This window comes from Ranitomeya variabilis, chromosome 2, assembly GCF_051348905.1.
Source record: "Ranitomeya variabilis isolate aRanVar5 chromosome 2, aRanVar5.hap1, whole genome shotgun sequence".
Lineage (NCBI taxonomy): Eukaryota > Metazoa > Chordata > Amphibia > Anura > Dendrobatidae > Ranitomeya > Ranitomeya variabilis.
The window spans coordinates 338,902,913-339,047,091 of record NC_135233.1 but is presented as its reverse complement, the minus strand read 5'-3'; the positions used below and the strand labels follow the sequence as shown (position 1 = coordinate 339,047,091).

Below are 144,179 nucleotides of genomic sequence, written 5' to 3'. Positions count from 1 at the left end.
GGTAATGCAGCCTCACGCTGGATCGGGTCGTCCCCATGCGGTGCTTTCGACGTCGCCATCTTTGCCTCCTCCGTGATGTCCTCTTGCCGCGCTCTCTTTCGTGGGCGGCCCCGTCTCCATGGTCTCCACCCTCCAAAGAGGATGAGAAGGCGGACCTCAGCCGCTGACGGACACGTCCTCAGGATACAGAAGTATTTAGATTGGGCGGCCATCATCTTTTGCGCCCTTCAGCTTGTCTACGCCCACTTCCACTCCCTTCTTCTTCTCCTGCGATCTCCCTAGCGCTGTAATGGCGGCGGTTTTGGCGACAACTTTTGGCGACAAGTGGCAATACACAGTCTTTGCAATAAGGCACAGTTCAAGCACAGTAAATCACAGTTCCAAGGCACACATGACCTGAATCTTCAGGCTTAAGTAGATCCTATTCGTGATGCCAAGTTTGGAGCACCCCCAGATGCAGGGCCACGGGGCACTCGGTACCGGGCCTCTCGGTCTCAGTTCTGGGGTTGTCACGGTGGCTAGACCCGGTCCGTGACCCTGCTAAGGGGCGTCCAATGAAAGTTGTAAGTGGTGGTGCGTGGTGCAAGTCGCGATGAATAACGAGGACACAGGGTTGCAGTCTCTTTACCTCTTTACTGAAGGCTTCAAGGTCCTCAATCCAGAGTACGGTTAACAGGGCTGCAAGAGACCGGCCGGTCCGATGGCACCTCCAGAGTTCCCTTTGCAGGTGGAAATCTGTGCCTACCTTCTAGCGCCTGTGTGTTGTAGTACTTCCCTGCTGAGCACCACGGGATAGTCCTCACAACTGTTGTGTCTATTTCTGATGTTATTTCCCACAACTTATGTCTGTTCTGATGTTCTTCTCTGTCCCCCAGATGATATGGATAGGACGCACCCGTATGACGGGAATGCCTGGAGTTCTTCCGGGACCCTAGTGACGCCCCTCTCCCACAGTTGCCCCCTATGTCTTCTTAGGTGATTTTGGTGAGACAGCCAACCTAAAATCAACTGTCCTGCCTCTGTTTGAAGTATTGCTTGGAGTCTAATACTTCCTCAGCGTTCTGGCCACCGGCTACGCGCCTCAATAGGATGTTGCCTCGATCTTACAGCACGACTCCTACTGGTGTTATCTCCTTTTTGCTTTGATCTCGTTTCTCACTCTCCACAATAAACCTCGCTTCTTGTCCTTTCTTGAGATACCGCCGCGATGTAGTGCAGGTGCGGTTCCTTAACGTTCTTTCCTGTTCGCTAGGCCTCTGTCAGGATCCCACCCCTGACAGGGACCCCCTGAATCTTTCCCTGCAACACCCTCTGCCACAGAATGTTGCTTGGTTCCAACCCAGTCAGCTTTCTGTCTAACTTTCTGTCTAACCCCCAGTTTTACCAGATTGTGAGGAGTGGCCTAATACATAGCGCCCTTAGCTCCCCCTGGAGGCCTGACTATGAAGTGTATTGGTGTCTGTGATACCTGGTCAGGTGAACTCCTTCAGTGCCATCAGACGTACCATCACTCCCCTTAGCGGCGGAGCATCAGTACTGCAACGACCAGGACTCTGGGGCGCTGCAGGAGGCAGAGTCTATACTCTACCAGAGTGTAATCGAGCATGTGGCCCAGATGCAAGTGAGGATTGCCAAGGTGATGCCCATAGTGAGATAACACCTCCTCAAGCACAAGAGGCATAGTCGAGTATGTACAATAGGTCAGCGAGAGTGAGACACTTTAACTCTGGGGATCGAGTACTGGTGCTGGTACCTACAGTGGAAAGCGAATTCCTGGCCAAGTGGCAGGGCCCCTACAAAATAGTTGAAAAGGCTGGGGATGTCAACTATAAAGTCCACCAACCAGGGAGGAGGAAACCCTACCAAGTATACCACGTCAACCTGATTAAGCCATAGCGAATAGGGAGCCAGTGGAAGCTCCGTATTTGGTGGCCAAGCTTGAAGCTGATATGGAAGAGGTTAAAGTGGCAGACACGCTGTCACATGCCCAAAAGCAACTGTGCTGAGAGTTGCTACAGCAGAACAGAGCCCTGTTCTCAGAGCTGCCAGGTTGTACAAAGGTCATAGAGCATGAGGTTCTGACAGAGCGTCATGTTTGGGTCAACTTAAAGCCATATTGGATTCCCGAAATCCGCCGAGAGGTGATCTTGAAAGAGGCAAAACAGATGCTGAACCTGGGAATCATTGATAAGTCCAAAAGTGGCTGATCCATTCCAATAGTTTTAGTACCGATACCAGATGGAGACTGCTGATTTACTAATGAGTATAGGAAGCTGAATGAGGTCTCTAAGTTCAATACATACCCAATTCCCCTTGTCGATGAATTAACTGAGAGGCTTCAGTTGGCTTGGTACATTACTATCCTTGAATGCACAAAAGGGTATTGGCAAATTCCCATGTCTCAAGACGCCAAGGAGAACACTGCCTTTTCAACTCCAGATGGATGCTTTCAGTACACTAGGATGCAGTTTGGATTACAAGGTGCTCCAGCCACATTACAGAGAGCCATGGACCGCATCCTAGCTCCCCACAAGAGGTACGCAGCTGCCTACCTGAACGACATTGTGATCTTCAGCCAGGACTGGGGAAGCCATCTGAGCAAGGTCCAGGTGGTAATTGATGCTCTACGGAAGGTGGGGTTTTCCATAAACCCGAAGAAATGTGCCTTGGGAATGGAGGAGGCTAAATACTTGAGCTATGTTGTAGGCAGGGGCAAAATAAATTAACTTGAGGTGATCCAGAGTTGGCCACAACTCTCAAAGAAGCAGAGTTGGCCACCCTCTCGAAGAAGCAGGTCAGAGCGTTCCAGAGCATTGTGGGATATTACCACTGGTTTATCCCAAAGTTCGCCATGATAGTCGCCTCCCTGACAGACCTCCTTAAAGGGACAAAGTTGGTTATGGCTAAGTGGTCTCCAGAAGCGGAGATGGCCTTCCAGGAACTGAAGCTAACACTGTGTAAACAACCTGTGCTGTGGCACTGGATTTCTCCAAGGAGTTCATGGTCCAAAAAGATGCTTTAGATGTTGGGCTGGGAGCTGTCTTATCACAAGAGGTTAATGGGGAAGAGCACCCCATAATGTATCTGGGTCGGAAGTTGTCATCCTGCGAGAAGAATTACTCCATAGTGGAGAAGGAATATTTGGCCATCAAGTGGGCATTGGACACTCTAAAGTACTACCTCTTAGGCAGAAAGTTCAGATTAGTGTCAGACCATGCCCCCACTGAAGTGGACGAGGGAGAAGAAGGGAAACAATGTCTGAGTGACCAGGTGGTTCCTAGCACTTCAGGATTTTAACTTCCATGTGGAGCATAGGCCAGGGAAACTGCATGGCAATGCTGGTGCTCTTGCAGTGCCCCAGAGTCCTGGTTGTTGCAGTAACGTCGCTCTGCCGCTAAGGGGAGTGATGGTACATCTGATTGCACTAAAAGAGTTCATCTGACCAGGTATCACAGTCACACATTACACTTCACACTCTGGCCACCAGGGGGAGCAAGGTTCTATGTATTAGGCCACTCCTCACACTCTGGTAAAACTGGGGGTTGGATAGGAAGTTAGAGAGAAGCTGACTGGGTTTTGCCAAGGTAACATCTAGTGAGAGGAGAGCATTACTTGGGAAGACTCAGGGGGGTCCCTGTCAGGGGTGGGATCCTGGCAGAGGCCTAGCAAAGGACAGATCATTACGGAGCCGTGCCTGCACCTCATTGCGGCGGCATCTTAAGAAAGGACACGAAGCGAAGTATATTGTGGAGAAGTGAGAAACGAGATTACAGCACAAAGGCAATAGTACCAGAAGGAGTCGTGCCCCGAGATCGGCAACATCCTTCTGAGGCACGTAGCCGGCAGCCGGAACGCCGAGGAAGTAATAGACTCTACTCATTACTTTGAACTACGGCAGGGCAGTTAACTTTAGGTTGGCTGTCTCACCTTTTACACCTAATGAAGACAACGGAGGCAATTGTGGGAGAGGGGCGTCTCTAGGGTCCCTATAAAATAACTCCAGGCCTACCCCGTCATACAGGTACGTCCTATCCATATCATCTGGGGGACGGAGAGAAAGAACAGAAACATACATGACAGTTGTGAGGACTATCCCGTGGTGCTCAGCAGGGAAGTACTACAACACCCAGGCGCTAGTAGGTAGGCTACTGATTTCCACCTGCAAAGGGTACTCTGGATGTGCCTTCGGACCGGCCGGTCTCAGCCAGCCCTGTTAACAGTGCTCTGGATTGCGGATGCCGAAGCCTTCAGTAAAGACTAAAGAGGTAAAGAGACTGCAACCCTGTGTCCTCGTTATTTACTGCGACCTACACCGTCACCTACACCTTTAATTGGACGCCCCTTAGCAGGGCCACGGATTGGGTCAGGCCACCGTGACATCTCCAGAACCGAGAGAGACCCGGTACCGAGTACCCCGCTGCCCTGCATCTGGGGGCCGCTCCACTCTGTCAAGAGTCTACTGTTTGACCGAAGGTGCCAAGCCCCCTGGCTTTGTGCAGAGGGGGAAATGTAAGATGACCAACAGATGGGTCCTTGAGGGGAAATATATGTTATCATGGTCATTAGCTGCGGTGATGTGAGCCGGGTTTTACAAGCAGTCATAAGAGATGGGTGGGAATGACTGCTCTCATATCCCTAGCCCAGAGACATGGTTTGACAGATAAAATGGAGACCGAGTGTCTCATTCAGTGTCTGGATCTGGAGATGTGGGGATCTCCTGTGTGTTGGTCAGTGCTAAGACCTAAAGAAGCGGACACTATCCTGAGCAGGCGGAGCTGCTATATGGTTTATTCAGTTTTTATTTACTTTGCGATTTCACTTTGTGCCAGAAAAGGCTGTTCTTTTGTTTGCTATCCTGAGCGGTATATGAGGTTTAAGTAAACCTGCCTGACATTTCAGCAACACTGCTTCCTGTGCCTACCTCAACTGAGTGAGTACAAAACCCTCCACTATCTATTGTAGAAAATGTGATAGCTGACAAGAAAATACACATTTGTTATAAAATTTTCTTTCATGTATCAGTTTCACCTTTGGGGCATGAGCATCTCAAAGTCTTACAAGATAATTATTTATCTGTTATCTATCAATCCATCTATCATCTATTTAGAAATAAAAAAACAACACCTTTCCATTGAAAGATGGCTGCAAAGCCCCCAATGTTGTCACCAAAAACCTCTTTTTTCACAAAAAATGGGGCCAACACTTAACTGATTTTAATCGGCCCATGCTATCTTGTTGAAAAAATGGCCAAAAATCAAGGCACAAAAAGTGACGATGCCTTTATAAAGAACATAGATTGCTCTCTAGATATTTATTGACTTTATATTATAAAGCAGAATTGCCAGATAACTAGTTGGTATTGACCTTCTTTATTCATCAGGTTCTTCCCAAGAACCTGTGATTTTGTAATATATCGGTGAGCACATACAAACAGAGCTGATTTCGGCAGTTGACTGGTGATTTTGTCAACATTGAGTTGTTGTGTTTCTTGAGGATTTGTGAACAGCACCCAATGTGCCAATGGCCACTGGTACTACAACTGTTTATTTTTGTCATAGTCTTTTTCAATGATGGTTAAGTCTGGTTTGTTGTTGGCCAGTACTTTGTCTCTTTGTATGTGAAAGTCCCACAATATTTTCACATGTTCAATGTAGACCGCTTTTTTCTCTGTGTGCCCCTACCAGTTCTTCTTAGTGGGCAGCTGGTAAATTTCACAAATGTTTCAATGAAATTTTTCTTGCCACAGTGTTAAGTAGCTGTAATCAGTCTGTGCGATTTTTTTTATTATTATTATATTAGCCCTTTGGTTTGTTTCTTCAAAGTTACATTTGTAAACATAGCCTCTTTTTCCTGACCAATATTTCCCCCTGATCTTGTCCAAAAATTACCTATACGCTTTTTTTTCCCAGTTGTCCATCCATCTTTTGATTATATGCTTCAGATGCTCCTGCTTTGTCTGTTGCATCATTAAGTCTTAGTTTTTCTCTTCAATCAGTGCATTTTCTTGGCTGTGCTTGATATTGTCCAGTAGGGCATGCTTTTTTTCATTGACTGACTTCTAGTAGTCCTCTGCCACCAGATTTTGTGGGCATGTACAATCTATCTATTCATGAATAGTCATCATCAATTCTCTTGTTTCACGATCGAGATTGTCTAACTCATCTTAAGTTCAGTTGGGTATCCCAACATGTATCTTATGACTGGTAATTGCCAGGGGTTTAAAGTTTTGATGGTTTTGCCACTTAGATGAGCATCTTTAGAATTTTTCACATTCTTTGAATGTTCTCTTCACTGATTATATATTTTACTTACACATGCTTAATGTTATCTAGATGCAGACTTCCAAGAAATGTATTTGCTTCACTTTTATTTGTGCAGTTAAGATTTCAATGCCTTTGATCTCCATTTGTGTTCCCTTTTTAGTAACCACAAGTGCACATTTTTCAAGGCTAAATTCCATTGAAATGTCTGTACTACATATTCTCACAGTGTTGGTCAACGATTGAATTTCACTGTCAGTTTTTCCTTCACATCATCTTCTTCGAGTTCTTGCTGGTGTTGTAACGCAGATTCATTTTTTTTTTCAGAATTACTAATAGTGAAATTATGGAAATTATGAAAAACAGGGGTAACTATGAGTGTTAGGGCTGGCGGAATGCACCGAGTAAATAAGGAGATAGTATAGGTGTGTTCGCAGCCCGGTGTCCACCGTGCAGGAGTGGAACCTGCTGCTAGTAGATGGCTGCACTATATGGTGGTACTTCGCCTTAATAGACACGGGTTCAGTCACCCGGTCTGTAAAGGAGCACAGACCACAAGGTAGCTAAGCTCATAAACATAAGTTGATACTAGTGTATGGCCGTGAGGCCATGCAAACCTTTTATAGAGAAAGCTCTCCAGGACCTTCCTAGTGGACCAATAGGAACTGCTTCAGGACCTGAGCATGTGACCCCCGACCTCCAATGAGAGGTCGACCCTTGGGCATGCTCAGTAGCGGAAAAGCAGGACTTAGTCCCAGGAGCGTCTGCTCGCCGCTTAACAGTGCTGGTTACAATGGCTGATCCTGGAAGATCAGCAGTAACCAAGTGCACAGTATCTGACTGAGCCAGACGCTGGGACCGACGTCTCCACTGCGGCTGGAGAAGAATGGGAGACCACAGCAGAGGTGGCTCGAGATTCCCCCTGTGCAGCGGCGGGAACTCGACACCTAACAATGAGTCGCCCGGGAAGATACCCCTGTGGATGTTATCCAGTCCGTAGTGTTCATTTTTTATCATCACTTATGTCTTTCAGTGCTTATGGCCTATTCTTCTAATGTTTTAATGTTTTTTCCTGACAGCTGTTGGTTCTAAACATTTGACGATCCATCTGGGAGTCAGTGAATCAAATGCCTTTCTGTAATCAATCCAGACCAAGTGGAGATTTGTTTTTCTACTTTTTGCATTCTCCAGCATTATGTTATCAATTAGGTGCTGATCTTTGGTGCTTCTGCTCCTCTTTTTTCCCTTCTGTCCCACTGGTAAAATGTTATTTACTTCGTAGTAGTCTTGAATATTTTCAGCCACTATATCATTGAGAAGTTTGAACATTGTTGTCAGACATGTTTTTGGTTCATAAATATTATTGTTTTTATTAATAACATTTTTTAAAACTGTGGGGTTTAAATCTGAGCCCTTCAAGAGAAACAGCGTGATAACAATTTCCCATAGGGTGACCGAGTGAGGGAGTGTGAAAACATCACAAACTGTATATATCATTAAATAAAGCTCTTAGACCTGATGATGCTGGTGTACTTATTTTGTAAATCCTTAACAGAATGCCTATATAATTCTAATATTAAGATGATCATTTAATGTGTCCACCTTAAGAGTGAGAGAACTCATGAGTCCAAGTGTTTTCAGTCTCTATCCACACAGCCCGACTGACAGCTGCAGCTTGTACTGAGCAGTGTAAGACATCAGAAGCAGCAAGGAGGAGGGACACTGAGGAGCTGTCAATCAGATTAGGATGTCGGAGATTGAGTTAAGCTTTAATTAAGGAAAATGCAGCCATTCTGATATGGATTTAAATACAATACAGCCTCCATGTAAGGTTGAATCTATTTAATAATGTATGCAGTTTGTATTGTGAAATAAGCTGATATATCCCAATTGAAGGGTTAATTCCCTTTTTTTCACATCTATGCCATTTTACATAAAATACATATGGGTCCTACCCCTTAGACCCTCATATATCTTGAAAATGGGATTCAGTTACATGCCACAATTAGTAGAGAGGTGGCTGCGCATTTTTGCTTCTCTCTTTGTTCAATGTTCAGAGCTATTATAGATATAGAGAGAGCCATGCATGCGGCCAACATCTCCCCATTCCAGACAGTGGTGGGGCTTCAATCTCATGGTAGATCTGGGTTCTAGTGGTCTCATCTTGTTGATATACCATAAATGTCACGGTTGGGAAAGGGAGCTAGTTTTTAGAGAAACATAAAATTCTGTGATTGTGAGTAAAAAGCTTGAATTGTTCTCCAAATTTGCCAACAATCTGGCTAAAGCTCAAACTTATACCTGTTGTTTTCCAACCTTTGAAAAAAATATATATTTTTTTTTTTTCTTAATTAACAAGTGACATAAGGCTGAACTGACATTAACATGTTAATAAATCTTCTGTACCCCATACATCTCTCTATACACAATACACTATTTATCTGCACAATGAGCTGCGATACAAAGCACATCCACCAACCAAAAAACAAAGCTACGTCTGGCAATCAAATGTTGGTTTGTCGATCATCACAGCTCTCTGACGCTTTGATTTTGTATACCCGGATATAGACTTTAATTTTTTTAAGAGAGTATAAAAAATGACATGTTAATTTAGAGAAAAAAGATTAATTTGTTTGATTCAATGTAATTTGTTTATTCTTTTTACTTATGTATATAAAAAAGTACTAAATACTACCCATTTATAGTTTTTTATCCCTGTGTTGGTTTGATTTTTGGGGGTCAAATAGGTACGTACTGATGGGAGTCTTGATTTCCCCAGGTTGGATAAAAAAATGAAGTACCTGCTGTTGATGGCATCGATTGAGGCAGGTACATTCGGTGCAAAGAGTGTTCTAATTAATGTTTTAGTTCCTACGTCTGTAGATGATAAATAATGGAGTGCATAACCCAACTTAATTTCCTCCCTTTTTATTACCGGTAAATACAGCTCGTCATTCATGGCACGGGTTTACACACCGCAACTCTAAGATTTGTCTTTAACAGATTAAGTGGAAACTTCTCCCAAGTTAGCCTCCAAAGAGTAGAGCCAGGTTTCTTAGAAAAAACAGATGGTTCCTTCAGGATCATTACTCCAAAGATTATTCTATTGTTTCTGCAAACATGTATCCAATTAAAACTTACCTTAATGTTTTATTCTGTTTTTCAGTAAACAAGATCGGAACATTCCTTTTCTGTGATACAATCCTTCAAAATTTCCATGGTTGTAATAAAAATGCTTAGAAAACCGTGAACCATTTTGCCATTTCTAGCAGCATCCGGAGTAGAAGTTGTGATGTAAAGATATAATTTATATAGTTAGACAAGTGTGTGTTCTTAATAGTCTCTGTCATGATTCTCAATGGCGAGAGAACATAGCCCAGCATATATGAGAACTAGCTCTTGGAAGATGGAAACTATACTGACCATGAACTAAACCTGCCGCACAACTAGAAGTGGCCGGGTAGCATGCCTACGTTTTTTATCCCTAGATGCCCAGCGCCAGCCGGAGAACTACCTAATCCTAGCAGAGGAAAAGACAGTCCTGGCTCACCTCTAGAGAAATTTTCCCAAAAGGCAGACAGAGGCCCCCACATATATTGGCGGTGATTTTAGATGAAATGACAAACGTAGTATGAAAATAGGTTTAGCAAAATCGAGGTCCGCTTACTAGATAGCATGAAGACAGAAAGGGCACTTTCATGGTCAGCAGAAAACCCTATCAAAACACCATCCAGAAATTACTTTAAGACTCTAGCATTAACTCATAACACCAGAGTGGCAATTTCCGCTCACAAGAGCTTTCCAGACACAGTAACGAAACAGCAGCTGTGAACAGGAACAAAATGCAAAAACACACAAGGACAAAAGTCCAACTTAGCTGGGAGTTGTCTAGTAGCAGGAACATGCACAGAAAGGCTACTGATTACATTGTTGACCGGCATGAAACTGACAGAGGAGCAAGGTTATATAGCGACTCCCACATCCTGATAGGAGCAGGTGAACAGAGGGGATGATGCACACAAGTTAAATTCCACAAGTGGCCACCGGGGGAGCCCAGAATCCAATTTCACAACAGTACCCCCCCCTCAAGGAGGGGGCACCGAACCCTCACCAGAACCACCAGGGCGATCAGGATGAGCCCTATGAAAGGCACGGACAAGATCGGAGGCATGAACATCAGAGGCAGTGACCCAAGAATTATCCTCCTGACCGTATCCCTTCCATTTGACCAGATACTGGAGTTTCCGTCTGGAAACACGAGAGTCCAAGATCTTTTCCACAACGTACTCCAACTCACCCTCAACCAACACCGGAGCAGGAGGCTCAACGGAAGGCACAGCTGGTACCTCATACCTGCGCAACAATGACCGATGAAAAACATTATGAATCGAAAAGGATGCAGGGAGGTCCAAACGGAAGGACACAGGGTTAAGAATCTCCAATATCTTGTACGGGCCGATGAACCGAGGCTTAAACTTAGGAGAAGAAACCCTCATAGGGACAAAACGAGAAGACAACCACACCAAGTCCCCAACACAAAGCCGAGGACCAACACGACGACGGCGGTTGGCAAAAAGCTGAGTCTTCTCCTGGGACAACTTCAAATTGTCCACCACCTGCCCCCAAATCTGATGCAACCTCTCCACCACAGCATCCACTCCAGGACAATCCGAAGATTCCACTTGACCGGAGGAAAATCGAGGATGAAACCCCGAATTACAGAAAAACGGGGACACCAAGGTGGCAGAGCTGGCCCGATTATTGAGGGCGAACTCCGCCAAAGGCAAAAAAGCAACCCAATCATCCTGATCCGCAGACACAAAACACCTCAAATATGTCTCCAAGGTCTGATTAGTCCGCTCGGTCTGGCCATTAGTCTGAGGATGGAAAGCAGACGAAAAAGACAAATCTATGCCCATCCTAGCACAGAATGCCCGCCAAAATCTAGACACGAATTGGGTCCCTCTGTCAGAAACGATATTCTCCGGAATACCATGCAAACGAACAACATTTTGAAAAAACAGAGGAACCAACTCGGAAGAAGAAGGCAACTTAGGCAAGGGAACCAAATGGACCATCTTAGAGAAACGGTCACACACCACCCAGATGACAGACATCTTCTGAGAAACAGGCAGATCCGAAATAAAATCCATCGAGATGTGCGTCCAAGGCCTCTTCGAGATAGGCAAGGGTAACAACAATCCACTAGCCCGAGAACAACAAGGCTTGGCCCGAGCACAAACGTCACAAGACTGCACAAAGCCTCGCACATCTCGTGACAGGGAAGGCCACCAGAAGGACCTTGCCACCAAATCCCTGGTACCAAAGATTCCAGGATGACCTGCCAACGCAGAAGAATGAACCTCAGAGATGACTCTACTGGTCCAATCATCAGGAACAAACAGTCTACCAGGTGGGCAACGATCAGGTCTATCCGCCTGAAACTCCTGCAAGGCCCGCCGCAGGTCTGGAGAAACGGCAGACAATATCACTCCATCTTTAAGGATACCTGTGGGCTCAGAATTACCAGGGGAGTCAGGCTCAAAACTCCTAGAAAGGGCATCCGCCTTAACATTCTTAGAACCCGGTAGGTAAGACACCACAAAATTAAACCGAGAGAAAAACAACGACCAGCGCGCTTGTCTAGGATTCAGGCGCCTGGCAGACTCAAGGTAAATTAAATTTTTGTGGTCAGTCAATACCACCACCTGATGTCTGGCCCCCTCAAGCCAGTGACGCCACTCCTCAAAAGCCCACTTCATGGCCAAAAGCTCCCGATTCCCAATATCATAATTCCGCTCGGCGGGCGAAAATTTACGGGAAAAAAAAGCACAAGGTCTCATCACGGAGCAGTCGGAACTTCTCTGCGACAACACCGCCCCAGCTCCGATTTCAGAAGCGTCGACCTCAACCTGAAAAGGAAGAGCAACATCAGGCTGACGCAACACTGGGGCGGAAGAAAAGCGGCGCTTGAGCTCCCGAAAGGCCTCCACAGCATCAGGGGACCAATCAGCAACATCAGCACCCTTCTTAGTCAAATCAGTCAATGGTTTTACAACATCAGAAAAACCAGCAATAAATCGGCGATAAAAGTTAGCAAAGCCCAAAAATTTCTGAAGACTCTTAAGAGAAGAGGGTTGCGTCCAATCACCAATAGCCTGAACCTTGACAGGATCCATCTCGATGGAAGAGGGGGAAAAAATGTATCCCAAGAAGGAAATCTTCTGAACCCCAAAAACACACTTAGAACCCTTCACACACAAGGAATTAGACCGCAAAACCTGAAAAACCCTCCTGACCTGCTGGACATGAGAGTCCCAGTCATCCGAAAAAATCAGAATATCATCCAGATACACAATCATAAATTTATCCAAATAATCGCGGAAAATGTCATGCATAAAGGACTGGAAGACTGAAGGGGCATTTGAAAGACCAAAAGGCATCACCAAATACTCAAAATGGCCCTCGGGCGTATTAAATGCGGTTTTCCACTCATCCCCCTGCTTGATTCGCACCAAATTATACGCCCCACGGAGATCAATCTTAGAGAACCACTTGGCCCCCTTTATACGAGCAAACAAATCAGTAAGCAGTGGTAACGGATATTGATATTTAACCGTGATTTTATTCAAAAGTCGATAATCAATACACGGCCTCAAAGAGCCGTCTTTCTTAGACACAAAGAAAAAACCGGCTCCTAAGGGAGATGACGAAGGACGAATATGTCCCTTTTCCAAGGACTCCTTTATATATTCTCGCATAGCAGCGTGTTCAGGCACAGACAGATTAAATAAACGACCCTTAGGGTATTTACTACCCGGGATCAAGTCTATGGCACAATCGCACTCCCGGTGCGGAGGTAGTGAACCAACCTTGGGTTCTTCAAAAACGTCACGAAAGTCAGACAAGAATTCAGGAATCTCAGAGGGAATAGATGATGAAATGGAAACCAAAGGTACGTCCCCATGAGTTCCTTTACATCCCCAGCTTAACACAGACATAGCTCTCCAGTCGAGGACTGGGTTATGAGATTGCAGCCATGGCAATCCCAGCACCAAAACATCATGTAGATTATACAGCACCAGAAAGCGAATAACCTCCTGGTGATCCGGATTAACACGCATAGTCACTTGTGTCCAGTATTGTGGTTTATTACTAGCCAATGGGGTGGAGTCAATCCCTTTCAGAGGTATCGGAGCCTCCAATGGCTCCAAATCATACCCACAGCGTTTGGCAAAGGACCAATCCATAAGACTCAAAGCAGCGCCAGAGTCGACATAGGCGTCCGCGGTAATAGATGACAAAGAACAAATCAGGGTCACAGATAGAATAAACTTAGACTGTAAAGTGCTAATTGAAACAGACTTGTCAGGCTTCTTAGTACGCTTAAAGCATGCTGATATAACATGAGTTGAATCACCACAATAGAAGCACAACCCATTTTTTCGTCTAAAATTCTGCCGCTCGCTTCTGGACAGAATTCTATCACATTGCATATTTTCTGGCGTTTTCTCAGTAGACACCGCCAAATGGTGCACAGGTTTGCGCTCCCGCAGACGCCTATCGATCTGAATAGCCATCGTCATGGACTCATTCAGACTCGCAGGCACAGGGAACCCCACCATAACATCCTTAATGGCATCAGAGAGACCTTCTCTGAAAATCGCCGCCAGGGCGCACTCATTCCACTGAGTAAGCACAGACCATTTGCGGAATTTTTGGCAGTATATTTCAGCTTCATCTTGCCCCTGAGACAAGGACATCAAGGCCTTTTCCGCCTGAAGCTCTAAATGAGGTTCCTCATAAAGCAACCCCAAGGCCAGAAAAAACGCATCCACATTGAGCAACGCAGGATCCCCTGGTGCCAATGCAAAAGCCCAGTCCTGAGGGTCGCCCCGGAGCAAGGAAATCACAATCCTGACCTGCTGTGCAGGGTCTCCGGCAGAGCGAGACTTCAGGGACAAAAACAATTTGCAATTATTTTTAAAATTTTGAAAGTGAGATCTATTCCCCGAGAAGAATTCAGGCAAAGGAATTCTAGGCTCAGACATAGGTGCATGAACAACAAAATCTTGCAAATTTTGTACCTTTGTGGCGAGATTATTCAAACCTGTAGCTACACTCTGAAGATCCATTTGAAACAGGTGAACACAGAGCCATTCAAGGATTAGAAGGAGAGGAAGAGAGGAAGGCTGCAGTATAGGCAGACTAGCAAGTGATTCAATTAAGAGCACACTCAGAACTAGAGGGAGAAAAAAAAAAAAATTGTAGCAGACTTCTTTTTTCTCTCCTTTCTCAGCCAGTAATTTAACCCTTTTTTGGGCCGGTCAAACTGTCATGATTCTCAATGGCGAGAGAACATAGCCCAGCATATATGAGAACTAGCTCTTGGAAGATGGAAACTATACTGACCATGAACTAAACCTGCCGCACAACTAGAAGTGGCCGGGTAGCATGCCTACGTTTTTTATCCCTAGATGCCCAGCGCCAGCCGGAGAACTACCTAATCCTAGCAGAGGAAAAGACAGTCCTGGCTCACCTCTAGAGAAATTTTCCCAAAAGGCAGACAGAGGCCCCCACATATATTGGCGGTGATTTTAGATGAAATGACAAACGTAGTATGAAAATAGGTTTAGCAAAATCGAGGTCCGCTTACTAGATAGCATGAAGACAGAAAGGGCACTTTCATGGTCAGCAGAAAACCCTATCAAAACACCATCCAGAAATTACTTTAAGACTCTAGCATTAACTCATAACACCAGAGTGGCAATTTCCGCTCACAAGAGCTTTCCAGACACAGTAACGAAACAGCAGCTGTGAACAGGAACAAAATGCAAAAACACACAAGGACAAAAGTCCAACTTAGCTGGGAGTTGTCTAGTAGCAGGAACATGCACAGAAAGGCTACTGATTACATTGTTGACCGGCATGAAACTGACAGAGGAGCAAGGTTATATAGCGACTCCCACATCCTGATAGGAGCAGGTGAACAGAGGGGATGATGCACACAAGTTAAATTCCACAAGTGGCCACCGGGGGAGCCCAGAATCCAATTTCACAACAAGTCTCCAAATCAGTATTTTAGGCTAATATTTTAGTGTAACAGTTTTTAATCTACAGTTTTGGTGGCTATCTGCCCGCAGATCTGTGTGTATTATAGTGCAGGGAGAATAAGAATTGGATTAATCTCTGGACAAATTCTCAAAATCTTTCCAAGTCTAAGAAAGAATTTATTATGATTTTTGCAGTTGGCTTTGAGTGTGGCTGCGTTGCCGTTATTTGTTCCAAATTTATTAAAGTGTTTCAGGATGTTTGAAAAAATTGGCACGTAATTAAATATAACACTTCTGCTTCTCCAATTTTAACACCACCTGTCTTGCTTAATAGAGCCTGAATTTTGACATTTTTGCAATACACAAATCTGGGGTAAAATGTTTCTTCTAGGTAAAAACATCCAGTTTTTTTTAAGAGTTGCCAAATCAGCATAAAATTGCAAAAGTCACTTTTTATGTGTGCAAAAGCAACATGTAACAAAATATGCTTTTCTATGTTAAAAACAGGAGCAAAAGCCTGCATTAGTATAACATTGTGCTCTTGCTAACGAAATTATTGACCACATTTGGTGAAGTGTATGCCCAACTGTAGTCTTTACTTACTCCATTAGATTCCCCTATTTAACACCCGGACAAGAATCACACAAGGATTCAAAAATAAGACCTGAACCTTGCCCTAAATATTGCAGGTACCAGTCATTTTCTTACAGCCGAGACAAATAAATAACAATTCAAATGCAAGAATCATGTTTCATTATGGTTTTAATAATTAAACAACCAATGCAAAATAAGTGCAAAAAAATGTACATTTAAGAAACCTTCTATCTATCTATCTATCTATCATTTTAGAGTATATTTAACTTCTTGATCTCATTTTATTTTATCTTTGATGGGTGTACAGATAACCCAAAAATTTGAGCCATGGCTTTATTATTTATTTATTTTATAAAATAAAATATAATGCAAAATAAATAATGTTATATTTTTAAGGCTAGTTCTTTAACAGATGCAGCGATACAAAATTTGCCTTTTTTATTTTTTGGCTTTTTTAATTTTGATTTAGACAATGGATAAGAGAGTAATATAATAAACTGTTATATACCGTATTTATTTGGACACTTTTTTGTGCCTATGCTTCAATAGAGCCTTTATCTCCTCCCTGATCTCTGCAGCTGCTATATAAAGATAGAGCAGAGATGAGTTATATATCATTACAAATACTTCCAAATCTTATCTTTTGGCAGTCAGTGTGGGGAGAGGTAAGAGCTGACAGCATTGTTTGATGAGATCAGGAACTGTTTGTAATGATACATATCTCAGCTTAGTATCTCTACACAGTAGCTGCAGAGTTATGTACTATATAATGACCGTAAAACCTCCTAATGTACAGTTTTAATTTTGTAGACTACAATATACAATTCTATAGGGTCCAGTGAAAAAAAGTATTCAGAATGTTTACTGTATATATTTAAAAAAATAGAAATAACAACGGGAGCCAATTGGATACTGATGCCACTTTATGGCATCAATCACAGGCATCTGATATATTTCTTAATAAGATCATGATATCATATGTGTTAAAAGTTTGAACCATTTGACTTCTACAAACTCTATATATTTTTTAACATGTCTACGGTACATGGAAAATCTCTCAGTAATCTGACGGCAACATTTGCAACCCTTAGCTAACCTTTCCAGAACTATTTTCTAACCAGATATATCAAATTGAAGTAGTATAAAAATTTTGATATAACCCTGTTACAAAAAATACTTTTCAGCCAAAACTGTGACATTTAAGTTACCAGACTGCCCGGATAGGTTTCCATATCCTTATTCATCAACCAAAGGCACAATATAAAATATATAACTTTTATTCAGTAAAGGTAAAATGACCCATATGTTAGGATCAAAGAGATTAAACAACACAGTCTTATACTAAATAGAAAAGATAAATTAGGGGGGGTTAGGTGAACTCTCCCTTCCTTACCCTACCTTACCACGGAGGTGGGCACTCTAAGTTCGATATGGCGCCTGTTGTGAATTCTGTTCTTGGGCTCCCTCCGGTGGTTATAAGTGGTAGCGTTGCTGTCTGTCCTTCACAGCAGTTATCAGGTGTGTCCACTCTGGACTGGGCTATTTAGTCTGGCCTCACCCTTTAGTCAGTGCCAGTTGTCCATTGTATTCTGGAGGATTCACATCCCTTCATGGTTTCTCCTGCTTCCTGGTCTTTTCACCAAGATAAGTTCTGCTTGTTTTGCAGCCCACATGTTGTGGGCCTCATTGTTCAGTGCATTTCATGTTTTTTCTTGTCCAGCCTAATCTGTGTAAGGATTTATGCAGTCAAGCTGGAATCTCTGGAGAGGCAGATATACCCTCCATATCTTTAGTTAGATGTGGAGTTTTTTGTATTTTCTGTGGTGGATATTTCCTAGTATTTTAATACTGACCGCATAGTTCTCTGTCCTATCTTTCCTATTTAGCTAGACTGGCCTCCTTTGCTAAATCCTGTTTTCAGCCTGTGTATGTTTTTCCCTCTCCTCTCACAGTCAATATTTGTGGGGGGCTGCCTATCCTTTGGGAATTTTCTCTGAGGCGAGATAGTTTTCCCTTTTCTATCTATAGGGTTAATTAGTCCTCCGGCTGTGTCGAGGTGTCTAGGATCAGTAGGTACATCCCACGGCTACTTCTAGTTGCGGTGTTAAGTTCAGGGTCCGCGGTCAGTATAGATACCACCTTCTCCAGAGTACGTCCAATGCTACTCCTGGGCCACCAGATCATAACAGTACAACTGGCCTACAATGAATTAACCGCATCTCAGAAGAAGGGAAAGAAAGTGCTGAGCCATTTTTTTTTCTGTACTCTGTTGTGTTTTTTTTTCCCTCTTTACCTCTGGGTGGTTCAGGAGTTTAGCGCTGACATGGATGTTCAGGGATTTGCTTCTCATGTGGATCAACTTGCTGCTAGAGTACAGGGTATTTCTGATTATATCATTCAGACTCCAGCTTTGGAGCCTAGAATTCCAACTCCTGATCTGTTTTTTGGGGACAGGTCTAAATTTCTGAGCTTTAAAAATAACTGTAAACTGTTTTTTGCTCTGAAGCCCCGTTCCTCTGGTGATCCTATCCAGCAGGTTAAAATTGTCATATCTCTGTTGCATGGCGACCCCCAGGATTGGGCATTTGCCCTGGAACCTGGGAATCCGGCGTTGCTTAACGTAGGCACCTTTTTTCAGGCGCTTGGGTTATTGTATGATGAACCTAACTCTGTAGAGCATGCTGAGAAAACCTTGTTGGCCCTGTGTCAGGGTCAAGAAACGGCAGAATCATATTGCCAGAAATTTAGAAAATGGTCTGTGTTGACTAAATGGAATGAGGATGCTTTGGCGGCAATTTTCAGAAAGGGTCTTTCTGAATCCGTTAAAGATGTTATGGTGGGGTTCCCCACGCCTGCTGGTTTGAGTGACTCTTTGTCTCTGGCTATTCAAATTGATCGGCGCTTGCGTGAGCGCAGAGTTGTGCACGCTATGGCGTTGTCTTCCGAGCGGAGTCCTGAGCCTATGCAATGTGATAGGATTGTGTCTAGAGCTGAACGACAAGGATTCAGACGTCAGAATGGGTTGTGTTTTTACTGCGGCGATTCTGCTCATGTTATTTCTGATTGCCCTAAGCGTGTCAATAGAATCGCTAGTTCTGTTACCATCAGTACTGTACAGCCTAAATTTCTGTTATCTGTGACCCTGATCTGCTCATTATCGTCATTTTCTGTCATGGCATTTGTGGATTCAGGCGCCGCTTTAAATTTAATGGACTTAGAATTTGCCAGATGTTGTGGGTTTCCCTTACAGCCTTTGCAGAGTCCTATCCCTTTGAGGGGTATTGATGCTACACCATTGGCTAAAAATAAACCTCAGTTTTGGACACAGTTAACCATGTGCATGGCGCCAGCCCATCAGGAAGATTGTCGTTTTCTGGTGTTGCATAATCTGCATGATGTTATTGTGCTGGGTTTCCCATGGTTACAGGTGCATAATCCGGTGTTGGATTGGAAATCTATGTCTGTGACTAGTTGGGGTTGTCAGGGGGTTCATGGTGACGTTCCTTTGATGTCAATTACCTCCTCCCCCTCTTCTGAAATTCCTGAGTTTTTGTCAGATTTCCAGGATGTATTCAATGAGCCCAAGTCCAGTTCCCTTCCACCGCACAGGGACTGTGATTGTGCTATTATTTAGAAAATGGGGTGCTCACTATTTAATATGGTGCTCAGGAGAAAAAATAGAACATCAAAAAGCAAACTCCAGCACACAAAAATGATGAAAAATGATTAAGTCATGAATTTATTAGGAATTCCAAATAACATTCCAATGACGGATTTCCGTCTGTAGGCACCGCATACGTAAAAGAAAAAATTACAGCATTCTTGCAATAATATTCATCACTTCACAGGCAATTATTTCAACGTTTCGGCTAATTAGCCTTTTTCAAGTAAACCTGTATATGTATCTGTAATGATATTTAGAATGAGAAACATCAAATATCAAAATCAATGAGATGTGGAGACATAGTAGGAATAATGCTGAACAAAATACATTAATGTCATCATAATGATACTCCCTTTAAAATATGTAAGCCCACATGCCGTATATTGAAATGTACCACAAAATGGCGACGAGACCAGAGGAGAACACTGAAACCATCAGTCAAAGTAGAAGACATTCATAAAGAAAAAAAGAAGGAAGAAAGAAAGGAGAACAAAAGGAAGGAAAACTCACAAAGAAGATATGGAGTATCCGATTCTGGTAGGCGGCCAGAAAAATGCATATATTATACAAGGTGCAGACATAGGTGAACCTGTGAGGATACAATGCTAAAAGGTAATAGCCAACCTGTTTCTAATGGAAGCAGGATAAAGTGAAATAAAGAATAGTGACCTAAGCGGGAGAAAGAAAAACTCCCTATTTTATTCTTTAATTTTAGGTTCCTTATTTCTAACATTTTTTTCTTCTTTTTGCAGGCCGGCTCCGATTTGCGCTGACTGCGCATGCGCGAAGTACGCACATTACTGGGTTCTATTTGGCCCTATGCGGCGCTTTTACTTTTCCGGCGCCTGCGCACTGTGGACCTCGACCTCCCTGGCACCCGGAAGTTCTTTTCCCTTCCTCATTCACTGCGGCGGTCTGACACATATAAGCGCGTCTTTGCGCTCCTCTCTTCACCGCATCACGGACCCATGCAACTGAACCCCCGTCACTGGTAACTATTCCTCTACATTCACATGGTCCTTTATTTCTATATCCTGTTCCAGTTTTTCTTTCTCCCGCTTAGGTCACTATTCTTTATTTCACTTTATCCTGCTTCCATTAGAAACAGGTTGGCTATTACCTTTTAGCATTGTATCCTCACAGGTTCACCTATGTCTGCACCTTGTATAATATATGCATTTTTCTGGCCGCCTACCATAATCGGATACTCCATATCTTCTTTGTGAGTTTTCCTTCCTTTTGTTCTCCTTTCTTTCTTCCTTCTTTTTTTCTTTATGAATGTCTTCTACTTTGACTGATGGTTTCAGTGTTCTCCTCTGGTCTCGTCGCCATTTTGTGGTACATTTCAATATACGGCATGTGGGCTTACATATTTTAAAGGGAGTATCATTATGATGACATTAATGTATTTTGTTCAGCATTATTCCTACTATGTCTCCACATCTCATTGATTTTGATATTTGATGTTTCTCATTCTAAATATCATTACAGATACATATACAGGTTTACTTGAAAAAGGCTAATTAGCCGAAACGTTGAAATAATTGCCTGTGAAGTGATGAATATTATTGCAAGAATGCTGTAATTTTTTCTTTTACGTATGCGGTGCCTACAGACGGAAATCCGTCATTGGAATGTTATTTGGAATTCCTAATAAATTCATGACTTAATCATTTTTCATCATTTTTGTGTGCTGGAGTTTGCTTTTTGATGTTCTATTTTTTCTCCTGAGCACCATATTAAATAGTGAGCACCCCATTTTCTAAATAATTACTCATTTTTTCTGGGTTGTTGCTCCTATACATCCCCTTTTTTCAAATGTCTTTTTTGACTCTATCCTACAATGCAGACGAGACTACAAGTATTATTTCTCAAGTCACGACCCCAGGTACCTTTCTTCATACACCATCGGAACAGCTTCGAACAAGAGACTTCGAGAGAGACCTACGTCGATTGATGGCCTTGGACCTACATGCGATAACTTTGGCTGAGTACCATAAAGTTCAGCGTATTCCGAGAGGGCTCCGTGTTTCACTCAGGCCTACACTTTTTCAAGAGAACACTGACTATTGTGTCAAATTCGAATCCATTCTAAACAAATGTTCTATGGACCTTATAGTTCTCACGATTGATTTTTTACAGACTTGAAGGCTAAGATTTCCATTGCTGAACAACAGTTGACTGACACCATTAAGCCAGAGGACTTCAGGACTCTTAAGACTAAACTGGACGACACTATTTCTGAATTTCGCAACAGCCTTCAGGAGAAGAAAAGGACCAAGTTCCTACGTGACACTGATGACTATAAATACAATTCTGTTTACAGATGGCGTTCTACCGGATTTTACAGAGGACAAAGATCATACCGAAGGAACAACAATTCTTTCTCTACCAGTTCCGACAGCGATTTCGGACCCTCCAGGATGCCTTTTTTAGAGTCACGCCGTGTCCGATCCCAAAGAGGAAGACGCGGAGGGGAAGGAGGAAATGCAGATCGACAAAGGATGACTACGAGATCCCAGGTAGGAAAATTACTGCACCCAACAACATCGTTTATAACATCTCGTCACAGATCCTCTCCCCAGCCGACATGACACTTCTGCAGAAGGGCCTCACATTCTGCCCAGTCCCCCGGTTTGACTCCTTTGTAGTTGATCAAGAATTACACCGTTTTTTCAGGACCTTAAGACTGAAAGCCCATTTTGCTGCTCGTCCTTATGACCAAATAGTCGAATCCACAGTTATACCAACCAGTTTTTCTCTCAAGTCCCTGGGTCTTAGAATTGGCAGCACTTTTCAACCACCACGTTCATATCATCCTGTTGAGACATTTATCTCAATAGTACAAAGAGATGTTACATCAATCTTGGACTCTATCGATAAGGGACATATGAAGGTCAGAAATAATTTAACTCAGGAAGAATACAGGTCTCTTTCTGAGATCAGGAACAACAAAAGTCTGGTTATCAAGCCTGCTGATAAAGGGGGAGCAATAGTGGTGCTAGATAAGACTTATTACATTGAAGAGATACGTTCACAGCTAAATGATACTACAACCTATATTCCAGTACCATGTAATCCCACCTTTGAGATAGCGAAAGAGATCAAACAAGTTGTTACTCGTTATCAAGGGTCGGGGACTATTGACTCTAAGTTGGGCGACTTTTTGATTAACATGCATCCGGTCACGCCGGTTTTTTATACGCTCCCGAAAGTGCACAAAAATTTATGGAGACCTCCGGGTAGACCCATAGTCGCGTCCACCAATTCTCTGCTGTCCCCTTTAGCCATCACATTGGACAAAATTCTATCACCTCTGGTGCCCAACATGAAGTCCTTTTTAAAGGATACTACACATTTCCTTAGACTATTAAGGGACTTGGGCCCTCTGCCCCCAATTCACTCCTAGTCACAATGGATGTGACAAGCCTATATACTAGTATTGGACATCAACAAGGCATTGAGGCTGTCATGAGGTATTTACAAATACATACGACCTTCACAACAAATCAATTATCCTTTTGTCAAGATTTACTTGAATTGGTTCTTACTAAGAACTTTTTTCTGTTTGAGGACCAGTACTATATGCAACAGAGGGGTACTGCGATGGGATCCAACGTTGCGCCACCTTATGCCAACATATTTATGGATTTCTTTGAGAATACGTTCGTCTACTGTCATTCTATGTTTATGTCTCATGTGCTTTTTTGGCAACGATATATAGACGATGTGTTCATGGTCTGGACAGGCGACGTAGATGCATTACTTAGTTTCCATGGTGACTTAAACACCTGTACACCAGACATTTCATTCTCTATTCAACATGATTGTAACTCCATCAATTTTTTAGATACATTGGTATTGATAAAGGCAGACGGTACTGTTGAGACTGACCTATATATAAAGCCGACTGACAAAAACAGCCTACTTCTTTACACCAGCAGCCATCCTCAACATGTGAAGACGGCTTTACCCAAGTCACAACATGAGAGGATCAGGAGGATAGTATCAGATCCATTAGTGCGTTCCCGTAGACATCTTGAGATGGACTTGAAATTTCGGGACAGGGGTTACCCTTCAACTATTTCCAGAGTAAGAAATAGCACCGACACAGTGATATCTGATAGAAATAAGAGCCCAAGGTTGGCTTTTGTTAATATGTTTCACCCCTTTAAACCAGAGGTCCCCAACCGCCGGTCCGCGGACCAGGACCGGGCCGTTGGGGTTTTTCAGCCGGTCCGCGGCGCCCCTGTTCAGCGGTCACGTGGGACCGCTCATTAGAGAAATTAATAGGCTGCTCCACCTCCCATAGGGGCGGAGCCGCATAATTCATTTCTCTAATCAGCGGTGCCGGTGACCGCTGATAGAGGAAGAGGCTGCGGCACCGAAGACCAGCTGTCCGGGGGAAGGAGCGGGACGCCGGGAGCAGGTAAGTATTACATATTCACCTATCCTCGTTCCACACGCCGGGCGCTGTCTCCATCTTCCCGGCGTCTCTCCGCACTGACTGCAGGCAGAGGGCGCGATGACGCATATAGTGTGCGCGCCGCCCTCTGCCTGATCAGTCAGTGCGGAGAGACGCCGGGAAGATGGCGCCGAGGAGCTGCAAGCAAGACAGGTGAGTATGTGTTTTATTATTTTTATTGCAGCAGCAGCAGCACAGCTATGGGGCAATAATGGACGGTGCAGAGCACTATATGGCAGAGCTATGGGGCAACGGTGCAGAGCACTATATGGCACAGCTATGGGGCAATAATGGACGGTGCAGAGCACTATATGGCACAGCTATGGGGCAATAATGAACGGTGCAGAGCACTGTATAGCACAGCTATGGGGCAATAATGGTGCAGAGCACTGTATGGCACAGCTATGGGGCAATAATAAACAGTGCAGAGCACTGTATGGCACAGCTATGGGGCAATAATAAACGGTGCAGAGCACTGTATGGCACAGCTATGGGGCAATAATGGTGCAGAGCACTATATGGCACAGCTATGGGGCAATAATGGTGCAGAGCACCAGGGAAACAAGCATGGTGCTCCCACTCATTCTGAACCTATGGTAAGTTGAATCACATTCTCATTATAAATGTCATAATTATATGATAAGTATGCACTAAGCTCCATCCCTCCATAACCCCACCCCCATATGACCAAAGCCCCGCCCCTGCCCCACCCCCACCGGGCCATGGAAAACTGGTCTTGCTTCAAGCCGGTCCCTGGTGCAAAAAAGGTTGGGGACCTCTGCTTTAAACGACCAATACATCAGAGTATATTCAGACACTGGAACATCTTACAGACTGCTTACCCCGATATCCCAGAATTTAAATCATTGCCATTGATCTGCAATAAGAGATCTGACAATCTCAGGAACCATCTGGTCAGAGCAGACGTCGGCTCAGCAATTATTACACCGCGACAACGCACTCTGAGCACTCCACGAAAAGGGACATTCCCTTGTTTAGGTTGCCAACAATGTTCCAATGTCATCAAGGGAGATTTTTTCTCCCATCCACGTACCGGCCAAAGATTTCAGATTCAGGGTCACTTTACATGTGACTCCACATACGTGGTGTATCTCGTTAAATGTCCATGCGGTCTCGGATATGTTGGCGAGACTACCCAACATATCCGGGACCGCATTTCTAAACATAAGTCCACCATTAGGTGCTCACGTGGTTTACTTCCTATTCCTGCTCATTTCCTAGAATATAGACATTCTATTGCACAATTACGTTTTCAGGTAATTGACTATGTTCCCCCGCTCAGAAGAGGCGGAGTTAGGATTAAAAAGCTCAAGGCCCGTGAATCATATTGGATTCACAAACTGCAGACCCTCTCTCCCCTTGGACTCAACAGAGATTACGATATTATTTATTAATAATTGGCAGAGGCCTGTCCTGTTAATTTTGATTGAGTCTACCATTGATGTTTTTGTCTGTTATCTTCATTTATTGTTATCCTTATTTATTTATTATTATGTGTATTTGTACTTGCAAGGTTTTACCCAGTCTTTTCCTTTTTTTCTTCTTTTTTCCTTTTTTCCCCCCCTTTTTTATCCTTTTTTGTGTCCTAGGTTTTAGCACTGGCTGTTAGCATCTTTAGTCTCCCTATTTTATTCTTTAATTTTAGGTTCCTTATTTCTAACATTTTTTTCTTCTTTTTGCAGGCCGGCTCCGATTTGCGCTGACTGCGCATGCGCGAAGTACGCACATTACTGGGTTCTATTTGGCCCTATGCGGCGCTTTTACTTTTCCGGCGCCTGCGCACTGTGGACCTCGACCTCCCTGGCACCCGGAAGTTCTTTTCCCTTCCTCATTCACTGCAGCGGTCTGACACATATAAGCGCGTCTTTGCGCTCCTCTCTTCACCGCATCACGGACCCGTGCAACTGAACCCCCGTCACTGGTAACTATTCCTCTACATTCACATGGTACTTTATTTCTATATCCTGTTCCAGTTTTTCTTTCTCCCGCTTAGGTCACTATTCTTTATTTCACTTTATCCTGCTTCCATTAGAAACAGGTTGGCTATTACCTTTTAGCATTGTATCCTCACAGGTTCACCTATGTCTGCACCTTGTATAATATATGCATTTTTCTGGCCGCCTACCAGAATCGGATACTCCATATCTTCTTTGTGAGTTTTCCTTCCTTTTGTTCTCCTTTCTTTCTTCCTTCTTTTTTTCTTTATGAATGTCTTCTACTTTGACTGATGGTTTCAGTGTTCTCCTCTGGTCTCGTCGCCATTTTGTGGTACATTTCAATATACGGCATGTGGGCTTACATATTTTAAAGGGAGTATCATTATGATGACATTAATGTATTTTGTTCAGCATTATTCCTACTATGTCTCCACATCTCATTGATTTTGATATTTGATGTTTCTCATTCTAAATATCATTACAGATACATATACAGGTTTACTTGAAAAAGGCTAATTAGCCGAAACGTTGAAATAATTGCCTGTGAAGTGATGAATATTATTGCAAGAATGCTGTAATTTTTTCTTTTACGTATGCGGTGCCTACAGACAGAAATCCGTCATTGGAATGTTATTTGGAATTCCTAATAAATTCATGACTTAATCATTTTTCATCATTTTTGTGTGCTGGAGTTTGCTTTTTGATGTGATTGTGCTATTGACTGTATTCCAGGCTGTAAGTTCCCTAAGGGCCGACTTTTCAACCTGTCTGTGACAGAACATGCCGCCATGCGGAGTTATGTTAAGGAGTCTTTGGAGAAGGGGCATATTCGGCCATCTTCTTCTCCATTGGGAGCAGGTTTCTTTTTTGTTGCCAAGAAGGATGGCTCCTTGAGACCCTGTATTGATTATCGCCTCTTGAATAAGATCACGGTCAAATTCCAATACCCTTTGCTCTCTGATTTGTTTGCCAGGATTAAGGGTGCTAGTTGGTTTACTAAGATTGACCTTCGAGGGGCATATAATCTGGTTCGTATTAAGCAGGGCGACGAATGGAAAACTGCGTTCAATACGCCCGAAGGCCATTTTGAATACCTTGTGATGCCATTCGGACTCTCTAATGCTCCATCTGTGTTTCAGTCCTTCATGCATGATATATTTCGGAATTATCTTGATAAATTCATGATTGTATATTTGAATGATATTTTGATTTTTTCGGATGATTGGGAGTCTCATGTGAAACAAGTCAGAATGGTATTTCAGATCCTTCATGATAATGCCTTGTTTGTGAAGGGGTCTAAGTGCCTCTTTGGAGTACAGAAGATTTCTCTTTTGGGCTTCATTTTTTCTCCCTCATCTATAGAAATGGATCCGGTTAAGGTTCAGGCCATTCATGATTGGATCCAGCCCACATCCGTGAAGAGCCTTCAGAAATTTTTGGGCTTTGCTAATTTTTATCGCCGTTTCATTGCCAACTTCTCCAGTGTGGTTAAACCCCTGACCAATTTGACGAAGAAAGGCGCTGATGTGACGAATTGGTCCTCTGCGGCCGTTTCTGCCTTTCAGGAGCTTAAACGCCGATTTACTTCTGCCCCTGTGTTGCATCAGCCAGATGTTTCTCTTCCTTTTCAGGTTGAGGTTGACTCTTCTGAGATTGGGGCAGGGGCCGTTTTGTCTCAGAGGAATTCTGATGGTTCCTTGATGAAACCGTGTGCCTTCTTCTCTCGAAAATTTTCGCCTGCGGAGCGCAATTATGATGTCGGTAATCGTGAGTTGTTGGCTATGAAGTGGGCATTTGAGGAGTGGCTACATTGGCTTGAGGGGGCTAAACATCGTATTGTGGTCTTGACCAATCATAAGAATCTGATTTACCTCGAGTCTGCCAAACGGCTGAATCCTAGACAGGCCCGATGGTCCCTGTTTTTCTCCCGTTTTGATTTTGTTGTCTCGTATCTTCCGGGTTCTAAGAATGTTAAGGCTGATGCCCTCTCTAGGAGTTTGTTGCCTGATTTCCCTGGGGTCCTTGAGCCGGTCGGCATTCTGAAGGAGGGGGTGATTCTTTCTGCCATCTCCCCTGATTTACGACAGGTTCTTCAGGAATTTCAAGCTGATAAACCTGACCGCTGTCCAGTGGGGAAACTGTTTGTTCCTGATAGATGGACTAGCAAAGTGATTTCTGAGGTTCACTGTTCTGTGTTGGCTGGCCATCCTGGGATTTTTGGTACCAGAGATTTGGTTAGTAGGTCATTTTGGTGGCCTTCTTTGTCATGGGATGTGCTCTCCTTTGTGCAGTCCTGTGGGACTTGTGCGCGGGCCAAACCTTGCTGCTCACGCGCCAGTGGGTTGCTTTTGCCTTTGCCGGTCCCTGAGAGGCCTTGGACGCATATTTCTATGGATTTTATTTCAGATCTTCTGGTTTCCCAGAGGATGTCGGTTATCTGGGTGGTTTGTGACCGGTTTTCTAAGATGGTTCATTTGGTACCTTTGCCTAAATTACCTTCCTCTTCTGAGTTGGTTCCGTTGTTTTTTCAGCATGTGGTTCGTTTGCATGGCATTCCAGAGAATATTGTGTCCGATAGAGGTTCCCAGTTTGTTTCCAGGTTTTGGCGGGCCTTTTGTGCTAGGCTGGGCACTGATTTGTCTTTTTCTTCCGCATTTCATCCTCAGACAAATGGCCAAACCGAGCAAACTAACCAGACTTTGGAAACTTATTTGAGATGCTTTGTGTCTGCCGATCAGGATGATTGGGTGGCTTTCTTGCCATTGGCCGAGTTTGCCCTTAATAATCGGGCTAGTTCTGCTACCTTGGTTTCACCTTTTTTTTGTAATTCTGGGTTTCATCCACGTTTTTCTTCGTTTTTTCGGGGCAGGTTGAGCCTTCTGATTGTCCTGGGGTGGACTCTGTGGTTGACAGGTTGCAGCAAATTTGGGCTCATGTTGTGGACAATTTGGTTTTGTCTCAGGAGGAGGCTCAGCGTTTTGCTAACCGTCGGCGGCGTGTGGGTTCCCGGCTTCAGGTTGGGGATTTGGTCTGGTTGTCTTCCCTTCATGTTCCTATGAAGGTTTCTTCCCCTAAGTTCAAGCCTCGGTTTATTGGTCCTTATAGGATTTCTGAAATTATCAATCCAGTGTCTTTTCGTTTGGCCCTTCCAGCCTCTTTTTCCATCCACAATGTTTTTCATAGATCTTTGTTGCGGAAATATGTGGTACCCGTCGTTCCCTCTGTTGATCCTCCTGCCCCGGTGTTGATTGATGGGGAGTTGGAGTATGTTGTTGAGAAGATCTTGGATTCTCATTTTTCAAGGCGGAGGCTTCAGTATCTTGTCAAGTGGAAGGGTTATGGCCAGGAGGATAATTCTTGGGTTGTTGCCTCTGATGTTCATGCTGACGATTTGGTTCGTGCCTTCCATTTGGCTCGTCCTGATCGGCCTGGGGGCTCTGGTGAGGGTTCGGTGACCCCTCCTCAAGGGGGGGTACTGTTGTGAATTCTGTTCTTTGGCTCCCTCCGGTGGTTATAAGTGGTAGCGCTGCTGTCTGTCCTTCACAGCAGTTATCAGGTGTGTCCACTCTGGACTGGGCTATTTAGTCTGGCCTCACCCTTTAGTCAGTGCCAGTTGTCCATTGTATTCTGGAGGATTCACATCCCTTCATGGTTTCTCCTGCTTCCTGGTCTTTTCACCAAGATAAGTTCTGCTTGTTTTGCAGCCCACATGTTGTGGGCCTCATTGTTCAGTGCATTTCATGTTTTTTCTTGTCCAGCCTAATCTGTGTAAGGATTTATGCAGTCAAGCTGGAATCTCTGGAGAGGCAGATATACCCTCCATATCTTTAGTTAGATGTGGAGTTTTTTGTATTTTCTGTGGTGGATATTTCCTAGTATTTTAATACTGACCGCATAGTTCTCTTTCCTATCTTTCCTATTTAGCTAGATTGGCCTCCTTTGCTAAATCCTGTTTTCAGCCTGTGTATGTTTTTCCCTCTCATCTCACAGTCAATATTTGTGGGGGGCTGCCTATCCTTTGGGAATTTTCTCTGAGGCAAGATAGTTTTCCCTTTTCTATCTATAGGGTTAATTAGTCCTCCGGCTGTGTCGAGGTGTCTAGGATCAGTAGGTACATCCCACGGCTACTTCTAGTTGCGGTGTTAAGTTCAGGGTCCGCGGTCAGTATAGATACCACCTTCTCCAGAGTACGTCCAAGGCTACTCCTGGGCCACCAGATCATAACAGGCACCCTCACTCAACGTTGGTTCTCCCTTGTGATCCTAAAGGGAGGAACTCACAGAATAACCATCACCAACACTAATAATAATAATAATAATAATAATAATAATAAAGTGCAATAAAGTGCAATACATTAGTCTATATCAGTATCAGTAATTTGTATCTTTTCATTGAGACTCTAACAATGACTCTCAAAATGAATACTTTCTGCGCCAGCAGTCAAACAAAATGAATCAATTTAGTATTCTATATGCAGACAGTATCCTATAAAGGCACATTGGTGACTTAGGTAAGTAATGTCATTAACAGACCAAAGTTAGATAACAAATCCCTATATTTTCAGATTCGCCATTTACCAGTAATGGGTTTCTTGTAAAAACGTAGATCAAGATAAACCCACTAAAACATGTATAATACCTGATACAGATAATAGTAATATTTAGCCCATAGATTTCATAGCAGTGGTCTAAAGTAGACAATAATAGATAATGTATTCATACGAACAGGTAGTGCAGGCTCATCCATTGGTTTAATCATATCCTTATTCAAAAAAATGTTTGAAAAATTTATGCCAAAGTTTTCCAGGCATGAGTTTTGAAAACATGAAAATAAAGACATAAAATTAGAAAAAAAAGGTTTGGTGACTTTGAAAATGGATTGGGTTGTGGACTTATTCGAAATAGAAAAAAACAAGATCCTTGAACAAATCAAGTTAGATGTCACTTGAAGTACACCAAACGGTTCTGAGATTGTTAAAAAGGGTCTGATTTTTTACCCAAAGCAGTGTCTCTCGTCCATGGGTTATGTCTGATGTAGTGCCCCCACTGCCGCAGGGCCGAGGGGTACCCGGTACCGGGCCTCTGAGTCTCTGCTCTGGGGTTGTCACGGTGGCTAGGCCCGGTCCGTGACCCTGCTGTGGGGTTACAGTAAATAATAGATGTAGATGGTGGTAGTGGTGTGGTGTAGTGCCGGTCGCAGTAAATAACGAGGACACCAGGTTGTAGTCTCTTTACCTCTTTACTGAAGGTCTCTGGGTCCTCAGTCCGGAATAAGGTTTACCAGGCTGCGCAAGTCCGGCCGGTCCAATGGCACCTCCAGAGTTCTCTTTGCAGGTGGAAATCTGTGCCTTCCTGCTAGCGCTATGTGTTGTGGTCCTCCCCTGCTGTGCTTACGGGATAGTCCCCACAACTGTTGTGTCTGTTTCTCGTGTTCCCTCACAACTCGTTCGGATGATGTTCTTCTCCTCCGTCCCTCCCGGTGTTATGTTAGGGACGGCACCCGTATGACGAGTAGGCTCGGAGCTCTTCCGGGACTCTAGAGTCGCCCCTCTCCTAGTGTGCCCCCCATGTCTTCATAGGTGATATATGTGAGACAGCCCGCCTATGACTGACTGTCCTGCCGTTGGTTTGAAGTATTGCCTGAAGCTGAATATAGTAATACTTCCTCGGCGTTCCGGCCGCCGGTTGTGCGCCTCAGTAGGATGTTGCCTCGGTCTTACAGCACGACTCCTACTGGTATTCTCCTTCTTGCTTTGATCTCGTTTCTCACTCAGCACAATATATCTCGCTTCTGTTCCTTTCTTATGGCACCGCCGCTATGCTGAGCAGGCACGGTCCCGTGACGTTCTTCCTTGTTGCCAGGCCTCTGTCAGGGTCCCAAACCTGACAGGGACCCTACCGAATCTTCCCCCACAACACCCCCTGCCACAAGGTGTTGCCTGGTTCCAACCCAGTCAGCTTTCTTTCTGATCTAACTTCCTGCCGGCCCCCAGTTTACCCACAGTGGTGAGGAGTGGCCTAATAAATAGCACCCTTAGCTCCCCCTGGAGGCCCGACTGTGAAATGTATTGGTGTATGTGATACCTGGTCAGATGAACTCCTTCAGTGCCATCGGACATACCATAGCCCCCCTTAGCGGCGGAGCCACAGTACTGCAACGACCAGAACTGTGGGGCGCTGCACTCCCCCCCGGTTAAATCCAGTACTCCGGGACTGGGAAGAAAACAACAATACAGGTTAGCAAAAGACATACAATTTTTGTGAGTGCAATAACAATAAGCATATTTGAACAGAGCTTCCCTTTATGGGAGGTGAGGACACTTGAACATTACAAACATGGTTAAATACCTTTTCTACAAATAACTCTCTTTACCCAACCAGGTATTCTACTAAGTGCAAAATTTTAAACATTAATTCAACATTGCCTTTAAGGATGTACACTCTAAATCCACTAAAGACCTTCTTATAACACATTATAAGGCTTGAGCAACTGTGCTACATTCTCCTACTTTATGTCTGCAGGACCGCCTGTCCTAAACGCTCCAGACCTACTGCCTCTCCTTTCTGTTACAGGACCGCCCCATTCTGCCCGGGCCTACTGTCCTTCCACTACTATACACAGTATAGAACATGTTTTTCTTTCAGTTTGAGATCACTGAGCCATCTCTATATGGCTCCTAGGAGGACTCACTACTAACCCCTACGGGTTCACTTCCTGTCCTCATTCTTCCATTAACATTATTGAACATTTCTTACAATTAACTCGTTGGTTACATATAACTTCTTCACATTAGCATCATTACTTTCTCTTTTAAGACATTATCACCATCTAACTGTCTTAAGGCAATACTTTTCTTAATTGCAACATATGAACATCCCCTTTAAGAGGGGACCAAGTATCTATGAGGTAGTGCAACTTCTCAAGCTGCAAGTCCGTTCGCTGTAAGGACTCCAATGCTGTTTCCAGGAACAGTTTCTTCGCAAAGAGTCCGTCTTTTATGTAAAACCATTAGGGAGCACCTTTAAGAAGGTGCAAACTATATACAAGAAGTTTGTATCATGCATTGTTCATGATTCAGCAGTTCTTGATAACTTGTGCAAAACGTAGAAAACAAACAAAAAGGAATACGGATCCCGGGTCAACAAAGGGATCCCTTTAAGAATAACCCTAGACGGGTTTTAAGCAGCAAAGGAGACAAACAGTTAACTATTTACATTCTTCGGTTCTCCGAGGTTTAGTTGGACGGCTTCCAGGGCTGCACCTGCCACTTAACCCCTCTTGGTCTGGGAAAAGTGAGGTCCAGGGTTACACCCAGTGCTGGACAAACGCCGTTAATCCGTCTTGCATGTACGGTTAAATCATGCACAGCGATGGAGGTCTGCGCAACTTGAGTATGGGCACTTGCTGCAGCAGAGGTAGCGGCTGCTGCAAGATCAGTCACTGGAACGGAGTCAGCAGCTGTGGCACTAGCAGTCACTGGAGTGGTGTCGGTCGTCAGGGCAGGGTCGTCCTTCATACCTGCTTCAGATGCGGTCCCTCCGGTGCCGGTCTGCTCCGTCTCCACTGGGGTCTGGAACGCTGGCTGCGGAGCCTTGTGCTGCGACGTTGTCATCTCTGTTTGCAGCACCTCGCTTTCCGGCAGGGCCTTGCTTTCTGGCTTCGGAGCGCTGGAACTTCTTTCTTGCTCCGGACCAGATGGGGTTGCCGACAGACTTCTGGCGAGGCTCCCGATGATGGTCTTCTTCCACCCGGCCTCAGTGCTCAGCTGCGTCCGCCGGGGTTGGTGGATCAGCTCGTCCGCTACGGTCTGCAGGAGGTCAGCGTCAACTGTGGAGGTCTGGCTGCGGTGCCTCTCCGGGTAGCTGGGGGAGTCCTCGGCTCCGACCCCACGCTCCGGCTCCGGGAGGCTCGCCATGGCGTCCTCCATGTGGCTCGCTTCTTCTTCCTGGTCCTTTTCCCGCTCTCTCCTTCGTGGGCGGTTTCATTTTCTCTGTCTCCACCCTCCATTGAGGATTAGGAGGCGGATTTCTGCTGCTGACGGACACGTCCTCACGGTGCAGAAATATTTAGACTGGGCAGCCATTGTCGTTCGCGCTCTCCAGCTTGTCTACGCCCACTCCACGCCCCTCTTCTTGTCCTGCGCTCTTCTTAGCGCTGTAATGGCGGTGGTTTTGGCGGGAACTTCTGGCGGCAAGTGGCAACACACAGTCTTTGTAATAAAGCACAGTCCAAGCATGATAACTCACAGTTCCAAGGCACACATGACCCGATTCTTCAGGCTTAAGTAGATCCCGTTCGTGACGCCAAGTTGTAGCGCCCCCACTGCCGCAGGGCCGAGGGGTACCCGGTACCGGGCCTCTGAGTCTCTGCTCTGGGGTTGTCACGGTGGCTAGGCCCGGTCCGTGACCCTGCTGTGGGGCGTACAGTAAATAATAGATGTAGATGGTGGTAGTGGTGCGGTGTAGTGCCGGTCGCAGTAAATAACGAGGACACCAGGTTGTAGTCTCTTTACCTCTTTACTGAAGGTCTCTGGGTCCTCAGTCCGGAATAAGGTTTACCAGGCTGCGCAAGTCCGGCCGGTCCAATGGCACCCCCAGAGTTCTCTTTGCAGGTGGAAATCTGTGCCTTCCTGCTAGCGCTATGTGTTGTGGTCCTCACCTGCTGTGCTTACGGGATAGTCCCCACAACTGTTGTGTCTGTTTCTCGTGTTCCCTCACAACTCGTTCGGATGATGTTCTTCTCCTCCGTCCCTCCCGGTGTTATGGTTGGGATGGCACCCGTATGACGAGTAGGCTCGGAGCTCTTCCGGGACTCTAGAGTCGCCCCTCTCCTAGTGTGCCCCCCATGTCTTCATAGGTGATATATGTGAGACAGCCCGCCTATGACTGACTGTCCTGCCGTTGGTTTGAAGTATTGCCTGAAGCTGAATATAGTAATACTTCCTCGGCGTTCCGGCTGCCGGTTGTGCGCCTCAGTAGGATGTTGCCTCGGTCTTACAGCACGACTCCTACTGGTATTCTCCTTCTTGCTTTGATCTCGTTTCTCACTCAGCACAATATATCTCGCTTCTGTTCCTTTCTTAGGGCACCGCCGCTATGCTGAGCAGGCACGGTCCCGTGACATTCTTCCTTGTTGCCAGGCCTCTGTCAGGGTCCCAAACCTGACAGGGACCCTACCGAATCTTCCCCCACAACACCCCCTGCCACAAGGTGTTGCCTGGTTCCAACCCAGTCAGCTTTCTTTCTGATCTAACTTCCTGCCTGACCCCCAGTTTACCCACAGTGGTGAGGAGTGGCCTAATAAATAGCACCCTTAGCTCCCCCTGGAGGCCCGACTGTGAAATGTATTGGTGTATGTGATACCTGGTCAGATGAACTCCTTCAGTGCCATCGGACGTACCATAGCCCCCCTTAGCGGCGGAGCCACAGTACTACAACGACCAGAACTCTGGGGCGCTGCACTCCCCCCCAGTTAAATCCAGTACTCCGGGACTGGGAAGAAAACAACAATACAGGTTAGCAAAAGACATACAATTTTTGTGAGTGCAATAACAATAAGCATATTTGAACAGAGCTTCCCTTTATGGGAGGTGAGGACACTTGAACGTTACAAACATGGTTAAATACCTTTTCTATAAATAACTCTCTTTACCCAACCGGGTATTCTACTAAGTGCAAAATTTTAAACATTAATTCAACATTGCCTTTAAGGATGTACACTCTAAATCCACTAAAGACCTTCTTATAACACATTATAACGCTTGAGCAACTGTGCTACATTCTCCTACTTTATGTCTGCAGGACCGCCTGTCCTAAACGCTCCAGACCTACTGCCTCTCCTTTCTGTTACAGGACCGCCCCATTCTGCCCGGGCCTACTGTCCTTCCACTACTATACACAGTATAGAACATGTTTTTCTTTCAGTTTGAGATCACTGAGCCATCTCTATATGGCTCCTAGGAGGACTCACTACTAACCCCTACGGGTTCACTTCCTGTCCTCATTCTTCTATTAACATTATTGAACATTTCTTACAATTAACTCGTTGGTTACATATAACTTCTTCACATTAGCATCATTACTTTTTCTTTTAAGACATTATCACCATCTAACTGTCTTAAGGCAATACTTTTCTTAATTGCAACATATGAACATCCCCTTTAAGAGGGGACCAAGTATCTATGAGGTAGTGCAACTTCTCAAGCTGCAAGTCCGTTCGCTGTAAGGACTCCAATGCTGTTTCCAGGAACAGTTTCTTCGCAAAGAGTCCGTCTTTTATGTAAAACCATTAGGGAGCACCTTTAAGAAGGTGCAAACTATATACAAGAAGTTTGTATCATGCATTGTTCATGATTCAGCAGTTCTTGATAACTTGTGCAAAACGTAGAAAACAAACAAAAAGGAATACGGATCCCGGGTCAACAAAGGGATCCCTTTAAGAATAACCATAGACGGGTTTTAAGCAGCAAAGGAGACAAACAGTTAACTATTTACATTCTTCGGTTCTCCGAGGTTTAGTTGGACGGCTTCCAGGGCTGCACCTGCCACTTAACCCCTCTTGGTCTGGGAAAAGTGAGGTCCAGGGTTACACCCAGTGCTGGACAAACGCCGTTAATCCATCTTGCATGTACGGTTAAATCATGCACAGCGATGGAGGTCTGCGCAACTTGAGTATGGGCACTTGCTGCAGCAGAGGTAGCGGCTGCTGCAAGATCAGTCACTGGAACGGAGTCAGCAGCTGTGGCACTAGCAGTCACTGGAGTGGTGTCGGTCGTCAGGGCAGGGTCGTCCTTCATACCTGCTTCAGATGCGGTCCCTCCGGTGCCGGTCTGCTCCGTCTCCACTGGGGTCTGGAACGCTGGCTGCGGAGCCTTGTGCTGCGACGTTGTCATCTCTGTTTGCAGCACCTCGCTTTCCGGCAGGGCCTTGCTTTCTGGCTTCGGAGCGCTGGAACTTCTTTCTTGCTCCGGACCAGATGGGGTTGCCGACAGACTTCTGGCGAGGCTCCCGATGATGGTCTTCTTCCACCCGGCCTCAGTGCTCAGCTGCGTCCGCCGGGGTTGGTGGATCAGCTCGTCCGCTACGGTCTGCAGGAGGTCAGCGTCAACTGTGGAGGTCTGGCTGCGGTGCCTCTCCGGGTAGCTGGGGGAGTCCTCGGCTCCGACCCCACGCTCCGGCTCCGGGAGGCTCGCCATGGCGTCCTCCATGTGGCTCGCTTCTTCTTCCTGGTCCTTTTCCCGCTCTCTCCTTCGTGGGCGGTTTCGTTTTCTCTGTCTCCGCCCTCCATTGAGGATTAGGAGGCGGATTTCTGCTGCTGACGGACACGGTGCAGAAATATTTAGACTGGGCGACCATTGTCGTTCGCGCTCTCCAGCTTGTCTACGCCCACTCCACGCCCCTCTTCTTGTCCTGCGCTCTTCTTAGCGCTGTAATGGCGGCGGTTTTGGCGGGAACTTCTGGCGGAAAGTGGCAACACACAGTCTTTGTAATAAAGCACAGTCCAAGCACGATAACTCACAGTTCCAAGGCACACATGACCCGATTCTTCAGGCTTAAGTAGATCCCGTTCGTGACGCCAAGTTGTAGCGCCCCCACTGCCGCAGGGCCGAGGGGTACCCGGTACCGGGCCTCTGAGTCTCTGCTCTGGGGTTGTCACGGTGGCTAGGCCCGGTCCGTGACCCTGCTGTGGGGCGTACAGTAAATAATAGATGTAGATGGTGGTAGTGGTGCGGTGTAGTGCCGGTCGCAGTAAATAACGAGGACACCAGGTTGTAGTCTCTTTACCTCTTTACTGAAGGTCTCTGGGTCCTTAGTCCAGAATAAGGTTTACCAGGCTGCGCAAGTCCGGCCGGTCCAATGGCACCTCCAGAGTTCTCTTTGCAGGTGGAAATCTGTGCCTTCCTGCTAGCGCTATGTGTTGTGGTCCTCACCTGCTGTGCTTATGGGATAGTCCCCACAACTGTTGTGTCTGTTTCTCGTGTTCCCTCACAACTCGTTCGGATGATGTTCTTCTCCTCCGTCCCTCCCGGTGTTATGGTTGGGATGGCACCCGTATGACGAGTAGGCTCGGAGCTCTTCCGGGACTCTAGAGTCGCCCCTCTCCTAGTGTGCCCCCCATGTCTTCATAGGTGATATATGTGAGACAGCCCGCCTATGACTGACTGTCCTGCCGTTGGTTTGAAGTATTGCCTGAAGCTGAATATAGTAATACTTCCTCGGCGTTCCGGCCGCCGGTTGTGCGCCTCAGTAGGATGTTGCCTCGGTCTTACAGCACGACTCCTACTGGTATTCTCCTTCTTGCTTTGATCTCGTTTCTCACTCAGCACAATATATCTCGCTTCTGTTCCTTTCTTAGGGCACCGCCGCTATGCTGAGCAGGCACGGTCCCGTGACGTTCTTCCTTTTTGCCAGGCCTCTGTCAGGGTCCCAAACCTGACAGGGACCCTACCGAATCTTCCCCCACAACACCCCCTGCCACAAGGTGTTGCCTGGTTCCAACCCAGTCAGCTTTCTTTCTGATCTAACTTCCTGCCTGACCCCCAGTTTACCCACAGTGGTGAGGAGTGGCCTAATAAATAGCACCCTTAGCTCCCCCTGGAGGCCCGACTGTGAAATGTATTGGTGTATGTGATACCTGGTCAGATGAACTCCTTCAGTGCCATCGGACGTACCATAGCCCCCCTTAGCGGCGGAGCCACAGTACTGCAACGACCAGAACTCTGGGGCGCTGCATCTGATACTTCATCGAAACGAGAATGAGTTGATTTACAAGTCCAAAGACAAAGAGTTGCATTGTAGACTCTGCTCACTAGAAAACCTGTTTTAAATATCATTTTGGACAAGAAAAGATCACATTTTGATGATTTGAATGAAAAAAATTGTCAGAAGCAATTAAGGATAAAAAAAAGAAAACCAAAGAATAACCAAAAAAGACAAAAAAGATGGATGCAATTAAAACAAATTGCTGTATCTCAAGTAAGTCCACACATAGGCTTTGTTCACATAGTCGCTGGAATGTTCCTCAAACACTTCAAGAACATATTTCTTATGAAACAAACAAACAAATACATTTTTTTCATCGTCTTTACAGATATTTAACAGATGATAAGAAACAGTATGATACTTTAGGATGAATCAAGAAAACAAACAGTTTTAAATATTTGTTATGATAGTCAAATGCTGAATTAGCAAAGGATTCTCGGAGTATTCGAAAGACAATATGTAATATGTAACACAAATTACTTAAATTCAATCTCCCTCAATAAAAAATAGGCAAGAATTAAAGTAAAAATGAAATAAACCATAAAAAAGAGTAAACAACTCATACAGTTACAGTATGAAGATAGGAAAATAAAGTTATTGGGAAAAGGGGAAGGAAAAACAAAAGTGAACAGACAGGAACATATCCTGATCAATATCAGGATTTTGAAACAGACAAGTAAGAAAATACAACAAAACTTTTTGGAGACCACCACCAGCACTGTATTGGAAACTAGTCATCAGAATACAGGCATCTTCTTCATCATATCAGTATTCTGGAATGGCATTTGAAGAAAGGATTACTCTAATGTTAAGCTGTTATTGACCACGTTACTCATACTAATAAAGAGACTTATAATGGTAATAGGAAAGTAGAAAATAGCAGCACAAAGTTGTTCTAGCTGTTTTGTTCTGGCCCAAAGTTAGATTACAGAATCACTAGTGAGGCCAAATCGTGGGAATTGGCCTAGTCACAAGTGCTTGGAAAAGAGCACAAGCACAAGTTTATTGCCCTTTGAGCAGTTTCCTTATACCATTTACAGACAAAGTAATACTACAGACGCCCTTTTCTCAGAAATATGTTATGGTAACTTTTTGCTATCATTCCTTTCCCAGTATACTGCCCATAGCACACAGTTTCTCAGAACATCACATATGAGATAAGAAAATATTAGACTAAATATTAAACCTTGGAAAATTGTAAACAAAACATGAGCCTGGTTAATATTAAACAAAATATAAAGCAGAGAAAAATATTGACCCTTGTGCATCAAAGTCAAGAAGATTCATCCAGTTTGTACTTTTTTGCGTTTGTTGTTACATTTTCTATTATATATATATATATATATATATATATATATATATATATATACACATATATTTTCTCTATTCACTACTCTAATTTTGCTAAATCTCACATATAAAACCTCCTAAGGTAGATGAACACCAGTCTGTTATCTGTCTCATTTTCACTGAAGCGGTCTTCCTCCTTTATATTGAGCCAACTAACATGTACTCACCAACTTCTTATTATTACATCGCATTGCTTTATAGCAGGGGTGGGGAACGTCTGGCCCTCGGGCTGTATACGGCCCGCAATATCATCTGGTGAAGCCCGCAGCCACTTTGCCCTTTAATTCTAATAGTGGCACTGCACGTGGCCGCTATGTATCCTGATGCTGCCCCCATCGCTCGTTCAACTTATCAGCATCAGGGACACTGATACAGTTGAAAGCAGTGATGGAGAAGACAGCACCAGATGCTCCCTCTCCCATCACTCTGCCTCTGCTTGTGACTCAGCAAGCGCAAGATGATGTCATTGCATCATGCGCCACATTGTACCAGCAGTGGAGCAGATGAGACAGTAGCAGAGCCTGGAGCAGCGTGGGAAATGAGGAGGAAAGGTGAGTATTGTGCGAGTGTGTGTGTATGCATTATTGTGTGTGTGTATGAGTGCAGGGGCTGCACTATACTATGTGTGTGTGTATGTCTGCACTATACTTTGTGTTGGGGAGCTGAACGATACTGTGTATTGGGGGTGCTGCACCTGCACTATACTGTGTGTTGGGGAGCTGCACAGTACTGTGTGTTGGGGGAGCCTCACTGTACTGTGTGTTAGGGGAGCTGCACTGTACTGTGTGTTGGGGAGCTGCACTATACTGTGTACTGGGGGAGCTGTGCCTGCACTATACTGTGTGTTGAGGGAGCTGCAATGTACTGTGTTTTGGGGAGAGCTGCACTATACTGTTTGTTAGGGGAGCTGCACTTTACTGTGTGTTGGGGGAGCTGGACTATACTGTGTACTGGGGAGCTGCGCCTGCACTATACTGTTTGTTGGGGAGCTGCATTGCACTGTGTGTTGGCAGGAGCTGCCCTATAATGTGTGTTGGGGGTTGTGTCTGCACTGTACTGTGTGTCGGGGGAGCTGCACTATACTGTTTGTTGGGGAAGCTGCACCTGCACTATACTGTGTGTTGGGTGTTAGGTGTCGAGTTCCCGCTGCTGCACAGGGGGAATTTCGAGCCACCTCCGCTGCGGTCTCCCATTCTTTTTTAGCCGCAGTGGAGCCTGCTCAACGGAGACGTCGGTCCCAGCATCTGGCAGATACTGTGTGCTTGGTTACTGCTGATCTTCCAGGCTCAGCCATTGTAACCAGCACTGTTTTGCGGCAAGCAGATGCTCCTGGGACTAAGTCCTGCTTTTCCGCTACTGAGCATGCCCAAGGGACGACCTCTCATTGGAGGTCAGGGGTCACATGCTCAGGTCCTGAAGCAGTTCTTATTGGACCACTAGGATGGTCCTGGAGAGCTTTATCTATAAAAGGTTTGCATTGCCGCATGGCCATGCACTAGTATCAACTTATGTTTATGAACTTAGCTACCTTGTGGTCTGTCTGCATGTGCTCAGGGTCAGCTGTATAGCCACTAGAATTCTGGCACCTCCGGAAAGGAGTTTGTGTGTGTGAATTTAGGGCTGGCGTATAGCCACTAGAATTCCGGCACCTCCGGAGAGGAGTTGTTTGTGTGCTGATTCTGACTGTATGACCACTGTATGCTACCTTCTCTGTTAGTTAGCTGTGACCCTCTGTGAGGTTAACAGGGCACAGCGTTATCCTAATCCCGGCGACTCTGTGAAGCAACAGAGTTCGCTCCTATACAGACCGGGTGACGGAGCCCATGTCTATTCAGGCGTTGTACCGCCATATAGTGCCACTTTATACTAGCAGCAGGTTCCACTCCTGGACCCCGGGCTGCGAACGCACCTATATTATCTCAATATTTACTCGGTGTGTTCCGCCAGCCCTAACATTGGGGGAGCTGCACTATACTGTGTGTTGGTGGGGAGCTGTACTGTACTGTGTGTTGGGGGGAGCTGCACTATACTGTGTTTTGGAGGAGATGCACTATACTGTGTGTGTGGGAGCTTTATTTAAATGTTTGAATCAATATAGTTGGCTAATGCTTAAGATAATAATGTTATATCGCCCCCGAACGCTTTTAAAAAATTCCAAATGGCCACTGGCAGAAAAAAGGTTCCCCACCTCTGCTTTATTGGCAATATCCAGGGGTGGCCTTTCCAGCATCCTGTGTTACGGCACTTCCTCAATATGGAACAATGCCAGTGATTACTGGCGTTGCTGCGACAATGGTAAAATGTGGCACGTCATTACCCTGCACTTTTCGGCGGCAATTTTTTCTTGACCTGGAACTCATTACAAGATCATATTACCGGAAGTAATAATATATTGTGCCAGCATTGGCGTGGTTGCAATTAGAATTCTTAGGCAAACATGGAGCTCCTTAATGTTCATTGGCTACCTGTAACTTAAATAATCCATCTGGCCAGCACCCAACCACCCCTGGATGAAGCATTTCATTGTGAATTCATAACCCTAATCAAAACCCTAACCCCAAAACACCCCTAACCCTAATCCCAACCCTAACATAACCCTAATCACAACCCTAATGCCAAAATACCCCTAACCCTAATCCCAACCCTAACCCTAATCAAAACCCTAAGCCCAACACACCCCTAATCATAATCTCAACCCTAACCTCAAACCTAAGCCTAACCCCAACCCTAACCTTAACCCTAATCCCAAGCCTAATCCTAATCCCAAACGTAACCCTAATGCCAACCTTATCTCTAAAACCAACCCTAACCATAATCCAAACCCTAATCCCAACCCTAACTCTAATCCCAACTCTAACCCTAACTTTAGCCCCAACCCTAACTCTAACTTTAGCCCCAACCCTAACCCTAACTTTAGCCCCAACCCTAACCCTAGCCCTAACCCTAACTTTAGCCCCAACCCTAACCCTAATTTTAGCACCCACCCTAGCTCTAACCCTAACTTTAGCCCCAACCCTAACTTTAGCCCCAGCCCTAACCCTAGCCCTAACCCTAACCCTAGCCCTAACCCTAGCCATAATTGGAAAATAGAAATGCATACTTTTTTTATTTTATCATTTTTTCCTAACTAAGGGGGTGATAAAGGGGGGTCATTTACTTTTTTTTTATTTTGTTCATTGTGATAGGATCTCACAGTGACCAAAATAAAACAAGAGGAAGAATCTTCCTCTGCTGGCTGGCACATCACGGCGGGCGCACTGCACATGCGCCTGCCATTTTCTTCCCGGAGGAAGAAGCCGGCAGCCAGGAGGGGACGCAGGAGGACCCAGGGACACCGATAAGTATGATAAGGTCCCCAAATCCCCCTATTTCTCTGTTCTCTGATGTGCGATCACATCAGAGGACAGAGAATGACACGCCCCCCTTTTTTTTCTTTTTGCGTAAACCGTTAATTACCGGCGGATGCAAAACAGGGGTCGGTAAAAACCGACCCCGATCATGTTCTTTGGGGTCTCGGCTACCCCTGGCAGCCGAGACCCCAAAGATCTGCCGGGTGCCAGCCCGCGGGCGCACTGCGCATGCGCCCGCCATTTTTTTTCCTGAAAAAAGAAGGGCGGCGCCCATCGGGAGCCATGAGGAGCATCAGGGGAGATGGGTGAGTATCGGGGGCTATCGGGGACCCCATTTCTCTGTCCTCTGATGTGCGATCACATCGGAGGACAGAGAAATTAAATGGGAAATCGCGGTTTTGTTTTTTTTTGCGGCCGCTGGTAAACGGTTATTTACCGGCGATTGCAACCCAGAGGTCGGTAAAAAAAACCCGACTCATGTTCTCTGGGGTCTCGGCTACCCTTGGCAACCGAGAGCCCAGAGAAAATCCAACTTTGGGGGGCGCTATACACTTTTTCCACTTTTTCCTGTGGTTTAAGTACCCTTAACTGCCGCCGATAAAAGGCATATCGGCGGTCATTAAGGGGTTAAGATTATTGTACTTGTTTTTATTATGTATACCCCTCCTCACATGTAAAGCGCCATGGAATAAATGGCGCTATAATAATAATAATAATATTGCAAAGATTATTATATTTATTACCTTTGTTCTCTTCCTATAATGCATGCCCTAGGGTCCATGTGAATACAGTATACTACTAAAAAATCTTTTGACTACTTGTTTACATTTATTTATATATTACCTGGGTGTTCCCACCTCTTTCGGTGCTCTTCTTTCATACACTGTTTTTAATATATTCAATAAACTTTATATATTTTAATCATTTATACTCTGGCCTGTTGTAAAGTTTTTGTCTATTGGTGTTCTTACATTTTCTATGCATCAAGATTCACAATTGACCAGATCAGGATTTGCATCTACTTTAGCCTAAAGTTATAGTAATGTATGTGTTCAAAATGGTTTCCAGCTGAAACAGACATGCAAGAATAACTAAGTGACTGATTGTTAACTTGGCATGAGAACATTATTTACGAAATATGAGTGATTGACATTCAGTGCCATGGTCACATGTCCATCATGACTGGGGGGGGATGTGACCACTGAGAAAATGTAAGCACCAAGACTTCCAGAGCATTAAAGTAAAGAGCAGCAGCAAGGTGTTAATTGGTTTGATATGATTTTTATTATTATTATTATTATTATTATTATTATTTTTAAAGAATGCTGCATGGGTGGTTTGTTTGTTTGTTTTTAAATTCAGCCATGCACAACCTCTTTTAACTCCTTAAGGACACTGCATAGGTTAGTATCGTAATGACATGGCAATTTTTTATTTTTTTATATCTCCATTTTAAAATCCATAATAATTTTTTTCTGTCTACATAGTGTGCCAGAGGGTAATCTTCTCAAAGAAGATAACTTCTATGAATAATATATGACAATACTGAAAATTTGTAATGAGAAATTTGGTCTAGAAAACGGGGCAGTCTTTTCTAAGAAGTGGTATTCTAAGTGGTTGATTGTGGAAGCAAACAAAAATGTTACCACTTAGCATTTACAAATGCTAGAACTCTTGATATGATGTAATGCAGGAAATTGTAGGGATAATATGCTGGATCATAATATAAGAAGAAAATGGTGAGTCAGATAAATTCTTTTGAAATGTCTAATTACCAGTTAAAAATAAAGAACTATTCTCATCTCTTACCTTACTTGTATATCTGCAGGATATATCATAATTGTAAAATAGATGTGGATGCCACCAATATTCTGAATTTATCTTGGGAATTGGGCTGTGTTGTGTGCCACTGTCAGTGAAGATGGGGTCGGAATCCGCTTTCAGTTGAATGAGAATTTGTATAGGAATAGCAACCACCTCTCCACTGACGGCAGCGCACAGGAGAGCCTCATTCTTGACATAGACATACGACCCATTGGTGGAACCCATTTCTGCAATACAAATTGCATAACTTGTTTATTAAAATATCTATTAAAAAAAATTCTGTTTAAAGTCTACTTCACTACGTGGTCTCGGCCTAAACCATACTGCAGGAGTTCAGGCAGCCCTTTTGCACTAACACTATTTGGGACTGTAGTGCAACATAGCGCACCCTCCTTTGTCTCCTTAGTAAAATTAAGGCCAATTTCGCATGTCAGTATATGTCCCATCTTTAAAAGACAAGAAGCAGGGACACAACATGTGGTAAAGGGAAGATTCAACTCTATTGGTAATTGCATTGCCCCATAAATGAATGTCAAGAAAATGAATGTCAGCAGGCAGATCACTAGCAGTGTAAATTACTTTCATTTGACTATCTATATAATCATCTAAGGGGCACTTCCATCTGTCTGTCTGTCATGGAAATCCCGCGTCCCAGCGACGGGCACAGTTTGGACGTGAATTCGCCCCTTCCTACTCTGTCAGTGCCCCCTCCAGTTGTCGCTCACACAGGGTTAATGGCTGTGCTACGTTATGCCGCAGTGTAACGCAGTCCGTTAGCGCTGCTATTAACCCTGTGTGACCAACTTTTTACTATTGATGCTGCCTATGCAGGATCAATAGTAAAAAGATCTAATGTTGAAAATGATAAAAAAAAATAAAAAATCATTATATTCTCACCTTCCGTCGCCTTTCCCGCTGCTCTTCGCGATGCTCAGGTCCATGCATTGCGGTCTCGTGAGATAATGACGTAGCGAGACCGCTATGTCATCATCTCGCGAGACCGCAATGCATTCTTGGGACCGGTGCGTCACCAGGAGCATCGGTAAATGCCTGGGCTGGATCCGGGGGCCAACTGAAGGTGAGTATATAGCTACTTCTTATTTAAATTCTTTTTTTTAACAGGGATATGGTGCCCACATTGCTATATACCACGTGGGCTGTGTTAGATACTGCATGGGCTGTGTTATATACTACGTCTCTGTGCTATATACTACGTGGCTGTGGTATATATTACATGGCTGGGCAATATACTACATCGCTGTGCTCTATACTACGTGGCTGTGCTATATACTGCATGGGCTGTGTTATATACTACGTGGCTGTGCTATATACTACGTGGCTGTGCAATATATTATGTGGCTGTGAAATATATTATGTGGCTGGGCAATATACTATGTGGGCTGTGTTATACTCGTATACTGCGTGGGCTGTGTTATATACTGCGTGGGCTGTGTTATATACTGCGTGGGCTGTGTTATATACTACGTGGGCAGTGTTATATACTATGTGGGCAGTGTTATATACTACGTGGGCTATGTTATATACTATGCGGGCTGTGTTATATACTGCATGGGCTGTGTTATATACTACGTCTCTGTGCTATATACTACGTGGCTGTGCTATATACTACATGGCTGTGCAATATATTACGTGGCTGTGCAATATATTACGTGGCTGGACAATATACTACGTGCCTGTGCAATATATTACGTGGCTGGACAATATACTACGTGCCTGTGCTATATACTACGGGGGCTGTGCTATATACTACGTGGCTGGGCAATATACTACGTGGGCTGTGCTATATACTACGTGGACTGTGTTATACACTGCGTGGGCTGTGCTATATACTACGGGGGCTGTGCTATATACTATGTGGCTGGGCAATATACCACATGGGCTGTGCTATATACTACGTGGGCTGTGTTATATACTACGTGGGCTGTGTTATATACTACGTGGGCTGTATGCTACTTGGCTGTGCTATATTTCTCTGCTGTATCTGTGCATCATGAATCGTGGTATGTGAGAGACTTTTGCCCAGGGCCCTCAAAAACCTGGAGCAGGCCCTGGCTTCACTGATTGTTCGCGGCCGGGTGTGACCAATCAGCAACAGGCACAATCCGGCCGCGAAGTGGCGCGGAATTTGAACCAAGCTTCGCGAATTGGTCGCGCCCGGCCGGCCAAATCCTGTGTATAAATTGCATTATTCTGAAAACTTCATAAATAAACTACATAAATATTCTAGAATACCCGATGCGTTAGAATCGGGCCACCACCTAGTAGATAAGATAAGAAAGCAAGATATGTGGACATGTTCCCCTGCCATACCATGAGCAGGTCGTCCACATACCTACCATACCAAACTATGGACATACGGAAAGGGTTGTTGCCAGAAAAAATAAAAAAATCCTCCCACCAGGATACAAACAAAATAGCTAGTGAAGGGGAAAATTTAGAGCCAATCGGGACAGCGAGGATCTGGAGAAAAAAACATGAATGGAACATAAAAAAAATATGTTTTAACAGGTATTCCAGGGATAGCAAAATGAATTAACATAGTAACGTAGTTAGCAAGGCTGAAAAAAGACATTTGTCCATCCAGTTCAGCCTATATTCTGTCAGAATAAACCCCCAGATCTACATCCTTCTAAAGAACCTAATAACTGTAAGATACAATATTGTTACGCTCCAGGAAGACATCCAGGCCTCTCTTGAACCCCTCAACTGAGTTGTTTTAACTGTGGTGAATATGTACTATATTTGTCAAAATGGTATTTAATCGCCACCAGTGCTTGATAATGGGGAATCGAGGAACATAAACTTACAACGTCACAAGTTGCAAATTTGAAGGTTGGCTTCCATGCAAACTTATCAAAAATCCAAAAAACCACAGATGTGTCCCTGAGAAAACCTGGGGTCTTGGTCATAAGAGACTGGAGGTGTCCATCCAGCCACTTAGTACGGTTTTCATTAAGTGATCCTATGCCTGCAATGATAGGACAAAGAGGAGGTGGAAATATTCCCTCATGCAATTTGGGTAACCCATGGAAAATAATAATAGGAAAATCTGGCAACCGACACCTGTGAATTTTGTTGGTAATGATGATGCCCATTCTTAAGCCTTAGGGTACCGTCTCACAGTGGCACTTTGGTCGCTACAACGGCATGATCCGTGATGCTCCAGCGTCGCTCCATTATCGCTCCAGCGTCGTAGACTGCGGTCACACTTCGCAATGCACAGCGCTGGAGCGATAATTTCATGACGTATTTGCGATGTAGAAGCCGTTGGTTTCTGTGCGCACATCGTATACAATATCGTGCACAACTTTGTTACACGATGCGATCATGCCGCCACAGCGGGACACTTGACGACGAAAGAAAGTTTCAAACGATCTGCTACGACGTACGATTCTCAGCGGGGTCCCTGATCGCAGTAGCGTGTCAGACACAGCGAGATCGTAAGTATATCGCTGGAACATCACGGATCGTGCCGTCGTAGCGACCAAAGTGCCACTGTGAGACGGTACCTTTAGTCTATACAACATTGTAAGAATTTTTATATATACCCTTAGTATCAGAATGCAATTTTAAAAAAAATCACGTTCAACCAAGGACTGAAAAAGATCTAGACAAGGAGCTCTTAATTGATGGGGATAGTACAACGGTTGGAACGAATAATACTGTCTTGTATTTTGCAATCCTCAGATCAGTTTCACCCTCCCTACCCAACAACAGTGCATTTTGACCAGGTTTTTGCTTCAATTTTTTTTCTATTTTCCTCCTCTAAAACCTAGGTGCATCTTAAGGTCCATTGCATCTTATAGTCCGAAAAATACTATATCTGCTTTTGTAAATGAACTCTTAATTGCAATGTACAAAAAAAACTTTGATTTCTGCAGTTGTTTTCTTTAGAGCTGTAACATAAAAATATTGCAACTCTACAATGGAGAATCAAGGCTCACAAGTCTCACTCTCCACACTAAAATTACTAGGAAATACAAGGACACAGCCCCTGAAACATATAAGTCAGGAGCTCTAATTGGTGCCTCTGTGTCAATATATCTGTGTTTATTCAGAAATATGCCTGCATCATATTATTAAAAAAAAATTAAAATAGCAAAAAAAGGGTTTTTTTTTCTAAATGAAACGTATTTTATTTATTAAAATACATAATATAATTTCTTTGGCATTTCCATGTGGGAAACAACTTTTACTTTAATTATATACACCTGAGTTAAGTCAGTGGGGAACAGGTTACAGAAGAAAAACATATGAGACTTGTGGATTTAGTTTGCCAGAGTTAAATAAAGTCGATTAAACGCCAACGTTTTCATGATAAAAGTAGAAAATTAATCATGTCCAGGAAAAGCCAAGGTCTCATTCAGTCATACAACTTGTCAGGTCTTTAAGACATAAAATTTCCTGGCCTATAAATAGTTATAAGGAATTTGTGCTAAAAATGTAAACTAAGTACTAAAGGTTTCCAGACTTTATTCGACAAGGGCACTCAGCCAAATATTTCCTTATTCCAGGAATACAAACAATGTTTAATTCTTTTCAGGAAGGCAATGTGTAAAGTGATTAAGAAATTCCCATGCCTCCATCATAGTCGTTTCTGCGAATTTGTAAATTATAGGGAAAAAAGTAAGAAAAATAAAAATTACTCTGAAGCTGCTGACATGAGGATTAGCAGGTGCTCATTGTTCTTACTTTGGGGCCATACTGTTTCTGTACACCTGTTTCACTACAACATACTGCAAATATGAGTTAAAAACAGAATGGAGCCATAGATGCTGGTCATTTTTGCTGGGGAGGAAATAGCAAGTGCACGCACTGGCCCTTTAAGAGGGTGGGAATGCTAGCGTGTCCTAAGGACATGGCTGGAGGCCCGGCTGGAAGCATGCAGAGCATGGGGAAGGGAAGAACTGACCGCAGCACGGGTGAGTGAAGTGACACGCTGGAGAGCATGGATCCGGAGTGGTGCTAACAATAGTATTGTGAATGCATTATTCATGTGATTTACTAGCATAATAATCTTTCTTGTATTAACCCTGTTAAATAAATATAGTAGCAGTAGACTGTTGTTCCCTGCCTGGTGTATCCGCTGTTGCATTCTGACCACCTGCTTGCGCATCTTCGGGTGCTAAACGAGTGTCTTCGGCATGCTCGAATAATATGTTAAACAGCTGCAGCACATGCAGGGACTGCTTAACAAACAGGCAATCCATGCATGTGTTGCGGCTGTCGAACAGCAGTGAGACATGCAGGCATAGGCAATTGAATATATTATTTGAGCACGCTGAAGACACCGGTTTTGACCACGACTGCTACTGGCGTTCCTGGAACGATACCTGCATTCGAAACACCTCTTGTAGTAGTTCACTCACATGGCGGCACAGAGAGGTAGGTAAAATGGGAACACCGCCTCTTTAAATCCTTGTTAGTTTATTGTCAGGCAGCATAAACCAACTAATGGGGAAACAAAACTCAGCGTCGAGCACAGACTGGACCTGTACTGCTCCAGAGCGGGGTGCCGCCCGCAACATACAGACTGTGTTGCAGCATGTTGTTTTCCTTTTGTTGTTTTGCTCCTGTTTTAGTCAGAAACGCTAAAACCGCATGTCCTGGGTAAAGGAGGCCACAAGCCAGCGGACTGCATCAGGCAAAATGGAGTACCTCCTCAAGCATCTGGTGAGCAGCAGCAGCAGATCGAGTTGCTTGCCGAGTCAGTTCGGGGAAGACCGGAAGCCCAGCCCACAAGTCATTGTGACGACATGCACGTCCGGAAGGCAGTAAGACGAGCAATGCAGAAAATGACCCCGGGTGATGATGTAGAGGCATTTCTGACTGTTTTTGAGTGGTTGGCAGAGTGAGAGAGACTAACACCAGACCAGTGGGCAGAGGTGCTGGCCCCCTATCTAACCAGCGAGCCCCAGAAGACTTATTCCAGTCAGCGACAGAGGGATCGATGCGCTAAAGGCCAGTGACTGCATTGTGGGGACATGGGTCACTCCATTCGAGCCTGTCCGGTGACGCCAGAGAAACTCCAGCAACTAGGGTCGGTAGGAGAGGCCTCCCTAGATGGTAAAGGCATCTCTTTACCCCTGACTCTTACTGTAGCCGTGACAACCAGCGAATCCCAGTTTTTTGAGTCAGCATATTTGGATTCTACAGGCTGCGGTGGATCGGTTCCAATTCCCAGTTCATCTGCTCCAAAACCCTCTGGCAATAACATCAGTCGATGGGAGAACTCTTTGGGAGATGGTTTATCTGGCTACTGAACCCCTTGAGGTCCATATTGGGATGCTTCATATTGAAAAGATAGTCTTCTATGTTCTTTCCCAAATGTCTCCCGCCTTTCTCTTGGGCCTACCATGGCTATGACAGCACAAACCTGTGTTGGACTGGAGAACAGGAGAGGAGCTCCGCTGGGGAAATTCCTGTCATGGGAAGTGTCTGGCTCCAGTACGTCTGACTAAGGCTCCGTCTTCACCAGCATTGCTGCCTGGTTTGCCATCTGCTTATTGGTCCTTTGTTGATGTATTTGACAAAAAGGAAGAAGAGACTTTGCACAGGCCGTATGAATGCCCTATCGACTTGATTCCTGGATCTACACCCTCTAGAGGCCGAATTTACCTGCTGTCCCCAGTTGAGACTCAAGCTATGTTGGACTACATTCAGGAGAATTTGGCCAGGGGGTTCATTCAGAAGTCTTCCTCTCCTGCTGGTGCCGGGTTTTCTTCATGAAAAAGAGAGATGGATCACTCCAACCCTGTGTAGACTAACGGGGTCTCAACCAGATCAGGGTGAAAAATAAATTCCCTATCCCACTGATCCCTGAGTTGTTTGATCGATTAAAAGGTACCAGGACCTTCACCAAATTAGATTTAGGAGGCACCTACAATCTAATCCGCATTCGCCAGGAAGATAAATGGCAGAGCTGATGCCCTCTCTCGCTCATTTCTGTCTGGGGACCAAGAGGAGGACCCTCAATTTATCAATGAACCATGAAAGATGTTTTCTGTCACTCCAGTCAGCCTGTTGCGAATTCCCCAAGGAAAAACCCTTGTGGCTGAATCCGAGAAGGAGTGAGTTTTGTCATGGGACCACTCGTCCAAGGTAGCTGGTCACGCGGGACAAAGGAAGACACTACAATTGATTTCTCGCTACTACTGGTTCACATCCATGAGGAGGGAGATCTATGCATACGTGGCTGCCTGTCTGATTTGTGCCCGCAATAAAGTCCCCAGACGACTTCCTACTGGTTCTCTCCTGCCGTTACCCATACCATCTGCTCCACAGTAGTGGCAGCACATAGCAATGGACTTAATTATGGATTTGCCAGTAGTTCCCCTCACGGTGACAGTTCCTTCTGATGTCCCTGCATCAGATGTCCTCTCCAAGGATTTTGTAAAGTTGTGGGAGGACACCAAAGTCACTTTAGAAGCATCCTTTCCCCGTATGAAGAGACATGCAGACAAAAGGATCCTTAGTGCCCGGGTGACAAGGTATGGCTCTCGTCCAAGTATGTCCAACTGAAGGTTCCCTCTTACAAGTTGGGTCCTCGTTTTATTGGGTCTTTCAAGTTGCTGAAGCGGATCAACGAGGTTTCCTATAAACTGAAGTTGAATCTTTCATTACGAATTCCGAATTCTTTTCACATGTCTCTGCTGAAGCCGGCCATCCTGAGCCCCTTCTTCGAGGATCCTATTACCACGCCCGTGCCAACTGCCTCAGATGATGTTTTTGAAGTGGAGAACATCTTGGCCATGAAGAGGGTGAGAGGCAAGACATTCTTCCTGGTTGACTGGAAGGGATTTGGTCCCAAAGAGAGATCCTGGGAGCCTAAGGAGAATATTCATACTCCGATTCTCCTCCGGAACTTCCTCGATGGCCTGAAGAGATCAGGGCATAAATGCTCTCACAGGCAGGGTGTAATAATTATAGGGGATAACTCAGGAGACTCTTTGCATGGAACAAGACAACTACAAGACACAGTTTTATAAGTGGTAAAGTCTATATTATCACACGGTGATTCAAACAGGTGCAGAGAGAGGCATTGATGTTTTCCACAGGTTCCCAAGAGTCTTCCTCAGGGGGATATCCCTGCCATCTTATCAGATATTGGAGCCGATTCCTGTGAATTCTGGAATCAACAATTTCCTCCACCACAAATTGTTCTTGCCCATCAATAAGCACAGGCTGCAGAGGTGGCACAACACGTCCCTGGAAGGTATTAGGAGATACAGGCTTTAGTAAAGATACATGAAAAACTGGGTGTACCTTCATAGTCCTAGGCAGCTTCAGCCGGCAGGCCACAGAGCTCACAATACCGTTGATCTTAAAAGGGCCAATGAATTTCTGTCCAAGTTTTTGTGAAGGAACATTTAACTTCAGATTCTTAGTTGCTAACCACACGGAATCTCCTACCTTGAACATGGGTACAGGTTTACAAACTCTATCAGCTGATCTCTTATAACGTTCTTGAGCTGTGGTCAGGGATTCCTTCAGAACCTACAGATTTTGCTTCATCACAGTCAGCCTTTCCTCCACTGCCGGAACTGGAGAATTAATTCGAGACCTAGGTAAGATACACGGATGATAACCCAGATTGGCAAAGAAAGGTGTAAATTTAGTGGAGGTGCTCTGAGAATTGTTATATGAAAATTCGGCTAACGGCAGCAACTCCAACCAATCATCCTGGAGATGGCTGACATAGCATCTTAGATATTGTTCCAGCGTCTGGTTGGTACGCTCAGTCTGACCATTTATCTGGGGATGGTAAGCGGAAGAGAGACAGACATTAATATTGAGTGCAGAGCAAAACCCCTTCCAGAATCTTGAAGTGAACTGCACTCCACGGTCAGAGATGATCTCATCCGGAACCCCATGCAACCGAAAGACAGTCTGTATATCCAAGTTCACTGTATCTTTAGCTGAGAGGAGGCCGGTGCACAGAACAAAATAAGCAGCTTTAGGCAGGCGATCAACTACCACCATGATTGTATTCATGCCCCCCGATGTAGGCAGCTCCACAATGAAGTCCATTGATATAGACCCCCAAGGGCGGAACGGAACAGGTAATGGTTGTAGAAGACCCATAGGTGCCACATGAGGAGTCTTGTAATGAGCACATACCTCGCAAGAGAGAACATAGTCCTTGGTATCCTTCAGGCAAGTTGGCCACCAGAAGAATTGGCTCAGGAACTCTTGTGTCTTCTGTACCCCCCTGTGACCAGCCAACTTGGAGTCATGTACCAACTTGAGGATCTGGAGACGGACGACCTCTGGGATGTAGATACGTCGATCTCTGAAACACATGCCACCCTTAAAGACAAGATTTATATCCACACGTGGGTTGGCCAGAAATACATCACGATCATAGGCCTCCCTGCATTCCTTCCACAAGTCCTGATCGTGGATAACTCTGATGAAATTGGCATCAGATAGAATGGTCTTGGATGGGGCTTCAGGTATGGAATCCGCAGCATGGATTCGGGATACAGCATCAGTCTTCCCATTACGAGAACCTGGACGGTACGAGATAACAAAGTTAAATTGATTTAAAAATAAGTTCCAACGAGCCTGATGAGGAGAAAGACATCTAGCGGATCTAAGGAACTCTAAATTGCGATGGTCAGTTAGCACTATGATCTGTTGTGCAGCTCCTTGCAGATGATGCCTCCATTCTTTGAAAGCCGCAATAATAGCCAAAAATTCCTTGTCTCCCACATCGTAATTCTTCTCTGCTGAGGTTAGTCTACGGGAAAAGAAAGCACAAGGATGTAGCAGACCCTTCTCTCCAGTTCTTTGGGAGAGAATAGCCCCCAAAGCATTATCAGAAGCGTCCACCTCCACAATGAAAGAAAGTGATGGATCTGGGTGTATCAACAGTGGTGCTGATGTGAAACAGATCTTAAGCCGATCTAAAGCTTCTTGAGCCTTTGAAGACCACTTAAAGGGCTTTTCCTTCTTTGTCAAGGAAGTAATGGGATGGACAATATCAGAAAAATTTTGAATGAAGTGTCTGTAGAAATTTGCAAAACCAATAAAACGTTGGACCTCCTTAACGTTCTTGGGTACCAGCCAGTCAAGGATAGCCTGAATCTTACCAGATTCCATGTTCAGCCCCTGAAGAGAGATGATAAAACCTAAGAACTGTATCTCAGAACGATGGAACTCGCATTTCTCCAGCTTAATATACAGATGGTTCTCTTTCAGACATCTTAAAACAGTTTTGACATGTTCTTCATGTTCCTGTAGAGAGTCAGAAAAGATTAGTATATCATCCAAATAGATCACTACAAACTGGTCCAACAAATATCTGAAAATGTCATTAGCAAGGTGTTGAAACGTTGCAGGGGCGTTACAAAGCCCGAAGGGCATCACAAGAGATTCAAAGTGTCCATACCGGCATCTGAATGCTGTCTTCCACATATCCCCTGGACTGATACGCACCAAATTATAAGCCCCACGAAGATCCAGTTTAAAGAACACCTTAGCATGGCAGACTCCTTCCAGTAATTCGGGAATCAGAGGCAAAGGGTAACGGTTTCGTACGGTTACCTTTTTGAGTTCCCGATAGTCAACACAGGGTCTCAGGGTCCCATCCTTCTTCTTTACAAAAAAGATAGGTGCCCCTGCTGGTGAGGAAGAAGGACGTATGAAGCCTTTGGCCAGATTTTCATCAATATACTCCTTTTAAGGCTTGAAGCTCAGGTGCCGCCAAAGGGTATACGTTACCAAAAGGAATAGCTGCCCCAGGAAGCAACTCAATGGGACAGTCATAATGCCTGTGTGGAGGAAGCTGATCTGCATTCTTCTTGTCACAGGTGTCAGAGAACTCTTTATATGCTGGAGGTAAAGAAAATACCTGTACATGTGATTCCGTAGCCGTGGAATCAGGGACAGCTTCTGTTAACGCTGAGTTGCTCCTTGTTGGAAAGATAATCTCCTTGTTCTCCCAGTTGATAATTGGGTTCTGAGAACATAACCAAGGAATGCCTAAAATCACAGGAAAATGAGGAGAAGAAATTAGCAAGAAAGAAAGTTGCTCCTGATGATTAGGCTCCAACAAAATTTCAAGGGGTACGGCTCTTTGCTGAATTTCAATACCATGTTCTTTGGCAAATGCAATATCCATGAAATTGCCACCTGCACCAGAGCCAATCTTAGCTGCACTGGAAATCCACTGTCCTGAACACAGGATCTTAATAGGGAGAGAACAGTGAGAGTTCTTTTCCTTAAGCTCCTTGGGGGGTGAAGTCATAGAAAGTGAATGGAATACAGCGTTTAAAGGCAGGCTACATTCAGAGATGTCAGATTCATCATCACAGTTGTCATACTCTCCTACTGCTGCTAGCACCTTGTTAGGCAGTCTAGGACACTTAGGACAATTGATCAAGAAGTGGTCAGACTGGCTGCAGTAGAAACATAGACTTTCACGAAGGCGATGCTCCCAGTGCTCATTGATCTCGCGCCTCTGAACGGAATCAATTTGCATGGGCACCTCCTCCACCTCCTGAGATGTTTTACCTGCAGGCTCTTTGGAAGGAAGGGAAAAGTTAGAAATACGATTATATGCAGCAAACTTCTCCTGCCTACGCTAAGTAAGGCGAATGTCAATGCGCACACAATGCTATCTAAATGTCTCTAGCTCTTGTGGTGACTCAAGAGCGAGCTAGTTCATCTTTTACAATACTAGACAGACCCCTTTTAAAAATATAGTAAATATAGAAAAACTGACTGAACAGCCATCTAGTCTGAACTGGTGCATAACCAAAAAGTCTTACATAGCAAATAGATAATGGCTGCACTCAAGTTTATTGCGCTAAAGCAAGGAAATGTGCAATATATGAAATGTGAACAGCATAATGGCTTGTGAAATTTATGAAAAAACACATGAGATTTTTAGCACAAGATTTGGCCAAAAGTTGTGAGCCCATTCACCAAACGTCAAGGTAATATCAGATCGAATGGGTAACTAACCTGTCTGCCTAGTGTGAACACTTACCTATGGCTAATAATATGGTAAAGCCTGCATTTATAGAGGAGGTTAGAACCAACTGTGTTTGGATGTAATTAAAATCACAGCATGGTGAAGGGCGGGGCGTTCAAGTCAGAAAAAGCAATACATAGTAAATATAGAAAAACTGACTGAACAGCCATCTAGTCTGAACTGGTGCATAACCAAAAAGTCTTACATAGCAAATAGATAATGGCTGCACTCAAGTTTATTGTGCTAAAGCAAGGAAATGTGCAATATATGAAATATGAACAGCATAATGGCTTGTGAAATTTATGAAAAAACACATGAGATTTTTAGCACAAGATTTGGCCAAAAGTTGTGAGCCCATTCACCAAACGTCAAGGTAATCTCAGATCGAATGGGTAACTAACCTGTCTGCCTAGTGTGAACACTTACCTATGGCTAATAAGATGGTAAAGCCTGCATTTATAGAGGAGGTTAGAACCAACTGTGTTTGGATGTAATTAAAATCACAGCATGGTGAAGGGCAGGGCGTTCAAGTCAGAAAAAGCAATACATAGTAAATATAGAAAAACTGACTGAACAGCCATCTAGTCTGAACTGGTGCATAACCAAAAAGTCTTACATAGCAATTAGATAATGGCTGCACTCAAGTTTATTGTGCTAAAGCAAGGAAATGTGCAATATATGAAATGTGAACAGCATAATGGCTTGTGAAATTTATGAAAAAACACATGAGATTTTTAGCACAAGATTTGGCCAAAAGTTGTGAGCCCATTCACCAAACGTCAAGGTAATCTCAGATCGAATGAGGTTAGAACCAACTGTGTTTGGATGTAATTAAAATCATAATGGCTTGTGAAATTTATGAAAAAACACATGAGATTTTTTCATAAATTTCACAAGCCATTATGCTGTTCACATTTCATATATTGCACATTTCCTTGCTTTAGCACAATAAACTTGAGTGCAGCCATTATCTATTTCCCTTTTAAAAATAGGCAATTGTGCATAACTGTCCCAATTGGTATCTACCGCTAATCTCCTGAATTCAGTAGCATACTCAATAACAGAATGTTTTGCCTGGCGTAAAGACAATAAAGCAGATTCAGCGGTTGCACGGCGATTAGGATCATCAAACATTAATGCCATAGCGGCCAAGAAATCATCCAAGTTATTTAACCGTGGGTCATGAGACTCAATCATCGGATTCGCCCAGGCGAGCACTCGTGCGGTCAGCAGCATTATTACACACAATACTTTGGATCTATCATTAGGAAAACGGTCAGCATGCACATCAAAATATAGCATACATTGTTTCACAAAGCCACAAAATTTGTCGCGATCACCATTAAATCTGAATGGGGGCAACTTAGGTGGGCTAGCTGGTGGCGGTTGCCCAGAGGGAAAAGTCGCTTGTGCAGCTATTTGCGTGCTTATGTCCTGAAAAGCCCATCCATACTGGGACTCTATGCCAGCAAGTTTGTTTTCCAGGGCTGCCTTGCGGGTGCTTAAGTCCTGCAAAGTCTATCCAAACACTTGTTGATTGTGTTCAAAGCTTCCAAACTTCTTCTGCAGACCTTCCACATCTTTCTGCAGTGATCTAATTATGGAAAACACCTGCTCTAGTCTGCTTTCTGCAGTCATTGTTTCAGCAGTCTCCTTTTTTTTAGGCTAGAGTATCCTGTAATAATTATAGGGGATAACTCAGGAGACTCTTTGCGTGGAACAAGACAACTACAGGGCACAGTTATATAAGTGGTAAAGTCTATATTATCACACAGTGATTCAAACAGGTGCAGAGAGAAACTCACGTCCACAACACTTGGTGCAAATATCAAATGCAGCTCAGCAGTCTATAGGAAACTTCAGAGGAAAATGCAATCACGCAGAAAGTCTATGAAGCACAATTATTCTTGAGAATACTTGACATAAATAAGTCCTTGCTTAGTCCAAAACACAGATAGATATGCTATAAGGCAGTTCAAATAATATCTTAGCTCAACCAGGGATGTCTGGGTAATAGTCTCAGGTTCTTGCAGAGCAGCAACAGCTTACAGGTCCAGCAAATGCAGATGGAAGTAAACACGAGCAGCAGATGAAGGAGGATTACTGGAACTGGTGTATGCAGCAGGAACTCAGAGCAGAGTAGCAGGATAACCCCACAGGTTCACAGGAGCAGGTATATAGCCAGGGAGTCACCAGAGGTCAGGAGCTGGATGCAAGGCAGAATACTCTAGCACAGACTGAAGGATGGGGTGGAGTTTTATAGCAGGAAGACACAGTGCACATGAGACCAAAGACGCCATCTTGGAAAAGGGCAGTAATGCACAAAAACGTAATAAAAAATGTTCAGAGTCCTGACACAGGGTCTCTGGCGTGTCACTTCACTCACCCGTGCTGCGGTCAGTTCTTCCCTTCCCCATGCTCTGCATGCTTCCAGCCGGGCCTCCAGCCATATCCTTAGGACACGCACATGTGCTCCCGCCCTCTTAAAGGGCTAGCGCATGCACTTGCTATTTCCTCCCCAGCCAATGGCTGTGGGACATTATGTATATTTTGCTTCCTCCCCACTGGGGAGGTGCCTGAGCGACCTTCCTGTTCCACAGTGTAAGTTGAGTAAAGTTGTGTACCAGTCCCTGCTGTACTCTGGTGCAGATGCTGCCTGCTGCACTCTGGTACAGATCCTGCCTGCTGCACTCTGGTGCAGGTCCTGCCTGATGCACTCTGCTGCAGATCCTGCTTGCTGCACTCTGATACAAACTCTGCCTGCTGCACCATCCAATAAAATAGGAGATTTGTAGATTTAATGCACGCAGCCAAATAAAGTGTGAAACTAGAAGTATCCAAAATGAAGGATAGTGGTTTTATTCAAAGCTTTTCGATGTTCAGATGACTTCTTCCTCAGGACATAACCACATGTATACCATGTCATCTGAATGTCGAAACGCATTGAATAAAACCACTATCTTTCTTTTTGGATACTTCTGGTTCCACACTTTATTAGGCAGCACGGATTACATCCACAAATCTCCTATTTTATTGCATCTGTTACGGTCAATTGTTGACCTGTGGATCTGCTGCAGCAGATATCTCCAATACGATCTATACGCCATGCTATTAGATCTATCAGGTTAGTATTATCTGAATTTAAAAAATTTTTATCCATCGGATAAGATCCTATGTTTGCTGATCTCTCCTACAGTTTCTTCTTTTGCTGCACCATCCAGTCTGCCCTACTGGGTCCAGTTGCTGTGCGTCCATTGGTCTGTCCTGGAGTGGCACCTGGAATTCATCAGTAGCCAAGTCTAAGGCTACGTTCACATTTGCGGTGTGCGCCGCAGCGTCGTCGCCGCAAGAAAACGCATGCGTCATGCGGCCCTATCTTTAACATTGGCGCCGCATGAGGCCGCATGTACATGCGTTGTCATGCGTTGTGGTGCGTTGTATGCCACATGCGGCGTTAGGGCGCACCTGTCAGGGCGCGGCAAACGCAACATGTTGCATTTTTCGGGCGGCGCCGACCTTTTAAAAAACGCATGCGTCGTATTTGCGTCGTGTTTGCGTCGTCGATGCGCCTTATTCCCCATTGACTTGTATTGACAACGCAGAGTACTTGCGTCGTGGTGCGTTGTACGACGCATGCGTTGTCAAATAAAAGATGCAAAACATTGTCTAGACTTTGTCTGGACACTAAAAAAACACTATATATATATATATAAAAAAAAAGGGGGGTTGCCATTGTCTTTCACAAGGCTATCACACAAGACAGAGAGAGGAGCAATCTGCTTTCAGAAACTGTACGTATATATTTTTCTTTGCATTTTTATTCTGTGTTTCTTGATTTTGATTTAATTTGTGCAATGTTTGGTCTGTGCTTTTGTACGGTTATGGCACTGTGGGTTGTTTTTGGAAATATTGTTTTTTTTAATCTGGTTCTGATGTACTTCTGGCGTTATATGATGGCGTTTATTGTCTTCGGCCTTGCTTGGTTTTGGATTGGTTTTGAATTTTTTTGGGTTGTTCTGGTGTCATGCGGTTGTTCAATGTCTTTTTTTTTTGGATGATTTTTTCTTCTTAAATTTCTGGTGCATGTCTTTTTCTGGTTTCTATTGTTGGGGGTAACCGTATGGCGTTTTCTTGGCTCATGTCTTGCTGTGTTTTATTATGCTGTTGGCATTTTTTTTTCTTTCCTTGAGTGTCTTTTCTTGCTGGTGGGGGGGCTACATTTATGATGTTTCATTTGTATTGTATTGTTCCGTGCGGCTATATGCCATTCTATTTTCAATTGTATTTTTCCTTTTTTTTTTATCTCTGATGGTTTAACGTCATTTTCCGTATGGCATATATCTCCTTTCTTGAATGTTTGTATTGCCAAGTGTGTAGTATAATGGATGTTTTTGTTTTTTTTGGGGTGGGGCCCTTTTTTTTTAGTTTCATGTGTTTTTTTTTTCTATTTGACTATGGTTTATCTTTGGGTTGCTGTATATTGTAACAGCGGTTGTCCCGTATGTTTATTGCTTATTATCTAGAATGGTATTTATCGACTTTTTCTGATGTATTTCTGTGGTTAGATGTCACCAGATGGTGTTGTTTTGGATCATGTCTTGTTGTAATTGTAAAGTATGGCGTTCATTAGTTTGCTATTTCATTGTGCCTTTTTTTTTCCTGTATAAATAAAGGGGTTTTTTTTGTAAGTTTTTATTTTTAAAAATTTGGACATAGGTGTCTATTTTTGCTTAATTTTGTTTGGGTCTATTCTTGTGTTGTATCTTCTATTGTATTCTCTTGCAATGTATGGCGTTGTGGTGTCGCTTGTTGATTTTGCATTGTCCTATCAGTCAACAGTCAATTTTGTTTTTGTTTTTTTTTTGCCTATTTTATTGTATGTGGCATTGTTACTTGGATGTGATTTTTTGCTCATTTTTTCATTGCAGAACAAACTTACAAGAATGCCAAGTTCTTCAGCATCTGGCCAATCGGCGCGGGGGAGTGCGGTGAGTAATTATGTCCAGTTGCTTACTATTCGCTGCCATTTGTAGCATTGACAATAATTTTTGTATACAATTTTTACAGGCTTCTTCAAGTGAGGGGAAGGCAGTCAGCGGGAGCAGAGAGCTCGGGGGCCAAGGTGTGGCGTCAGGACGGCGAGTGAGTATTATTTTTTTTTTTTTTTCTTGACTAGCATCCTGCTGTGAGGAACATTACATTTGAGTAGCATCCTGCTTTCACTAGGGATGTTTACTAAGCTTAATTACATTATAGCTTTTAAGGGCAGCAAGTATTGGGGGAAGGTAACATATAGTTGAACTCCCTGCACAAAAACATTCCTAAATACAGGTGTAGAAACCAGAAATATACATACAGACAGGATAGGGCAAAGGTACATATCATGACAGGTGCTGGTGGTTGTAAATATTTGCATATTTGTAACCTTAATGTTTTCTAATTTTTCTAGGTTTCACAACGGGACCAAGGAGATCGTGGGATAGATGTGGACCTCCTGATCTCCAGCATCCAGGAGCGTGGCCCGTTGTGGGACAGCCGTGACCCCCGGCACATGGACCAGGTGGTGTTGAGGCATTTGTGGGTTGAGGTGGCAAAGTCGCTGTGGGATGGCTTTGAAAGCGCTTCAAGCAGTGAGAAAAGCAACTTTGGTGAGTATTGCTGATACGCCCTGCTGATACGCTGCTATGACCCATCTTGCCAGGATAAACACAACCGTGTGTGATGCGATCAACGCCTAAACTTTGCATCGCACACGGTTGTTTTATCCTTTTAAAATGCTAAATATGTAACCTTTTTTTTTCTTTGCATTCACAGTTAAAAAGTTGAGGACCAGATGGCGATCCATGAAGGACCGTTTCAATAAGGGGATCCGTGCTGAGGAGGAGCAATCTCGGAGTGGTGCTGCTGCGGCCAAGTCTGTGCCCTATAAGTACAACAGGGCATTACAGTTCCTAAGACCGATCCTTGGCCGCCGACAGTAAGTATTTTGTCCACATACCATATTGCACAGCCACATTGTACATTGCCCAGCCACATAGCATATTGCACAGCCACGTACATTGTGCATCCACATAGTATATTGCCAGGCCACTATATCGCAGCCACATAGTACACGTTCTAGCCACATATCCACATAGTATATTTCCCATGCACATAGTGTATTGGCCATCCATGTAGTCAGCATAGCATATTGGCCATCCACATAACTTTTTCCCTAGTGGAATGGTATATAGCCCATTAGTAATTTTTTTGGTTAAGCGTGAGTCCTTGTAGTCCATGACAGGTTACGTTCTGAGTCAGGGTAGTTCTGATTGCAGGAATAATGATGACATCTCGATCACATGATCCTAACGTCATGGCCGTTCCTGCGATCAGATCAGCAAAGTCACTGTGTATTTTTTTTTTTTTTTTTTTTTTTTTATCTTGACTTTAAATTTTATACTATTTTTGCGGCATAGGCAGCGTCAAGAAAGAGTTTTAGACAAAAAATTTTTTTACCAATGACAGTGGTATGCGGTCAAAATGAACAGTCATTTTCTGCCATTGGTATGTCCATGATTGTTATCGTCAGCCATAACGGTCAGCTGGCGATAACAATCAGCAATTTATTATAGGCCACACAGACTGAGAGACAGAGGATTTGTATTGTTGTGTAATGTAATGTTAATTTTATTACAGGAGTTGGCGTATGTGATAGGTTATTAATTGAAGACTAATTTTTCCCTTATCTTTTCACAGGACACACAGCAGCACCCTCGAGCGAGCTCGCCCCGCAGGAGCGGACCTTCATGAATCGCCATCTGACCCGTCACAGCCCTCCCACAGCGACAGCAGGCTTGCACCACCATCTGGAGAACCGGCAGCCGGTCCATCAGGTGTTCCCCTGCCCGATGCCTCTGGCGCTCCTTCGTTCGGGAATTCCCGACAGCGCCAGCGGGCCTCGGACAGGCCAGCCATGCCCGAATTTTTGCATTTGAGCACGGTTTTCCAGAACGGTTTCAAGGCGTTGGGCGATAAAATGGACACTCGTCTGTCCAATATCGACCAGCGCCTTGAAAATATGGAATCCGAGCTCTCGAGGCCGGCCAAACATTTTTTTAGTACCATTGCTAAGGGCATGGTGGAACACCTTACGCCGGAACTCCAGATTTCGGTGATGCAGGCCTGCAACACTGCCTACGTGAGGGCTCCGCAGCAGGCTCGGGTCATGCAGTCAGCGACAATGCCCGTAGTGCCGTCTCTGGCTAGCATGACTCCGACTCCTGCTGCAGAGCCACTCCAGCCACCCCACCGAGGACCACGTGCGGAGCGACGCCACCACAGGCACCATAGCATTGTGCCGCCGACTCCTGCTCCTGCCAGGCCCTCATCCCCCCGTAGCCGACATGATGTGGGAGCTGCCGCGGGAGAGAAAAAAAGAAAAAGAAGGAAGAGGACACACACTGAGGCTCTGGCTGCTCCAATACAGACACCTAGTTCGCGTCGGGGCTCTAGCCGCAGCAGGAGCAGCCAGGGCCCTTCAAGAACCAGGCCAAGGCTAGTGTTGCCTCCTCCCTCCCCTACAGAGTTGGCGGTTTCTTCCCCAGTCTACCCAGCCTCCTGGACTCTGACTCATCATCCTCCTCTTCCTCTCCCCATTCCCAACCAGACACATACCATTCCCCCATGGTGGCAGAGGTTGATACCCCCTAAGTTTATTTCCCCTTTTTTTTTCTGTTTCCCCCCAATAAAAATTGTTCATTTTAAATCAACAATATTTGTTCTTATTTTCCAGTATACTTCTCGGCAATTCACGCCGTGCGCCGTCTACACATATTTTGTGCATCAAACACCTCATATATGCAATGTCAGACAGTATTTTTACAATTTTTATTTTGCCTTTTTTTGGGTGTCTCTCATTGCTGTATGAGGTGTTTACAAACACTAGGGTATGTGTCCACATTCAGGATTGCATCAGGATTTGGTCAGGATTTTACATCAGTATTTGTAACCCAAAACCAGGAGTGGGTGATAAATACAGAAGTGGAGCATATGTTTCTATTCTACTTTTCCTCTAATTGTTCCACTCCTGGTTTTGGCTTACAAATACTGATGAAAAATCCTGACAAAATCCTGATGCAATCCTGAACGTGGACACATACTGTAAAGGTACCTTCACACTTAACAATGCTGCAGCGAAACAGACAATGATGCAGATCACTGCAGCATCGCTATTTGGTCGCTGGAGAGCTGTCTGTGTGACAGCTCTCCAGCGACCAACGATGCCGAGGTCCCCGGGTAACCAGGGTAAACATCGGGTTGCTAAGCACAGGGCCGCCCTTCCGATGTTTACCCTGGTTACCAGTGTTAAATGTAAAAAAAACAACAGTACATATACTCACAATCGCGTCCCCCGGCGTCCGCTTCCCTGCACTGACTGAGTGACGGCCCTACCAGCAGAGCGGTCACATCACCGCTGTGCTGTGCATTCACTTTACGGCCGGCGCTCAGTCAGTGCAGGAAGCGGACGCCGGGGGACGCGAAGATGAGTATATGTACTGGATTTTTTTTTTACATTTAACACTGGTAACCAGGGTAAATATCAGGTTACTAAGCGCCGCCCTACGCTTAGTAACCCGATATTTACCCTGGTTACCATTGTAAAACATCGCTGGTATCGTTGCTTTTGCTGTCAAACACAACGATACACGGCGATCTGACAACCAAATAAATATGATATGGTATGGTATAAATTTGTTCTTTGAAGCAGGGTAGAAAACTTAGAAAAAATTTTTATTAAACAACAACATTTTAAAAACAAAGGGTTCCAATTTTTTAGATAAGGCACATTACATTTGTGAAGTATAGGTAGATGCCAAATTTGACATAACCAAACCAACCTAAACGGATTACATTTATTGCACATAATACTGGAGAATTAGTTTATTATTATATTATATTTATAGCACAGTCACAGTAGAGGTATTTATTGGTGTAGTTAAAACCAGAATACAGTCCAACAGTAACATACCACTACACCATTTGATCTTGCCATGACACACGGCCAACATCTGACACAAAATAGGCCGCAAAACGATCCCTCATCTGCGCAATTTCCACACTTGTCCTCAGAGGATGATCATGGTAATCGGGCAATGGGTTGGCTATGGGTTCATCGAGTTCCACATTCAGTCTCTCTTTGGCCATAATGTAATTGTGGAGAACCACACAAGCCTTCACCACCTCATCCACTGTTTCAATTTTAAGATTAATGGCGGATCCTAATATACGCCATTTGGAGACAAGGATGCCAAAGGCGCACTCCACAGTCCTTCTGGCCCTGGACAGTCTGTAATTGAAAACCCTTTTTGTATGGTCCAAGCCCCGACTGGAGTAGGGTTTCAATAGGTTGGCAGACATTTGGAATGCCTCATCCCCAACCACAACAAATGGCATCGCAGGGCCTTCGGTGTGGGGAAGAGGTCGTGGCTGGGGGAAATTAAAATTGTTGCCATATAATTTTTGGCCCATATCCGACTCTTTAAATGTGCGTGAGTCATTTGCACGGCCAAACGCACCAATGTCCACTGCGAGAAAACGGCAGTCCGCACCGGCAATTGCCATGAGCACAGTTGAAAAGTATTTTTTATAATTGTAGAAAAGGGATCCACTTTTCGCAGGCTTGGTAATCCGAATGTGCTTTCCATCCACTGCGCCAATACAGTTTGGAAAATAACACACTTGCTCAAATTTCTGTGCGTTGGCCTCCCAGATTTCACTAGTAGGGACGGGTAAAAATTCCTCCCAGAGATTATCCCACAAAGCGCGGCATGTCTTAGCAATAATTCCGGAAAGAGTGGAGACTCCAATCCGGAATTGAAAATGAAGTGATCTCAAGGTCTCTCCGGTAGCCAGGAAACTGCCAAGAAGATAAAGAAATTACATTAAAGTACATTGCAATTTATAAAAGTACATTGACAATACCAAACCCAAAAAAAATTTAAAAAAAAAAAAAAAAAGGGAAGAACATATCACAGTCATTCAAAAAGCTACGTACCGTAGAGTCACCAGCAGTCGTTCCTCTGCGGAAATAGCTCTCCGGAGCTGCGTGTCCTGCCTGCTAATGGATCCTTCCACCCGACGCAGAAGATAGCGGAAGCTGTCCTGAGACATCCTGGTATATTCAAAATATTTCTCCAGGTTGTCATTCAGTTCGCCAAACAAGCAATGGTATGCTCCACGGCTCTCCCGGACTTCCACGATAGGGTGTATCCAAAAGCGGCGACGACTCCATCTCTGTTTTTCCCTTTCCCTTTGATGAAAACAGGTGACAGCATAGGCATTAGCCAAGGCAAATTCCATCTCCATATCCATGTAGATACTGTCCATGGGACGCTCCATCATGAATACCAGCAAAATGGGAGGAATTCATCTCTGCCAGGGTATATATACACAATTACATTACACCAACCCTCTTCTAGCCATTGGTGGTCCTTATCTAGTGTGTAGACACTTTTTTTTTTTTTTGGGTGATGAAGAATGACTCACTGTAGGAAAACGCATGCGTCGAAAAAAAGCAGCGTTTTTTGGTCAAAACGCAACTGCGTTTCCAAAAAACGCTGCGTTTTTCGCCGCATGCGTTCAATGCATGCGTCGAAAAACCATGCGTTTCTATTGCGTTTCTGTTGCGTTGTGCGTTGCGGTGATGACGCTGCGGCACACACCGCAAATGTGAACGTAGACTAACCTCACCATCAGAGGCTCTAGTGAACAGTTCGGTGTTCGCTTAGTCACGCTCCTCCAGGCTCTCTGCAGTCCGTGGCACAGAGGTTCCACAAACCACGTCCGTGACAGATATTCACAGGTAATTATATATACACAGACACATTGGTTATTGAACAGCATGAAATATGACTTTAAGGGCAAGATTTATGAGTAGTGTTGAGCATTCCGATACTGCAAGTATCGGGTATCGGCCGATACTTGCTGTATCGGAATTTCCGATACCGAGATCCGATACTTTTGTGGTATCGGGTATCGGGTATCGCAACAACATTAATGTAATAATGTGTAAAAAAGAGAATTAAAATAAAAAATATCGCTATACTCACCTGTCCGACGCAGCCGGGACCTCAGCGAGGGAACCGGCAGCGTTGTTTGTTTAAATTTCGCGCTTTTACTTGGTTACGTGAAGTCCCGGCTTGTGATTGGTCAGGGCGGCCATGTTGCCGGGACGCGGACCAATCACAGCAAGCCGTGACGAAATTACGTCACGGCTTGCTGTGATTGGTCCGCGTCCCGGCAACATGGCCGCCATTAACCAATCACAAGCCGTGACGTCACGGGAGGCTGGACATGCGCGTATTTTGAAAAGCGCGCGTGTCCAGCCTCCAGTGACGTCCCGGCAACATGGCCGCCATTAACCAATCACAAGCCGGGACGTCACGGGAGGCTGGACATGCGCGTATTTTGAAAAGCGCGCGTGTCCAGCCTCCAGTGACGTCCCGGCAACATGGCCGCCATTAACCAATCACAAGCCGGGACGTCACTGGAGGCTGGACACGCGCGCTTTTCAAAATACGCGCATGTCCAGCCTCCCGTGACGTCCTGGCTTGTGATTGGTTAATGGCGGCCATGTTGCCGGGACGTCACTGGAGGCTGGACACGCGCGCTTTTCAAAATACGCGCATGTCCAGCCTCCCGTGACGTCACGGCTTGTGATTGGTTAATGGCGGCCATGTTGCCGGGACGCGGACCAATCACAGCAAGCCGTGACGTAATTTCGTCACGGCTTGCTGTGATTGGTCCGCGTCCCGGCAACATGGCCGCCCTGACCAATCACAAGCCGGGACTTCACGTAACCAAGTAAAAGCGCGAATTTTAAACAAACAACGCTGCCGGTTCCCTCGCTGAGGTCCCGGCTGCGTCGAACAGGTGAGTATAGCGATATTTTTTATTTTAATTCTTTATTTTACACATTAATATGGTTCCCAGGGCCTGAAGGAGAGTTTCCTCTCCTTCAGACCCTGGGAACCATCAGGAATACCGTCCGATACTTGAGTCCCATTGACTTGTATTGGTATCGGGTATCGGTATCGGATTGGATCCGATACTTTGCCGGTATCGGCCGATACTTTCCGATACCGATACTTTCAAGTATCGGACGGTATCGCTCAACACTATTTATGAGTCAAATTCTATCTGGCAGGGAGGTGGCAAGCGCCGTATTGGCGGGAACAGTCACTAAGGCACCTCTGCAACTATCTGGCCCCTGAGAACAGCAGCTGCTCTGTCTCACTAGCCGCACATTTTCCTGAAAAATCTGTGAGCTCTTTCTGCTTTAGCATCAGCCTGACTGAGTCTGGCTCGCAGCCCTCCCTCTGTCCATGCCCAGTACCATAAGTCTCTACTGAAAGTGACTGCTGCTCGCACATGTAACCTCCAATCACCAGCCCAGGCTCGGGTCTCTGGCTGAATGACTTCAAGGCCTCTTCGGTACTTGACCACCGAAGAATGTCTCCTTGATCCGTATCGATGGGGGCTGGTCCTCGGCTGTTGACCCACATCATCTAGATTAGGAACCTTGAATGGCTTCATTCAGGTCTTTGATGCTTGACCATCAATGGGTGAAGTCAGGACCTTGACTGGCATAGCTCTTCTCTCCGGTGCTTGACCATCATCGCCTGAGTCTGGGCCTTGCAGTTGCTGGTGCACACGGCTGCAGCCAACTATCTCGGCTGATGGAGCTGCAGCAAGAGAAACTGTCACTTCCCTTGGCGCCAAATCTACTCCCGTTTTGGTAAGCTGGCCTTTTGTATGCAAGGCTGGCTTCATCACGTCACCTGACTTGGAGCACTGGCAAATTCCGTCCCTCCTGTACCTTCTCTCCTTCAGATCAGTTCCACAGGACTTTGTTCAGGCATGGAAGCCACACAGCATTGCTGCATTTTATCCCTGTGCTCTGTTCTCCTACATATGCTTGGAGAAAACCTTATCCGAGCACGTTCGCTCTTCACGAATAAGAATCTATCAGGAATAAACCCACCAGGAATTTAAAAAAAATGCAATATCTGGCAAGGGCAGAATGATTCTCTAAGATTTAAAAGGATTTTCCACTCCAATGCAAACTGCACAGCTTAATAAACAATAGTAATTTCTAATATATACAGTTTAGGTTTCTCTGCTAGCAAATTCAAGTGGTCACCACATGACAGCAAAAATATGCAAACGGCATTTTTTGTGGTCACATGCAAACCTGTTTTGCATTCATTTCTCTCAATAGAAAACTACTTTGGGTATAAACCTATGCGTCTCATTGGTCTCCACAAAGCTATGACTATGCAGGAGATTTCCTGCAAAGGAAATCCAGGGAAATGGCACTTCCACCACAGAGAGTAAATAAATGAAAGTAACAGAGTCATGTGTTCCAATAGCAGATATTTTAATACAAATAATGACAAAAAAGTATTAAAAACACAATGTGTTTCGACTATGAACAGCCTTCATCAGGTACTTCAAACAAAATGTGAAATGCAACCATCTTATACTCTTCGCAGTGGAAAAGGGTGAAGTTGATGACTAGTGGAGTAGAAACTGTTTTTTTATATAGTTCTTTTAAAAAAAAAATAATTGTTATTGATGGCTGGCTACCCTCCCTAAACATATGAATACATCATATATCCAAAAATGAAAAATATGAAATGTTATGGTGCAAAATTCAAAATAAATACAGAATACAATTCATGGTAAATCAATATAATGCTCACTGGTTTCTCTTTAAAGTAATATGAGAAAGATGAAGCACTAGTACCGACGTATTAATAAATGAGCTATGGATGCCCGGACCGCTCTAAAAGATGAGGAAAGCGTTGCTTATTTAAACACCTCCACACAGAGGGATTTGTAAGTATGCAGCTACACTGAACTGACTGAAATAACAATGCACATGCGTGTGTATATATATATATATATATATATATATATATATATATATATATATATATATATATATATATATATATATATATATATATATATATATATAGCTCTGGTAAAAAAATAAAGAGACCATTGCAAAATTTTCAGTTTGTCTGATTTTTCTCTTTATAGGTATATTTTTGAGTAAAATGTAAATTGTTCTTTTATTCTATAAACTACTGACAACATGTCTCCAAAGTTCCAAGCAATATATTTTGTACCGTATATACTCGAGTATAAGCCGACCCGAGTATAAGCCGACCCCCCTAATTTTGGCACAAAAAACTGGGAAAACTTAATGACTCGAGTATAAGCCTAGGGTGGAAAATGCAGAAGCTACCGGTAAATTTCAAGAGTAAAAATAGGTACCAATAAAAGTAAAATTAATTGAGACATCGGTAGGTTAAGTGTTTTTGAATATCCATATTGAATCAGGAGACCCATATAATGCTCCATAAAGTTTGATGGGCCCCATTAGATGCTCCATATTAAAATATGCCCCATATAATCCTGCATAAAGGTTAATTATGGCCCCATAGATGCTCCATACAGACACTTGCCCCTTATAGTGCTGCACAAACGTTATGGCCCCATAGATGCTCCATGCAGACACTTGCCCCTTATAGTGCTGCACAAACGTTATGGCCCCATAAGATGCTCCATACAGGCACTTGCCGCTTATAGTGCTGCACAAACATTATGGCCCCATAAGATGCTCCATACAGGCACTTGCCCCTTATAGTGCTGCACAAACATTATGGCCCCATAAGATGCTCCATACAGGCACTTGCGCCTTATAGTGCTGCACAAACGTTATGGCCCCATAGATGCTCCATACAGGCACTTGCCCCTTATAGTGCTGTACAAACATTATGGCCCCATAAGATGCTCCATACAGGCACTTGCCCCTTATAGTGCTGCACAAACATTATGGCCCCATAGATGCTCCATACAGGCACTTGCCCCTTATAGTGCTGCACAAACATTATGGCCCCATAGATGCTCCATACAGGCACTTGCCCCTTATAGTGCTGCACAAACATTATGGCCCCATAGATGATCCATACAGGCACTTGCCCCATATGCTGTGGCTGCGATGAAAAAAAAAAATCAAATACTCACCTCTCCGTCGCTCAGGCCCCCGGCACTTTTAATATTTACCTGCTCCTCTTTCCTGTGTGGCTCCGTCTTCAGGGTTCTCCGCACTGACGTTCAGGCAGACGGCGCGCACTGACCACGTCATCGTGCCCTCTGACCGGAGCATCACAGCCAGAGGACGCCGAAGACGGAGCCACACCGGAACGGTGAGAGGTGACTATCACGCAGCGCTCCCCCTCCCCATATACTTACCTGCTCCCGGCGCGGTCCCTGCACATCCCTGCTTCCAGCGCTGCATCTTCTTCCTGTACTGAGCAGTCACATGGTACCGCACATTACGGTAATGAATATGCGGCTCCACCTCCCATAGGGGTGGAGCCGCATATTCATTACTGTAATGTGCGGTACCATGTGACCACTTAGTACAGGAAGAAGATGCAGCGCTGGAAGCAGGGATGTGCAGGGACTGCGCCGGGAGCAGGTAAGTATAATTACACAGCCCCCGCTCCCCCTCCCCTGCCGACCCCTGGTTATGACTCGAGTATAAGCCGAGAGGGGGACTTTCAGCCCCAAAAAATGGGCTGAAAATCTCGGCTTGTACTCGAGTATATACGGTATTTATTTTCTGAAAATGAGAAATAGTCAAAATAACAAAAAAATGCATTGCTTGCAGACCTCAAATAATGCAAAAAAAAAAAAACAAGTTCATAATCATTTATAAACAACAATACTAATGTTATAACTCAGGAAGAGTTCAGAAGTCAATATTTTGTGGAATAACCATGATATTTAATCACAGCTTTCATGCGTCTTGGCATGCTTTCCACCAGTCTTTCACACCGCTTTTGGGTGACCTTATGCCACTCCTGGTACAAAAATGTAAGCGGTTCTTCTTTGTTTGATGGCTTGTGACTATCCATCGTCCTCTTTATTACATTCCAGAGGTTTTCAATGGGGCTCAAGTCTGGAGATAGGGCTGGCCATGACAGGGATTTGATGTGGTGGTCCTTCATCCACACTTTGATTGACCTAGCTGTGTGGCATGGCGCATTGTCCTGCTGGAAAAAACAGTCCTCAGAGTTGGGGAACATTGCCTGAGCAGAAGGAATCAACTGTTTTTCTAGGATAACCTTGCATGCGGCTTGATTCATACGTCCTTGGCAAAGAACAACCTGCCCAATTCCAGCCTTGCTGAAGCATCCGCAGATCATCACCGATCCTCCACCAAATTTCACAGTGGGTGCAAGACACTGTGGCTTGTATGCTTCTCCAGGTCTCCGTCTAACCATTAGATGACAAGGTGTAGATCTGGGGATGCTTCAGCAAGGCTGGAATTGAGCAGGTTAATCTTTGTGAAGGACGTATGAATCAAGCCGCATACAAGGTTATCCAGGAAAAACAGTTGATTTCTTCTGCTCAGGCAATGTTCCCCAACTCTGAGGACTGTTTTTTCCAACAACACAATGCGCTATACCACACAGGTAGGTCAATCAAGGTGTGGCTGAAGGACCACCACATCAAATCCCTGTCATGGCCAGCCCAATCTCCAGACCTGAACCCCATTGAAAACCTCTGGAATGTAATCAGGAGGAAGATGGATAGTCACAAGCCATCAAACAAAGAAGAACCGCTTACATTTTTGTACCAGGAGTGGCATAAGGTCACCCAAAAGCAGTGTGAAAAAACTGGTGGAAAGCATGCCTAGACGCATGAAAGCTGTGATTAAAAATCATGGCTATTCCACAAAATATTGATTTCTGAACTCTTCCTGAGTTAAAACATTAGTATTGTTGTTTCTAAATTATTATGAACTTTTTATTTGCATTATTTGAGGTCTGCAAGCAATGACATTTTTGTTATTTTGACCATTTCTCATTTTCAGAAAATAAATACAAAATGTATTGCTTGGACCTTCAGAAACATGTTGTCAGTAAAGAGAAAAATCAGACAAACTGAAAATTTTGCAGTGGTCTCTTAGTTTTTTCCAGAGCTGTATATATACAGTATATATACAGTTAAAACTAGAAGTTTACATACACTATATAAAAAGACGCATATGCATGTTTATCTCAATATCTGACATGAAATCAGAATAAACCTTTCCCGTTTTAGGTCAATTAGGATTATCATAATTATTAATATTTGACAAATGCCAGAATAATGAGAGAGAATGTTTTAAGGCTTTTTGATTACCGGTACTTACTGCAAAGTCAAAATTTTACTTACACTAAGATTACTATGCCTTCTAGGATCATTGCCTAGACTATCTGTAGGAGAATTGAAACTCAAAATCTATTTGTTAAAAAAATGTAATTATATAGTAATTAATGGGTTATTTCCCTCTCAGCCATTCATGGCTGAGACAGGAATGTCTATCACTCTGTGACAACCACAGAATGGAGGGGCTCTATGATGTTGTTTCTGTATCTCCTATTCACTTCTATATGAGTTACAGAAACATGGGTAGCACAACCTCCGCTGCAGACCGATAGCCCTCTGAAGGCCTGTGCATAAAGGTGGATGAGATGGGTATGACCCTTTGAAGAGGTATTCTGGCTCAGCTCACTTACATATCAGGAAGTGGGCAAGATCAGTGACATTATGTCATCGGCCCCACTTTCAGATGTAGAATTCAGCGAAGCCGGAATACCCCTTTAAACTCCATTTTTCTTTTTATTGCATGAAATCTGCCTTTGTTGCTTTATGCCATTTTCAGAGACATGCACAGAATAACTTTACATAAAGTCTTCATAGATCTGATGCCAAGGAAATAATAACTGTGTGAGGATGTTGTAATTCCTATTCATATCTGGATGTTGATAACACATTATATACCATGACAGATATTCTATACACTCAAAGATTATGACTTTCACATCATACATTTGGATTCCCCACATTGCTTACTTTTTTTAGTCGTATTGATGATTAGTGAAGCCTGACAAGAGCAATGTGCATTAAACTACTTTGAAGAGGACTTGTCTCTTTCCTGACATGCCTGTTTTAGTAATAACTCGTATTTGTCACAAAATAATACTTCTGGAGCATCTTTTATTAGATCTCTGCATAGCACCATTCCTATATTATTCTTCCTGAAAATTTGAATAAATTGTCAACTGGGTGTTTCCATAACTCTTGTGTAAGAGGTGTGTCCATACAAAGACTGATAGTAGCCGCAGTGTTTGGACAGTGTCAAATTACATAGAGACACGCCCTCAATTGGTAACACCTAGTTGTCAGTTTATTCATAAATTTGTAATGTGAGTAACAGAGGAACAGCACAATCCAGAGTTATAAGGAAAGGCCATTTAGAATTGCCTGGAATGCTGACAGAGCGTCCTGAAGAACAAACTATTTTTGCAATGTCTGCCTGAAGCTACAGGCTCAAAGGGCTGCCTCGACAGACTCTGGCAGACTCCAGAAAAATCCCAATACCTTTTAACCCCTGTACAGGGATCTGGTTTTACAATAGGACCCAGTGGAATTCTACCATGGATGGTCTGCCGTCCAGAGGTAGTAATATTTGCCAAGCAGGGTTAGAGCCAAGAGGTCACATTAAGAACAAAATCAGGATCCTTCAGAATAGTAGAAACAAGCCAGGGTCAAAACACGAATAAACTAAACAAACCAGGAGGAGAAGACGAACACCTATCCAGGGAAACACTAGCTATATCTGGCAACTTTCAGCAGCAAGCAGGAAGCTTTAGTAAGATGTGGTGCTCTCCAATTGGCAGAAGCAGGAAGATAACTTCAGCTGGAAGCAAACACATCCATACTGCTAGACTGTATAGCACTACAGGTTCCAGCCACTCTAACCTTAGGGGCTGGACACAGAGCTTGCCATTCAGAGCTTCTGGTTATGACGTTTCTATCACCAGTGCCACCAGCAGAGTGAATACAGCAGTGCCTGGAAAAGCAATCAGTAGGAAACAGACAACATGCAGATGGTTTCTGAGTGCTTAATCAAAAATTATAAGTTAAACCGCACCTCATATAGCCAGGGTCCTACAGGACACTATTTAGGACGCACGTCACAACCAGGGAGTTCATCCCGGAAGAAAGTCCATACCAAGTAGTAGAAAAGACAGCGTCTCAAACATTGGTAAAAAAAAAAAATCACATTTTATTCCGCCTCCTGTGGCAACATTCCAATCCAACATATCTTTCTCAAGCAGTTTCTGAGTGCTGTCTGATTTTTATTTTCTAGGACCCAGAAACTCGTATTGGCGATTTTGATCGGCGTCTCAGTTGAATATTGAATAAGTTTCCATGATTTTAATTTTCAAAACACCCCAACCTGTGAAAAGCCCCATAGACCATCATAGGTACGAGTTCAATCTTTGATAAACGTAGACTGAAGTCTTCATGAGCCCTGTTATGATTGCCATGATGGAATTTTAGAGATTAGAAAGGATATTCTGCTTTTTTACCAAACACAGAGCAATTATTATCCATTTTGGCCGAGTTGGGTGTTCCTTCTCAACCTTTTTCAAGAATTGAAAAAAGTGTCCCCTTCTTCATTATGCAGATAGTTATTTTTTAGGGTACGACCACACAAGATGCAGATCTTCTGCTGTACGATTGGCAAATCCACATCAACATCTTTCACATGGATTATTCCCAACATCACACACTGTTTACATTACATTGGGGAAAACATTTTGTGAAAATTAGCAACAGTTTTGTATATATATTCTACACAGATGTCGGGAGCTCTGGAAATAGGAATTAATCAAACATTGTTTTTTAGCTTGATCATATTGTGGATGTCATGTTAATTTGTGCCAGTCTCATGCATCGTTATAACCAGAGCAGTAAGCCTCTCTTACCTCTTTCTCTTGAGTTGAGTGCTGGAACAAAAGGCAACTGCATTTATGTAGTGATGGATGATTTATATCAGCAGAATACCATTCTAGGCCATATATTGGCATGTTGATGGTGCTTCATTTTTTCCATCTTGTCTGTCCACTTGTTTCCAAAACCAGACAGAGTTATAGGGAGGATTTCCTTCATTCAGGTCACAGATCTAGTTTTGCTGACCCATATAATTGTCAAGCCATATTTGGATTTACGCACCTCTATTCAATTCAATTGATATTGGAAGGTCTCTCTACTAAGGAGATATATGTTAACTTATAGTATTTGGGGACCTATAATTGTAATTCATCTCTACCTACAACTAATTGCAAAGTGAGCAATGTGTTTTACAATTGGGTTGCAATGCTTAAATCTTCGGTCTTGCATTTGGACATTACGAGGAAAATCTGTGATTGTGCTCTCCATAGCATTTACACTTCAGACATAGTGATGACCACAATTGTGAAAACATTGGCGGCTTCCTGTCTGAAAAAGTATCATGGATCTACCACCAATATTATCTTCTGGCACGTCATATCGGATAAAATAGGGACTACCAGTAAAAAAACCCACATTTCTCAGCTTGGCCTTATCATGACGTCGATGTGGTTTAGAAAGTTTGGAAATTCCAACATTTTAAATATTTACTCATTGTGAAAGCAAAAAGATAACAGAGCCACATCACACATCATACTTAGCTGCTCAAACTTTACAGGTTTACGAGGAATATTGTGGATAAAGATATTGTAATATCTACGTGTAGGTATTCATCATTGAGAATGACACTACTTTCGAAGTGGGAAAAATAAAACGCTCTATACAGTTTACGAGTTACAGTATCAGTCTGATTTATTAGTTATTAGCGATGAGCGAGCACTAAAATGCTTGAATGCTCGGCACTCGAATCAAGAAGGTTGAATACACAGACGGGCTAGATTCGAGTAATGAGTATAATGGAAGTCAATGGGAAATTGCTGAAATGGATGGAAACAAAGCTCAAATGTAATGGAAACAGCATTGGGAAGATGCCTGGATGCATCTCTGAATCCCAGGTCGCTTATGGGAACGATGTTGTTAGAGTATTACGCCACTTTTACGGAGTGCCAATTAAACATCCAAAACCAAAGATAAAATGGATTTGATAGGAAAACATGTTTAAAAAACATTCTTTCTTATATAATGACAGGTATATAAGGCAAAATTAAAAAGAGAAAAAAACGCCTTCTCCAGGCCTTAAGCTATGTTCAAGGGTAGCATTTTTTCTGTGTTTTTGTACCTTCTCATTGCTTTGAATGGTGTAAAAATGACCAGGGATGCTACATGTCACTGATGGCACACTGGGTGAACCTTGTGGAGGCCATAACCAAGCTGGACACTGGGAAGGCACACGTGCTACCGATGCCAAGGATTGCAGGCCCTGGATCCATCAGGGTTTCCCAATCTCCTCCACCAGTTCTACCCCCTCCTCCTCCTCATCCTCCATCTCTGAATCTTCATCTTGGAGCACGTAGTCCATATCAGTCGCAAGCTGAAAGCACTGCAGCACTGCCTCGGTGAAGCAGGAACAGGCTCTGCTGAACGTAATTTGTTTAGGTGACAAACAGCACAACACCACGCAGTTGTTGAATGTATAACACAGCAGACAAAGCTGTGAGTTTTGCTGCTGAACCTACAACCAGGAATGGTCATATGTGATAATGGCCATAACCTGGTGGTGGCTCTGAAACTTGGTAAGCTCACACATGTACCATGCTTGGGCCACATGCTCATCTTAGTGGTTCAGTGGTTTCTGAAAACCTATTAAGATTTGCCTGAGCTACTTGTGAAGATAAGTCATGTGTGCACGAGTGTTGAGCATTCCGATACCGCAAGTATCGGGTATCGGCCGATACTTGCCGGTATCGGAATTCCGATACCGAGATCCGATACTTTTGTTGTATCGGGAATCGGTATCGGGATTAATATCAATGTGTAAAAGAAAGAATTAAAATAAAAAATAGGGATATACTCACCTCTCCGGCGCAGCCTGGACTTTACCGCCGTAACCGGGAGCCGTTGTACCTAAGAATGCGCGCTTGAAGGGCCTTAGATGAGGTCACTGCGCTCTGATTGGTCCGTAGCGGTCACATGGGCCGTCGCGACCAATCACAAAGCCGTGACGTCATCTTAAGGTCCTTCACGCGCTGATTCTTAGGAAGGAAGGCTGCCGGAAAGAAGCCGAGGGTGAGTATATACCTAATAGGAATATACTCACCCTCGGACGCGCCCTGCTTGTTTCCGGCAGCCTTCCTTCCTAAGAATCAGCGCGTGAAGGACCTTAAGATGACGTCACGGCTTTGTGATTGGTCGCGACGGCCCATGTGACCGCCACGCGACTAATCACAAAGCCGTGACGTCACCTAAGGTCTTTCAAGCGCTTGAAATACCTTAGGTGACGTCACAGCTTTGTGATTGGTCGCGTAGCGGTCACGCGACCGCTACGCGACCAATCAGAAGCTGCGGACGTCTTCTAAGGTATTTCAAGCGCTTGAAAGACCTTAGGTGACGTCACAGCTTTGTGATTGGTCGCGTAGCGGTCACGTGACCGCTACGGACCAATCAGAGCGCAGTGACCTCATCTAAGGCCCTTCAAGCGCACATTCTTAGGTACAACGGCTCCCGGTTACGGCGGTAAAGTCCAGGGTGCGTCAGAGAGGTGAGTATATCCCTATTTTTAATTTTAATTCTTTCTTTTACACATTGATATGGATCCCAGGGCCTGAAGGAGAGTTTCCTCTCCTTCAGACCCTGGGAACCATCAGGGATACCGTCCGATACTTGAGTCTCATTGACTTGTATTGGTATCGGGTATCGGTATCGGATTAGATCCGATACTTTGCCGGTATCGGCTGATACTTTCCGATACCGATACTTTCAAGTATCGGACAGTATCGCTCAACACTAGTGTGCACCCATTTTTAAAAAAAGTTACAGCTGCCGCCAGTCTTGCAGTGCTGCAGTAGCGCTTTCAAGTGCCAGCTCACTGACTAGTGTGTAACGTGACCACATGCTTGAACATCACATTACACATGTTGGCAAGACTTTGTGAGCAGCAGAGGGCAGTAGTTAAATACCAGCTACAACATGCCCATCGGTATTCTGTCAGCCTCCACACAAAACAAATTACGAGTGTGCATGTATGTCTGAAATTTGTGAGGTTCTCCAAAAGCTTTGAGGAATCAAATTAGATAGTGAATGGTGATGACTAGTGTTGAGCGATACCGTCCGATACTTGAAAGTATCGGTATCGGAAAGTATCGGATCTAATCCGATACCGATACCCGATACCAATACAAGTCAATGGGACACCAAGTATCGGACGGTATCCTGTATGGTTCCCAGGGTCTGAAGGAGAGGAAACTCTCCTTCAGGCCCTGGGATCCATATCAATGTGTAAAAGAAAGAATTAAAATAAAAAATAGGGATATACTCACCCTCCGGCGCAGCCTGGATTTTACCGCCGTAACCGGGAGCCGTTGTACCTAAGAATGTGCGCTTGAAGGGCCTTAGATGAGGTCACTGTGCTCTGATTGGTCCGTAGCGGTCGCGTGACCGCTACGCGACCAATCACAAAGCAGTGACGTCACCTAAGGTCTTTCAAGCGCTTGAAATACCTTAGAAGACGTCCGCAGCTTCTGATTGGTCGCGTAGCGGTCGCGTGACCGCTACGCGACCAATCACAAAACCGTGACGTCACCTAAGGTATTTCAAGCGCTTGAAAGACCTTAGGTGATGTCACTGCTTTGTGATTGGTCGCATAGCGGTCACGCGACCGCTACGGACCAATCAGAGCACAGTGACCTCATCTAAGGCCCTTCAAGCGCGCATTCTTAGGTACAACAGCTCCCGGTTACGGCGGTAAAGTCCAGGCTGCGTCGGAGAGGTGAGTATATCCCTATTTTTTATTTTAATTCTTTCTTTTACACATTGATATTAATCCCGATACCGATTCCCGATACAACAAAAGTATCGGATCTCGGTATCGGAATGCCGATACCGGCAAGTATCGGCCGATACCCGATACTTGCGGTATCGGAATGCTCAACACTAGTGATGACACCATAATCTGAATAATCATCCCTTCTTTGTGTTTACTCAAAAGCTTGCTGCTCACAATTTAAGAGGATTCTTTGCATGTGGTTAAAGTGGAGATTGAAGAAGAAAGTACACATTGTAATTGTACACATTAAGGGGAGAAGGGGAAGAAGAGGGGTATCAGTCCTCTCCTGCTTCTACAACCGGTCGTACATAATGTTATTGTCCCTGAGCAAGCTGTGGACCAGCTAGCATCAGTCCTGGATGGACATCTTCTCCTAGTTCATGACCAGATGTTTTCTGGCTAGCCACAAAGTATCCTTAACACAGTTGATAAGGAGCCAGTCCTCCTGAATAGCCCGTTATGGTATGTTCCCCGGAAAATAGTCCGTAAAGCACTGAAGTGTGCTTTAGGTTTCTCCTGGGGACAAAGAAACCTGGCTTCCTGTTCCACTTTGCAGGGTGGCACAGGACACCACTCGAGAAGCCAGAACAGTGTGGACAGGTGGTTGGTTGGATGGCAGATAATGCTTCCAGTGTGTTTCAAACCACTACACTGTTTTTCACACAGTCCAGCCACTCTAATCAAGCGCCTGGACAACATAATTCTCACCCTGATTCTCCTTCCTCCCACCTTGAAGTAATCCACAATCGGAATATTCCGAGGAGATTTTTACATTTCCATTTATTGATTGTGACCTCTCGCCCTGCACATTTCAATAGAGATATGAGGAGATTGTGTATAGTAAAGCCCAAATATTTCAGCAGCCATGGTCAGAAGAAGACAATGCTGGAGAATGGCAATTACTGTCTCTAGAGGTAGATGATGATGAGACAAAGTTGCTAACAAGTGATGTTGTTAAATCAACAAGTCAGGAGGATCACTGTGTGGAAGGGTAAGATGAGGTGATTGATCATGAAGTCAACCTGGGAAGGGTGCCATGCAGAGCGAGGCCAGCAGTGCAAAGGGGGAGAGATCCGCAGCACCACACAAAAGGCAGGAAGTGGTAGTGGGGTGGCCAGAGAGAGAGGGATTGCAACTGTTCCCCAGAGCACCCAAATGCAGCAAGTTCCCCAGTCAAGTGACAGGTGTTCCTTGTTTTTATGGTGTATTCTCATGTACCTCTTTCCACCTCTTTCCTTGTCCTCCTCCACCATATCAGCAGGGTAATGATGCAGCCCTGGCTCCAAATTTTTAGAGGGTCAAAAGGCCCTTGCTAAAAATTGTTACATCTGGCTCATGACTGTCTTTCATAGCTGAATGTGGCTCTCAAGGTCAGAAAGGTTGGTAACCTCTGATATAAAAGGACTGTATGCCTCTAATCCAAAACTACCCCACCTCCAGCAGCTATTCCTACAAGTAGTGTAGCAGAGGGACCTCTCGTCAAACTCAATTTGACAGGTGGACACGCCCCTATCAAAGTGTATCAAAGTGTGTAACCCCACCCCTCCCTGTCTGCTGACAGCAGCTGTGTGCCTGCTCCCCCCTCCCTTTTTTTTTTTTACATAGTTTAATATTATTATCACTGTATTTGATACAGTGTTTATTATCCCAGTAATTGTTTTATATTAGTTGATTATATGCTATATTAAGAGTAGCCTTATTTGATAATCCGCTGGTAGGGAGAGTGAGGCTGTGTTTCTGTAGTATTATTCTGCTGTGAGCTTGAATGTTTCTAGTACTATAACTGCTAACAGATGCTAAGATTTTCAGTGCTGGAGATACAAACATTCCACTAGCTAGCAGCTGTTAAAATGTATCTGTACTGATCACGAACTAGATGTCAGGGTGTGTGTGTTAAGAGGTGTTTACCAAATATGTGAAACTTCTTACAAAATAATATGAAAACACAAAAAAGCACAGTAAAACCAAAACCACTCTGTTGCAAAAAAATCACAGTGGACAGCAAGTGCTAGTAAAAAGATGGAAAAAACAGGGTATTTGGTTGATACGTTTTTTGCAAAAAATGTATATTAAGCCGCTGTACCAATCGCCAAGGTATACCCATATCACAGCAGTCCTAACTAATGAATGTAATCCCTATCTGATGTATTTAAAACCTGGTCATATGTACAATACCTGTATGAGCAGGATTCAGAAAAGGAATGTCCATGTGGACACGTTGGACAGAACGGCTCCTGTGCGCACAGCTCAAAAAAAGAGGGGTGGAGGCCTCCCCAGTCTTGTAGAAACAAGAAAACAATTATGTAGAACCAGAACACATGAGCTGCGCGCACAGTGAACAAGCCAGTAAAGACATGTTCACACCACCAAGAGACTTGAAAACACAAAAAAGCACAGTAAAACCAAAACCACTCTGTTGCAAAAAAATCACAGTGGACAGCAAGTGCTAGTAAAAAGATGGAAAAAACAGGGTATTTGGTTGATACGTTTTTTGCAAAAAATGTATATTAAGCCGCTGTACCAATCGCCAAGGTATACCCATATCACAGCAGTCCTAACTAATGAATGTAATCCCTATCTGATGTATTTAAAACCTGGTCATATGTACAATACCTGTATGAGCAGGATTCAGAAAAGGAATGTCCATGTGGACACGTTGGACAGAACGGCTCCTGTGCGCACAGCTCAAAAAAAGAGGGGTGGAGGCCTCCCCAGTCTTGTAGAAACAAGAAAACAATTATGTAGAACCAGAACACATGAGCTGCGCGCACAGTGAACAAGCCAGTAAAGACATGTTCACACCACCAAGAGACTTGAAAACACAAAAAAGCACAGTAAAACCAAAACCACTCTGTTGCAAAAAAATCACAGTGGACAGCAAGTGCTAGTAAAAAGATGGAAAAAACAGGGTATTTGGTTGATACGTTTTTTGCAAAAAATGTATATTAAGCCGCTGTACCAATCGCCAAGGTATACCCATATCACAGCAGTCCTAACTAATGAATGTAATCCCTATCTGATGTATTTAAAACCTGGTCATATGTACAATACCTGTATGAGCAGGATTCAGAAAAGGAATGTCCATGTGGACACGTTGGACAGAACGGCTCCTGTGCGCACAGCTCAAAAAAAGAGGGGTGGAGGCCTCCCCAGTCTTGTAGAAACAAGAAAACAATTATGTAGAACCAGAACACATGAGCTGCGCGCACAGTGAACAAGCCAGTAAAGACATGTTCACACCACCAAGAGACTTGAAAACACAAAAAAAGCACAGTAAAACCAAAACCACTCTGTTGCAAAAAAATCACAGTGGACAGCAAGTGCTAGTAAAAAGATGGAAAAAACAGGGTATTTGGTTGATACGTTTTTTGCAAAAAATGTATATTAAGCCGCTGTACCAATCGCCAAGGTATACCCATATCACAGCAGTCCTAACTAATGAATGTAATCCCTATCTGATGTATTTAAAACCTGGTCATATGTACAATACCTGTATGAGCAGGATTCAGAAAAGGAATGTCCATGTGGACACGTTGGACAGAACGGCTCCTGTGCGCACAGCTCAAAAAAAGAGGGGTGGAGGCCTCCCCAGTCTTGTAGAAACAAGAAAACAATTATGTAGAACCAGAACACATGAGCTGCGCGCACAGTGAACAAGCCAGTAAAGACATGTTCACACCACCAAGAGACTTGAAAACACAAAAAAAAGCACAGTAAAACCAAAACCACTCTGTTGCAAAAAAAATCACAGTGGACAGCAAATGCTAGTAAAAAGATGGAAAAAACAGGGTATTTGATTGATACGTTTTTTGCAAAAAATGTATATTAAGCCGCTGTACCAATCGCCAAGGTATACCCATATCACAGCAGTCCTAACTAATGAATGTAATCCCTATCTGATGTATTTAAAACCTGGTCATATGTACAATACCTGTATGAGCAGGATTCAGAAAAGGAATGTCCATGTGGACACGTTGGACAGAACGGCTCCTGTGCGCACAGCTCAAAAAAAGAGGGGTGGAGGCCTCCCCAGTCTTGTAGAAACAAGAAAACAATTATGTAGAACCAGAACACATGAGCTGCGCGCACAGTGAACAAGCCAGTAAAGACATGTTCACACCACCAAGAGACTTGAAAACACAAAAAAGCACAGTAAAACCAAAACCACTCTGTTGCAAAAAAATCACAGTGGACAGCAAGTGTTTTGGTTTTACTGTGCTTTTTTGTGTTTTCAAGTCTCTTGGTGGTGTGAACATGTCTTTACTGGCTTGTTCACTGTGCGCGCAGCTCATGTGTTCTGGTTCTACATAATTGTTTTCTTGTTTCTACAAGACTGGGGAGTAGGGTTGAGCGAAACGGGTCGATCATTTTCAAAAGTCGCCGACTTTTGGCTAAGTCGGCGTCTCATGAAACCCGATCCGACCCCTGTGCTTGTCGGCCATGCGGTACGCGACTTTCGCGCCAAAGTCGCGTTTCAATGACGCGAAAAGCGCCATTTCTCAGCCAATGAAGGTGAACGCAGAGTGTGGGCAGCGTGATGACATAGATCCTGGTCCCCACCATCTTAGAGAAGGGCATTGCAGTGATTGGCTTGCTGTCTGCGGCGTCACAGGGGCTATAAAGGGGCGTTCCCGCCGACCGCCATCTTACTGCTGCTGATCTGAGCTTAGGGAGAGGTTGCTGCCGCTTCGTCAGAAGCAGGGAGAGCGTTAGGCAGGGTCCACTAACCACCAAACCGCTTGTGCTGCAGCGATTTCCACTGTCCAACACCACCTTCGGTGTGCAGGGACTGTGGAAGCTATTTTTTTTTTTTTTTCCCCTCAGCGCTGTAGCTCATTGGGCTGCCCTAGAAGGCTCCGTGATAGCTGTATTGCTGTGTGTACGCCACTGTGGAAACCAACTGCTTTTTTCAAAGCACATATCCTCTTGTTCCTTCCTTTCTGCACAGCTATCTTTTTTGTTTGTCCACACTTTTTATTTAATTTGTGCATCAGTCCACTCCTATTGCTGCCTGCCATACCTGGCTTACATTACTGCAGGGAGATAGTAATTGTAGGACAGTTTTTTTTTTTTTTTTTTTTTTTTTTGTGGGAGATTAAGATTGGCATTTCTGCTACAGTGCCATCCCTGTGTGTGCCATCTCTCACTGAGTGGGCCATAGAAAGCCTATTTATTTTTTCCGTGATTTGTGTTCTAAAATCTACCTCAACACAAAAACACTACATCAATCAGTGGGAGAAAAATATTGGCCTCAGTCAGGGCTTGTGTGCCACTGCTGTGTGTGCTATCTCTCATTCAGTGGGCTATAGCAAGCCTATTTTTTTTTTTTTTTTTTAATATTATTTGGTTTCTAAAGTCTCCCTGAAAAAAAAAAAAAACCTAAAAAAACAGTGGGAGAGTAATATTGCCCTTTCAGCTTGTGTGCCAGTCTTGACTCCTGGGTGTGCCACCTCTCTCCCTCTCATTCAGTGGGCCATAGAAAGCCTATTTATTTTTTTTAAAAAATATTATTGGGTTTCTAAAGTCTCCCTGAAAAAACAAAAAATACATAAAAAAACAGTGGGAGAGTAATATTGCCCTTTCAGCTTGTGTGCCAGTCTTGACTCCTGGGTGTGCCACCTCTCTCCCTTTCATTCAGTGGGCCATAGAAAGCCTATTTATTTTTTCCGTGATTTGTGTTCTAAATTCTACCTCAACACAAAAACACTACATCAATCAGTGGGAGAAAAATATTGGCCTCAGTCAGGGCTTGTGTGCCACTGCTGTGTGTGCTATCTCTCATTCAGTGGGCTATAGCAAGCCTATTTTTTTTTTTTTTTTTTTTTTTTTTAATATTATTTGGTTTCTAAAGTCTCCCTGAAAAAAAAAAAAAAACCTAAAAAAACAGTGGGAGAGTAATATTGCCCTTTCAGCTTGTGTGCCAGTCTTGACTCCTGGGTGTGCCACCTCTCTCCCTCTCATTCAGTGGGCCATAGAAAGCCTATTTATTTTTTTTTTTTAATATTATTTGGTTTCTAATTCTCCCTGAAAAAAAAAAAAAAACCTAAAAAAACAGTGGGAGAATAATATTGCCCTTTCAGCTTGTGTGCCAGTCTTGACTCCTGGGTGTGCCACCTCTCTCCCTCTCATTCAGCGGGCCATAGAAAGCCTATTTATTTTTTTTTAAAAATATTATTGGGTTTCTAAAGTCTCCCTGAAAAAACAAAAAATACATAAAAAAACAGTGGGAGAGTAATATTGCCCTTTCAGCTTGTGTGCCAGTCTTGACTCCTGGGTGTGCCACCTCTCTCCCTTTCATTCAGTGGGCCATAGAAAGCCTATTTATTTTTTTTTTTAAATATTATTGGGTTTCTAAAGTCTCCCTGAAAAAAAAAAAAAAACCTAAAAAAACAGTGGGAGAGTAATATTGCCCTTTCAGCTTGTGTGCCAGTCTTGACTCCTGGGTGTGCCACCTCTCTCCCTCTCATTCAGTGGGCCATAGAAAGCCTATTTATTTTTTTTTTTAAATATTATTGGGTTTCTAAAGTCTCCCTGAAAAAAAAAAAAAAAACCTAAAAAAACAGTGGGAGAGTAATATTGCCCTTTCAGCTTGTGTGCCAGTCTTGACTCCTGGGTGTGCCACCTCTCTCCCTCTCATTCAGTGGGCCATAGAAAGCCTATTTATTTTTTTTTTTAAATATTATTGGGTTTCTAAAGTCTCCCTGAAAAAACAAAAAATACATAAAAAAACAGTGGGAGAGTAATATTGCCCTTTCAGCTTGTGTGCCAGTCTTGACTCCTGGGTGTGCCACCTCTCTCCCTTTCATTCAGTGGGCCATAGAAAGCCTATTTATTTTTTCCGTGATTTGTGTTCTAAATTCTACCTCAACACAAAAACACTACATCAATCAGTGGGAGAAAAATATTGGCCTCAGTCAGGGCTTGTGTGCCACTGCTGTGTGTGCTATCTCTCATTCAGTGGGCTATAGCAAGCCTATTTTTTTTTTTTTTTTTTTTTTATATTATTTGGTTTCTAAAGTCTCCCTGAAAAAAAAAAAAAAACCTAAAAAAACAGTGGGAGAGTAATATTGCCCTTTCAGCTTGTGTGCCAGTCTTGACTCCTGGGTGTGCCACCTCTCTCCCTCTCATTCAGTGGGCCATAGAAAGCCTATTTATTTTTTTTTTTAAATATTATTGGGTTTCTAAAGTCTCCCTGAAAAAACAAAAAATACATAAAAAAACAGTGGGAGAGTAATATTGCCCTTTCAGCTTGTGTGCCAGTCTTGACTCCTGGGTGTGCCACCTCTCTCCCTTTCATTCAGTGGGCCATAGAAAGCCTATTTATTTTTTTTTTAAAATATTATTGGGTTTCTAAAGTCTCCCTGAAAAAAAAAAAAAAACCTAAAAAAACAGTGGGAGAGTAATATTGCCCTTTCAGCTTGTGTGCCAGTCTTGACTCCTGGGTGTGCCACCTCTCTCCCTCTCATTCAGTGGGCCATAGAAAGCCTATTTATTTTTTTTTTTAAATATTATTGGGTTTCTAAAGTCTCCCTGAAAAAAAAAAAAAACCTAAAAAAACAGTGGGAGAGTAATATTGCCCTTTCAGCTTGTGTGCCAGTCTTGACTCCTGGGTGTGCCACCTCTCTCCCTCTCATTCAGTGGGCCATAGAAAGCCTATTTATTTTTTTTTTAAAATATTATTGGGTTTCTAAAGTCTCCCTGAAAAAACAAAAAATACATAAAAAAACAGTGGGAGAGTAATATTGCCCTCTCAGCTTGTGTGCCAGTCTTGACTCCTGGGTGTGCCACCTCTCTCTCTCTAATTGTGGGCCATAGAAAGCCTTTTTTTTTTTTTTTTTTAATATTATTTGGTTTCTAAAGTCTCCCTGAGAAAAAAAAAAAAATAAATTAGGTGGGAGATTAATATTGACATTAGTGCTTGAGTGACAGTCCTGCGTGTGTGTCATCTCTGTGATTTTGTGCCACAGAAAACAGAGTGTGTAACATTGTGCCTGATTTTCCTTGTGGTCTCACCAACCTGTTAAGGGATATTGAAATCATACTGAAGTTATAGCTCACCGTGTAAGTTGTTTGACAGCAACAAATAAAGTTACTTTGGTTAAGATTTTAAAACAATGAGGAAGTCTGGTGCAAGAGGTCGTCGTGGGCGTTCATTGTCAGCTGGTAATGATGGTAGTGGTAGAGGAGCATCAGGTGGTCGTGGGGATAAAAATATTCCACCTAAGTCTGGAGCTGTGGAGCCAGTTTCGTCGTCAGGCTACACAAGGCCTCGAACGCTCTCTTTTCTGGGAGTAGGAAAACCGCTTTTAAAGGCGGAGCAGCAACAGCAAGTTTTGGCTTACATTGCAGACTCAGCCTCTAGCTCTTTTGCCTCCTCTTCCGAAACTGGTAAATGTAAAAGCAGCGCGTCGCTTGTGGATGTTCACGGTCAGGGACAAGTCGCTTCCTTGTCCTCCTCAGCAAAAACTACAACAAGAGAGAAGGATGCAGCAGGCGACACAACGGGTCACTCCATGGAGCTCTTTACACATACCGTCCCTGGCTTAGAAAGTGAAACATTTAACAGGCCATGCCCATTACAAGTATATTCTGACATGGAGTGCACTGATGCACAGCCACAGCCAGAGTACTATGCTGCTCCTTTGACTCAGACCACCACATTGCCCTCTCAGGGTACAGATCCACAATCAGACCCTGATGAGACTATGTTGCCCCGCCACGAACGCTATACCACCGACCGACACAGTGACACAGACGAAGTTGCACACGAGCTCGAAGAGGAGGTAATAGATGACCCAGTTATTGACCCCGATTGGCAGCCATTGGGGGAACAGGGTGCAGGCGGCAGTAGTTCAGAAGCGGAGGTGGAGGAGGGGCCGCAGCAGGCATCAACATCGCAACAGGTTACATCTGCCGGGCCCGTATCTGGCCCAAAACGCGTGTCAAAGCCAAAACCTGTTGGAGCACAGCGTTGCCATCCGGTTAAAGCTCAGTCTGCAATCCCTGAAAAGGGATCCGAGTCTAGGAAGAGTGCAGTCTGGCATTTTTTTAAACAACATCCAACTGATCAGCGCAAAGTCATCTGTCAAAAATGTTCAACTAGCTTAAGCAGAGGTCAGAATCTGAAAAGTCTAAATACTAGTTGCATGCATAGACACTTAACCACCATGCATTTTCAAGCCTGGACTAACTACCAAACGTCCCTCAAGGTTGTAGCACCCTCGGCCAATGAAGCTAGTCAGCAACGCAACATCCCTTCCGTCACTGTAAGGCCACCATTTTCCGCACCACAGGCAGTATCTGTGCAGGTTTCTTTGCCAGCCAAAAGCAGTCAGGGTCAGGGAATCACCAGTTTTGTAGGAGGAAATATTGCATCTAGGGCACCGGCGGAAACAATACCGTCTCCAACCGTCTCTCAGTCTGCCATGTACACCGGCACACCCGAAAGTTCCACGATCTCCAGCTCTCCAGTCCAGCTCACCCTACATGAGACTCTGGTTAGAAAAAGGAAGTACTTATCCTCGCATCCGCGTACACAGGGTTTTAACGCCCACATAGCTAGACTAATCTCGTTAGAGATGATGCCCTACCGGTTAGTTGAAAGCGAAGCTTTCAAAGCCCTGATGGAGTACGCTGAACCACGATACGAGCTACCCAGTCGACACTTTTTTTCCAGAAAAGCCATCCCAGCCCTGCACCAGCATGTTAAACAGCGCATCGTCCATGCACTCAGGCAATCTGTGAGTACAAAGGTGCACCTGACTACAGATGCATGGACCAGTAGGCATGGCCAGGGACGTTATGTGTCCATCACGGCACACTGGGTGAATGTGGTGGATGCAGGGTCCACAGGCGACATCAATTTAGGGACAGTTGTGCCTAGCCCACGGTCTAGGAAACAGTTGGCTGTAGGCGTTCGCACCCCCTCCTCCTCCTCCTCCTCGTCCTCCTGCAGAAGCTACAGCTCTTCCACAGAACGCAGTCTGCCAACCACTCCATCGGCAGATGACACTGTTGCACACCAGTTGTCCCATTATGGGCCAGCTACTGCCAAGCGTCAGCAGGCTGTATTGGCTATGAAGTGCTTGGGCGACAATAGACACACCGCGGAAGTTCTGTCCGAGTTCTTGCAACAAGAAACGCAGTCGTGGCTGGGCACAGTAGATCTTGAGGCAGGCAAGGTAGTGAGTGATAACGGAAGGAATTTCATGGCTGCCATCTCCCTTTCCCAACTGAAACACATTCCTTGCCTGGCTCACACCTTAAACCTGGTGGTGCAGTGCTTATTGAAAACTTATCCTGGGTTCTCCGACCTGCTCCTCAAAGTGCGTGCACTTTGCTCACATATCCGACGTTCGCCTGTACACGCCAGCCGTATGCAGACCTATCAGCGGTCTTTGAACCTTCCCCAGCATCGCCTAATCATAGACGTTGCAACAAGGTGGAACTCAACACTGCACATGCTTCAGAGACTGTGCGAACAGAGGCGTGCTGTTATTTATTTGTGGGAGGATACACGGGCAGGCAGTAGGATGGCAGACATGGAGTTGTCAGGTGTGCAGTGGTCTAAGATACAAGACATGTGTCAAGTCCTTCAGTGCTTTGAGGAATGCACACGGCTGGTTAGTGCAGACAACGCCGTAATAAGCATGAGCATCCCCCTAATGCGTCTGCTGATGCAAAGTTTGACGCACATAAAGGAGCAGGCGTCTGCACCAGAGGAAGAGGAAAGCCTTGATGACAGTCAGCCATTGTCTGGTCAGGGCAGTGTACAGGACGAGGTAGCGGGCGAAGAGGAGGTGGAGGACGAGGAGGATGATGGGGATGAGTATATTTTTAATGCCGAACCTTTCCCGGGGGCACAGGAATTTGGTTGCGTGTCACGGCCGGGTTCTGGTTTTTTGAGGGACACAAGTGACGTAGATTTGCCTGCAACTGCCCCTCAACCAATCACAACCGGAGATTTGACAACTGGAACTTTGGCCCACATGGCGGATTATGCCTTACGTATCCTAAAAAGGGACACACGCATTACGAAAATGATGAACGATGACGATTACTGGTTGGCCTGCCTCCTTGATCCACGCTATAAAGGCAAATTGCAAAATATTATGCCACATGAGAACTTGGAACTAATATTAGCAACCAAACAATCAACTCTTGTTGACCGTTTGCTTCAGGCATTCCCAGCACACAGCGCACGTGATCGTTCTCACACGAGCTCCAGGGGGCAGCAGACTAGGAGTGTTAGGGGTGCACACATCAGAAGTGGCATTGGACAGAGGGGTTTTCTGACCAGGTTGTGGAGTGATTTTGCTATGACCGCAGACAGGACAGGTACTGCTGCATCAATTGAAAGTGACAGGAGACAACATTTGTCCAGTATGGTTACTAACTATTTTTCATCCCTTATCGATGTTCTCCCTCAACCGTCATTCCCATTTGATTACTGGGCCTCCAAATTAGACACCTGGCCAGAATTGGCAGAATATGCATTGCAGGAGCTTGCTTGCCCGGCAGCAAGTGTCCTATCAGAAAGAGTATTCAGTGCTGCAGGTTCAATATTAACCGAAAAAAGGACTCGTCTGGCTACCCAAAATGTTGACGATCTAACATTCATTAAAATGAACCACAACTGGATTTCGAAATCTTTTGCCCCACCTTGCCCGGCCGACACCTAGCTTTCCTATGAAAAGCTCTTGCCTGTGAATTACTTTTCTAATGTCTAATTTGCTGCAGCTGATTGTACAGCATACGACATGTTTACACCTCCCTAAATGGCAAAACTCCCCACACGGGGCCGTGGTATCGCGACTTGGCGCAAGCACCCGTGAGACTGCTGTTTGTCTGAAGAGGTGGGTGTGCTCGCTTTTGGTTGACGGCATTGCTACTGGGTCCCTCATAGTACAATGTAGTGTCTCTGGCGGTGGTGGTGCGCACCCAACGTCAGACACACCGTTGTAACATGAGGGGCCCTGGGGCGGTCCCGCCGGCCTCAAGAGAGTTCCCCCCTACCCCAGCTCAAAATGTGCTCTACCACGTGCAAAATTATGTCGCACAGCTCCACCAATCTTTAGTCTATTCGCTGACATCATTCAATGTCTGGCACTGACAATACAAATTTGTAGACATCTATGATGCAACTTAAAGTAGTCTGTGTCTGTGTCCTATATTGGCACCATTAAATAGTTACTGCCAAATTACTATGTCAGAAACTCAGTAGATGAGCCCACCCCTGTACCTAAGTATGCCACCTTTTTTTTTTGTTTTGGTTGTTTTGCGAGACATTAACATCTATTTATATTTTGGGAGTACTGGGACAGACACTCCTTGCACTACTCCTCCACTCACCACCAAGCTGCCTGTGTATCCATGTAACCGCTGTAAAACTGCCATGAGCCTATTGTTTGTTATTTTAGGCCTTTGATAGCCTGTCTGCGGCCCCTACTTGCAATACTCCTCCACTGACCACCAAGCTGCCTGCCCGTGTATCCATGTAACCGCTGTGAAACTGCCATGAGCCTATTGTTTGTTATTTTAGGCCTTTGATAGCCTGTCTGCGGTCCCTACTTTAAATACTCCTCCACTGACCAGACCACTGCTGCCCGTGTACCCCTGGAACCAATTATAAAGTGCCTACAGCCAGCCCATTTTTTTATGTTAGGCCTTTGAAGCCTGTCTGCGGTCCCTACTTGCAATACTCCTCCACTGACCACAATGCTGCCTGGAGTGCCTGCCTGTGTATCCATGTAACCGATGTAAAACTGCCATGACTGCCTACTGTTTGTTATTTTAGGCCTTTGATAGCCTGTCTGCAGCCCCTACTTGCAATACTCCTCCACTGACCACCAAGCTGCCTGCCCGTGTATCCATGTAACCGCTGTGAAACTGCCATGAGCCTATTGTTTGTTATGTTAGGCCTTTGATAGCCTGTCTGCGGTCCCTACTTTAAATACTCCTCCACTGACCAGACCACTGCTGCCCGTGTACCCCTGGAACCAATTATAAAGTGCCTACAGCCAGCCCATTTTCTTATGTTAGGCCTTTGAAGCCTGTCTGCGGTCCCTACTTTAAATACTCCTCCACTGACCACCAAGCTGCCTGCCCGTGTATCCATGTAACCGCTGTAAAACTGCCATGAGCCTATTGTTTGTTATTTTAGGCCTTTGATAGCCTGTCTGCGGCCCCTACTTGCAATACTCCTCCACTGACCACAATGCTGCCTGGAGTGCCTGCCTGTGTATCCATGTAACCGATGTAAAACTGCCATGACTGCCTACTGTTTGTTATTTTAGGCCTTTGATAGCCTGTCTGCAGCCCCTACTTGCAATACTCCTCCACTGACCACCAAGCTGCCTGCCCGTGTATCCATGTAACCGCTGTGAAACTGCCATGAGCCTATTGTTTGTTATGTTAGGCCTTTGATAGCCTGTCTGCGGTCCCTACTTTAAATACTCCTCCACTGACCAGACCACTGCTGCCCGTGTACCCCTGGAACCAATTATAAAGTGCCTACAGCCAGCCCATTTTCTTATGTTAGGCCTTTGAAGCCTGTCTGCGGTCCCTACTTTAAATACTCCTCCACTGACCACCAAGCTGCCTGCCCGTGTATCCATGTAACCGCTGTAAAACTGCCATGAGCCTATTGTTTGTTATTTTAGGCCTTTGATAGCCTGTCTGCGGCCCCTACTTGCAATACTCCTCCACTGACCACAATGCTGCCTGGAGTGCCTGCCTGTGTATCCATGTAACCGATGTAAAACTGCCATGACTGCCTACTGTTTGTTATTTTAGGCCTTTGATAGCCTGTCTGCAGCCCCTACTTGCAATACTCCTCCACTGACCACCAAGCTGCCTGCCCGTGTATCCATGTAACCGCTGTGAAACTGCCATGAGCCTATTGTTTGTTATGTTAGGCCTTTGATAGCCTGTCTGCGGTCCCTACTTTAAATACTCCTCCACTGACCAGACCACTGCTGCCCGTGTACCCCTGGAACCAATTATAAAGTGCCTACAGCCAGCCCATTTTCTTATGTTAGGCCTTTGAAGCCTGTCTGCGGTCCCTACTTTAAATACTCCTCCACTGACCACCAAGCTGCCTGCCCGTGTATCCATGTAACCGCTGTAAAACTGCCATGAGCCTATTGTTTGTTATTTTAGGCCTTTGATAGCCTGTCTGCGGCCCCTACTTGCAATACTCCTCCACTGACCACAATGCTGCCTGGAGTGCCTGCCTGTGTATCCATGTAACCGATGTAAAACTGCCATGACTGCCTACTGTTTGTTATTTTAGGCCTTTGATAGCCTGTCTGCAGCCCCTACTTGCAATACTCCTCCACTGACCACACCAATGCTGCCCGTGTACCCCTGGAACCTATTTAAAAGTTCATAGAGCCTAGTTATATATTTTATTTACTATTAATAAGGCCATGATGGACTACGCTGTACCACGCTACAAGCTAACCAGTCGACACTTCTTTTGCGAGAAAAGCCATCCCAACCCTCCACCAGCATGTAGAAGACCGCATTGTCCATGCACTCTGGCAATCTGTGAGTACAAAGGTGCACCTGACAACAGACGCATGGACCTGTAGGCATGGCCACGGAAGATTACGTGTCCATTACGGCGCAATGGGTTAATGTGGTGGATGCATGGTCCACAGGGGACAGCCTACTAAGTCTGTCTGCAGTCCCTAATTCAAATTGTCCTCCACTGTCTAAATCGGAACTTCCACCTTCTGGCTTTCGGCCTATAGTATCAGAAATTAAACTGCATTTGGCCTTCAACTTTGGTTAGGGCCTACTAACGGCTTCTGCCCCTCCCTGGTGTTGCCCTCAACTAAATAAAGCTGAGCTTCAACCTTCCGGCTCTCATTATGTGGTTTTAAAAAAAAAAATGGTGGTTAGGGCCTACTAACGGCTTCTGCCCCTCCCTGGTGTTGTCCTCAACTAAATAAAGCTGAGCTTCAACCTTCCGGCTCTCATTATGTGGTTTTAAAAAAAAAATGGTGGTTAGGGCCTACTAACGGCTTCTGCCCCTCCCTGGTGTTGCCCTCAACTAAATAAAGCTGAGCTTCAACCTTCTGCTCCAAATTACCATTTTGAAAAATGCAATAGGCTTTTCAGGCCTACAAAAGGTGTCTGTCTGTGTGCCCCTCCCTGGTGTTGTCCTCAACTAAATAAAGCTGAGCTTCAACCTTCCGGCTCTCATTATGTGGTTTTAAAAAAAAAAATGGTGGTTAGGGCCTACTAACGGCTTCTGCCCCTCCCTGGTGTTGTCCTCAACTAAATAAAGCTGAGCTTCAACCTTCCGGCTCTCATTATGTGGTTTTAAAAAAAAAAATGGTGGTTAGGGCCTACTAACGGCTTCTGCCCCTCCCTGGTGTTGTCCTCAACTAAATAAAGCTGAGCTTCAACCTTCCGGCTCTCATTATGTGGTTTTAAAAAAAAAATGGTGGTTAGGGCCTACTAACGGCTTCTGCCCCTCCCTGGTGTTGCCCTCAACTAAATAAAGCTGAGCTTCAACCTTCTGCTCCAAATTACCATTTTGAAAAATGCAATAGGCTTTTCAGGCCTACAAAAGGTGTCTGTCTGTGTGCCCCTCCCTGGTGTTGTCCTCAACTAAATAAAGCTGAGCTTCAACCTTCCGGCTCTCATTATGTGGTTTTAAAAAAAAAAATGGTGGTTAGGGCCTACTAACGGCTTCTGCCCCTCCCTGGTGTTGTCCTCAACTAAATAAAGCTGAGCTTCAACCTTCCGGCTCTCATTATGTGGTTTTAAAAAAAAAATGGTGGTTAGGGCCTACTAACGGCTTCTGCCCCTCCCTGGTGTTGCCCTCAACTAAATAAAGCTGAGCTTCAACCTTCTGCTCCAAATTACCATTTTGAAAAATGCAATAGGCTTTTCAGGCCTACTAAAGGTGTCTGTCTGTGTGCCCCTCCCTGGTGTTGTCCTCAACTAAATAAAGCTGAGCTTCAACCTTCCGGCTCTCATTATGTGGTTTAAAAAAAAAAAATGGTGGTTAGGGCCTACTAACGGCTTCTGCCCCTCCCTGGTGTTGTCCTCAACTAAATAAAGCTGAGCTTCAACCTTCCGGCTCTCATTATGTGGTTTTAAAAAAAAAATGGTGGTTAGGGCCTACTAACGGCTTCTGCCCCTCCCTGGTGTTGCCCTCAACTAAATAAAGCTGAGCTTCAACCTTCCGGCTCTCATTATGTGGTTTTAAAAAAAAAATGGTGGTTAGGGCCTACTAACGGCTTCTGCCCCTCCCTGGTGTTGTCCTCAACTAAATAAAGCTGAGCTTCAACCTTCCGGCTCTCATTATGTGGTTTTAAAAAAAAAAATGGTGGTTAGGGCCTACTAACGGCTTCTGCCCCTCCCTGGTGTTGTCCTCAACTAAATAAAGCTGAGCTTCAACCTTCCGGCTCTCATTATGTGGTTTAAAAAAAAAAAATGGTGGTTAGGGCCTACTAACGGCTTCTGCCCCTCCCTGGTGTTGTCCTCAACTAAATAAAGCTGAGCTTCAACCTTCCGGCTCTCATTATGTGGTTTTAAAAAAAAAATGGTGGTTAGGGCCTACTAACGGCTTCTGCCCCTCCCTGGTGTTGCCCTCAACTAAATAAAGCTGAGCTTCAACCTTCTGCTCCAAATTACCATTTTGAAAAATGCAATAGGCTTTTCAGGCCTACTAAAGGTGTCTGTCTGTGTGCCCCTCCCTGGTGTTGTCCTCAACTAAATAAAGCTGAGCTTCAACCTTCCGGCTCTCATTATGTGGTTTAAAAAAAAAAAATGGTGGTTAGGGCCTACTAACGGCTTCTGCCCCTCCCTGGTGTTGTCCTCAACTAAATAAAGCTGAGCTTCAACCTTCCGGCTCTCATTATGTGGTTTTAAAAAAAAAATGGTGGTTAGGGCCTACTAACGGCTTCTGCCCCTCCCTGGTGTTGCCCTCAACTAAATAAAGCTGAGCTTCAACCTTCTGCTCCAAATTACCATTTTGAAAAATGCAATAGGCTTTTCAGGCCTACTAAAGGTGTCTGTCTGTGTGCCCCTCCCTGGTGTTGTCCTCAACTAAATAAAGCTGAGCTTCAACCTTCCGGCTCTCATTATGTGGTTTAAAAAAAAAAAATGGTGGTTAGGGCCTACTAACGGCTTCTGCCCCTCCCTGGTGTTGCCCTCAAGTAAATAAAGCTGAGCTTCAACCTTCTGCTCCAAATTACCATTTTAAAAAATGCAATAGGCTTTTCCGGCCTACTAAAGGTGTCTGCCCCTCCCTGGTGTTGTCCTCAACTGAACAAAGCTGAGCTTCCACATTCTGGCTTTCGCCCTATACTATCAGATATTAAACTGCATTTGGCCTACTAGTGTGGTTAGGCCCTTGAAACAGTGTCTGCTGCTCTTGGGTTTGCTACTCCACTGAACAAAGCAATGCCGCCTGTTTAGTCCTGTTACCAATTTTGAACTGCATGTAGCCTACTTTATTCTTTGGCCCTATATCTGTTTCCTCCTCATCCTGCCCATTGCCCAGCCACTGCTAAATGAGTCTGCTGGTACATTGACCTAGACCACTACATTCCCCTTGTACTCTACACAGCCAGAATCTGTCCCTGCTGAAAGTAAGGTTCCCCTTCCCGCATGTTATACCACCTTACACAGGGACAAAGAGGAAGGTGCAGATGAAAGTGCAGGTTCCTTCATCAGGTGGGGGGGCATACTCGTTGGCGACGTCACTGGCACAGGGCCCCTCAGAGTACGCAAAAGTGTCGCTGCTGGTGGGAGGCGCCCCCGCCATGCAAACACACCGCCGTACTTTGAGGGGCCCTGTGCCAGTGGCAATGCGAACGAGTGGGCCCCCCCCCTGCTTGCTCAGGATCACAGCACTTGCAACTTTTAAATACTTACCTTTCCCTGCAACACCGCCGTGACGTAGTCCGCATTTCCTGGGCCCACGAAAAACTTGAGCCAGCCCTACTCCCCCCACAACTTTCACCCAATTCCCTATGCCCAACTATTATTATACAGTTAATTAAGATTGGCAAGCTTCAGAAACAAGAATGGATGTTTTTGGCATTAAAATGGGCACTGTAGGTGTTTTCCTGGCCTCCACTCACTGCCGACTATGCTTCCCCATTGACTTGCATTGGGTTTCGTGTTTCGGTCGATCCCCGACTTTTAGCGATAATCGGCCGACTGCACTCGACTCGACTCTGGACAAAATCGGGTTTCCCAAAACCCTACTCGATCTTAAAAAAATGAAAGTCGCTCAACCCTACTGGGGAGGCCTCCACCCCTCTTTTTTTGAGCTGTGCGCACAGGAGCCGTTCTGTCCAACGTGTCCACATGGACATTCCTTTTCTGAATCCTGCTCATACAGGTATTGTACATATGACCAGGTTTTAAATACATCAGATAGGGATTACATTCATTAGTTAGGACTGCTGTGATATGGGTATACCTTGGCGATTGGTACAGCGGCTTAATATACATTTTTTGCAAAAAACGTATCAACCAAATACCCTGTTTTTTCCATCTTTTTACTAGCACTTGCTGTCCACTGTGATTTTTTTGCAACAGAGTGGTTTTGGTTTTACTGTGCTTTTTTGTGTTTTCAAGTCTCTTGGTGGTGTGAACATGTCTTTACTGGCTTGTTCACTGTGCGCGCAGCTCATGTGTTCTGGTTTTACAAAATAATATGTTGTTACAAGTCATTTATCCACTATAAGATGTGCTTCTGACATTTTCATAAACCTATAGTCCCAATAATATTTATTTGGCCAGCAGATAATTAATTAAAAACGGATAAAATGTGTTAAATAGACATCATAGTGAGTATAAAATGTATTAAATTGATTACTGATACGATTCCAACAAATTGATAATAAATTGTTATCAAAGTGACAGCAAAGCATATTAAATAGATAACACACCAAAATCATAGTGTATCAAAATGTATTATTTTATTTATAGTCCCAACATCACTAACTAGATGTCAGGGTGTGTGTGTTAAGAGGTGTTTACCAAATATGTGAAACTTCTTACAAAATAATATGTTGTTACAAGTCATTTATCCGCTATAAGATGTGCTTCTGACATTTTCATAAACCTATAGTCCCAATAATATTTATTTGGCCAGCAGGTAATTAATTAAAAACGGATAAAATGTGTTAAATAGACATCATAGTGAGTATAAAATGTATTAAATTGGTTACTGATAGGGTTGAGCGAAACGGGTCGTTCATTTTCAAAAGTCGCCGACTTTTGGCTAAGTCGGCGTCTCATGAAACCCGATCCGACCCCTGTGCTTGTCGGCCATGCGGTACGCGACTTTCGCGCCAAAGTCGCGTTTCAATGACGCGAAAAGCGCCATTTCTCAGCCAATGAAGGTGAACGCAGAGTGTGGGCAGCGTGATGACATAGGTCCTGGTCCCCACCATCTTAGAGAAGGGCATTGCAGTGATTGGCTTGCTGTCTGCGGCGTCACAGGGGCTATAAAGGGGCGTTCCCGCCGACCGCCATCTTACTGCTGCTGATCTGAGCTTAGGGAGAGGTTGCTGCCGCTTCGTCAGAAGCAGGGATAGCGTTAGGCAGGGTCCACTAACCACCAAACCGCTTGTGCTGTAGCGATTTCCACTGTCCAACACCACCTTCGGTGTGCAGGGACAGTGGAAGCTATTTTTTTTTTTTTTTCCCCTCAGCGCTGTAGCTCATTGGGCTGCCCTAGAAGGCTCCGTGATAGCTGTATTGCTGTGTGTACGCCACTGTGGAAACCAACTGCTTTTTTCAAAGCACATATCCTCTTGTTCCTTCCTTTCTGCACAGCTATCTTTTTTGTTTGTCCACACTTTTTATTTAATTTGTGCATCAGTCCACTCCTATTGCTGCCTGCCATACCTGGCTTACATTACTGCAGGGAGATAGTAATTGTAGGACAGTCCCTGTTTTTTTTTTTTTTGTGGAAGATTAAGATTGGCATTTCTGCTACAGTGCCATCCCTGTGTGTGCCATCTCTCACTGAGTGGGCCATAGAAAGCCTATTTATTTTTTTCCTTGATTTGTGTTCTAAAATCTACCTCAACACAAAAACACTACATCAATCAGTGGGAGAAATATATTGGCCTCAGTCAGGGCTTGTGTGCCACTCCTGTGTGTGCTATCTCTCATTCAGTGGGCCATAGAAAGCCTATTTATTTTTATTTATTTTTTTATTATTATTTGGTTTCTAAAGTCTCCCTGAAAAAAAAAAAATAAATAAAAAAACAGTGGGAGAGTAATATTGCCCTTTCAGCTTGTGTGCCAGTCTTGACTCCTGGGTGTGCCACCTCTCTCTCTCTCATTCAGTGGGCCATAGAAAGCCTATTTATTTTTTTGTTTTTTTTAATATTATTGGGTTTCTAAAGTCTTCCTGAAAAAAAAAAATACATAAAAAAACAGTGGGAGAGTAATATTGCCCTTTCAGCTTGTGTGCCAGTCTTGACTCCTGGGTGTGCCACCTCTCTCTCTCTAATTGTGGACCATAGAAAGCCTATTTATTTTTTTGCTTTTTTTAATATTATTTGGTTTCTAAAGTCTCCCTGAAAAAAAAAAAAAATACATAAAAAAACAGTGGGAGAGTAATATTGCCCTTTCAGCTTGTGTGCCAGTCTTGACTCCTGGGTGTGCCACCTCTCTCTCTCTAATTGTGGGCCATAGAAAGCCTATTTATTTTTTTGCTTTTTTTAATATTATTGGGTTTCTAAAGTCTCCCTGAAAAAAAAATACATAAAAAACAGTGGGAGAGTAATATTGCCCTTTCAGCTTGTGTGCCAGTCTTGACTCCTGGGTGTGCCACCTCTCTCTCTCTCTCTAATTGTGGGCCATAGAAAGCCTATTTATTTTTTTCCTAGATTTGTGTTCTAAAATCTACCTCAACACAAAAACACTACATCAATCAGTGGGAGAAAAATATTGGCCTCAGTCAGGGCTTGTGTGCCACTCCTGTGTGTGCCATCTCTCATTCAGTGGCCCATACAAAGCCTATTTATTTTTTTGTTTTTTTTTAATATTATTGGGTTTCTAAAGTCTCCCTGAAAAAAAAATACATAAAAAAACAGTGGGAGAGTAATATTGCCCTTTCAGCTTGTGTGCCAGTCTTGACTCCTGGGTGTGCCACCTCTCTCTCTCTAATTGTGGGCCATAGAAAGCCTATTTATTTTTTTGTTTTTTTTAATATTAGTGGGTTTCTAAAGTCTCCGTGAAAAAAAAAAATACATAAAAAAACAGTGGGAGAGTAATATTGCCCTTTCAGCTTGTGTGCCAGTCTTGACTCCTGGGTGTGCCACCTCTCTCTCTCTAATTGTGGGCCATAGAAAGGCTATTTTTTTTTTTTTTTTTTTTTTAATTAGTATTTGGTTTCTAAATTGTCCCTGAAAAAAACATTTTATCTTATTTGGTTTCTAAAGTCTCCCTGAGGAAAAAAAAAAAAAAAAAATTAGGTGGGAGAATAATATTGACATTAGTGCTTGAGTGACAGTCCTGCGTGTGTGTCATCTCTGTGATTTTGTGCCACAGAAAACAGAGTGTGTAACATTGTGCCTGATTTTCCTTGTGGTCTCACCAACCTGTTAAGGGATATAGAAATCATACTGAAGTTATAGCTCACCGTGTAAGTTGTTTGACAGCAACAAATAAAGTTACTTTGGTTAATTTTTTAAAACAATGAGGAAGTCTGGTGCAAGAGGTCGTGGCCGTGGGCGTTCATTGTCAGCTGATAATGATGGTAGTGGTAGTGGAGCATCAGGTGGTCGTGGGGATAAAAATATTCCACCTAAGTCTGGAGCTGTGGAGCCAGTTTCGTCGTCTGGCTACACAAGGCCTCGAACGCTCTCTTTTCTGGGAGTAGGAAAAACGCTTTTAAAGCCGGAGCAGCAACAGCAAGTTTTGGCTTACATTGCAGACTCAGCCTCTAGCTCTTTTGCCTCCTCTTCTGAAACTGGTAAATGTAAAAGCAGCGCGTCGCTTGTGGATGTTCACGGTCAGGGACAAGTCGCTTCCTTGTCCTCCTCAGCAAAAACTACAACAAGAGAGAAGGATGCAGCAGGCGACACAACGGGTCACTCCATGGAGCTCTTTACACATACCGTCCCTGGCTTAGAAAGTGAAACACTTAACAGGCCATGCCCATTACAAGTAGATTCTGACATGGAGTGCACTGATGCACAGCCACAGCCAGAGTACTATGTTGCTCCTTTGACTCAGACCACCACATTGCCCTCTCAGGGTACAGATCCACAATCAGACCCTGATGAGACTATGTTGCCCCGCCACGAACGCTATACCACAGACCGACACAGTGACACAGACGAAGTTGCACACGAGCTCGAAGAGGAGGTAATAGATGACCCGGTTGTTGACCCCGATTGGCAGCCATTGGGGGAACAGGGTGCAGGCAGCAGTAGTTCAGAAGCGGAGGTGGAGGAGGGGCCGCAGCAGGCATCAACATCGCAACAGGTTCCATCTGCCGGGCCCCTATCTGGCCCAAAACGCGTGTCAAAGCCAAAACCTGTTGGAGCACAGCGTTGCCATCCGGTTAAAGCTCAGTCTGCAATCCCTGAAAAGGGATCCGATGCTAGGAAGAGTGCAGTCTGGCATTTTTTTAAACAACATCCAATTGATCAGCGCAAAGTCATCTGTCAAAAATGTTCTACTAGCTTAAGCAGAGGTCAGAATCTGAAAAGTCTCAATACTAGTTGCATGCATAGACACTTAACCACCATGCATTTTCAAGCCTGGACTAACTACCAAACGTCCCTTAAGGTTGTAGCACCCTCGGCCAATGAAGCTAGTCAGCAACGCAACATCCCTTCCGTCACTGTAAGGCCACCATTTTCCGCACCACCGGCAGTATCTGTGCAGGTTTCTTTGCCAGCCAAAAGCAGTCAGGGTCAGGGAATCACCAGTTTTGTAGGCGGAAATATTGCATCTAAGGCACCGGCGGAAACAATACCGTCTCCAACCGTCTCTCAGTCTGCCATGTCCACCGGCACACCCGCAAGTTCCACGATCTCCATCTCTCCAGTTCAGCTCACACTACATGAGACTCTGGTTAGAAAAAGGAAGTACTTATCCTCGCATCCGTGTACACAGGGTTTTAACGCCCACATAGCTAGACTAATCTCGTTAGAGATGATGCCCTACCGGTTAGTTGAAAGCGAAGCTTTCAAAGCCCTGATGGAGTACGCTGAACCACGATACGAGCTACCCAGTCGACACTTTTTTTCCAGAAAAGCCATCCCAGCCCTGCACCAGCATGTTAAACAGCGCATCGTCCATGCACTCAGGCAATCTGTGAGTACAAAGGTGCACCTGACTACAGATGCATGGACCAGTAGGCATGGCCAGGGACGTTATGTGTCCATCACGGCACACTGGGTGAATGTGGTGGATGCAGGGTCCACAGGGGACATCAATTTAGGGACAGTTGTGCCTAGCCCACGGTCTAGGAAACAGTTGGCTGTAGGCGTTCGCACCCCCTCCTCCTCCTCCTCCTCGTCCTCCTGCAGAAGCTACAGCTCTTCCACAGACCGCAGTCGGCCAACCACTCCATCGGCAGATGACACTGTTGCACACCAGTTGTCCCATTATGGGCCAGCTACTGGCAAGCGTCAGCAGGCTGTATTGGCTATGAAGTGTTTGGGCGACAACAGACACACCACGGAAGTTCTGTCCGAGTTCTTGCAACAAGAAATGCAGTCGTGGCTGGGCACAGTAGATCTTGAGGCAGGCAAGGTAGTTAGTGATAACGGAAGGAATTTCATGGCTGCCATCTCCCTTTCCCAACTGAAACACATTCCTTGCCTGGCTCACACCTTAAACCTGGTGGTGCAGTGCTTATTGAAAACTTATCCTGGGTTCTCCGACCTGCTCCTCAAAGTGCGTGGACTTTGCTCACATATCCGACGTTCGCCTGTACACGCCAGCCGTATGCAGACCTATCAGCGGTCTTTGAACCTTCCCCAGCATCGCCTAATCATAGACGTTGCAACAAGGTGGAACTCAACACTGCACATGCTTCAGAGACTGTGCCAACAGAGGCGGGCTGTTATGTTTTTGTGGGAGGATACACATACACGGGCAGGCAGTAGGATGGCAGACATGGAGTTGTCAGGTGTGCAGTGGTCGAAGATACAAGACATGTGTCAAGTCCTTCAGTGTTTTGAGGAATGCACACGGCTGGTTAGTGCAGACAACGCCGTAATAAGCATGAGCATCCCCCTAATGCGTCTGCTGATGCAAAGTTTGACGCACATAAAGGAGCAGGCGTCTGCACCAGAGGAAGAGGAAAGCCTTGATGACAGTCAGCCATTGTCTGGTCAGGGCAGTGTACAGGACGAGGTAGCGGGCGAAGAGGAGGTGGAGAACGAGGAGGATGATGGGGATGAGTATATTTTTAATGCGGAACCTTTCCCGGGGCACTGGAAATTGGTTGCGTGTCAAGGCCGGGTTCTGGTTTTTTGAGGGACACAAGTGACGTAGATTTGCCTGCAACTGCCCCTCACCCAATCACAACCGGAGATTTGACAACTGGAACTTTGGCCCACATGGCGGATTATGCCTTACGTATCCTAAAAAGGGACACACGCATTACGAAAATGATGAACGATGACGATTACTGGTTGGCCTGCCTCCTTGATCCACGCTATAAAGGCAAATTGCAAAATATTATGCCACATGAGAACTTGGAACTAATATTAGCAACCAAACAATCAACTCTTGTTGACCGTTTGCTTCAGGCATTCCCAGCACACAGCGCACGTGATCGTTCTCACACGAGCTCAAGGGGGCAACAGACTAGGAGTGTTAGGGGTGCACACATCAGAAGTGGCGTTGGACAGAGGGGTTTTCTGACCAGGTTGTGGAGTGATTTTGCTATGACCGCAGACAGGACAGGTACTGCTGCATCAATTGAAAGTGACAGGAGACAACATTTGTCCAGTATGGTTACTAACTATTTTTCATCCCTTATCGATGTTCTCCCTCAACCGTCATTCCCATTTGATTACTGGGCATCAAAATTAGACACCTGGCCAGAATTGGCAGAATATGCATTGCAGGAGCTTGCTTGCCCGGCAGCAAGTGTCCTATCAGAAAGAGTATTCAGTGCTGCAGGTTCAATATTAACCGAAAAAAGGACTCGTCTGGCTACCCAAAATGTTGACGAGCTAACATTCATTAAAATGAACCACAACTGGATTTCGAAATCTTTTGCCCCACCTTGCCCGGCCGACACCTAGCTTTCCTATGAAAAGCTCTTGCCTGTGGACTACTGTGAATTACTTTTCTAATGTCTAATTTGCTGCAGCTGATTGTCCAGCATATGACATGTTTACACCTCCCTAAATGGCCAAACTCCCCACACGGGGCCGTGGTATCGCGACTTGGCGCAAGCACCCGTGAGACTGCTGTTTGTCTGAAGAGGTGGGTGTACTCGCTTTTGGTCGACGGCATTGCTACTGGGTTCCTCATAGTACATTAAAGTGTCTCTGGCGGTGGTGGTGCGCACCCAACGTCAGACACACTGTTGTAACATGAGGGGCCTTGGGCCTGTAACGCCGGTCACAAGAGAGTTCACCCACCCCCAGGTCAAACATTGCTCTACCACTTCCACAGTTATCTCTCACACTTCCACCAATGTTAAGTCTATGCGCTGACATCCTTCCATACCTGCCACTGACAATACCATTGTGTTGACATGTATGATGGTACTTAACATAGTCAGGGGCAGTGTCCTCTATTTACCACAGTAAATACTTTGCGCAAAATTAGTAGGTCTGAAACAACGCAGAGGATCCCACCCCTGAACCTAATGATTGCACCCTTTAGTGTTTTTGTTTTGTTTTAATGCGAGACATTCACATTTAGTTGTTGTTTTGGACTACTAACTGGCAGACACTCATTACAATCGGCCTCCGTTGACCAGACCACTGCTGCCCGTGTACCCCTGTAACTAATAATAAAGTGCCTACAGCCAGCCCAATTTAATTATGTTAGGCCTTCGAAGCCTTTCTGCGCTCACTCCTTCCACTAGGCCTCCACTGACCAGACCACTGCTGCCCGTGTACCCCTGTAACTAATAATAAAGTGCCTACAGCCAGCCCAATTTAATTATGTTAGGCCTTCGAAGCCTTTCTGCGCTCCCTCCTTCCACTAGGCCTCCACTGACCAGACCACTGCTGCCCGTGTACCCCTGTAACTAATAATAAAGTGCCTACAGCCAGCCCAATTTAATTATGTTAGGCCTTCAAAGCCTGTCTGCGGTCCCTCCTTCCACTAGGCCTCCACTGACCAGACCACTGCTGCCCGTGTACCCCTGTAACTAATAATAAAGTGCCTACAGCCAGCCCAATTTAATTATATTAGGCCTTCGAAGCCTGTCTGCGGTCCCTCCTTCCACTAGGCCTCCACTGACCAGACCACTGCTGCCCGTGTACCCCTGTAACTAATAATAAAGTGCCTACAGCCAGCCCAATTTAATTATGTTAGGCCTTCGAAGCCTGTCTGCGGTCCCTCCTTCCACTAGGCCTCCACTGACCAGACCACTGCTGCCCGTGTACCCCTGTAACTAATAATAAAGTGCCTACAGCCAGCCCAATTTAATTATGTTAGGCCTTCGAAGCCTTTCTGCGCTCCCTCCTTCCACTAGGCCTCCACTGACCAGACCACTGCTGCCCGTGTACCCCTGGAACCAATTATAAAGTGCATAGAGCCTATTTTTTAATTTAATTTAATATTAATAAAGCCAGGATGAACTACGATATACCACGCTATGAGCTACCCAGCTGACAATTCTTTTGCGAGAAAAGCCATCCCACCCCTCCACCTGCATGTTAAAGACCGCATTGTCCTTGCATTCTGTCAATTTGTCAGTCCAAAGGTATACCTGACAACAGACACATGGACCTGTAGGCCTGGCCACGGAAGGTTACGTGTCCTTTGTGGCTCAATGGGTTAATGTATTGGATGCATGGTCCACACAGGGGACAGCCTGCAAAGTCTGTCTGCAGTCCCTAATTCAAGTTGGCCTCAACTGAATAAAGCTGAGCTTCTACCTTCTGGCTCTGATTAACTGCTGTTTTTTAAAAAAATTGGCTTTTCCGTCCTTCTAAAGGTGTCTGCTCCTGCCTGGTGTTGTCCTCAACTGAATAAAGCTGAGCTTCAACCTTCAGTTCCAAACATACAACAAAAAACTGGTACAATACAAAAAGTGGCCTCCAGCTACAAAAACTTTCTCCTACAAGTAGTTAACTGACAGGTTTTTTTCCAGTGAAAACACAGATATGGCATCCAACGAGTGTTGTCCTGTCTCGTCTTCTTTATATTATTGCCAAGAAGCTGCAACTGAATAAAGCTGTGCTTCAACCTTCTGTTCCAAATTACCATTTTTAAAAATGCAATTGGCTGTTCCGGCCTACTAAAGATGTCTGTCTGCCCCTGCCTGGTGTTGTCCTCAACTGAATAAAGCTGAGCTTCAACCTTCAGTTCCAAACATACAACAAAAAAACTGGTACAATACAAAAAGTGGCCTCCAGCTACAAAAACTTTCTCCTACAAGTAGTTAACTGACAGTTTTTTTTCCAGTGAAAACACAGATATGGCATCCAACGAGTGTTGTCCTGTCTCGTCTTCTTTATATTATTGCCAAGAAGCTGCAACTGAATAAAGCTGTGCTTCAACCTTCTGTTCCAAATTACCATTTTTAAAAATGCAATTGGCTGTTCCGGCCTACTAAAGGGGTCTGCCCCTGCCTGGTGTTGTCCTCAACTGAATAAAGCTGAGCTTCTACCTTCTGCCTCTTATTAACTGCTGTTTTTTAAAAAAATTGGCTGTTCCGGCCTACTAAAGGTGTCTGTCTGCCCCTGCCTGGTGTTGTCCTCAACTGAACAAAGCTGAGCTTCCACATTCTGGCTTTCGCCCTATACTATCAGATATTAAACTGCATTTGGCCTACTAGTGTGGTTAGGCCCTTGAAACAGTGTCTGCTGCTCTTGGGTTTGCTACTCCACTGAACAAAGCAATGCCGCCTGTTTAGTCCTGTTACCAATTTTGAACTGCATTTAGCCTACTTTATTCTTTGGCCCTATATCTGTTTCCTCCTCATCCTGCCCATTGCCCAGCCACTGCTAGATGAGTCTGCTGGTACATTGACCTAGACCACTACATTCCCCTTATACTCTACACAGCCAGAATCTGACCCTGCTGAAAGTAAGGTTCCCCTTCCCGCATGTTATACCACCTTACACAGGGACAGAGAGGAAGGTGCAGATGAAAGTGCAGGTTCCTTCATCAGGTGGGGGGGCATACTCGTTGGCGACGTCACTGGCACAGGGCCCCTCAGAGTACGCAAAAGTGTCGCTGCTGGTGGGAGGCGCCCCCGCCATGCAAACACACCGCCGTACTTTGAGGGGCCCTGTGCCAGTGCCAATGCGAACGAGTGGGCCCCCCCTGCTTGCTCAGGATCACAGCACTTGCAACGTTGAAATACTTACCTTTCCCTGCAACACCGCCGTGACGTAGTCCGCATTTCCTGGGCCCACGAAAAACTTGAGCCAGCCCTACTCCCCCCACAACTTTTGCCAAATGACCCCCAATTCCCTATGCCCAACTATTATTATAAAGTTAATTAAGATTGACAAGCTTCAGAAACAAGAATGGATGTTTTTGGCATTAAAATGGGCACTGTAGGTGTTTTCCTGGCCTCCACTCACTGCCGACTATGCTTCCCCATTGACTTGCATTGGGTTTCGTGTTTCGGTCGATCCCCGACTTTTAGCGATAATCGGCCAACTGCACTCGACTCGACTCTGGACAAAATCGGGTTTCACAAAACCCGACTCGATCTTAAAAAAATGAAAGTCGCTCAACTCTAGTTACTGATACTCTTCCAACAAATTGATAATAATATCAAAAGTGTACCAATAATATTTATTCTCTTTTTATTGACATTTTCATAAACCTATAGTCCCAATAATATTTATTTGACCAGCAGATAATTAATTAAAATCGCATAAAGCGTGTTAAATAGACATTACACCAAAATCATAGCGAATCAAAATGTATTAAATTGATTACTGATACGCTTCCAACAAGTTGATAATAATATCAAAAGTGTACCAATAATATTTATTCTCTTTTTATTGACATTTTCATAAACCTATAGTCCCAATAATATTTATTTGACCAGCAGATAATTAATTAAAATCGCATAAAGCGTGTTAAATAGACATTACACCAAAATCATAGCGAATCAAAATGTATTAAATTGATTACTGATACGCTTCCAACAAGTTGATAATAATATCAAAAGTGTACCAACAATATTTATTCTCTTTTATTGACATCGGATATCGTAGTGACTGTGCCGTCTATTTGCACACAACCATTTTGAATCCATGTTTTGCTGACCTTAAACATTTTGTATAACAGCTGTGTTTCTCCTGATTTTTCTAGCGCGGCTCGCTGAGCGTTACCACTGCACTCATTTCTCTTTGCTGCTTCTGAATGTACACTAATCTCACCCATAGACAGTTTTCCTTTAAAAAATATGAATATTATTGAATATAATGTTTTACATATGTTACAGTATTTTATTTTTCCTGGTGTTACTTTAATAATAATGATAATAATAATAATAATAATAATCATACACCGCAAAATTGTGTCAATATTGGACTACTATGAAATTTTCCATAAAAATCTTCTTGGTTATCCCAAGACACGTAAGAAACAAATGCATGGCTTTTAGCACCGCCACAGACACGTATATTATTCCATCTTTCTTTAATTCAACATTATTTTATCACATATTAATTTCACAGATGTCTGTGCCGTCTATTTGCACACAACCATTTTGAAACCATGTTTTGCTGACCTTAAACATTTTGTATAACAGATGTGTTTCTCCTGATTTTTTATTTTTTTATTTTTTTTTCTAGCGCAGCTCGCTGAGCGTTACCACTGTACTCATTTCTCTTTGCTGCTTCTGAATGTACACTATTCTCACCCATAGACAGTTTTCCTTTAAAAAATACGAATATTATTGAATATAATGTTTTACATATGTTACAGTATTTTATTTTTCCTGGTGTTACTTTAATAATAATAATGATAATAATAATAATAGTAATCATACACCGCAAAATTGTGTCAATATTGGACTACTATGAAATTTTCCATAAAAATCTTCTTGGTTATCCCAAGACACGTAAGAAACAAATGCATGACTTTTAGCACCGCCACAGACACGTATATTATTCCATCTTTCTTTAATTCAACATTATTTTATCACATATTAATTTCACAGATGTCTGTGCCGGCTATTTGCACACAACCATTTGAATCCATGTTTTGCTGACCTTAAACATTTTGTATAACAGCTGTGTTTCTCCTGATTTTTCTAGCGCAGCTCGCTGAGCGTTACCACTGCACTCATTTCTCTTTGCTGCTTCTGAATGTACACTATTCTCACCCATAGACAGTTTTCCTTTAAAAAATATGAATATTATTGAATATAATGTTTTACATATGTTACAGTATTTTTTTTTTCCTGGTGTTACTTTAATAATAATAATGATAATAATAATAAAAATATGAATATTATTGAATATAATGTTTTACATATGTTAGTGTTTTATTTTTCCTGGTGTTACTTTAATAATAATGATAATAATAATAATAATAATAAAAGTATGAATATTATTGAATATAATGTTTTACATGTTACAGTATTTTATTTTTCCTGGTGTTACTTTAATAATAATAATGATAATAATAATAAAAATATGAATATTATTGAATATAATGTTTTACATATGTTACAGTATTTTATTTTTCCTGGTGTTACTTTAATAATAATAATGATAATAATAATAAAAATATGAATATTATTGAATATAATGTTTTACATATGTTACAGTGTTTTATTTTTCCTGGTGTTACTTTAATAGTAATAATGATAATAATAATAATAATAATCATACACCGCAAAATTGTGTCAATATTGGACTACTATGACATTTTCCATAAAAATCTTCTTGGTTATCCCAAGACACATAAGAAACAAATGCATGACTTTTAGCACCGCCACAGACACGTATATTATTCCATCTTTCTTTAATTCAACATTATTTTATCACATATTAATTTCACAGATGTCTGTGCCGTCTATTTGCACACAACCATTTTGAAACCATGTTTTGCTGACCTTAAACATTTTGTATAACAGATGTGTTTCTCCTGATTTTTTTTTTTTTTTTCTAGCGCAGCTCGCTGAGCGTTACCACTGCACTCATTTCTCTTTGCTGCTTCTGAATGTACACTATTCCCACCCATGGACAGTTTTCCTTTAAAAAATATGAGTATTATTGAATATAATGTTTTACATATGTTACAGTATTTTATTTTTATTAATAGTTACTTTTAACTATTCTTTTAGAGTGTCTAGTAGATTTATATTCTTTGCCTGATATATTTCTACACAAAGCTTCAAACTATTTTGTAATTTATAATGTATCACAGTAGTTTCATATGAAGTTACATCTTAGGCCCCATTCAGACTATTGTAATATCTGTAGCTTAAAATAGAGCCAAATAGCTACTTTCAAATCCGGACATACACCATTGATTTTAATGGGGTCTAAGGGGGTTCTATCAAGGTTTCCACATAATAGTTATGGAAAGAATAATGCTACAGAATTGGCCGCTCCAGTTATAAAACAAAAATGATGAAAATTATCCATGATGATAATGTGAAAAAGGCTTATGCAGTGGGTTTATGGATCTCTACAATAAACACCATGTGTAGAAATTTGGTTCTAGAACTTGTTGGATTAGTGAATATAATAACGTTTGTCATATTTTATAACATGCAGCTAATGATTCCTGCTTTCAACTTGTATGTAACTGGATTAAAATAAAGAATAATGACCTAGCTGATTTGGGTGATATTGTAAAACCATTTATTGTTTCTACTACTTGGCAATTGTTACATTCAGTTATTTTTATTTATTTATTTATTTATTTTTATTTTTATTTATTTATTTATTTATTTATTTTTCCTTGGAATTTGTTAGTCATTACAATTATTTTTGCTCCCAAGATAGGTTTTTAGAGCCACCAAGCTACATAAATGTGCAGGCTCCTGAATATTACAATTACAAAACATTCAAAGTTTGTTTCTCCACTTTTTGCAGATAATAAATCTTAATTTCTTTATAATTTGACTTTTAGTTATAGTTTGTTTCAGTTCTTTGGCGTTCTATGTATACCGTAAATTTTGCTTCCTTTCAGTGAATAATATAAGACAAATTATTTTTATTCAAAAACATCTAACTTATGTATACTTTTAAAGCTTTGTTACATTTCTAGCCAGTCTACACCATGCTGTGTAACATAAATACATGCGGCCTTGTAGTGATTTAATATAGTGCACCAAACATGATATGGTTTTTGGTTTCTCTGAACTGGCGCAAACAAAACATATAAGGTAGTACGGCACAAGACGTGAGCGTACCCGCAGCTCACTGAGCATTACCACGGTACTCACTTCTCTTTGCTGCTTCTGAATGTACACTATTCTCATCCATGGAGAGTTCTCCTTTAAAATATGGATATTATTGAATATAATGTTTTAATTATGTTACAGTATTTTATTTTCCTGGTGTTACTTTTGTTCATGTATTACTGGTCTCTTCTGCAGTTGTGATTCGTACCTTTTCTATAAAAATATGGATAAATGAATTGTCCATTATAGAACCATTTTGAATCCATGTTTTGTAGACCTTAAACATTTTGTATAACAGATGTGTTTCTCTTGATTTTTTTTTTTTTTTTTTTTTTTTTTCTTGGTTAAGGGATCACTGATGTTTTAATAAACTTTGAATAAATAACTGTGCATACATAAGAAACCTTGCAATATATCTTTATAGAAATAATACTTCTGCACTCATGGCCACTTCTCCTCCACCTTTGCCTCCTGAACTCATCATTCACTGTGAAATAATGCAAAAATCCATCTTTGTGCTGATGGAGGCATCAACATTTTGCCATTATAAGTTTATGGCTCTGTAAAGAGAGATGAGAATTGTCGAAAGGAGCTGGAGGCAGACACACACAACACACAGAACACACGCACAACAAACACACAGAATACACGCACAACAAACACACAGAACACACGCACAGCAAACACACATAACATACAGAACACACACAACACATACAACACAAACAACAAACATACACACACACAACATACAGAACACACACAACACATGCAACACACACACAACAAACACACACAACACATACAACACACACAACAAACATACACACACACAACATACAGAACACACACAACACATGCAACACACGTGCGTGTGTTCTGTGTGTTGTGTGTGTCTGCCTCCAGCTCCTTTCGACAATTCTCATCTCTCTTTACAGAGCCATAAACTTATAATGGCAAAATGTTGATGCCTCCATCAGCACAAAGATGGATTTTTGCATTATTTCACAGTGAATGATGAGTTCAGGAGGCAAAGGTGGAGGAGAAGTGGCCATGAGTGCAGAAGTATTATTTCTATAAAGATATATTGCAAGGTTTCTTATGTATGCAGTTATTTATTCAAAGTTTATTAAAACATCAGTGATCCCTTAACCAAGAAAAAAAATAAAAATAAAATAAATAAAAAAAAATAAAAAAATAAAAATCAAGAGAAACACATCTGTTATACAAAATGTTTAAGGTCTACAAAACATGGATTCAAAATGGTTCTATAATGGACAATTCATTTATCCATATTTTTATATAAAAGGTACGAATCACAACTGCAGAAGAGACCAGTAATACATGAACAAAAGTAACACCAGGAAAATAAAATACTGTAACATAATTAAAACATTATATTCAATAATATCCATATTTTAAAGGAGAACTCTCCATGGATGAGAATAGTGTACATTCAGAAGCAGCAAAGAGAAGTGAGTACCATGGTAATGCTCAGTGAGCTGCGGGTACGCTCACGTCTTGTGCCGTACTACCTTATATGTTTTGTTTGCGCCAGTTCAGAGAAACCAAAAACCATATCATGTTTGGTGCACTATATTAAATCACTACAAGGCCGCATGTATTTATGTTACACAGCATGGTGTAGACTGGCTAGAAATGTAACAAAGCTTTAAAAGTATACATAAGTTAGATGTTTTTGAATAAAAATAATTTGTCTTATATTATTCACTGAAAGGAAGCAAAATTTACGGTATACATAGAACGCCAAAGAACTGAAACAAACTATAACTAAAAGTCAAATTATAAAGAAATTAAGATTTATTATCTGCAAAAAGTGGAGAAACAAACTTTGAATGTTTTGTAATTGTAATATTCAGGAGCCTGCACATTTATGTAGCTTGGTGGCTCTAAAAACCTATCTTGGGAGCAAAAATAATTGTAATGACTAACAAATTCCAAGGAAAAAAAAAAAAAAAATAAATAAATAAAAATAAAAATAAATAAATAAATAAATAAATAAAAATAACTGAATGTAACAATTGCCAAGTAGTAGAAACAATAAATGGTTTTACAATATCACCCAAATCAGCTAGGTCATTATTCTTTATTTTAATCCAGTTACATACAAGTTGAAAGCAGGAATCATTAGCTGCATGTTATAAAATATGACAAACGTTATTATATTCACTAATCCAACAAGTTCTAGAACCAAATTTCTACACATGGTGTTTATTGTAGAGATCCATAAACCCACTGCATAAGCCTTTTTCACATTATCATCATGGATAATTTTCATCATTTTTGTTTTATAACTGGAGCGGCCAATTCTGTAGCATTATTCTTTCCATAACTATTATGTGGAAACCTTGATAGAACCCCCTTAGACCCCATTAAACTCAATGGTGTATGTCCGGATTTGAAAGTAGCTATTTGGCTCTATTTTAAGCTACAGATATTACAATAGTCTGAATGGGGCCTAAGATGTAACTTCATATGAAACTACTGTGATACATTGTAAATTACAAAATAGTTTGAAGCTTTGTGTAGAAATATATCAGGCAAAGAATATAAATCTACTAGACACTCTAAAAGAATAGTTAAAAGTAACTATTAATAAAAATAAAATACTGTAACATATGTAAAACATTATATTCAATAATACTCATATTTTTTAAAGGAAAACTGTCCATGGGTGGGAATAGTGTACATTCAGAAGCAGCAAAGAGAAATGAGTGCAGTGGTAACGCTCAGCGAGCTGCGCTAGAAAAAAAAAAAAAAATCAGGAGAAACATCTGTTATACAAAATGTTTAAGGTCAGCAAAACATGGTTTCAAAATGGTTGTGTGCAAATAGACGGCACAGACATCTGTGAAATTAATATGTGATAAAATAATGTTGAATTAAAGAAAGATGGAATAATATACGTGTCTGTGGCGGTGCTAAAAGTCATGCATTTGTTTCTTATGTGTCTTGGGATAACCAAGAAGATTTTTATGGAAAATTTCATAGTAGTCCAATATTGACACAATTTTGCGGTGTATGATTATTATTATTATTATTATCATTATTATTATTAAAGTAACACCAGGAAAAATAAAACACTGTAACATATGTAAAACATTATATTCAATAATATTCATATTTTTATTATTATTATCATTATTATTATTAAAGTAACACCAGGAAAAATAAAATACTGTAACATATGTAAAACATTATATTCAATAATATTCATATTTTTATTATTATTATCATTATTATTATTAAAGTAACACCAGGAAAAATAAAATACTGTAACATGTAAAACATTATATTCAATAATATTCATATTTTTATTATTATTATCATTATTATTAAAGTAACACCAGGAAAAATAAAACACTAACATATGTAAAACATTATATTCAATAATATTCATATTTTTATTATTATTATCATTATTATTATTAAAGTAACACCAGGAAAAAAAAAATACTGTAACATATGTAAAACATTATATTCAATAATATTCATATTTTTTAAAGGAAAACTGTCTATGGGTGAGAATAGTGTACATTCAGAAGCAGCAAAGAGAAATGAGTGCAGTGGTAACGCTCAGCGAGCTGCGCTAGAAAAATCAGGAGAAACACAGCTGTTATACAAAATGTTTAAGGTCAGCAAAACATGGATTCAAATGGTTGTGTGCAAATAGCCGGCACAGACATCTGTGAAATTAATATGTGATAAAATAATGTTGAATTAAAGAAAGATGGAATAATATACGTGTCTGTGGCGGTGCTAAAAGTCATGCATTTGTTTCTTATGTGTCTTGGGATAACCAAGAAGATTTTTATGGAAAATTTCATAGTAGTCCAATATTGACACAATTTTGCGGTGTATGATTATTATTATTATTATTATCATTATTATTATTAAAGTAACAACAGGAAAAATAAAATACTGTAACATATGTAAAACATTATATTCAATAATATTCGTATTTTTTAAAGGAAAACTGTCTATGGGTGAGAATAGTGTACATTCAGAAGCAGCAAAGAGAAATGAGTACAGTGGTAACACTCAGCGAGCTGCGCTAGAAAAAAAAAAAAAATCAGGAGAAACACATCTGTTATACAAAATGTTTAAGGTCAGCAAAACATGGTTTCAAAATGGTTGTGTGCAAATAGACGGCACAGACATCTGTGAAATTAATATGTGATAAAATAATGTTGAATTAAAGAAAGATGGAATAATATACGTGTCTGTGGCGGTGCTAAAAGCCATGCATTTGTTTCTTACGTGTCTTGGGATAACCAAGAAGATTTTTATGGAAAATTTCATAGTAGTCCAATATTGACACAATTTTGCGGTGTATGATTATTATTATTATTATTATTATTATCATTATTATTATTAAAGTAACACCAGGAAAAATAAAATACTGTAACATATGTAAAACATTATATTCAATAATATTCGTATTTTTTAAAGGAAAACTGTATATGGGTGAGAATAGTGTACATTCAGAAGCAGCAAAGAGAAATGAGTGCAGTGGTAATGCTCAGCGAGCCGCGCTAGAAAAATCAGGAGAAACACAGCTGTTATACAAAATGTTTAAGGTCAGCAAAACATGGATTCAAAATGGTTGTGTGCAAATAGACGGCACAGTCACTACGATATCCGATGTCAATAAAAGAGAATAAATATTGTTGGTACACTTTTGATATTATTATCAACTTGTTGGAAGCGTATCAGTAATCAATTTAATACATTTTGATTCGCTATGATTTTGGTGTAATGTCTATTTAACACGCTTTATGCGATTTTAATTAATTATCTGCTGGTCAAATAAATATTATTGGGACTATAGGTTTATGAAAATGTCAATAAAAAGAGAATAAATATTATTGGTACACTTTTGATATTATTATCAACTTGTTGGAAGCGTATCAGTAATCAATTTAATACATTTTGATTCGCTATGATTTTGGTGTAATGTCTATTTAACACGCTTTATGCGATTTTAATTAATTATCTGCTGGTCAAATAAATATTATTGGGACGATAGGTTTATGAAAATGTCAATAAAAAGAGAATAAATATTATTGGTACACTTTTGATATTATTATCAATTTGTTGGAAGAGTATCAGTAACCAATTTAATACATTTTATACTCACTATGATGTCTATTTAACACATTTTATCCGTTTTTAATTAATTATCTGCTGGCCAAATAAATATTATTGGGACTATAGGTTTATGAAAATGTCAGAAGCACATCTTATAGCGGATAAATGACTTGTAACAACATATTATTTTGTAAGAAGTTTCACATATTTGGTAAACACCTCTTAACACACACACACCCTGACATCTAGTTAGTGATGTTGGGACTATAAATAAAATAATACACTTTGATACACTATGATTTTGGTGTGTTATCTATTTAATATTCTTTGCTGTCACTTTGATAACAATTTATTATCAATTTGTTGGAATCGTATCAGTAATCAATTTAATACATTTTATACTCACTATGATGTCTATTTAACACATTTTATCCGTTTTTAATTAATTATCTGCTGGCCAAATAAATATTATTGGGACTATAGGTTTATGAAAATGTCAGAAGCACATCTTATAGTGGATAAATGACTTGTAACAACATATTATTTTGTAAGAAGTTTCACATATTTGGTAAACACCTCTTAACACACACACCCTGACATCTAGTTCGTGATCAGTACAGATACATTTTAACAGCTGCTAGCTAGTGGAATGTTTGTATCTCCAGCACTGAAAATCTTAGCATCTGTTAGCAGTTATAGTACTAGAAACATTCAAGCTCACAGCAGAATAATACTACAGAAACACAGCCTCACTCTCCCTACCAGCGGATTATCAAATAAGGCTACTCTTAATATAGCATATAATCAACTAATATAAAACAATTACTGGGATAATAAACACTGTATCAAATACAGTGATAATAATATTAAACTATGTAAAAAAAAAAAAGGGAGGGGGGAGCAGGCACACAGCTGCTGTCAGCAGACAGGGAGGGGTGGGGTTACACACTTTGATACACTTTGATAGGGGCGTGTCCACCTGTCAAATTGAGTTTGACGAGAGGTCCCTCTGCTACACTACTCCTACACTGAATGCAGGTAACAGCAGTATTAATAGGGAAAATATTAGATGTAGCCCTGAAAGGACTGTTTTTTTAGGTTGCACAATCAGTATACCCATAGAAAGACTGTAAAGCAATAAACTCTGCCTACATGCTTCGAATATAAAACTAGCACTTCTTCAGCAACCCTGCCCTGTCTTTAAGTACCTTGAGTACTGAGTTGTAATGGACTATGAGAATGCAGCGCATAATGATGCAACCTTATCCTGGAAAAAAAGCTGAACAACAAGGATGGCAATTTCTGTAGCCAGCAGTGTGCAGGAGAAGGTGCTGTTGTAGCGCTAATGCCAGCGTCCTTGCATGGCTTTCCTCATACTCATCACCCCGGCTTCATCGTGGTCCTTGGCATGCTGCTTGCTTCCTCCGGACTGTGCAGGCCACATATCAAGGCATATCAAGGCAGTATGCCTAATGTGTGCACACTCCCCTGTTCTAAAAGGGGTAATGTCACTTGCCAAAATGCCCTCAGTTTATAGCTGGGAGATATCTAGCATAAAAGGCACCCTACCAAAATTGTGAGGTGCCTAAGCAATGTGGACCCATTAGTGAGTTTTTTATGCAGCTATTGTGTTGCCAGGTCAAAGTCCTAGTACCTGAGTCTCTAGGTCCTCGTGTGGCCAGGGCGTGAACCCAAACCCCTGGTCCTTGTGTTGCCAGACCCTGAACCCGAACCCTTGGTCCTTGTGTGGCTGTATACAAACCTGATACCATTGCATCAGTACTAGAACCTGTCAAAGACTGTTCCAAGATCCAAATTTAGCCCTGTCTGTGAATCTTTCATTGTCCATTCTGTTTGAGGATCCAGAACCCGTGCAGTCTGAAGAGAATCCATATCCTGTCTCATCCAGTTATCATCATGTCAGCGTATGTGGTTCTTGGGGTCAGCAGTCGCAGTACCAAGGACTGCCTAGGAGTGGTAACTGCAGATAAAGCCTGACTCAACCATCAGTAGATCCAGTGAACACCAGGTAGCCAATTAGACATGCCCCTTCCACGGTAAGCCCGGACCTATGGCACAGTGGATCCACAAACCATGTGTGCCACCTGTGGGTGTGACAGCCATTATCAGTGTAGGCTGTTGTAAGTGCAGTGCTACAACACTGCTAGGAATAAACTTCTAGGAGGGTACTCTAAGGCAGTGTTCCCCAACTCCAATCCTCAAGAGCCACCAATAGGTTATGTTTTCAGGATTTCCTTAGTCAGGTGATGGAATTATTGTCTATGCAGGTACTATAACTATTACCTGGGAAATACTAAGGAAATCCTGAAAACATGACCTGTTGGTGGCTCTAGAGGAGTGGAGTTGGGGAACATTACTCCAAGGCAATGACTGGCGTTAGAAGTGGAATGTGCATTGAAACAGCATGGGGTGTCTTACACAGCTCCTGTGGCCTGTGAGAAAATAGTTTTAAACTGGTCTTTTAAGGAATCAAAGGTATGAAGGACATTTTGGTGCAAATGATAGAGTTGTCTGAACCATTTTGATGGAACATTTAACTTTTTGCTATGAAAAGGAGCAAAACAAGTTAAAGACAAAACTGAAGAGCATTTGTTATTTCATGCATAAATCATTGACCATTGCACCATTTTGCAGAATTTGGAGCAAAAAAAGCCAACTGAAACCACAGGACAAAAAAAATGAGCGACATAAAAAAATGCAAATGATGGATTTGGCCTCAAGTTGTTACTTCCTGACCCATCTGCTGATAATTCTGTGCTTTAAGTGAAGTGTGAAAAAGAAGTAGGCGTTGGTTGGATGGATTGAGATGTAATAAGTTGTGAAATAAGAATATTTTGTAAGGATGTTTTTTAGATTAATTACATGTCAAAGGAAAAATTCTGCGGAAAAGAAAGTATGTTTCTAAAGGATGGTTCTAGGATGTTTCGCCACCAGCAGTTCACCCCCAGCAGTTCGCCCCTGGGTACATTTCATCCCCGCACATTTCGTCCCCAGCATTTGGCCCCCAGGATGTTTCGCGCCCGCACATTTCGCCCCCACACATTTCGCCCCCAGCAGGTCGCCCCCAACAGTTCACCCCCAGCAGTTCGCCCCTGGGTACATTTCGCCCCCGCACATTTCGTCCCCAGCATTTGGCCCCCAGGATGTTTCGCCCCCGCACATTTCGCCCCCAGCAGTTTGCCCTAGGGTACATTTTGCCCCCGCACATTTTGTCTCCAGCATTAGGCCCCTGGATGTTTTGCCTCTGGCAGTTTGTCCCTGGCAGTTCGCCCCAGATGTTTGCACCCTTGTGGTTCATGAATTCTTGTCCGTCATCAATTTTTCGCCCCCAGCATTTCTCTCCTGGCAGTTCGCCCCCGGATGCTTGTACCCTTGTGGGTTCATGAATTCCCGTCTGTCATCAATGTTTCACCCCCAGCAGTTTGCCCCTAGCAGTTCGCCCCCGGATGTTTCACTCCAGAATGTTTCTCCTACAGCATTTTGTCCCTGGATGCGTCGCCATCTGATGTTTCACACCTAACATTTTGACCCCAGATGTTTCACCCTCAACTTTTGGGGTCAACATGCAGGGATCAAAACATCTAGGGCTGAATATACCTGGGGGTAAAATATACAGGACCCCAATTGCTGGGTATTCCTGTGGCTGCCTTTTCAGCTGCTCACCCAGTGTCTCTTCTGGCTGGCATTAAAGGAGTAGTATCACCCTAGAACAAAAAAAACCTGACATACTTAACTGTCACAGCTGCAGCTCCTTGGGTCACGGAGTGCAGTCTAGCAGTTCCCCGTGATGTCTTCTCCTGCTTCTGGCTGTCTTTTCATCTTCCCTGGATCACTGATCCATGAAGCATGATGAATGCCGAAGCAGTGAGGCCGAATGTCTCCAGGCCACTCACTGACATGACGTCACTCCTGCCCCATTCATCAGTCAATCCAGGGGACAGGATGCCTCTCCTGTCACCAAGACTCGTGGTGGCCTCCGGATCCAGCATGGCCCTCGCCAGCCCACACAGCCAGGAGAAGATCAGGCAAAGATGAGCAGAAGACCTCTAGGTAAGTACCTGGAGGGGAAGATTGGCAGCATGCTTACCGCAACATGATTGCTGAAGCATGCTGCCTTATTTTGATTTTGCTGTTCGGCATGAGAATACCCCTTTAATGCAGGCTATGTATGGAAGCAGGGGGATTGTTGACTGACTACAGGGTTAATCCCACCAACCATCTCTGCAGAACTGAGATATTGGCTTTGCTGAACTAAAGTGGTGGCTAACCAACTTCTACAGAACCTCTTTATCAGGTCTTCAGAAGGGGGGTTTTGGGATTAGCCCTCACACAACACTCTGTCAGCATGCAAAAGAATGAAGCAGCAGATAAAAGTGGTATTCTCACTTCAGGGTCCGTTTTTCTATTGATGTCCATTCCTCAGATTAGACAAAGAATAGGGTCCAGTTGTATTCTGCATTGAACCAGCTGTTTATCAGCAACTTTCAGCACCAACGACAATGACAAGTGACTGGAAGCTGCGGCCATAGCTCTCCATGATTTCAGTGAGATCCAGGGAAGATGTGACAGCGCCTGGCAAAAAGTTGATCCACCGTGACATGCCTTATACAGGAGCATGCACTGCTCTGTGCAGAGAAATGCATGTTCTGGACGGGACTCGGTTGTGTGCATTCGGTCTTTCAGCAACAAATGGCCCTTTGGGGACAACCATTAAATTGGTGTGGCCCTTGGTGAATATGAGTTTGACACCCCTGATCTAAGACAAGTGACTATCATTTTACTGTCATGTACTAGTGGTGTTACATTTAATGGCTTCTTTTTGTCATCCATTACATATCATACTGTATCTAGTGATGAGAAAACCCGATCTGGAAAGTTCAGGGTTCGTATCGAACATTGCCTGCTCAGGTTCAACCACACCGAACCCAAACAGGCAATGTTCGGAGTTTGCTCATGAAAATAAAAATCACTTCTCTCCCTTTTGCTGAGGTCCCGACCTGTGTGCAGAGTCTTCTTGACCAAGGGAATCCCTAGCTAGGAATCCTGAAAGGGATTCCCTCTTGTAGGATGACCTATTCACACAATGTGGAAGTGCATGGAAGATCACTGAAGAGGACCCTCCGCGTCTGCCGGTACCTCAGCAAAGGGGTAAGTAGCAATATATATATTTTCTTTTTAATATCTGGTCAGTGATGAGGATGTGGTGGACAGATCCTCCACTCCTCTGAGTCTCCATACCCATTGAGTTCATTGGAAATGATAGTTTGAGGGTGCTGAATCTGGCAGGTTCATTTCTCACTAATCATATTTTGGGTTTAAGATGTATAAATGTGATCAAGTTACAGTTTTTTTCAATTCTTTGAGTTTCCTAGATAAGTAACTTTACAGACAGAAAAATATTAACAATTGGTCAAACCAACCAACATTGCAGAACAATACTGTATATTTAAAGCGTAACTCTAAAAAAAGCCCCAAAACTTTTGATATGTTATAGTACCTGGGTCACTGATCTTTTCCAATGAGAACCCCTTCCAGCAGCTTTAGTTTATTTTTTTAAATATAATATTTTGTAAATTTGATTTAGTTTTGTGTGCAAAGTCGCATCCAAGTTACAGCAGTAGGCTCTATGTGCTGCAGGATTTTAGTGGTTACTAAGGAAGTCGGGCCCCCTTGGTAGCAGAAATTGTGGATGAATTCAGGCTTCCTGTGATACATTCGGGGCTGTTCGATCACAGCCCTCTGGAAAATTCCCCTTCCCCCTCCCCCAGGAGTTCTGCCTTATATACAGGATCTGCCTATAGGGGGGGGAGTGCTGCCTTATTTACAGGATCTGCCTATAAGGGGGAGTGCTGCCTTATTCTACATGATCTGCCTATAAGGGGGGAGTGCTGCCTTATATACAGTATCTGCCTATGGGGGGAGTGCTGCCTTATTCTACAGTATCTGCCTATGGGGGGAGTGCTGCCTTATTCTACAGTATCTGCTTATGGGGGGAGTGCTGCCTTATTCTACAGTATCTGCCTATGGGGGGGAGTGCTGCCTTATATACAGGATCTGCCTATAAGGGGGAGTGCTGCCTTATTCTACAGTATCTGCCTATAGGGGGAGTGCTGCCTTATTCTACAGTATCTGCCTATGGGGGGGAGTGCTGCCTTATATACAGGATCTGCCTATGGGGGGAGTGCTGCCTTATATACAGGATCTGCCTATGGGGGGAGTGCTGCCTTATTCTACAGGATCTGCCTAAAGGGGGGAGTGCTGCCTTATTCTACAGTATCTGTCCATGGGGGAGTGCTGCCTTATTCTACAGTATCTGCCTATGGGGGGGAGTGCTGCCTCATTCTACAGTATCTGCCTATAAGTTTAGAGTGCTGCCTTATATACAGGATCTGCCTATGGGGGGAGTGCTGCCTTATATACAGGATCTGCCTATGGGGGGAGTGCTGCCTTATTCTACAGGATCTGCCTATGGGGGGAGTCCTGCCTTATTCTAGAGGCTCTGCCTATGGGGGGTGCTGCCTTATTCTACAGGATCTGCCTATGGGGGTGCTGCCTTATACTACAGGGTCTGCCTATGGGAATTGCTGCTTTAAACTACAGGGTCTGCCTGTAGGGGTGCTGCCTTGTGCTATTGTCAGGACACTGAACATTTTTTACCTTTTGTGCATTACTGCCCTCTTCCAAGATGGCGTCTTTGGTCTCATGTGCACTGTGTCTTCCTGCTATAAAACTCCACCCCAGCCTTCAGTCTGTGCTAGAGTATTCTGCCTTGCATCCAGCTCCTGACCTCTGATTACTCCCTGGCTATACACCTGCTCCTGTGAATCTGTGTGGTGATCCTGCTACTCTGCTCTGAGTTCCTGCTGCATACACAAGTTTCCAGTAATCCTCCATCATCTGCTGCTCGTGTTTACTTCACCTGCATTTGCTGGACATGTAAGCTGCTGCTGCTTTGCTATAACCTGAGACTATTAACCAGGCCTCCCTGGTTGAGCTAAGATATGATTTGAACTGCTTATAAGCATATCTATCTGTGTCTGGACTAAGACAAGGATTTATTCCTGTCAAGTATCCTCAAGAATAACTGCTTCATAGACTTTCTGCTTGATTACATTTTTCTCTGAAGACTGCTAAGCTGAGTTTATTATTTGCACCAAGTGTTGTGGACTTGAGTTTCTCTCTGCACCTGTTTGAATCACCGTGTGATAATATAGACTTTACCACTTATAAAACTGTGTCCTGTAGTTGTCTTGTTCCACGCAAAGAGTCTCCTGAGTTATCCCCTATAATTATTACAGGATACTCTAGCCTAAAAAAAAAAAAAGGAGACTGCTGGAACAATGACTGCAGAAAGCAGATTAGAGCAGGTGTTTTCCATAATTAGATCACTGCAGAAAGATGTGGAAGGTCTGCAAAAGAAGTTTGGAAGCTTTGAACTCAATCAACAAGTGTTTGGACAGACTTTGCAGGACTTGAGCAACCGCATGGCAGCCCAGGAAAACAAACTTGCTGGCATAGAGTCCCAGTATGGACGGGCTTTTCAGGACATAAGCACGCAAATAGCTGCACAAGTGACTTTACCCTCTGGGCAACCGCCACCAGCTAGCCCACCTAAGTTGCCCCCATTCAGATTTAATGGTGATCGCGACAAATTTCGTGGCTTTGTGAATCAATGTATGCTATATTTTGATGTGCATGCTGACCGTTTTCCTACTGATAGATCCAAAGTATTGTGTGTAATAATGCTACTGACCTCACGAGCACTCGCCTGGGCAAATCCGATGATTGAGTCTCGTGACCGACGGTTAAATGACTTGGATGATTTCTTGGCCGCTATGGCATTAATGTTTGATGACCCTAATCGCCGTGCAACCGCTGAATCTGCTTTGTTGTCTTTACGCCAGGCTAAATGTTCTGTTATTGAGTATGCCACTGAATTCAGGAGATTGGCGGTAGATACCAATTGGGACAGTTATGCACAATTGCCTATTTTTAAAAGGGGTCTGTCTAGTATTGTAAAAGATGAGCGAGCCCGCTCTGAGTCACCACAAGAGCTAGAGACATTTATACAGCATTGTGTGCACATAGACATTCGCCTTACTGAGCGTAGGCAGGAGAAATTTGCTGCATATAACCGTGTTTCTAACTTTTCCCTTAATTCCAAAGAGCCTGCAGGTAAAACCTCTCAGGAGGTGGAGGAGGTGCCCATGCAAATTGATTCCGTTCAGAGGCGTGAGATCAATGAGCGCCGGGAGCATTGCCTTCGTGAAAGTCTATGTTTCTACTGCGGCCAGTCTGAGCACTTCTTGATCAATTGTCCTAAGTGTCCTAGACGGCCTAACAAGGTGCTAGCAGCAATAGGGGAGTATGACAACTGTGATGATGAATCTGACATCTCTGAATGTAGCCTGCCTTTAAACGCTGTATTCCATTCACTTTCTATGACTTCACCCCCCAAGGAGCTGAAGGAAAAGAACTCTCACTGTTGTCTCCCTATTAAGATCCTGTGTTCAGGACAGTGGATTTCCAGTTCAGCTATGATTGACTCTGGTGCAGGTGGCAATTTCATGGATATCGCATTTGCCAAGGAACATGGTATTAAAATACAGCAAAGAGCCTCTCCAATTACTATGGAAACAGTGGACGGGTCACCTTTAATCTCTGGGCCTGTGGATCAGGAGACCGTACCCCTTGAAATTTTGTTGGAGCCTAATCATCAGGAGCAACTTTCTTTCTTGCTAATTTCTTCTCCTCATTTTCCTGTGATTTTAGGCATTCCTTGGTTGTGTTCTCAGAACCCAATTATCAACTGGGAGACCAAGGAGATTATCTTCCCAACAAGGAGCAACTCAACGTTAACAGAAGCTGTCCCTGAGTCTACGACTACGGAACCACATGTACAGGTATTTTCTTTACCTCCAGCTTATAAAGAGTTCTCTGACATCTGTGACAAGAAGAATGCAGATCAGCTTCCTCCACACAGGCATTATGACTGTCCCATTGAGCTGCTTCCCGGAGCAGCCATTCCTTTTGGTAACGTATACCATTTGGCGGCACCTGAGCTTCAAGCCTTAAAAAAGTATAATGATGAAAATCTGGCCAAAGGCTTCATACATCCTTCTTCCTCACCAGCAGGGGCACCTATCTTTTTTGTAAAGAAGAAGGATGGGACCTGAGACCCTGTGTAGACTATTGAGAACTCAAAAAGGTAACCGTACGAAACCGTTACCCTTTGCCTCTGATTCCCAAATTACTGGAAAAAGTCTGCCATGCTAAGGTGTTCTTTAAACTGGATCTTCGTGGGGCTTATAATTTGGTGCATATTCGTCCAGGGGATGAGTGGAAGACAGCATTCAGATGCCGGTATGGACACTTTGAATCTCTTGTGATGCCCTTCGGGCTTTGTAACGCCCCTGCAATATATCAACACCTTGCTAATGACATTTTCAGAGATTTGTTGGACCAGTTTGTAGTGATCTATTTGGACGATATACTAATCTTTTTTGACTCTCTACAGGAACATGAAGAACATGTCAAAACTGTTTTAAGATGTCTGAAAGAGAACCATCTGTATATTAAGCCAGAGAAATGCGAATTCCATCGTTCTGAGATACAGTTCTTAGGTTATATCATCTTTCCCCAGGGGCTGAACATGGAATGTGGTAAGATTCAGGCTATCCTTGACTGGCCGGTACCCAAGAACTTTAAGGAGGTCCAACGTTTTATTGGTTTTGCAAATTTCTACAGACGCTTCATTCGAAATTTTTCTGATATTGTCCGTCCCATTACTTCCTTGACAAAGAAGGAAAAGCTCTTTAAGTGGTCATCACAGGCTCAAGAAGCTTTTGATCGGCTTAAGATCTGTTTCACATCAGCACCACTGTTGATACACCCACATCCAACACAACCTTTCATTGTGGAGGTGGACGCTTCTGATAATGCTTTGGTGGCTATTCTCTCCCAAAAAACTGGAGAGAAGGGTCTGCTACATCCTTGTGCTTTCTTTCCCCGTAGACTAACCTCAGCAGAGAAGAATTACGACGTGGGAGACAAGGAATTGCTGGCTATTATTGCGGCTTTCAAAGAATGGAGGCATCATCTGCAAGGAGCTGCACAACAGATCATAGTACTAACTGACCATCACAATTTAGAGTTCTTTAGATCCGCTAGATGTCTTTCTCCTCGTCAGGCTCGTTGGAACTTATTTTTAAATCAATTTAACTTTGTTATCTCGTACCATCCAGGTTCTCGTAATGGGAAGGCTGATGCTTTATCCCGAATCCATGCTGCGGTTTCCGTACCTGGAGCCCCGTCGAAGACCATTCTATCTGATGCCAATTTCATCGGAGTTATCCACGATCAGGACTTGTGGAAGGAGTGCAGGGAGGCCTATGAAGGTGATGTATTTCTGGCCAACCCACCTGTGGATATTAATCTTGTCTTTAAGGGTGGCATGTGGTTCAGAGTTCGACGTATCTACGTCCCGGAGGTCGTCCGTCTGCAGATCCTCAAGTTGGTACATGACTCCAAGTTGGCTGGTCACAGGGGGGTACAGAAGACACAAGAGTTCCTGAGACGATTCTTCTGGTGGCCAACTTGCCTGAAGGATACCAAGGACTATGTTCTCTCTTGCGAGGTATGTGTCCGTTACAAGACTCCTCATGTGGCACCTACGGGTCTTCTACAACCATTACCGGTTCCGTCCCGCCCTTGGGGGTCTATATCAATGGACTTTATTGTGGAGCTGCCTACATCAGGGGGCATGAATACAATCATGGTGGTAGTTGATCGCCTGACTAAAGCTGCTCATTTTGTTCCGTGCACCGGCCTCCCCTCAGCTAAAGATACAGTGAACTTGGTTATACAGAATGTCTTTCGGTTGCACGGGGTTCCGGATGAGATCATCTCTGACCGTGGAGTACAGTTCACTTCAAGATTCTGGAAGGGGTTTTGCTCTGCACTCAATATTAATGTCTGTCTCTCTTCTGCTTACCATCCCCAGACAAATGGTCAGACTGAGCGTACCAACCAGACGCTGGAACAATATCTAAGATGCTATGTCAGCCATCTCCAGGATGATTGGTTGGAGTTATTGCCATTAGCCGAATTTTCATATAATAATTCTCAGAGCGCCTCCACTAAATTTACACCTTTCTTTGCCAATCTGGGTTATCATCCGTGTATTTTACCTAGGTCTCCAATTAATTCTCCGGTTCTGGCAGTGGAGGAAAGGCTGACAGCGATGAGACAAAATCTTGAGGTTCTGAAGGAATCCCTGACCACAGCTCAAGAACGTTATAAGAGATCGGCTGATAGATTCCGTAACCTGCACCCGTGTTCAAGGTAGGAGAGTCCGTGTGGTTAGCAACTAAGAATCTGAAGTTAAACGTTCCTTCACAAAAACTTGGACAGAAATTCATTGGCCCTTTCAAGATCAACAGTATTGTGAGCTCTGTGGCCTGCCGGCTGAAGCTGCCTAGGACAATGAAGGTACACCCAGTTTTTCATGTATCTTTACTAAAGCCTGTATCTCCTAATACCTTCCAGGGACGTGTTGCGCCACCTCCGCAGCCTGTGGTGATTGATGGGCAAGAACAATTTGTGGTGGAGGAAATTATTGATTCCAGGATTCGCAGGAATCGGCTCCAATATCTGATAAGATGGCAGGGATATCCCCCTGAGGAAGACTCTTGGGAACCTGTGGAAAACATCAATGCCCAACAGAAGATTTGTCATTTTCATCAGAGATTCCCTGAGAAACCAGGTCCAGGATCGTCCTGAGGCCGCTTCTAAGGAGGGAGTAATGTCAGGACTCTGAACATTTTTTACCTTTTGTGCATTACTGCCCTCTTCCAAGATGGCGTCTTTGGTCTCATGTGCACTGTGTCTTCCTGCTATAAAACTCCACCCCAGCCTTCAGTCTGTGCTAGAGTATTCTGCCTTGCATCCAGCTCCTGACCTCTGATTACTCCCTGGCTATACACCTGCTCCTGTGAATCTGTGTGGTGATCCTGCTACTCTGCTCTGAGTTCCTGCTGCATACACAAGTTTCCAGTAATCCTCCTTCATCTGCTGCTCGTGTTTACTTCATCTGCATTTTCTGGACATGTAAGCTGCTGCTGCTTTGCTATAACCTGAGACTATTTACCAGGCCTCCCTGGTTGAGCTAAGATATGATTTGAACTGCTTATAAGCATATATATCTGTGTCTGGACTAAGACAAGGATTTATTCGTGTCAAGAATAACTGCTTCATAGACTTTCTGCTTGATTGCATTTTTCTCTGAAGACTGCTAAGCTGCGTTTATTATTTGCACCAAGTGTTGTGGACTTGAGTTTCTCTCTGCACCTGTTTGAATCACCGTGTGATAATATAGACTTTACCACTTATAAAACTGTGTCCTGTAGTTGTCTTGTTCCATGCAAAGAGTCTCCTGAGTTATCCCCTATAATTATTACAGCTATATTGAGGACTATCTGGCACATTATACTATATGGAGGTTATCTATGGGGCCATCATACAGTGTGGGGATTACAGTGTTGGAGCCATCAAACAGTTTGAAGGCTACTAAGGGGTCAGTATACTGTGTGGGTGGTACTATACAGTTAAGGGGCATTATACTGTGTATAGGGGAGCTGTACAGGGGGGAGACTCGGGACATTATTAAATGTAAAGTGGGCACTTATTGTAATAGGGGAACTCAGGTTACTGTGACTATCAAAGGGGCACACAGAGGGCATTATTACTTTCTAGGGGGCAAAATGTGGGCTCTGTTTTCTAGGGCACTTGCACCCGGCATTACTGTATTATAGAGGGGTGCTTTAGAATTTAGAGGGTACAGAGAACCACAGAGTAGGTGCAGTAATAGGGTCACATACGGCAGCAGTGGCTCAGTATTGGGGTATCAGGTGGAGTAATAGGGACACATACGGTAGCAGCGGCTCAGTATTGGGGTATCAGGTGCAGTAATAGGGTCACATATGGCAGCAGAGGCTCAGTATTGGGGTATCAGGTGGAGTAATAGGGACACATACGTCAGCAGTGGCTCAGTATTGGGATATCAGGTGCAGTAATAGGGACACATGGCAGCAGCGGCTCAGTATCGGGGTATCAGGTGCAGTAATATGGACACATACGGCAGCAGCGGCTGTGTAGCTGGAAGAAGTTGTCATGTCGGTCTGGGCCAGATGGAAAAGACGAGAAAAGTGACGATTCCATCATAAAGAACGTCAACGGTAAGTCATTATCTATAACTGTGCTGTGATCTCTTATATGCTCTGTAGGGCTGGTATCTACCACTGACCATATGGCGGTAATATCCATGTTGGTCGATATATAGAGATTATCTTCAGTAACAGCACGGTCATCTGCTGAGGTTCTCCTCCACTATTAGGGGGTGTCATCGAGTTGTAATCAAGGTTACCTGGTTAGGGGCCCACTCAGAAGCTTCGCCCCCCCCCCGTACCAAAACCCTCTTTTGATCAAATCAGATCTTGCTGATGTTTCAGACAGTTAATGAACCGGTACATATTTGGGAAAAGAGTACCACATGTTTCTTGACAGCTGCGGTGCCATCCTTCAACATCATTATTTGTTCGCTGTTGATCATTTAATGTTCGTTCATACATATTCCAAAGTTCAACTGGAAACAAAGGTGCCTGACGTCCTCTGCGAGTCATTTGACCAATATAGGTATCTTCAAAATAGTTGGCAATGGGTATGGCTTCTTGTGGAAAGTCAGGATTTTCCACTAACTCTTCAAATGAAGGCACAACATTCTGTGTTGGTAGAAAGGCAAGGGCAGGTATCATGCGTATCCAACGAGCAAATTCATGATCACCTTGATATTGCACCTTAAGTCCTTCATTTTGAACTTTACGCCAAACTGACTGTGATAGGTGGAAGAAGCAACCGGTCTTCTTGAGGTTGGGGAATTCATTCTCAAATGCCTGGATTGCAGCTAGTTCAAAATCCAACATCAGGTTGTGTGGCTGCAGTCCAGGTTGCATGTTCTTCAGCTCTTGTAGCAATCTCTGGTATGTTGAACGGCTCTTGTCCGTCAGTAAGGCGTACACTACAGGAACAACAAGGCCGCTGTGGACTACATGATTTGTATAAAGTTGCTTGCACAGGGATAGTGTAGTGGAAAAAATGCCATCAGCAAACCACTCTTTACTTTGGGCCAGTAGATGGAGATTGTCTCTTGTTCCAAATATCAAGATATGCCTGTGTCCACTTCCTAATTAAAAGTGAAAGTATTAGTACAGGAAATAATGAGAGACAAAATAAAAAGTAACAAGTAGCAGACAGAGAATTTCAGGATGAATTCACAATAAATTTTCCAAATCAGAAGCATCCATTGCATACAAGGGAGTATGGAGCATAAAATGCATATTGTGAAGTGGATGTTCATGGGCACATCCAGTATGTCGGTTCTAAGGCCTAATGGGGTGCATATGACTGACTATGCAGCAGGGCTGGCCTTGCCGCCAATGTATAAAACAAAGGAGTATGGAGCACAAAATGTTCATATCTCACATTAAAAACTCACATTTTGCTTCAGATTTTCTGATTTTATAACAGAAAAATAAAACGGAAGCAAAATCTGGTGTGAAGGGGCTAAGCAATATTTGTTTCTACGACATGTATTGTCCCAGTGGAAAATTATATATTCCTGTTTAAAAATGCTTCCAAGCTTCAAAAATGTCACATTTTCAAAGTCGTGAAAGAATTAACGGCAGCAGAAACTAGCAAAATGCAGAATTCCATGATAATAAAAGGTTTACAACAGGAAAAACGAGCAAACATGTAAGAAGTATTTGTGGAAAAAAAAGCATAGTAACTCAATGGTTCATTAGGTCGGGGTCATATGCAGTGTAAATATCTAAATCCCATCCACATGCTGATAAAAAAATGCAGAGTTTAAAAAAATAACATGCAGTGCAGCAGTGGCATACCTACCACGTAGGCAGGGGACGCCACTGCCCCCAGGTCCTCAGGGGGCCTGCCGCCAAGGGATGTAATGCACCCATGAACAGCGGGCCCCCTGGATCTACCAAGGTCTGGTACAGTAGGTGCCTGTCACCTACTGGACTATGGCTAGGATAAATTAATACTCACCGCCTGCTGCTGCCTGCTGCTACTCACCTGCTACTAGGGCATGGTGTACCCTCTTCCCAGCACTAATTCAGCATTGGAACTTCATTTCAGGTTGTTGGCAGGGGGCGTGGCTAAAGGGGCAGGGCATCGAGGAGGAAGGGAGGCCAAGGCCCCTTCAAAACTTTGCTATGGGGCCAGAGCCAAGCTACTTTTGTCACTGCATGTGAATCTATGCTGCCATTAAGCAAAGAAGATTCCAGCCATTCAGACAAGGGGCTAAAATCCTGCACTAAAACCTACACCTAAATCCATAGAGCTAAATAGGACATGGTTTGCAGACCGGTCACCATTATGGTCGCTCTTTTCTAAACTTGCTCCAGTTTGTTGATTTCCACATGAGGTCTGACCAAAGAGGAGTAGAATCCTTAAAGGGAACCTATCACCCCCAAAAGTGAAGGTAAGCTAAGCCCACCGGCATCAGGGGCTGATGTACAGCATTCTGTAATGCTGTAGATAAGCCCCCGATGTATCCTAAAAGATGAGAAAAAGAGGTTAGATTATACTCACCTGGGCGGGCGGTCCGATCTGATGGGCGTCGCGGTCTGGTCCGGGGCCTCCCATCTTCTTACGATGACGTCCTCTTCTTGTCTTCACGCTGCGGCTCTGCCGGAGCCGCAGCGTGAAGACAAAAAGAGGACATGAAGATAGGAGGCGCCGGACCGCGACGCCCATCGGACCAGAACAGCAGCGGGACGGCCCCTGGGTGAGTATAATCTAACCTCTTTTTCTCATCTTTCAGGATACATCGGGGGCTTATCTACAGCATTACAGAATGCTGTAGATAAGCCCCTGATGATGGTGGGCTTAGCTCACCTTCGATTTTGGGGGTGACAGGTTCCCTTTAACCCCTTTCTGACCTCGGACAGGATAGTACGTCCGAGGTCAGATCCCCCTCTTTGATGCAGGGCTCATGTTTTGAACAGCTGACATGTGCCCGCAATAGCGATTCACCAGCCGCTATTAACTAGTTAAATTATCGGGGGTCAGCGATGCATCAGAATGGTAACCATAGAGGTCCTTGAGACCTCTATGGTTACTGATCCCGGCCTGCTGTGAGCGTCACCCCGTGGTCGGCGCTCATAGCACACCTGCATTTCTGCTGCATAGCAGGGATCTGACGATCGCTGCTATGTAGCAGAGGAGATCGTGCTATGCCTGCTTCTAGCCTCCCATGGAGGCTATTAAAGCATGGCAAAAGTAAACAGTTAAAAAGTAAAAAAAATGTGAACAAAATAAAAAAAAAGTAAAAGTTTAAATCACCCCCCTTTCGCCCCATCCAAAATAAATCAATTAAAAAAAAATCAAACCTACACATATTTGGTATCGCCACGTTCAGAATCGCCTGATCTATCAATAAAAAAAGGATTAACCTGATCGCTAAACAGCGTAGCGAGAAAAAATTTTGAAACGCCAGAATTACGTTTTTTTGGTTGCCGCGACATTGCATTAAAATGCAATAACGGTGATCAAAAGATCGTATCTGCACCAAAATGGAATCAATAAAAATGCCAGCTCGGCATGCAAAAAATAAGCCCTCAACCGACCCCAGATCATGAAAAATGGAGACGCTACGGGTATCAGAAAATGGCGCAATTTTTTTTTTAAGCAAAGTTTGGAATTTTTTTCACCACTTAGATAAAAGAGAACCTAGACATGTTTGGTGTCTATGAACTCGTAATGACCTGGAGAATCATACTGGCAGGTCAGTTTTAGCATTTAGTGAAGATAGCACAAAAGACAATCAAAAAACAAGTGTGGGATTGCACTTTTTTTGCAATTTCACCGCACTTGGAATTTTGTTTCCCGTTTTCTAGTACACGACATGCTAAAACCAATGATGTCATTCAAAAAGTACAACTTGTTTCACAAAAAATAAGCCCTCACATGGCCATATTGACAAAATAAAAAAGTTATGGCTCTGGGAAGCAAAATCTGGTGTGAAGGGGCTAAGCAATATTTGTTTCTACGAGGGGAGCGAAAAACGAACTCGGAAAAATGGAAAATCCCAAGGTCATGAAGGGGTTAAAGTCCATTCACATGCACTAAGTAGTTGCAGCAGACAATCTGCAGCTAATTTATAGCAGAAAATTCTACACTGAAATTAACATCTAGTGATGCGGGTTTGATGCGACAACCTTGTCCTCTGGCTGTGATTGACAATGGCTGGATACCTGCAAATCATGGTTGGTGGACAAGGTTACCACTCTGCTTATGAACATGGCAGACCACTATATCTTAAAGGCAGGACTTCAACTTTGAAGCTGAGCAGAGAATTAGACTGCAACTAAACAAGTGAGGCATAGTGGGAATGAGCAGGTCTCATCCTACATTATACTATCCTCAAAGTTTCCCTTTAAGGCAAAAAAAATCACATAGTATTCTATATCAGCACTTTGTAATATGTAATTTTTCACATATGTGCAACATAAACTTTGCAATAATTCTGCATAATGGAAATGTTAAATGCTTACCAGAGTCATGCAGAAGGAACTGCTACTGGATGCCATCAATATTGATATATATGTTGATCAAGGGTTTGGGGCAACCTTGGAATATTGCCAAGTTGCCTTGATAATCGTATTGTTCTCTTCAGTGATGCTTTCTTTGGGAGAAGTGATGCATTAGAATGGGCTCCTGAAATGACTTCTGTGAGAATCTGTTGTGGTGTCTCCTGTGTTGTCCTTGCCCTGGTGACCGCCTCATTGACAAGTCGGATTGCTTCAGGTCTTGCTGCTTGTGCTGCGTGGTTGTGGGGATTGGTTACTTTCATCACTTCACCAGATGCTTCATTGATCCAAACACGTCCCTTGCAAGTCGACCGTTTTTCACACACCCAGATGCCATGGACATCGTCAGCCGTTCGTTTGGAAAATACGTAAATGTGATTCTCGTAGACCAACTTCTTCTTCCCACGTTTGGATAGAACTGAATTCATACTTGTAGAAAGTGAATTGCTGTGGAAGCTGACGGATTTTTTTGTGCTAATACACCTCTCTCTTTGTAGAGATTTCAGACACTGCTATATTCTGATGTAAAGAGCTAGTCTAATGTAACTTGCAGGACACCTGACATTAAAATTGTTACATCTGCAACAAAACTTACAAACATGCAGGTCAGTGCTGGGTCAGGTAAAAGTTCACAAAATGTTTTGATTTTAGAGTGGTTTACATTCCCCACCTAAATCAGGCCTCATTCACACTACATTTTTTTAATCCGTTTATTTTTTTTCATGTTATATTTTTGTAACACAAAATGTTTTAGAAAAGTTTTGGAAAATGTCTTGTTAAATTTGCGGGCAAAATGCTCTGACACTATAATGCAATCAGTTGTGAGGTTAACAGATGGAAACAGTTGATTTAAGTGCAGCAAAAGTACAGCACTCTGTACAGTACTTTTGTGGCATATGGATTGATGACGGACGAGAATTCATGAACAACAAGGACAAACTGGCAAAACATCCAAACACAAAATTCTGGGGGGCAAAACAGGGTACAAACATCCGGGGGTGAACTACCGGGGGCGAACTGCTGAGGGCAAAACATTGATGACGGATGGGAATTCATGAACTACAAGGGTACAAACATCCGGGGGCGAACTGCCGGGGGCGTTCTGCTGGGGGCAAAACATTGATGACGGACAGGAATTCATGAACCACAAGGGTACAAACATCTGGGGGCGAACTATTGATGATGGACGGGAATTCATGAACCACAAGGGTACAAACATCAGGGGCCAACTGCCGGGGGCAAAACATCTGGGGGCCAAATGCTGGGGAAACATTAATGACGGACGGGTATTCATGAAACACAAGGGTGCAAACATCTGGGGCGAACTGCCGGGGGCAAACTGCCGGGTGCGAAACATCCAGGGGTGAACTGCCGGGGGCGAAACATCCGAGGGCCAAATGCTGGGGATGAAATGTGCAGGGGCGAAATGTACCCAGGGGCGAACTGCTGGGGGCAAAATGTGCGAGGGTGAAATGTGCGGGGGCAAAACATCAAGGGGGCCAAATGCTGGGGACGAAATGTGCAGGGGCGAAATGTGCCCAGGGCCGAACTGCTGGGGGCGAACTGCTGGGGGCGAAATGTGCGGGGGCGAAACATACTGGGGGCCAAATGCTGGGGACGAAATGTGTGGGGGCGAAATGTACCCAGGGGCAAACTGCTGGGGGCAAGCTGCGGGGGGCGAACTGCTGGGGGCAAAACATCCAAATCCCGAAAATAACCTGGTAATTTACTAGAACAATATGAAAGTAATACCAATTAATTATCTATAATTAAGATACTTAAAGGTGTTGTTTGATACAAGTTATCCGACTGCTGTGTCTATTGGCAGCAGATTGGAGAATTTTTATCCCCATTACAATATGGAGCAGTAGGTAAGATGCTCGAATGCCATTTCATTTATTCTCTTTGGGGTTGTTAGAAAAAAATCCAAGCACCGCACTCAGCAGCCCCATAGGGAATGAATGGAGCGACAGTGACACATGACGCTCCATTGTAACAGATAAAAGTTCCACATTCTGCAATCAGACCCACATTGATCATGAAGTTATCACTTATACCAACATGTGCTCCAGCTCATTTCTTTGGTTTTGCACTAGTTTTTTGTACTTTGTACATACCGGGGTTTGGCTCCTCTTTTTGGGCTTTCCACGGGAAGGTGCAAAAGTGTCAGGTGTGGGTTCCGCTCTGCACTGTCTATTGAGGTCTGCTGACACATGGCAAAGTGAAGCGTTAGGGTCCTTCCTGATTGGGTACACCTTGTCGTAGTGGGATGGCTAAGTACCATATGCTATTTGCATGTACTATTACTACTAATTTACTTACTAGTGAGTAATTGCTCATTTTGTTTTCATCCTTACTTATGTTTGTCAATGGCCTCAGTGTGAATGTGCACCTACACATTGCACTTATAAGAACATGTGCTCCAGCTCATTTCTTTGGTTTTGCTATAGGTGACTGGTTTTACCCAGGCAATCACTTTAAGCTACAGCTTACATTGTGGTCTGTATAATCGCCCAGAGCTGTAATCACAGTTCTGCTATTAATAATTACTTGTTTGTTCTACACATCCTTCACAGCTTATCAGAGTTCATATATGATATAGTGGAACCAGGGTTGGATACTGACTGCAGAGGTCCCAAGTGCATAAAGATCATGTAAGTGTCCAGATTCTACATATGTACCAATCACACATGGTGCTCACATGCTGGACATTTGCCTCTTAGGAATATATAATATGCACCATTCACTCACACTTACCAGATTTCTTTTGCCCCTTCTAGACAAACTTCTGGCAATGATACCCAGTTACTATAAAAGCCTTCCAGAGATCTCCGCTCTAAATCCACCAATTTTGTGACTGCAGCTCTAGAGTAGAACAAAGGCTGTACAATAAAGTCAGGACGAGATAAATAATACAATTTTATGTTCGATGGCTTCAGCAATCAGGTATTTCGATATATAATAAATTAATATTGGACAAACTACGCCAACTGGCCTACGTACATCCCAAAAATATAAATAAAAAAGCCATATAAAAAAGCCATCCCTAACAGTCAGTGAGGCTTTGATTTTTTATGCTTCCTTTTTTTTGTCCAAATGTATCTGGTAATCTTATCACAAACCTTGATTCCAAAATGACTAATGTTAGTTTTAATTTGCTGCTTGAGATGTTGACTCAAGTAAGTGATGACAAGTTAAGTTACAAAATGTTTCTGCAATGTAAAAAATCATCAATCAGTAAGATTAGGAGACCGTGATAGGATTGCCAATGTTTTTATTGATTACATAACACTCAGTGAGCGCTATGTAGGTGGCAAAAGAAAAGGCAGAAATGATTGCTAACCTGCTATACTAGAATGGAGAAGTTTTAAAGGAGTTGTCTCAGTTTACTTCTTACTAAAAATCCTATATGTTCTCAAGAAAGGAGGGATTTTTAATTTACTGCATTTTACCTAGGATACCGGCCACTGCTGTAGAGTATGAGAGGTGTACAGTTTCCATGGCATGGAGCACAGCTCTCACAGGCTGATGTGGTGCGGGACGTTACTTAAAGGCAGGGGTCTTGGCTGGGTGTGTGGTCTTGTGCTGTGAAGGCGCTATGCCCTTGCAGGCCGCATGCGAAGGATAACTTTGGTTGGCCAGCACCAGGTGTTGGGCAATTCAATGAGGGGGACTACAATCAAAAATAAACTTTTTACTAAACGGCAACTTGTTGGGAATAATATACAGTAGATAGCAGTTACACAACTTTCTGAAAGTTTCCTTAACAATTTGGAGCATTTTCCTCACACAGTTTCAATTCCTTTGTCTTATCTCACTTGTTCTCTATATTCAGCTATCTTTTGTACTTCACCATAGCCCGTCAGTGCTACAGTCCAGTTAGCAATAGTTATTTACTAATGATGAGCGAGTGTACTCGTTGCTCGGGTTTTCCCCAAGTACGCTCAGGTGGTCTCCGAGTATTTGTAACTGCTCGGAGATTTAGTTTTCATTGCCTCAGCTGCATGATTTACAGCTGATAGACAGCTTGAATACATGTTGGGATTCTCTAGCTACCAGGCAACCCCCACATGTACTCAGGCTGGCTAGCAGCTGTAAATCATGCCGCTGCATCAAGAATAACTAAATCTTCGAGCAGTTACAAATACTTGGAGTACACCCGAGCGTGCTCGACAAAACCCGAGCAACGAGTACACTCGCTCATCACTATTCTTTACTCAAGAATTCAGCATCTTCTTTACCCTCTATCGAACTATACTGCCAGTATATCCGGAACTTATTTTTTCTGTCTCTGATGTTGGGAACTCCCACCCCGGGCACTCTCTTCGTCTTACGTACTCTGTCCTATTTAAGCCTCTGACCTGTACTGTTTGGTGTCCTGACCCAGGACCCATCTCCAATTGATCACTCTGTTCTTTCGGTCACCTCTCTCTCGCTCACTCTCCACTGGGGTCTTGTTATCCTCTGTCTCTTCTCTCGTTAAGGACACCCAAATAATGCGGCACTGCTCACATCAGACCTTAGGTCTTGTTTCTACACACTCTGGGCCCTTTCTCTCTTCTTAATAGGTAACTGTCTCTGTCCCTTCAGCTTAGCCCCTCCCACTTTGGGCTAGTCCCAAACCATTAACTCACTTTCCCTATTGTCAAACAACACACACCATTAACACATTGCGCAATTCACATTACACAGTATAACAATATACTTGTTCCTCAAGAAGGAAATGTGGAGAATATGTCCATCTCCTAACATTTATAACCTCTGCTCTGATGCTGACTGGGGTACTAGATCTGGCAAGCTTCAATGCAACTGTGAAGGTAAAGCTGCCTCTTCTAGTACTATCGGAGAGCGCATATTTTGGGCTAGCAGTTCATCTATGCCATTGGTCCAAACTGTCAATTTTCAAGAGAGTACCACCTCTCGGCAAATAAGAAGCTGGATAGTGCTTTAGTCCTCCTGAATTAAGAATATGGGGCAAACCCTTTAGTCCGCATGGTAAATTTAGAATGGAGCTTACGATTAAGAGCTGTAAATCTATGGTGCTTGGCCGCTCTTACTTCTGATGACACATGCCTTGCAAAATTCTAACTCCAAGCCTCATGTTAATAACAAGCTTGGTGGTGCATAAACTACATTAGATGTTCATCCAAGCAAAAAATCCATCACTTGGTCTCCAGTGTAAAATATGATGCCACGAATAATAACCCCATATACATGTCGATTCAAAATGCGTAGTCCAGGGTTACTCTTATCAGAATGTTCTGTTTATAAATGTGTGACGTTTTTATACTTTTTTTTCTGAATGTGCTAATAAATGTTATTGTTTCCATTTTAAACTGGAGACCAAATGCTGGATTCTCTCTCTCTTTTTTTTTTTTTTTTTTTTTAAGCCTGGATCCATATTTCTCCTTCCCTAGTCATTATATTTTTCTGTGCACTCCTCAGGAATCTGAAACTGATTGTTGCTGAACATATGTATTTTTTTTTTCTTCCTTGTTCATAAGATTAGATGTTCATGCACAAAACTATGTATTGTCTGCTGGCCCCATCCCAAGAGGCACCATGTTCTGTAATACAACAGGAGATGAAAACTATGATGTTTTTTATAGATTTCATGAGAATTTTGTAAAAAAAAAAAAGAATCAGTCTTGACATAAAATCGGAGGCAGAAGTCAGGAATTGGAAGTCAAGCAGGAAATATTTTAGTAAAAATTAAGGGAAGTTGGGTCACAATGGGCAAGCACAGAAATAAACCAATATCTAGAATTAGGAACAAGAGTATGACTTCTTCAGGATCAGCAGTGGTCGTGTGCGTGATATATATTTGGTTTTGCAGTTCATCTCCATTGTGGTGATTATAGCTGTGCTGCTAAAACCAACACAATCCATGGACAGGATCGGCACTGTGGTAGAGAAAGAACATCCTTAGTCTAATACTTAACTTCTTCAACAGAAATACTACACACAAAAGTGAAATCATGGGCATAATACCTCTAGTTGGCAGAGTTTATAGAATTACTCACAGATCAAATATTTTCAGAAAGGTTTTGGAACTAATTCTTTGGAAGCAGCACTTGGTTAATCCTCAGTTCAGCTATAAATAATGTTTCTCTCCAGAGCAAAAGAAATAAGGACACCTGCAAAGATTTCCCGAAACCAACCCGTATGGAGAAAAAATTACATAATACACAAGATCCACATGCAGAATCTTTGATGTGGCTTTTAATGAAATTCTCCGGAAATCTCCAACATGATGATACCTGCAAGTCAAGGAGGCATGCAGAGTCAGACTCTGAAGGAGATTAATATTGTTTTCATTATGGATTTCTTTTGCAATTTCTCCTATATTATATATTTGGAAATATTTCCTTTTGGAGAAGAAATGAGAACTTGTTCAAAACTTGCGCTCCAACTAACTGGTCTGTGCTTAGTACTACAACTTAGACTTAGTACTTGTTCAGACAAGTATATTATATAATGCGACCTGCAAAATGAGTGCAAAAGGGTCTGAAAATGTAACATCTTTATTAGTATAAAGGTAAAATGAATAACATACCAAAAAAGGCGAGTATTCCTAAAAATTGGTCTTGTACACACTTGAAGTATAAGTTAATGCATAAAGTCTAAATATAAATATGAAAGTTTGAGAGTATAATGAAACCCCGAGTCTAGAAGTTTAATGCTAAGACTGTCCATAGAGGACCTGATAATTCCATGGAGGTAGGTAGTACTTACATCTTAGTGATGTGTCCAGAGGGGAAAGATATGTGTAAACAGGTCCAATGGCCTATATGCGCATATCACCAGAAGCTTCATCAGGGGTATGTGACACGCTGGACACATCACCAAGATGTAAGTACTACCTACCTACATGGAATTATCAGGTCCTCTATGGACAGTCTTAGCATTAAACTTCTAGACAAGGGGTTTCATTATACTCTCAAACTTTTATACTTAGACTTCTATATACACAGTTTAGATGCATCAGCCATAGGCTTGAGCCATATTCCCATTAGGGTATGTGCGCACGTTGCAGATTTGCGTGTGGAATTTTGTGCGCAGATTCTTCCCCTCTTTGCAGAAAACGCAGGTGAAAATCCGTGTGGATTTTCATGCGTTTTATTCATGCGGATTTGTATGCGCTTTGAAAAAATTTTTATGAAAAAATATTTTTGAGAAATTGTATATTTGTCTGTGTTTTCACATGGCCGATTCATGCACATGTGCTGCTGTGATTTTTTTATCTATGTGTTGCAGTTTGCAGCTTGCACGTGTTCACATTGGGAGAGCTGATTGGTTTTTTTTCCTCTATTTGTATGGATGTGGCAGCATCCACAGACTTATCTTGCACTCCTCCCATTGACCTTGCAGGTGGCGGTAATCAACTCTACCTGCCCATAAATTGTAGGTTTAGCCCAGAGTGACATGTTTTGTCCAGAGTTGTAGGCTGGTGGCCCAAGAGTGGCATCTATGGTAGAGTAGGACCCATCAGGGGGAGATCACCTTGCCGTGGTTGATGGGCACACATGAATTGGCCAATTTATGCGCTAAGAATCTCCATTTCATAATTAACTGTAAGTTTTATGAAAAAAAAATTTTTGAAAAAATTTTTATGAAAAAATATTTTTGAGAAATTGTTTATTTGTCTGTGTTTTCACATGGCCGATTCATGCACATGTG

At 43.5% G+C, this 144,179-nt stretch overlaps 1 protein-coding gene across 1 annotated transcript; it reads left to right on the top strand.

Moving 5' to 3' along the window:
• Positions 1–61,363: 61,363 nt before the first annotated feature.
• On the top strand, positions 61,364–120,810 carry LOC143803736 (uncharacterized). The gene is made up of 5 exons (XM_077281510.1): positions 61,364–62,928; positions 63,095–63,257; positions 64,019–64,508; positions 81,989–82,161; positions 120,672–120,810. Exons 1-5 carry the CDS (start codon positions 62,832–62,834, stop codon positions 120,808–120,810), a joined length of 1,062 nt encoding a protein of 353 aa, XP_077137625.1. The 5' UTR covers positions 61,364–62,831.
• The last annotated feature ends 23,369 nt before the right edge of the window (positions 120,811–144,179 follow it).

Bases quoted from the DNA above. Each gene is read 5' to 3' on its own strand.
- LOC143803736 (XM_077281510.1), top strand. From the start codon at position 62,832: ATGGACCAGGTGGTGTTGAGGCATTTGTGGGTTGAGGTGGCAAAGTCG. The intron at 63,258-64,018 runs GTAAGTATTTTG...ATCTTTTCACAG, and splicing joins CCGATCCTTGGCCGCCGACA to GACACACAGCAGCACCCTCG. The intron at 82,162-120,671 runs GTAAGATGAGGT...ATTCTGTTTGAG, and splicing joins GAGGATCACTGTGTGGAAGG to GATCCAGAACCCGTGCAGTC.